The sequence below is a fragment of the Punica granatum genome, chromosome 8 (genome assembly GCF_007655135.1).
Source record: "Punica granatum isolate Tunisia-2019 chromosome 8, ASM765513v2, whole genome shotgun sequence".
NCBI lineage: Eukaryota > Viridiplantae > Streptophyta > Magnoliopsida > Myrtales > Lythraceae > Punica > Punica granatum.
Window position 1 is genome coordinate 4,510,516 of NC_045134.1, and position 112,717 is coordinate 4,623,232.

General features: G+C 41.1%; 16 protein-coding genes across 26 annotated transcripts in view; 9 read left to right on the forward strand and 7 right to left on the reverse strand.

Annotated features, from left to right (window-relative positions):
• The window catches only part of LOC116188192 (callose synthase 2-like), a 12,744-nt gene extending 3,614 nt beyond the window's left edge, over positions 1-9,130 (reverse strand). Inside the window, exons 1-33 of the mRNA XM_031517388.1 lie at positions 8,822-9,130; positions 8,076-8,302; positions 7,759-7,859; positions 7,472-7,593; positions 7,283-7,376; positions 7,088-7,198; positions 6,883-6,999; positions 6,721-6,813; positions 6,543-6,634; positions 5,840-5,966; positions 5,505-5,642; positions 5,339-5,415; positions 5,134-5,227; positions 4,891-5,013; positions 4,677-4,794; positions 4,126-4,460; positions 3,771-3,823; positions 3,591-3,651; positions 3,411-3,492; positions 3,279-3,328; positions 3,083-3,169; positions 2,831-2,968; positions 2,632-2,726; positions 2,457-2,541; positions 2,192-2,358; positions 2,003-2,126; positions 1,686-1,913; positions 1,257-1,408; positions 1,052-1,161; positions 846-971; positions 522-590; positions 249-438; positions 2-161 (exon numbers count right to left, since the gene is read on the reverse strand). Coding sequence (XP_031373248.1) covers positions 2-161; positions 249-438; positions 522-590; positions 846-971; positions 1,052-1,161; positions 1,257-1,408; positions 1,686-1,913; positions 2,003-2,126; positions 2,192-2,358; positions 2,457-2,541; positions 2,632-2,726; positions 2,831-2,968; positions 3,083-3,169; positions 3,279-3,328; positions 3,411-3,492; positions 3,591-3,651; positions 3,771-3,823; positions 4,126-4,460; positions 4,677-4,794; positions 4,891-5,013; positions 5,134-5,227; positions 5,339-5,415; positions 5,505-5,642; positions 5,840-5,966; positions 6,543-6,634; positions 6,721-6,813; positions 6,883-6,999; positions 7,088-7,198; positions 7,283-7,376; positions 7,472-7,593; positions 7,759-7,859; positions 8,076-8,256 — 3,900 coding nt within the window. The 5' untranslated portion in view covers positions 8,257-8,302; positions 8,822-9,130. The remainder of the gene's footprint in view (position 1; positions 162-248; positions 439-521; positions 591-845; positions 972-1,051; positions 1,162-1,256; positions 1,409-1,685; positions 1,914-2,002; positions 2,127-2,191; positions 2,359-2,456; positions 2,542-2,631; positions 2,727-2,830; positions 2,969-3,082; positions 3,170-3,278; positions 3,329-3,410; positions 3,493-3,590; positions 3,652-3,770; positions 3,824-4,125; positions 4,461-4,676; positions 4,795-4,890; positions 5,014-5,133; positions 5,228-5,338; positions 5,416-5,504; positions 5,643-5,839; positions 5,967-6,542; positions 6,635-6,720; positions 6,814-6,882; positions 7,000-7,087; positions 7,199-7,282; positions 7,377-7,471; positions 7,594-7,758; positions 7,860-8,075; positions 8,303-8,821) is intronic.
• A 5,246-nt stretch (positions 9,131-14,376) lies between these two features.
• Positions 14,377-21,371, forward strand: LOC116188193 (general transcription factor 3C polypeptide 3). 5 transcript variants are annotated; one of them, XM_031517391.1, is made up of 18 exons: positions 14,378-15,042; positions 15,149-15,260; positions 15,383-15,490; positions 15,592-15,773; positions 15,887-16,082; positions 16,302-16,550; positions 16,893-17,036; positions 17,289-17,367; positions 17,536-17,649; positions 17,738-17,904; positions 18,015-18,133; positions 18,270-18,393; positions 18,490-18,573; positions 18,705-18,831; positions 19,189-19,303; positions 19,487-19,677; positions 19,821-19,899; positions 20,754-21,371. In XM_031517391.1, exons 1-17 carry the CDS (start codon positions 14,711-14,713, stop codon positions 19,877-19,879), a joined length of 2,502 nt encoding a protein of 833 aa, XP_031373251.1. In that variant the 5' UTR covers positions 14,378-14,710; the 3' UTR covers positions 19,880-19,899; positions 20,754-21,371. The 5 variants fall into 5 exon arrangements, 3 of the variants coding, with proteins under 3 accessions (XP_031373251.1, XP_031373249.1, XP_031373250.1); XM_031517389.1 differs by having other exon boundaries at positions 14,379-15,042; positions 19,787-19,899; XM_031517390.1 differs by having other exon boundaries at positions 14,379-15,042; positions 17,744-17,904; positions 19,787-19,899.
• A 3,337-nt stretch (positions 21,372-24,708) lies between these two features.
• On the forward strand, positions 24,709-30,660 carry LOC116187039 (inactive leucine-rich repeat receptor-like serine/threonine-protein kinase At1g60630). Its single transcript, XM_031515618.1, has 4 exons — positions 24,709-25,282; positions 26,814-27,092; positions 27,279-28,707; positions 29,822-30,660. Exons 3-4 carry the CDS (start codon positions 27,393-27,395, stop codon positions 30,478-30,480), a joined length of 1,974 nt encoding a protein of 657 aa, XP_031371478.1. The 5' UTR covers positions 24,709-25,282; positions 26,814-27,092; positions 27,279-27,392; the 3' UTR covers positions 30,481-30,660.
• An 89-nt stretch (positions 30,661-30,749) lies between these two features.
• On the reverse strand, positions 30,750-32,967 carry LOC116187040 (TIMELESS-interacting protein). Of its 2 annotated transcripts, none has more exons than XM_031515620.1 (5): positions 32,599-32,967; positions 32,253-32,375; positions 31,560-31,659; positions 31,263-31,375; positions 30,750-31,186 (listed from the first exon to the last, which is right to left on the reverse strand). In XM_031515620.1, the coding sequence occupies exons 1-5, from the start codon at positions 32,917-32,919 to the stop codon at positions 30,890-30,892; spliced, it is 954 nt and encodes a 317-aa protein (XP_031371480.1). In that variant the 5' UTR covers positions 32,920-32,967; the 3' UTR covers positions 30,750-30,889. The 2 variants fall into 2 exon arrangements, with proteins under 2 accessions (XP_031371480.1, XP_031371479.1); XM_031515619.1 differs by having other exon boundaries at positions 31,263-31,387.
• A 288-nt stretch (positions 32,968-33,255) lies between these two features.
• On the reverse strand, positions 33,256-39,096 carry LOC116187038. Its single transcript, XM_031515617.1, has 6 exons — positions 37,872-39,096; positions 35,069-35,124; positions 34,743-34,973; positions 34,272-34,563; positions 33,967-34,163; positions 33,256-33,717 (listed from the first exon to the last, which is right to left on the reverse strand). The coding sequence occupies exons 1-6, from the start codon at positions 38,922-38,924 to the stop codon at positions 33,564-33,566; spliced, it is 1,983 nt and encodes a 660-aa protein (XP_031371477.1). The 5' UTR covers positions 38,925-39,096; the 3' UTR covers positions 33,256-33,563.
• A 10,314-nt stretch (positions 39,097-49,410) lies between these two features.
• Positions 49,411-53,154, forward strand: LOC116188937 (phytosulfokine receptor 1). The gene is made up of 2 exons (XM_031518390.1): positions 49,411-49,542; positions 49,670-53,154. Exon 2 carries the CDS (start codon positions 49,841-49,843, stop codon positions 52,910-52,912), a length of 3,072 nt encoding a protein of 1,023 aa, XP_031374250.1. The 5' UTR covers positions 49,411-49,542; positions 49,670-49,840; the 3' UTR covers positions 52,913-53,154.
• Positions 53,155-58,279: 5,125 nt separating this feature from the next.
• Positions 58,280-61,925, reverse strand: LOC116188998. Of its 4 annotated transcripts, none has more exons than XM_031518480.1 (8): positions 61,787-61,925; positions 61,532-61,688; positions 61,255-61,340; positions 60,775-61,147; positions 59,869-60,358; positions 59,627-59,708; positions 59,267-59,300; positions 58,280-58,685 (listed from the first exon to the last, which is right to left on the reverse strand). In XM_031518480.1, the coding sequence occupies exons 1-8, from the start codon at positions 61,817-61,819 to the stop codon at positions 58,675-58,677; spliced, it is 1,266 nt and encodes a 421-aa protein (XP_031374340.1). In that variant the 5' UTR covers positions 61,820-61,925; the 3' UTR covers positions 58,280-58,674. The 4 variants fall into 4 exon arrangements, with proteins under 4 accessions (XP_031374340.1, XP_031374339.1, XP_031374337.1 ...); XM_031518481.1 differs by having other exon boundaries at positions 58,669-58,685; positions 59,267-59,333; XM_031518479.1 differs by lacking the exon at positions 59,267-59,300 and having other exon boundaries at positions 60,775-61,144.
• Positions 61,926-62,046: 121 nt separating this feature from the next.
• LOC116188997 (uncharacterized protein At2g02148) lies at positions 62,047-64,981 on the forward strand. Its single transcript, XM_031518476.1, has 9 exons — positions 62,047-62,318; positions 62,513-62,655; positions 62,785-62,908; positions 63,026-63,367; positions 63,562-63,724; positions 63,842-63,965; positions 64,219-64,284; positions 64,385-64,624; positions 64,712-64,981. Exons 1-9 carry the CDS (start codon positions 62,180-62,182, stop codon positions 64,811-64,813), a joined length of 1,443 nt encoding a protein of 480 aa, XP_031374336.1. The 5' UTR covers positions 62,047-62,179; the 3' UTR covers positions 64,814-64,981.
• A 167-nt stretch (positions 64,982-65,148) lies between these two features.
• Positions 65,149-67,026, forward strand: LOC116188999 (protein SLOW GREEN 1, chloroplastic). The gene has a single exon (XM_031518482.1). It carries the CDS (start codon positions 65,732-65,734, stop codon positions 66,752-66,754), a length of 1,023 nt encoding a protein of 340 aa, XP_031374342.1. The 5' UTR covers positions 65,149-65,731; the 3' UTR covers positions 66,755-67,026.
• An 830-nt stretch (positions 67,027-67,856) lies between these two features.
• On the forward strand, positions 67,857-69,964 carry LOC116188996 (pentatricopeptide repeat-containing protein At5g13770, chloroplastic). The gene has a single exon (XM_031518475.1). It carries the CDS (start codon positions 67,923-67,925, stop codon positions 69,759-69,761), a length of 1,839 nt encoding a protein of 612 aa, XP_031374335.1. The 5' UTR covers positions 67,857-67,922; the 3' UTR covers positions 69,762-69,964.
• Positions 69,965-70,381: 417 nt separating this feature from the next.
• On the reverse strand, positions 70,382-71,071 carry LOC116189000 (defensin Ec-AMP-D1-like). The gene is made up of 2 exons (XM_031518483.1): positions 70,912-71,071; positions 70,382-70,729 (listed from the first exon to the last, which is right to left on the reverse strand). The coding sequence occupies exons 1-2, from the start codon at positions 70,973-70,975 to the stop codon at positions 70,560-70,562; spliced, it is 234 nt and encodes a 77-aa protein (XP_031374343.1). The 5' UTR covers positions 70,976-71,071; the 3' UTR covers positions 70,382-70,559.
• A 2,238-nt stretch (positions 71,072-73,309) lies between these two features.
• On the reverse strand, positions 73,310-77,368 carry LOC116189287 (plant UBX domain-containing protein 7). The gene is made up of 10 exons (XM_031518886.1): positions 77,021-77,368; positions 75,887-76,008; positions 75,674-75,790; positions 75,372-75,567; positions 74,940-75,017; positions 74,751-74,819; positions 74,515-74,658; positions 74,277-74,379; positions 73,902-74,158; positions 73,310-73,774 (listed from the first exon to the last, which is right to left on the reverse strand). The coding sequence occupies exons 1-10, from the start codon at positions 77,120-77,122 to the stop codon at positions 73,607-73,609; spliced, it is 1,356 nt and encodes a 451-aa protein (XP_031374746.1). The 5' UTR covers positions 77,123-77,368; the 3' UTR covers positions 73,310-73,606.
• A 7,576-nt stretch (positions 77,369-84,944) lies between these two features.
• LOC116188376 (protein CHROMATIN REMODELING 19) lies at positions 84,945-90,009 on the forward strand. 2 transcript variants are annotated; one of them, XM_031517684.1, is made up of 11 exons: positions 84,945-85,834; positions 86,413-86,530; positions 86,898-86,938; positions 87,010-87,272; positions 87,360-87,540; positions 87,981-88,166; positions 88,271-88,444; positions 88,557-88,715; positions 88,857-88,928; positions 89,019-89,155; positions 89,321-90,009. In XM_031517684.1, the coding sequence occupies exons 1-11, from the start codon at positions 85,184-85,186 to the stop codon at positions 89,700-89,702; spliced, it is 2,364 nt and encodes a 787-aa protein (XP_031373544.1). In that variant the 5' UTR covers positions 84,945-85,183; the 3' UTR covers positions 89,703-90,009. The 2 variants fall into 2 exon arrangements, with proteins under 2 accessions (XP_031373544.1, XP_031373545.1); XM_031517685.1 differs by having other exon boundaries at positions 84,946-85,834; positions 87,022-87,272.
• Positions 90,010-93,154: 3,145 nt separating this feature from the next.
• Positions 93,155-100,428, forward strand: LOC116189194 (protein arginine N-methyltransferase 1.5). Of its 2 annotated transcripts, XM_031518752.1 has the most exons (23): positions 93,161-93,630; positions 93,878-93,995; positions 94,563-94,672; positions 94,924-95,013; positions 95,114-95,179; positions 95,322-95,401; positions 95,509-95,584; positions 95,691-95,777; positions 95,942-96,026; positions 96,234-96,325; positions 96,438-96,473; positions 96,582-96,650; positions 97,126-97,194; positions 97,309-97,362; positions 97,444-97,518; positions 97,754-97,846; positions 97,956-98,059; positions 98,201-98,249; positions 98,337-98,423; positions 98,556-98,661; positions 98,990-99,077; positions 99,435-99,528; positions 99,822-100,428. In XM_031518752.1, the coding sequence occupies exons 1-23, from the start codon at positions 93,490-93,492 to the stop codon at positions 99,903-99,905; spliced, it is 1,953 nt and encodes a 650-aa protein (XP_031374612.1). In that variant the 5' UTR covers positions 93,161-93,489; the 3' UTR covers positions 99,906-100,428. The 2 variants fall into 2 exon arrangements, with proteins under 2 accessions (XP_031374611.1, XP_031374612.1); XM_031518751.1 differs by having other exon boundaries at positions 93,155-93,630; positions 98,201-98,423.
• Positions 100,429-101,675: 1,247 nt separating this feature from the next.
• On the forward strand, positions 101,676-105,429 carry LOC116188291 (uncharacterized protein At2g24330-like). Its single transcript, XM_031517553.1, has 6 exons — positions 101,676-101,980; positions 102,063-102,321; positions 102,480-102,624; positions 103,460-103,569; positions 104,291-104,711; positions 104,832-105,429. The coding sequence occupies exons 2-6, from the start codon at positions 102,067-102,069 to the stop codon at positions 105,089-105,091; spliced, it is 1,191 nt and encodes a 396-aa protein (XP_031373413.1). The 5' UTR covers positions 101,676-101,980; positions 102,063-102,066; the 3' UTR covers positions 105,092-105,429.
• Positions 105,430-105,662: 233 nt separating this feature from the next.
• LOC116188292 lies at positions 105,663-107,491 on the reverse strand. Its single transcript, XM_031517554.1, has 4 exons — positions 107,201-107,491; positions 106,577-106,667; positions 106,270-106,484; positions 105,663-106,160 (listed from the first exon to the last, which is right to left on the reverse strand). The coding sequence occupies exons 2-4, from the start codon at positions 106,664-106,666 to the stop codon at positions 105,899-105,901; spliced, it is 567 nt and encodes a 188-aa protein (XP_031373414.1). The 5' UTR covers position 106,667; positions 107,201-107,491; the 3' UTR covers positions 105,663-105,898.
• Positions 107,492-112,717: the final 5,226 nt, after the last annotated feature.

The window sequence follows — 112,717 nt, forward strand, 5'->3', positions numbered from 1 at the left end:
CCTGGTCTAAACTTTGCCCCGGTTCTGAGGAGTCAATAGACTTGCTTGGTAAAGCTGCCTTAACGAGAGCTGAATAATAAACCTTGTCAACTGTCTTCTTTGATCCGTCTTTACTCGGCTCTTCTCTCTCATCAATATATGCAACACGTAGTGACGGATATCTGTTAAAACAGAGTTTAATGTACATAAAAAGTTTAAAATATCATAAGACAATTTTCTGATCGGGCAGTGATCACAGGTTGTAATACGTTGTCATAAGCTTCAGAATGTCTTTGGCACGAGGATCTCCTGCTCGCTTGTGAATACCATACTGCTGACAAGAGACGACATAGGTGTATTTCATATCCGCTACTGCCTGACACTGTGCCCAGAGTGACCTTTCGCTCTTCGAGTGCTCCTCACTACTCAGTTCAGCAGCTTTGTATCCTTTCATTAGATCTGCAAAATCCATGTCATTCGAGAAGAGATGAAAGGTTGTAAATACTTATACATATGAAGGCTTTTAGCTCGAGTAGATTTACCATCGTCCTTTGCCATATCAAGGAAAGCCTGAAGTTCCAAAGCTTTTCGGTAATACATCATGCCCCGCACTGCAAGTGTATAGATGTTATTTACAGGGAACTTTTCAATCAGTTCCTTAACATAATATCATATCACAAGACCATTTTGAATTGTTGTTACCCATGTTTTCATTAATTTTATTTATGCATTGCTATTTTGTCTGACTTCAAATAAGGTAATTAATACTCTGACTTCAAAAACTTCTTTACCCCCTAGAGCCGGAGAATTAATAAACAGCAATGCATAAATAAAAGAAGTGTTTTCCCGCTAGAGCCAGAGAATACCGGTTTTTGTCAAGGTCTGGCCTCTATACGAGGCCCACAGTCGGAGCTGTTCTTCCAGTTCTTCAGACTCTCTGAGCCCTTCTTCACTGCTGCAACCCACCCGCTCAAGAAAGTTTGTCCATTCATCTGTTAAAAAATCATAACTGGATAAACATTGCAATATGAGGAAAAGAGAAACCGAAAGAAAGTGAGATGAGAAAATAAACCTGGAAAAATCTTCTGCAGGTAAAAAAGTATCGATACTCCATCTTCATTTGGTTTTTCAAGTCCATTTATGGTGAAAAGAACGTCTTCCGTGTAATAAGGCGTCAAGACCCTATTGGAAAAATGTTAAGGGGGAAAGGGGAAACGTAAAGAACACAGCAGGGATTTATCTATACAGAGGAAGTTCAGTAAATGATGAAATCTTACGAAAATGAAAGCATGTTCCGAACTTTAGGTGCGCATGGCATGTCCATGAACAACGAATTTGAGAAGAAAGAAATGCGCCTTCTAGCTTCCAAGTTGGCTGGCACGTCCATGGCTGACTCCTTCACCGTAAGCAACAGATGAAGTCTCCGTAACTACAGAATGGGATGACTTGTTACATACTAGTTTGTTGAAGTGAGGGAAACGAATGTGGAAGAGCAGCCAAATGATAAAAAGACAAGATGGAGTGTAAGAAGCATATCACAAATTGGAGGGAGAGTTCGATTTCCATTCATTTCATAATAGCCCCCCTATGGAATTAGCAAGCTTAAAATTCAATTGGTCACAATTATGATGAAATTTATGCAACTAATTCTGAAATTCCACATTCATATAACTGAAGAATAGAAATGGATGGAATAGAAAGCTTACTTTTTCCTTCCAAGCCTCTGCTTCTGGATTGACTGGGAAACTGAGGTCGCCAAAAAACTGATGCTGTTGATCCAGAGGGGTCATTGCTTCGGGTTTACCAATATAACCGCCATGGCTGGAGTCAACCATGCTCGGAACCTCATCTTCTATGATGTCCCTGGTCACCACCTCCAGCATATTTAGCAACACGATCACAACCTGATCCTTGTCCTCCTTTTTGTTTGTCATCTGCGGAGTTTTTATAACAATTTGAATGGTTATTAGCAATCTTCGACGTATACAACACCGTTCTTTCAACTTGTTCATGAATGACTTACCAAATACTCAATGAGCTGAACAAAATGTTCGTACAGGCTGGGGAGGTTGCTCATGTTGAGGCCGCTTATCAAAGCATCGCTCTCAATTAGCTCGTTGATTTTGGCGAAGATTTCATTTATTACCCTATATAGGAAGACAAAGGTTAGTAACGTTGCAGTACTCTATGGACAAAATGTTGGGTAACTTACCTTTTTTCGTGTTGGCCCTTGACCAAAAAGTTCAAGATATTTTTACACGAAGCATAGCACTCTCGAATAGCGCACTGCATGTAATTGTCAGCCTGCAATCTCTTCTTCAGCTCTCTGTCTCGGTCCTTTTCATTGCTATCTTTCGCCATATCCACTGCTATAGGGATCTGCAGAGTAATTGTGTGCTTTAGAAGACAGGAATGATGCTGCCCCAACCACCTTTTGGTATCATTAGTTAGTAAAGTTATGGAATGCATGTAGAGACCTTGCTAGCAAGTAAGAATGGAGGCCACTGGATGATATCCAAATCCTGGTCGGCCCAGTAAGGGACAAGCAGCAGATTCATTTCCCTGCCAGATCAAGAAAGGAAAATCAAATTATTATAAAACAGCACATTGGGCTAATTTAGTTTCAACGATATTTGCAGTAATTCCTTTTACCTATTATTTATGAGGTCCTCATCCCGGAAACTACTGATTATCTTGTTCCATAGCTGAGCGAATTTCGCTGCTTCCTTCTCTTTGCTTGAAGGGATCTGCAATAATAAAACGCATGAAAAAAAGTTTCGAGATTTCCATAATGAATGTGATATCCCCGTTTAGGTAAAAAGACAACACAGGACTGAAAGTAAATTAAAACCTCCACAAACTTCCGAGATAGAGTGGCTTTCAGGCCCCTCTTCTTGGGTGCCTCGACCTTTTCCACTGGAATCAGGAATGCATTGAATGCACCAGGCAGCGATTGAAACCGAGACCTCAGCATTCGCAGCGTTCGAATCTGACCAGGAATAAGGAAAAAAAACAAAGTGTGAATCTCACCTAAGTTAGAACAAATGTGTAAACACAATGGAGGAACAATTAATTAAATGTCAAACAAAAGTTAAATCCTTACCTCTCCGAGACGACGAAATGCGCCATATATGCCACCAAAAATAGTGGAGAATATAGCATACCAAATTTGAGTGTCCATAAAATAAACCTGCAAGGATGATTTCCCACCATAATTAGCTGAAACTCAAAAGATGGCAGAGTAATAAATTTGACGAACAATATTATGTAGACTCGAACTGAGAAGGTGCCAAACATACAAGCATTATTGGAGCCCAAATTGCAATCACAGCCCCAATGTTGTTCTTTGCTGCCATGATAATGTTCTTCTGTCACAAACCATTTGAGTCTTTTTAAAATTGGGAAGAAATCAAAATTTTTTTGAGACTTACCTTGGGGAAAGAACTCATGCCACTTGAAGTGTGAAATATGAACTCGCATGATAGATTTCGTCGGATCCACTAGAGGTTTAATCTGCATGATATAAGTAAATAACAATCGGATACCATATAGCAGACATTTTTCATGCAACCTTTTAGGCAACGCTGGTTGCTGGGAATACAATATTATACCTCAGCAAAGTAGCTGAAAGCTAGTTTCGATGCTACAAGAAGAACCCAGAAGAGCGTGTACCTATAAACCATAGGAATTGTAAAATATTTACTGCAACAAACATATGTCTCACAAGAATGGTTTTAGGGATTTATTTAAAGAATCATGTCATTAGAATTAATATCTCCATCATTCCTTACTTGAAGAGCGTAAACCAGCTCTCGTGCATTCCTCTTCCAACATAGAGTCGAGGCTGCAATCAAAAGCAACACACAATTAGGAGATCGATTTGCCTAAGGCAAAACTTAGACAAAGCCGCACCATCATTAGTATCAACCAAGCATGCGCTTACGCTATCCACAGGCATCCCGGGATTTTTATGTGCAAAGCCAAATTTAGAAATACTCTGAACGAAAACATACAACATAAATAAACAAAAAGAAAGGGGCTGCCAAATTTGGACACAAACCCCGTGCTCTCATAGAATCATAAGCTTTAGGAAGGTCCAGTTACAACATATAACAAGCATGGCTTCAATACGAATAGGAACTGCACCTGAGACCACCACATCATGAGCATCACGATCCTGTAGTTTGACCTCTCAAGGGTTCGGCGAATCCATGGAGCGAAGAATAACAGCACCGAGAGCATATTTGGAGACAAGTAGATGAGAACAAACAAGATGAACAAGGAAGGGGAGCCATTTCCCTTCCCAAACCAACCTTTGATCGTCTGTGCAAACCCAGGAGGATTCTTGAAGCTATACGCATAACTTACTGGTAAAATGACAACCCAGGCTGCTGCAGAAATGACCTTCAAGACGTATCTGAGTTGAACATACATGGACATGCTCTTCCTTGCTTTCCAACTTAATATTACATCAAGAACAGCTGCAAAAGAAAATTGGAAAAGAAGAATCATGTATTAGAATCTGGCGCTTTCAAAGTTTATTGCGTCGAGCCTTATTTTCCTATTTTTCAGAACCGAGTACAAATCTTCTGCTCCGACAGGTACATCATATTAAGATCAACTGTGTTAACAGTATAATATTTTACTGCAAATCTAAATAATACGATAAATTGGAAATACTCTTCATAACTATGTACCTTGAGCAAGCTTCAATATTGCAGCAGTGATAAATATACTCAGAACTCTCTTGAAAACATCGCCGTCAAATATGGAACTTAGTTTTCCTGAACCATTCCAGGCAACAATAATCATTGCCTGCATTTTTGACAAATGTTATTGAGATATGGGAAACAACAAAAAATTGATGATCATTAACTAGAAGAAGACTGGGATAAGGAAAGTGAAAATTACCTGCAAGGCTAGAACATAAAAGCCCCACATTCTATCGAAACTTCGAAAAATGTGCCAAAATGAGCGTATTTCGACGAAGTTGACTTTGCCCATCCATCTATCCCCAGTAAGTGGTTTCTTATCCTGAGCAAACCAAATGTGACATGAGGACTAGATAAGTCAACCTGAACTGACGTGTTGTTATTTGTCAAATATCGCGGGTTAAAGAAATGGAGTTCACATTTAATGGCTTATATAGCATACCTCGTGTTTATCAACTTGAAGCTGTTCAGCCGGCAGGCAAAAGAAATCAGCATCTGCTCTCATAGGCCAACCAAGGCGAAAGCATCTGACAGACCTGAAGTTAACACCAAATGAGTAACCTAAAGACTAAAACTTCGATTGACTGAATCCCATATGCACAATTACACGTATAAAGTAATAGAAAGAAAAAGGAAATTTTAAGTACCAGAAATATTCATTCAAATCATCATAGTTTCGCCACTGCGAATGCTTCGATTTCCCCTCTCTATTTCTTTTAGCTTCCTACTCATGAAAAATAGTAAATTAACCTCAATGATAAAGATAACAGACTCAAAGATACAGGAAGAGACAAAAGATATAACAAGAAGTACCTGCGCAATCGTATTGTATATTGGAGTTATGACTTTTTTCAAGAATGCCTCATCTTCACCCCCATAGGCCGGCTTTATACGCTCGCCGGTCATGGAACTAACAGTCCCAGCAAGCATCCCATATAATTCAAATGCCATCTAAAATAGATCCCAGTTAAGTTATTGGAGGTAAAGTTTATAATAAGATGATGTAACCGCAGATTGTGAAGTTGCAACACTTTAGTGGGCTATCACCATAAACAAGTGAAACTTAAGAGTTGGGGTTGTGTCAATTTTGAAGGGTTCCAGTTCTATCAGCAGATCATGTGCAAGAAACATAGATTTGAAGCTCATACATGATGATAAATATAGCAGAGGCACTCAGGCATGAATCTCAAGTTCGCGGCCTCTCCCCATATGAGAAGATATAGACCCATGTACAATAGCTTCCTTTGCTGCACTTCCTGTTGAATAGTGGGCAACCTGACAGATAAAGGGCCGACATAAGTGAGATAATCAGCATCACAATATTTCGCCTGGTGAAAACAGAAAATTATGCAACTAAATCAATTTAATCTAAATATGGTGAAAGATGTGATAACGTGCAAATGGGTGAGAGTTATCTAGTCAATTAAACATTGAAGGCTATCCCACTGAGATTCAGTCTGCTTACAGCTCTTTTGGGTTGTAGGTATCTGGAATATATTCTCCAGCAGCCAATTCTTTCCGAGATATATAAAAGGAACAATGAAAGAATGGCGATGATGGTACACAAAATATTTCATAATTTAAACATCTCACGAAGCCAAAATGAATATGGTTCCTTTTCCCCACTTTACTAACCATCTTCAGTATCTAGAATAACAAACCCTGAAAAATGAAAGGCTGAAAATGTTTTCTTAGTTTTTTTAGCACCAAAGATTAATCTTTTTAAACAAGAATCCTTTTACCAGTTCGCTACGATCATAGTACAAATTTATCTGAATAAAATGCGGAGACAACAGACCGTCAAATACGTAAGTAATTTTATTTTACTCAAAACTGTCCAGAGTTTCTTACCAAAGACTACTTTTACGATTCAAATACTTGCACCACTTCTTGTAATTCTTAAAGAGCCTCTTCATCACTTCTGTCAAAGCCCGATCATCCAACTGGCAAGAGAAAAATGGCTCGGATGTAAGTCACTGCCTTTTAGAGAATCTTTAAGTATGGACAGCCACTGGAGCCATGAAAGGACCTTGGGTTGCTGGTCGAGCTTCGGGAAGTGTCTTATGTGCACATTAGCAAGCAAAAGAATTACATGCTCCCTTTGATTTGCCACGTTATCCTTCTGCAGATATATTGGTTTAAGTATTCACTGAAGGCTAATCATGAAATTTTAAAGTGAAAATATTTCCACCTGAAACCCAAACATGGCCTGAAGCCAATCCAGAATGTCTTCATCGGGTCTCTTCTGGTGACCCTTTGGCCAGGGTAAGCCCCGGCTGTTTCGAAGTGCAGCTATTGTTGCTTGAATCTGTAGAGATTAACTCACTATTTATCAAGGAATCAAGGTAGAATTCAAGAATGGGATTAAATTGAAAAAATAATCGAGTAACAGCAACCTCTGGATATCGCATTATGGCCTGATTCTGACTGTCGGGATCGAACGGAAGAATATTATAAGGTCTGTACAGCTCTTTCTTTTCAGCAACCTTGGCCTGTGCTTCAAGAATCTGTTCATGGAGGAAAACGGTGGGAAACTCTTTTTGTTCAATCAACGATAATGAAAATAAAAGTTCAGAAACAGTCGAATTCACCTCATCTGCAACTTCCACGGACTCGGTCTGAGTGACAGCTTTTAGCACGTCAAAGAGAACAGCAGCCGTTTGATATGCTTTGGTGAGTTGGGCGCTATTGTCACATCACAAAATGAAAAAAAAAACCATATGAAGATTAATCAAGATTCTCTGGAATGACCTGAAGAGATGTTCACTGGGAGAACTCACCGATCAGCTCTATCGGCTGCATTATGTAAAGCTTGAATATACTTTCTATAGTAATGCTGATAGAAGTCCTGCATCTCACGAGCATCGCTCTTTGTCTTTCCTTGCAAGGTCAGTTCATTCTCCTACAGGAACCAAATCATGAGTATGCATCTCCCATTTCTTCTCCAATTCACTCACTCACTCACTCTCTCTTTCTCTGTGTGAATTGCGTGTGCGTGTCATTGGTTTCATCATCTTCAGGATTATCATACAAGCAAGCTAGATAAAGGATCGGATAAATCTTTTACCCTTTCGAGACGCTGAAGAAGAGCTGTCTTAAATTGCCGAACACCCCGTCCACTGGAAGTGAGGTCTAGTCTATGGGCTTTCTCGAAGGCATAGAATCGACCTACAAGTAACATCGAAGAAAAACAGCATCTAAAGACTATATACCTCTATTATGAATTTATGATACTAAAACTAGATAGAGATTGTGAACAGTTAAGAACTATTAGTATTATCCGATCAAATAATAGCTGTTGGGATTCATTTTCACGCCAGTTATAAGTTCGTTATTTTTCTATCTAGATTCTTTATCTGAGTGACATTTCAACACCTCACTTACACAGATAGGCGACCCTCGGGTTCGCGGACTCAACATCATTGGCAACACGGAGAATTGGGGCAATCTCAACCATGGAAGAAGGCACCACCTCACTATCCAACATCTCCCCTAAACTCCCAGCCGTTTGAGTCCGCAGAATCCGCCTTTGCGGCGGCTGATCAGAACCACGACGGAGCGACATCTTTGCAACTCCGCCAAACACACGTCTACTTTAGCTACTGAATTTCCTGCCAAATCACACGAGATGGAGAAAAACTGAGAAAAATGAAAAGGAGAAGCTCTCTTTCGTCCGCTACCTTACCTTCTCCCAATTTTTCCAATTTGAGGAAAGCAACAGAAGAAAGCAAGAAGATCCATTTCCGCAAAGAATATATAGAAATTAAATAAAGTAGCCCACTTTAAGCACATAATTGAACTTGCTTCATGAACTAAATTATCAACAAGAAGCTTGATCCAACCCATCAAGACTAAGTTTCATATAGTCCAATAAACGGGGCCCGAGCACAAACCCGAGCTAGACAACTTATTGGGAGCAGAGGCTATGGAGCAGAACACAGAAAAAGCTTCAACCCTGCAGTTTCAATTCAAAGTTCAAACAGACTTCCAATCATCCATCACTTCAGACAAAAGAAGTGAAATTTGATGGCCCTTCAAGATGTTGATACAGAGTAATAATCGAACAATTCCTGAGCTCAAGAATATGAAACTGGGGAGCTAGAACAGAACAGAGACGGATGATCAGTCACCTCGAGAGGGCCGTGAATCCCAGAAAGCTGAGGTTTCAAGCCATGGGAACCCACAGAAGAAGAGTGTACAGAGAACTAACGAAGAAGAAGAAGAAGAAGAAGAAGAAGAGATGCATACGATGAAAACCCAACATTTAAAGAAACACCCGACAGCGACCTTAGTAATATAATAACTACACAGATATATGGGATCGAGTGAGGGAGGGGGAGAGAAACAGAGAGAGAGAGAGAGTAGTTGGAGCTTAAAAAAGGAGATGGGAGTGAAGTGATGAGGGGAGGTGAGCTTAGTGAAGAAGCAAAGAGAGCAACGGCAACATGCAGAAAGCAGAGGCAGGGGAAGGAACACTAACACCTGCTGTTGCTGTTTCTCTCACAGCTTCTTCCCCCCTTCTTCCAGTGGGACCGCGCCACGTCAACCACTATTGCCGCCGTCCAGTCCCTTCCCTCGCTTTCGGTCGCCGTGCTTATCGCTAATAATCAACGAGAAACTGTTTGGGACGGATTTGAACTGAAGGTGACAGTTCGAGGACCTAAAATGGAAGCAGTGGAACCTGGAGGATTGCTTTCTAATTTGGCTGTCCCTGAAGATATGAGCAACTCGGTGGCTACAGCAGGCTTGGTACCGATGATCCGGATTCGAGGCCAGGCTAATTCGGGTCGCTTTGATGGGAATGCCGTGATGAAGATCAATCAATACTGTCTTGAGCTGTTGCTGTAGGGGATCACACTTGCATTGATTTGCTTTGAGTAAAGAGTGCGGTTGTTTGGAAGTTGGAGCTAAATGCGAGTGTTGCAAGCTAGAGATTGAGTTGACGGTAGTTTTATTTGCCATTGGAAGTACGTCGTGACGCGTATTGAGAGTAAGCTTGTTATATGGTAGCTTTTAGACTTTCTCGATTGCGAATGTTACAACTCGATGAATCCGGTACTAGTGATAGCATTCTTTTAAGTGGGAATTTCTTGATCATTTGAAGCGAATTGAGTTCAAAATGAAAACGAACAAGAAGAGTTATGCTTTCAAAGTCGGGATCAATTCCATGCATTTCACACATGACCAGGGCTCGGTCTTGTACGATCTTCAGCTCTTGCTCAATTAACTTGATAACTTGTAAGCGGTAGCTGTGTTAAATGAGATTGTTCGCATGGGTCCAAACTAGTCCAGTTCATATCACACGCTCCAACTTACTTATATTATTTAAAAATTTTAAATCCTTGCATCGCGCGAGTGAATTAATCTAGTATATATATATAAGAAAGAAAAAAGGAAACATGTATATCCTTTCGTATCGAAATAATGTAGTTGAATATATTAAATAAGATAAAGAATATATAATTATACTTCAACTATATATTCATAAATATTGCCGTTATAGAAAACTATATTTTTACATTGGCATAATATATCAAACGACTAGACGCATATATAGATATATATATTTATGTCAATATAAAAATTACACTATATATTTTCTTATATCAAAAGCATTATATAGGTAAGATTGTATGTTATCTTCACCTACTATAAATTTCATTATATGTCAAATATTTCACATATATTTCATTATATGTCAAATATTTCACATATATTTCATTATATAATATTTACATAATTAAAATAACGACGTGATTTTACGAAAGAGCATTGCTCGAAAGAGCCTATAAGCGATGTATTTCATCTTTAGTCCTTAGGAGGTGGCTTTGCCTATGCGAGATTTGGCAAATAATTTGTTTATGTATAATAATAATTGATTGATTGATAATTGATTAGCTGATTTAGAACTTTTCGCTGGGAAGATATCATCACATATGGGTGACCTTCCATACTATCACAAGAAAAGATTTCCTATATATCCTTATGATATATGTTAGCATCGAATTGTATTCATGCGCGAGGGTTATGATTAATTATAATAAATATATATGCTACTAAAAAAACATGTCACCCCGTTTGATTTTGCAATCAAGATTTGGTGTGTTTGGTTTTAGAGTTAAGTATAGATGAATTTTGATTTTAATTAGGTTGTAATAATTATATTGTTGAATTATGATAAAAAATATGAAAAAATAATGAATAGTTAAGAGAAAGTGATTGTGTAATGATTGTATTGTTGAATTATTGAAAATGTAATGAATAGTTGAGATAATTTAGTATTAAAAATTAAATTGAGTATAATGAAATTGTACGTGGGTTTATGTATGGGGCCCGCCTTTTTGAATTGGAAGAGTTGATTTTTGTTATAGGTACAGTTAAAGTTAAAATCTTAAAATCCGATTGCAAAACTAAACGGGGTGTAAAATTTTAACTCTAACTTTAACTATATTCACTAAACAATAAAAATTAACAACACAATTATTACATTTTTATTTTTTTTCAATTTTTTAACTATTCAATTCATTTTTTTTTGGATAAATGGTAGAGACTTTCATTAATCAAAAAGATTTACATTAAGAGACCATTTACCCTGTACATCATCAACAACATCAAAGAACTCCCAGTCTACACCCCAAAAGAGAATTGATTAACTATTAGCACTATCAAGAGGGTAAAAGATGTGATGGACTATGACAGAGTTTACAATTTTGTGAGAGAATTGGGGGAGCACATATAACTTTGCTTTTACGTCTGCAAAGATCTTTCGAACCATAGCCGCTGTAGATGAGGTTTGTCCTTGATAGATTCTAGCGTTCCTTTCTCGCCATATGCTGTAAATGTAGTGTGTCCAAAGTAACTTCGGGCAAATCACATCAAGCTTCTTGCCTCGAAGAGAGGATATCCAACGAAATTCCGTACTCCAGCATACTTGTGTTCGGTGTAAGCCGATTCGAGCCAACAAACTTCTCCAAATTCCTTGGGTGACTGGAAAATCAAAAAAGAGGTGGTCGCGAGTCTCCCACTGCATACGACAGAAATCACATTCAGTTGCTTGAAGCTGAATCCCCCATTTGAAAAGACGATCCTTCGTCGCTAATCTGTTATGTATACAGAGCCAACTAATAAAAGAAGAACGAGGAAAGTGCCCATCAAACCAAATTGCATTGCTCCATTCGATTCTAGGACTGCTGGGCCTTAAACACTTCCAGGCATTAGCAAGAGAATATTGCCCCGATTTGTGAAGAGACCATAAAACTCTATCATAGTTAGAAGGTTCGAGATTAGCGGCCATGTCTCGGATCAAAGAGGCTTGTGGGTCAGAGCTCCTCGGCCAATGCCAATGGCCTTCCATTAGAACAGCGCTAACATTTACATGCTCACTAAGAGAAGGGAAGCATTGAAGTCCTCTGCGGCAAAATTTGATCAAAGGACCGACTGGGAGCCAAGTATCATGCCAAAATGAGACTGTTGTGCCAGGGCCAACTTCACAGCTAACATAAGGAAACATCAGAGGTCTAAGTTGCATTAGTTTCCTCCAATTCCATGAGCAATCTCCAGGTATACGTAAAGACCAAAGACTTCGGCCTTTTGTTAAGTGCTTCTTGGCCCACGCAACCCAAAAGGACCCTGAACTCACTAAGAAAGACCATAAGTTTTTCAGCACACAAACCTTGTTCCACAAACTTAAATCTTTGATGCCGAGGCCTCCCTCAGCTTTGGGGAGACAAACGGTCTCCCAACTGATTTTGCCCCCACCTATGTGTTGTTCTTGACCTTTCCAGAGGAAGGATCGACATTTCTGATGCACTAGCTTTACAACTTGTTTCGGAAGAATGAAGTGGGAGCACCAGTAACTGGCCATACTAAAGAGAACAGAGTTGATCAATTGCAATCTAAGGTATTTCACAGACCAACTCTTGATTCTTTTCACAATTCTCTTAGTTAGGGCTTCACAATTCCGTGAGGAGAGTTTCCCAGATATAAGGGGGAGACCTAAATAACGCACAGGGAGCACACCTCTTTTAAAACCAGACCAAGTCATCAGATCAATCACAGATTCCCCAGAGATGCCTCTCGTAAATATTTCAGACTTTTCAGGGTTCAACTTCAAGCAAGACCAATGATAAAATGTGTTCAACAGATCAAGAATGGCAGCGATGGACGTCTTAGAACCATTTGTGAATAGCAGCAAATCATCCGCAAAGCATAGATGGGTTAATTGAAGTGACTTACATCTAGGATGATAGCCAACTTTACCTTCAACTGCAGCCGAATCCATAAGCTGTGAGAATGCCTCCATGGCAATGACGAAAAGAAATGGGGATAGTGGGTCACCCTGTCTAACTCCTCGCTGGCCTGGGAAGTATCCTTCTAAGGATCCGTTAATAGCCACAGAAAAATAAGGCGAGGAGATGCAGCCTTTAATCCACCAGAGAAAATTGGGAGGAAATCCCATGGCTTCCAAACTGTTGAGAATGAAATCCCAACTTAAAGAGTCAAAGGCCTTCATAAGATCTATCTTTATAGCACATCGAGGGGTTATTCCTTGCCTGTGGTAGTTTCTCACAAGCTCATGGGCAAGTAAAACATTATCCGAAATTCTCCTTCCTTGCACAAAAGCTGTTTGATTTAAGCTGATAATATCAGGGAGTACTGCTTTCAGTCTATTGGCAAGCACCTTAGTAATGCATTTGTAAACTACATTACAGCATGATATAGGCCGAAAATCTTGTCAGCTTTCTCCTTCTTTGGAACTAAGGCAATAATAGTTGAGTTTACCTCCCTTCGAAGCTTTCCTGAGGAGAAGAAGTGTTGCACAGCTCTAGTGAAGTCATTTTGAACGATGTGCCAGGCATGCTTAAAGAAAAAAGCTGTGAAACCATCCGGGCCCGGTGACTTGTCATTACCCATCGAGAATAAGGCTTCTTTGATCTCAGCATCCGCTATGGGAGACAGGAGCATCTAATATTTGGAAGCGGGAACTTTCCTCTTGAAGATGGAGGAAAGCATAGAGGCCGAGACTCCCCTGATACAGTCATCCTTCCTCCCAATAAGACCCTCATAGAAATTCACTGCTTCAGCTTTAATTGCCTGCACTCCTTCTAATTTGGCACCCGAAGTGGAGTATAGGACTCGTATAGTGGATTTTGCATTTCTGCCTTTTACTGCTTTGTGAAAGAATGAGGTGTTTTGATCTCCTGCTTTTAGCCATGCCACCCGAGATTCCTGCTTTTAATACTAAATTCTTTTAACTATTCATTATTTTTTCCACAATTCAACAATACAATCATTACTTTCTATCAACTATTCATTACTTTTTTCACATTTTTTTCTCATAATTCAACAACACAATTATTACAATCTAATTAAAATTAAAATTTAACTTTACTTAATTCTAAAATCAAACACACGAGATTTTATTTGTGCATTTAACAGTGCAAAGTGCGGTTCTGATTTAGTTTAATAATATATTATTTCCTCCAGAAAAATATTTCCTGTAATATATCTATATCTTTTATCTACTAAATAAATTATTTTTATTAGGTGAACAAAATAAAAACTGTTGAGGATGGATTTGAACAGAAAGGTGAAGTTGAGAACCCAAAACAAAAGCATGTGGAACCTTGAGGACTACCATTTGATTGGCCGAACTTGAGCTTGGACTAATTTGGTTCGGCCTTAGTGAGAGTGACGCTCACCCTCTCTCTCTCTCTCTTTTCTGTCATCGGCGGCGGACGGCGGCGAGGAGACGGAGACAAGAGGTGGTCTCGATCTCAGTGGATGGAATTTACCCGCAGTTAAGCGCATGGTTATGTTCGAGACAGCCTTGGATGTGACTCCTCTTTGCTTGTTTTGAAATAAGCGAAGTTCTGAATTTTTGTGAAGAATAACATCTATTTTGAGCTTGAGTATGGGTTGAATGAACAATCTTGAGCTCGTGATGACCACTGGTTGGCTACCTGAAGTGAATTGAAGCAGACCCCTCTTGAAAGCTGTGATTTTTGTTAAAAAGGGTCATGGCGGGAAGAGGAGAAAAGGGGGACCTTGAGCCTGAGGTGGCTGCCCCTGCCACAGAAGATGAGCAAGCTGACAGCTTGAATCATGCGGGAGAAGATGGTGGTGGTGGGGAAGAACAAGAAGAAGATGAGGGGAAGCAGGAGGGTGACGAAGATGAGGAAGAGGAGGAAGAAGAAGAAGAAGGGTATGCTTTTAGATTCGAGAGTGGAATGAATCCGCTGGACTTCACACACGAAGATGCCACTGGTCTCCAACCTTACGAGCGGTTCGAGCGGCTCGAATATGAAGCTCTAGCTGAGAAAAAGAGAAAAGCGCTTGCCGATCCCCATAAGTATGGTTAATTTCTTTTGCTTGGTCGTTTCTTGAGCATTATGGCTGCGAAAGTTATGGAATATATGCTTTGTCTTACGGTTCTTTATTCAATTTGTGTTTCCAAGCACTGGTGAAGGGTCTTCAAAGAAGGCGAGGCTGGATGATCTTTCAGGTGCAACAATGGAGGAGATCATGGAAGCATTGAATTATGGTGGCATTCGTAGAAAATCTCGAAAGGTATATCTCATTATGTTGAAGCCAGATTAAACTGCTTGCTTGGCATATCAGTTGTGCATTTTGTATCTGCTTCTTAATATAATTATGCTGCTTGAGTTCGGCAATTTTTTGGTTGTATTCAGTCAAAGAAAAGAGGTAGGAGGAAGGGATCAAGAAAAAAGATCGATCCTGAAGTCTCAAGAATGCTCGGTGATGCAACCCTTCACTATGCACACGGTCGTTATGAAGAGGTGAGCTCTAAATTAGGTTTTCAAATTGTTCTGGTATGATTAATATTTTGATGATATTTTATCATTTTCAGTTCATCCTTTATCAACTTTGTAATTTTCAGGCCATATCTGTGTTAAATGAGGTTGTTCGTCTGGCTCCAAACGTGCCCGATTCATACCACACGCTCGGACTTATTTATACCGCTCTCGGGAACGATAAAAAGGCAATGGATTTTTACATGATTGCTGCAAGCCTTAGGCCAAAAGACTCTTCTCTGTGGGAGCTGCTATACACATGGTCCATGTAAAATTCTCCGAGTCTCGTTATCCTATTTCCATATTCATCATGTTTCACATCGGCTTTCTACTTCATAGTCATATGGCAGTGAGACTATTTTTTATTTTTGTTAAATGCAGAAAACAAGAAAACAGTGGCCAGGCTAAGCACTGCCTCTCAAAAGCTATTACAGCAGAACCAGAAAATATTGCTCTGCGTGTTCAACTTGCATCCATTTATTTAGAGGTTGGAGACTATCAAAGAGCTGCAGAGACTTATGAGCAGATACAGAAAATTTCCCCGAGAAATGTTGAAGCTCTCATGACTGCTGCAAAGGTTCCTGCTTCTCCGTTCTTTCTATTTTTCTTTTAAGTAGGCTATTTTCTCCAGTTTTCCTGCACTCTTGGTCTTGGATATATGGAACATGAATGAATCATTCTCTTCTGATTTGTTGCTTGCTTAGTATCTCATATCTGACTGAAGTTCATGTACGTTATAACTTTTAAAGACTGCTGCCTCTATGGATTTTATAACTGTCTTTGTTTCCTTTTCCAGTTATACCTTAGATGCGGAAAGCTTGAACGGGCCATTGGCATTTTGGCTGACTACATTGAGAATCAATCACCAGAGGCCGATGTAAATGTTATCGACCTGCTTGCCACAGTTTACATGGAGAATAATGCTGAGGATAAGGCTCTTAAGCTCATTGAGCAACAGAACAACCCGGGGAAAGAGCTGGACCCGAAATTGATCGTTAAAGCAGGAATTTGCCATCTTCATCTAGGAAATGTAGAAAAGTCAGAGGTAGAAAATAATTCTATTTGACGCCATGCCCTCCCGAACTTTTAATAATTGATTTTCCCTCTCAAATTGATTTATATCATGCTGTTATATGTGCTAGTATGGCTCCATTTGTATGCTCTGTCTAGAATTTGCCATTTACTTATTTAATTCTCTTTCTAAACCAAAACATCTTTCTCTCTCCAGTAGCTTATCTGATTCAATTTCCTTGGGCCTATATTTCTCGCATCAGATACAAGCAACTTAATAAATCTGCCTTCCCTGTTTAGTTGTTTTGTCGAAAACTATTTGATAGGGGGAAAAGCAGTTGATGAATAATGATGCTGACTGCTGTTTATTGTGTAGTCTCTATTCAATGCCCTGCAAGTGGAGAATGAGCACGATCAGACAGACCTGATTACCAAGATAGCAGATTCATATATGAGTCTAGAGGATTTCCACTCAGCATTGAAGTACTATCAGTTGCTGGAGGGAAAGTGTGAGGGCAATGTACGTAACAGCAGCACACCATACCCTTTTCCTTTTTTTCTTTCCCCCCAATTTTGTGGCTGCATCATCCATCTATTGAAAACAATCACATTAATTTCACATATTGCATCCAAAAACTTTTTATTTTCGGTTCTTGATCCAAAGAATTTGAAAAGGTGTCTGGTTTCTTTACACGCTTAGCACTCTTAGTTATGTCGAGTGTTGAGATTACAGGTTTTCTGCTTGCTGATAGTTCTGAATTTCACTTTGCAGGGCTTTTTACACCTTAAGGTTGCTCAATGTTATCTAAGCTTGAATAAGAGGGCACAAGCAATTTCATCTTTCTACAAGGGTAAGACAAATTTCTTTTAGTGTTCTGGTGCAGAAAGTTTGAAAACCCAAAATTATGTTAAAAAATTATGAGAGAATTCATGAGCTTAAGATTAAATTAAAGTATGCGATAATATATGCGTTAACCAACCTAGTTATCCAAGTCTGCAATGAATACCTCTCAATGCAGGTTTACATATACTGGAGGACAATATTGGTGCTCGAATAGCTTTGGCTTCTCTACTCGTAGAAGAAAAAAGAGAAGATGAAGCCATTTCTTTGCTATCTCCTCCAAATAATATAGGTAACAGTCGCATGGCTAATTTTATCCCACCAAGTAAATCTGTACCCTGCATATCTTTTGTTTTCTTACCTTTGGGTATGGATTGAAGTTTCAGGAGATGAGGATCCTAATAAACCTAAGCCGTGGTGGGAACATGAAAAAGTAAAGTTGAAGCTTTGCGATATTTATAGAGCTAAGGGGATGATTGAGGCCTTTGTGGATATTATTTTTCCACCAGTTCAAGAGTCACTTTCTATGGAGGTGCTTCAATACAAGGTAATAATGAGAATCATAAATTTTCACCCAAAATAATGCTAAATTTGTACCTGCCAAGGGGTACATAAGTAATCAATTTATGAACTTCTCATTTATTCTTGATATTGCAGGTCAGACCAAAGAAAAGACTTCCCAAAAGGGTACTCTTTGAGCGAGTCAGACTACTAGATGATCAGAGCGCTGATAATGTATTTTCCGGGTTCCGACCAGTTGCACGATCATCAGATCTGTGAGTGGTATCTCGAGGCCTTATACCTTTAACAGTTAATATAATATCATAAATGTTAAGGGGCATCAAGAGAATACGTGTTCTTTTGTCCTTGGTGCATTATCTGTAAGCTAATTACTGAACACTGTTGATTCAGGTTGAAGGCAAGCAGAGCCAAAAGGCTGCTTCAGAAGAGGGAAACCCAGAAGGGAGAACTAAAAGCTTCAGCTTCAGAGTCAGGAGTTGATTTGGATAGTGATAATTCAGAGGATGAACTGTCGGTAATGGTGTTGCTTGTTGTACTTCAGGACAGTCTACTGATAAGAAAAGCTTTTACACTGTCAGTTGTTGTCTTACTAGTTCCATCTGTTCTTTAGGAAACTCTCCTGCAAGACAGAGCTAAGGAATCTCCGTTTCGTGTTATTTGGAAAGATGAGGAGCATCAGTGCCTAATAGTAAATGTCAGTATATTCTTTTCCTACTCTGTTTTCGCATTTGTTTTACCCTACACAAAATATGTACTTTAGGTTCTCTTTTCCCCTTGCAATACTAATCTGAGGCTTTGATGTCAATTCTGTGTCAATTTTTACAGCTGTGCAAGGCATTGGCGTATTTGGGAAGGTATTGGGAAGCCTTGGAGATCATTAATTTCACTGTGAGATTAGCGTACAATATACTTCCCTCCGAGAAAAAGGACGAGCTGCAGTCTGTTGGAGCACGTAATTTCCGAAGTTCCTTTTCTTTGTTTAGCTCAGCAGTTTAGTTTCTTGAATTTACAGCTGCTTCATTCTTCCCTTCATGAATCACCCCACACCCAAAAGAGTATGAAACATCAAAAAACTAGATTTACAAAGCGTGACCATATTCTGATCTGGGAAGCAAAAACATCAGCATTTACCAATTTTCATTAGCAAATCCGTCGTTACTATTATGATGAGGTTTGCTGATTAATCATCTTTTTACCTGTTATGGGATCGGTTCCGTGAAATTGCCATGCACAGTACTTAACTGTGTCGAGAAAAGGTTCACCCAATCGATAAGTTACTCAAGTTAAGCTTATGTCCATCTAATTGCAGAAATAGCGTACCACACAACTGACCCTAAACGTGGATTTGATTGGGTGAGACAAATTGTTGAAAAGCATCCCAACAGTCTCGTTGCCTGGAATTGCTATTACAAAGTGATTTCGAGGTACGCCTTTTTAACCATATTTTGGCGTATAACTCGGGGGAGAGAAATAATTTTTTGTGTCCTTTAGCTAGTTAAAATTTACAGCTCCAGTTGCTGGATGGCCTTCAATTAAGTTTATTACATTTTATTTGACATTTCCACATTTCATTTGATTTTTGACCATTGATTTCGCTGGCATTGCAGGTTGGAAGGGAACTATTCAAAGCATTCTCATTTTCTACATAACATGCGCTCCAAATACCCCGATTCTGTGCCACCAATTGTCATCAGTGGACATCATTTTACTGCTAAAAGCCGTGCTCAAGATGCTGCAAGGGAATACTTGGAAGCGTATAAAATGCAGCCTGATAATGCCTTGGTCAACCTTTGCGTTGGTAAACATTAATTTATGTTTTCTTTTGATCACAGTTTAACCCGAGAAATGGGTACGGTTTTTGTTTTTGTTATTTACCCAGATGTTTGTTTTGTTTTGGCGGAGTGCAGGAACTTCTTTGATCAATCTAGCCCTTGGTTTCAGGCTTAAGAACAAGCAGCAGTGTCTTACTCAAGGCATGGCGTTCCTTTTCAACAATATGAAGCTTACCGAAAATAGCCAGGTTTGTTTTAATTTCATTTCTAATATATTCTCAGAATGTCTTTTCTTCTTCTCATGGATCGTAATTTCCTTCATCTGCATAATGCCATCCTGATTTTCTTTTCTCCAAGGCTTGTAATAAGAGGAATAGTTCGAACCAAAATTGAGTGCAGTAACTTTGTAAATGTAAGAAAGGTTTCTATTATTCTGAATCAGAGACCCATCATCGACAGTCCAATTTACCCTTTTTTGTGTTACGTGAAATTGAGGTATTCTATGTGGGTGTTGACTGAGTCATAGTCCCTTTAGCAGACCCGATAGTTTCCAAGTATTGTGAGACAAGGAGGACAGCCCGGGCCTTGAGCCTCTTCAAGAGCAGTAAGAGCCTTGGGTATCTTGAATATGATTCACTATTGCTAGATCTTGCTTTCAATCCGGCTTATGCCTTTATAAATGTGCTAGTCGATTGAGAGGAAGAGGTAGAAGGTGAGGACTGAAGAATGACAGAGGAGAATGTTGGTTAGGAATAGTACTTAGAGGCACAAAGTGACAATAAGATTGGTTAAAACTGGGAAGGGTGGTCAACATATGACCGCTGAAAAACCATTGAGCAACACTGAGAGATTCTTACCAAAACTATTATCGAACCAGAAATCGTTGCGTAAGCCGCGCTTTTACAATACTGAGGAAATACTTCCTCCAGGGACAGCGCCATTACTGCTTTAATGGTTCATATGAACTTTGGGAGCGAAAAAGTTGTGTCCATCTTTAATACTGTCATCCTCGTTAGATGTTTGTTGTCTGCCACTGTGTTATTGAATGATTTTCGACGGCTAACGAAGGTTTATCAATTTCCGGGTATTTATTCTTTCGCAGGAAGCAATGTACAACATAGCACGCGCCTTCCATCATGTGGGCCTCGTGTCCTTTGCAGTTCTGTACTACGACAAGGTGCTCAGGACCCGGGAGAAGGATTACCCCATCCCAAAGCTTCCAAATGAGGAACCAGACCTCTTGGGGAGTTTGAAACCAGGTTACTGCAATCTTCGAAGAGAAGCTGCTTACAACCTGCATTTAATCTACAAGAGAAGCGGGGCCCACGATCTTGCAAGGCAGATCCTGAAAGACCACTGCACTTTCTGAGGGAAAATAACATGGGATTATATGGATCAAGGGATGGATTTAGCTCCTCTGGCGCTGAAGGCTGTGTGTTAGTACGGTACTGTCCTATGGTCCACATCGCCTCTTCCGAACCCTCAGCTTGTCAGGGATTGATACTAGGAATTGCTATGCTTCTGATCTCAACAAAACACGATATCTGGTGGGGTTCTACAGTTTTAGCCCTCTCCATGCGGAAACACTCCGCGCCCAAATGAAGTTACCGGGGTGTAGCTATAATCTCTCTGTAAATTAGCAATTTTGCAGGATGTATCCTTTATTTTGGCAATGGTATCAAAAGTGCTAATTATGGAAATCAGTTTCAGTTTTTCTTTATGAGTGAAAACACAGTCCCAGATGAACAGAAAACGTCCAAAGATTTAAAATGTAGATCGATGATTGGTACATTCTTCCATTACCAGCCAATAAAATTCATGCAAAAAAGGAGAGAATTTTAAATAAAATTACGAAAAAAGGGGGAAATTTTCCTAAAATAAGGAGTGGTTATAGACAGAGTGTTCAATGCAAATAAATGCCTCAATTGTTTCCATTCACAACATGTGATTTACTGATCAAAAGCTGTGATATAGAGCAAAAAAGGGCTTCTAGGGGAAGAATTGACAGAAGGATTGGATTTCGTGGGTGAGATGCTTCCATCACCATTATATGGGGCAAAGATGTTTACTTAATAACAACAATCAACTCGCTATATGATTTGATTCAAAGCTAATCCAAGCGTTTCCTTTATGACACTTCCCTAACACGATTTGAACTTCTCCCAAATTGTCGTGAAAACCATAACTTCAAACAACCGAGGGAGGCCGACATGTCTACTCGTTCGAAAAGCGATGCCATTAAACGGGAAATTTATAGATAACGAGGAGATGAAAAATGATCATTTAAATGTTCAGATATGGAGTAAAGATCAAACTCTCCGGCGCTCGAACAATTTATCATACGCATATTCAATCTTTGTGGTGGGTAGAAGTATTTAGAACAAATAATGGTTGTAGGAAGAGACACTGATGCTTGGCCAATCCCAGGGAGAATTTAAAGGCGTCAATAATGGTAGTTTGAGGGAGTATGAAAATTATTGGAAGCTTAAGAACAGTAGCAGTACCCAAACAAGCAAAAGCGTGTTATGTACCACACACATGATAAAGCTCGCCGGTCCTGGATACGACCTTCCAGATAGTTCTTCCGTGCAACGACATGATAATCATAGAGTAAAATCGCCGCTTCTAATATGACGATAACTGCTCGTTAGTAGCTCGTATAAAAGCACGTATCGAAGTTAGTTTCATTACGGTTGAGTCCGCCGCATCTTAATCTTACCATACGATCCACGATCGCGCGAAAACTAATTTTCCGGCTGAAGGGTTAAAGGAAGAGCAACTTGTGGTAGAAAGGGAAACAATGTGATTGTTTTCCGGGCAGACATCGGCGTTGAAGGCTGGCGTTTTCCGGTTGAGTTGAGTGGGCTGTTGTTTCTTGAAAATTAACGGAAACGTGACTTCCACCTCACTTCGTCGTCCACGTGTAAGCACGTCCGTGGCCGATCTGTGTTAGTTCAACACCATTTAGGAAATTTCTTAAAGGATTTATTATTTATTTACGCTTATTTGGGGCTGAAGTGTAATGTAACGATTATTATTTTTATATTTTAAAATGTAGATGGTTAGTCCATGATTAGATTTGGGCCATTTGGTACGTGAAAAATACTTTTTACAGTTCAACTCCTATAGCGACCGATAGCATAGTTAATTGTCACACGCCCTTTCGAGCTTTGGGTTAAGCAACGTGCAATTGACGGGTGACACCCGATATTCTAGCTAGTTTAAACTGTTAGGGAACGATACGGCTTTGATGACTTATTTCTGTCATATGACCCTTCAAACTGTGTGAATGCGTATTGATGCAAAACACACAGCGCATCGACTCGAGCTGGTGCATCGTGATATGATCATCATTTCGCCCATGATTGTAGGCTTTTTGCAACAGTGGATATATGAAAATGGTTTTCGTGCAATTTCCATGCATCTCATTATGAAAAAGAAAAAAAGTAGAACTCGAATTGAGTGAAAATGAGAACTTTCTTTATAACTTAAGTTTTTCTCTCTTTTCGAGATAAAGTAGTAGGGGATTCATTTATTTGAACCTTTAGGGTGCATGTAAAATATGTTTTCGGAAGCCCATTTGTGGACATTAGACATAGTCGATTAAACTACTGCGCTCATAACAAGTCGAGTTAGCATTTGATCATAGGTAATGTTTGGATAGATTTCCGATTCATATAATTAGGAAATACATATAAAGATTCCAAATACTTTTAGATCGATCTTGCCTTTAACTAGTTCCTCATTTCGTTCTATTTCGAATTGACCATAAGTTGATGTATAACGCGAACCAATCTAACTCCCTTGATTTGTAATGATGATTGGCATCAATAGTTGATACCTAGTCACACTCATGCTAGCTTTTCTTGGTTATCCTTTGCAATATATCTTAGCAATTGGATCTATTGCAAAGGATGATCATATCATAGGAAAGAATTATTTTACTCATTATTTTTGGCCAATATTTTACTCATTATTAACTTATTAATTACTGCTCTAAGTATGGTGAACAACCTCAGATAATTTCGGTTTTTCCTTCATCAATCAATCAATGTTCCTAAATTCTTTCTTTTAAGAACTTTTATGTGGGTCTTTCTCCGATTTCCAATACCTCCCCTCACAAAAAGAAGGGAAAGAATTGCGCCAATTATATTATAAATTTTTTTTTCACGAATTGATTCAAAATTGATTGTCCGGGCGTACTTTTGTTTATGACCAGGAGGAATTACGACCTATATCAATAATAATAATAATAATAATAATAATAATAATAAATTTGATATAAATTCTAATGCCATCACGTGTTAAAAAATATAAAATGAATCTCTCTTATATTACCACGTCATCTATATTTAAAAAATTATATTCTTTTATCACGAAAATATTTTTATATAGATTGTCCTTTATATTCATAATATTTTCTTAATTATTTTTTTCTTATTTCCTTTATATAAATCAAGTAGATGTCGTTTTATTGTGTGTATATAGATATTATAGCAGAGTATTTCAATAAAAGGATAAGAAATACCTTTTATTAATTATAAGGGAAATAACTTGCATATATATGTAATCTCGAAAATATTAAATTATAAGAAATTTTGAAATACTCTCAATAAATATTATTTACTAATAAATAATTGAGGCATTCAAATTTTTTACTTTTGTGTATAATTACAATACAAATTTATTTAGAAAAAAGACATAAAATGACAGCAAAAATCAGCTGGCAGCTATTTATTAATTTTTTAAAGGGTTTCTTTTTGGCAATACGGAACAAAGTTTTGTTCCAATCTATGCTGCTTTTTTTTTTATACGTCAAAAAATAATTCACGAGATATTATGCGGTCGGTAAACCATGTTATGCATGATAAGATTTCACCTACAGCGCAGACGTTCGAAATCTACGGTAGCATCTCGTCGTCAAGACCTGGCCAAAAGTTCGAGTGGAAATACGCTTTGCCATGAAAATTAGAAAAATAGAAATGCAAAATTTATATAAAGTTTAAACAATGAGGATCAGATCTGTGAAGGCATTTACTTTGACTGTGAACAGTGTAGGTAGAGACAGAAGAGAAGAGAGAGGGAGGGAGAAGAACACTAATGGCAGGGAGGCTGGTCGGGTCACAGAAAAGTAGACCCCGCCATTAATTCCTACAGCAGCTGAAGCTGATGATCTCTCTCTCTCTCTCTCTCTCTGCTCTGCCATTCACCTCTTTCCTGTGCGTTTGTATTGTTTATAGAACCACAGAGAGAGACACACACAGACTGTCCACAGTGTGTCCTGAGAGACAGAGTAAGTGAGGAAGAAGAAGAGGGAGAGACAATAACAATTTTCTTTCCTGTCCTCCCCTCCTCTCCACTCTCTCTCCCCTGTTATAAATGCAGATAAAGCTTCCATTACTTACTTATACAGAGAGAGAGAGAGAGAGAGAGAGATCTAAAGGATTTATCTTTCTTGCTCCTGCTTGGTTGAGCTTGCTGCTGGGGAGCTCAGCTCCCATTGCCCGTTAACTGCCAAGACAATCATCTCCATCTTCCCTTTCTGTACCTGTATCTCCACTTCTTGCATGCTGATCTTCTGACGGTCGTCGAGCTCCCTGGTCTCCGAGGCCGCCATTGAAGCCTGCAAGCGTAAGCTCTCAGCTCCCTACTTTGGATATACCCAGAAGGTGTTTTCCCATTTGGGTCTTCTGGGTTTCCTGATTTCTGGTCAATGAATAAAAATCTGAAGGAAAATCAATGCTGCCATGGAAGCCTGAAAGTGCAAGCTCTCCGCTTTCAACATGCCCACGATGTGTTTCACCGTTTGGGCTTTCTGGGTTTCTTGATTTCTGGTTGATAATTGAAAATCTGGAAAAGGAAAGAAAAAATGGCCACTGCTTTCAGCAGCCCGAGAAGCTGAGCAGCAAAATGATTTTTTTTTAGAAGGCTTTTCGTTTTTTGTTTTTAATGATGAGCTCATGTTTTTTCGTCTCCCAACAATCCGAGCAGAGGGGGCAGTCCATAAAAAATTGCAGAGAATTCATGGAGGGGAGAAAAGAAAGGATTTTCCTCGACTGCGGACTCTGAGGGACTCACGTAAACCGTTTTTTAGTTCCACTCAGTATTCATCCGTGAGTTCAAATTTGGAGCTTCGAAGTGCTCAACAAAACGATGCCAATCCTCAGTGTCTGCATTTGAATGCAGAGCTCCCCAATAGAGAGAGAGAGGAGGGAGCTTTAGTTTCTTTTCCCCCCATTACTTAAGTCCTCTTGTCTCTGCTGCAAAGCTTCTGGGTTTCCTCAGCGTCTTGTCTAGACAGGGACTGGTTGGGTAGTGAATGCGGGTGGGATCCAGTTTCCATGAACTTTCTTCTGTCCAAAAGCCCCAAAAAATCACATTGATCTGCAAAGGTTACCAGCAGTTATCTCCGATTCTAAGCCCAATAAGTCGAGTCTCTCTGTCTTCCCTCATCGTTTTAGCTGCAGGAGATTCATTTCCTTAAAGTGTTTAACTATATTGTGTGTTTGATTTCGTTTTCTTCAAGTAATGGAGCTTAGCACTGTACTCATGATTGGAGAAAACAAGCTTATTGCCAGTAAGGGTTCATTCAGAGGCATCTCAAAACCATTTTCGATTTTCTTGAATTAGGTTGCTGGTTTTCATTATCCAGCATCAGCAGTTCCGCAGGAATTTAATTTTATCTAGAACTCTCATATATGCCTCTATGCGGATTGACAAATCTGCTGTTATGATCATTAGAGTACTCAATAAGATAGATTTTATTTGGGTCAATGTTTAAATGTATAATTTGGAGATTTCGGTGCTTTTCAGCTCTTATTCATTGTGTAGAATCACAGTTGCTAATTGTTACAAAGGATTCAGCTTGTTGGGCCTTTTCATTTTTTTTCGGCTGTTCTATATCATATGATATTATTTCCTTATAATCGGTGATAGACAATGAGAGAAGTTGTTCATACTATAAGGGCAGTTGAAGTAAGGACTCATAGGCCTATGCATTAGTAAAGAAAAGGGAGCGAAAGCTTCAACTGATTTTGTCATGACACGTCTGTATGGAAAAATAAATTACATCAGCCACACATATTTCAGAATGAATTGAGTGAATGCAGTGATTTTATGTGAGATTGGGTGAACCTATCTTTTGCTTGCTCTTAATATATAGGTCTGAGTCTCATCTGAAGGGAACACAACAATGTGCAAATCGGCTGCTTTCCAAGTGACAACAAATAATTGGTGCATCAGTTGGACTATGGAGAATATCTACTTGGGCAAGCGGATAAAACTGTCAATGAATAATTGGCAGCTGCCACTTGACGGTTAAATGTTGGACTTGGAGTATAATGACAAATGTACATGAGGCAATGAATCTTATACTCAGATGCCGTTTGATATTTGCTGATGTAACTAGTTATGCAAACCACAATTGTCATAACTCGACAAGGTTAGTTACTTTGCTACTATATTTCCTTTTGAATGAAGGAATGGAAATGGACAGAATGGAATCATGAAATTGCATTTGCTTTATGCGGAAATTCCACTCTGTTTTGTTTCCATTCTTCATAACCATGATTAGATTGGTATCCTGCTAATTCTTGACTCTATCATGTGCTGTTTTCTGTATTTGCAGGCTCTAGTTCAGTGAGCCTTGCACCACTTGTCGATTTGAAAAGAAATAAAGAGGTTCCACTTTGAAGAGGATCTGTTTTATCATTTTCCTTTCAGAAGATTCGTTTACATCCAAATGGGGTTTGTCATTCCAAGGCACTCTCTTCTGTTCATAGTCTTCGTGTGCTTTCTCTCACGTCTCCCTCGGGCTCGATCGGGCGATGCAGAAGCACTGCTCTCTCTAAAATCAGCTATTGATCCTTTAAATAGACTGCAATGGCAAGGAAATGGAGTCTGCCAATGGCAAGGGGTGAAAGATTGCATGAATGGGCGGGTCACAAAGCTCGTACTTGAGTTTCTAAACTTGACTGGCACATTAGATGGGAAAATCCTGAATCAGTTGGATCAACTTCGGGTATTGAGCTTCAAAGGAAACTCCCTCTCAGGCCAAATACCTGCCCTATCAGGCCTTGTTAATCTGAAATCTCTGTATCTGAACAGCAACAATTTCTCTGGAAATTTTCCAACTTCCATCTCAGGGCTTCACCGGTTAAAGATTGTGGTTTTAGCCGGAAACCATATATCGGGCCCCATCCCTGAGTCTTTAACTAACGTGGGAAGACTATATGTTCTCTACTTAGAAGACAACCGATTCACGGGAACGATCCCTCCTTTGAACCAAACTAGTCTTCAATTTTTCAATGTCTCAGGCAATCAACTCTCTGGTGAGATTCCAGCAACTCGTGCCTTGATGAGGTTCAATGGTTCAGCATTCTCAGGTAATATCAATCTCTGTGGGCCCCAAGTTAACAACCCATGTAGAAATACTGGAGCTGGTGGACCAGCCTTACCCCCCATCTACCCTTCGACCCCGAAAGAATCATCTCCAAAACGGTCACGATTAATAAAAATTATTGCCGGGTCAGTTGGCGGGTTTGTGGGGTTGGTCATGTTGCTGCTTTTGTGTATACTCTGCAAGAAGAAATTATCTTCCACTGAAGACAGGAGTAAAGGAGGGGTCGGGAGGGTCGAAGTGGCTGAGGCAGGAGAGGCTTCAGGTGGTGGTGGGGGAGGCAATAATGGCCGAAAGGAAGGCGGCGGGTTTTCTTGGGAGGGTGAGGGTCTAGGGAGCCTGGTGTTTCTCGGAGCTGGAGATCAGCAGATGAATTACAGCATGGAGGATCTGTTGAAGGCCTCCGCCGAGACCTTAGGTAGGGGCACAATGGGGTCCACATACAAGGCGGTCATGGAGTCAGGCTACATTGTGACGGTCAAGAGGTTGAAGGATGCGAGGTACCCAAGGCTTGATGAGTTCCGGAGGCAGATGGACTTGGTTGGGAGGTTGAGGCACCCTAATGTGGTCCCTCTCAGGGCGTACTTTCAGGCTAAAGAGGAACGGCTTCTCGTATACGATTACTTCCCCAACGGGAGCCTCTTCACTCTCATTCACGGTAAAATCCTGCATATTTGTTTCTTTTTCTGCATGTGTGTTTTTCGTAATAAATACGCTTTTACGTGATTGCTTATATATACATATATTTATATAGACGTGGTCTCCTACCTTGGGCTCATGAACGTTCACATAAATCAAGTAAATTAAAGTGATTGTACTGCATTAGACAAGGGGAACGGGAGCTTAGACATGTCGTCTCAGTTTGCTCCTTCTAACCACTCGTGAAGCCATCTATTTTTTGGTCTGAGAAAGCCGTTGCATGCGAAAAAACTGGTAGTTCATATTTGGTCAAATTGAGTGGTCCCGGTATCTTCACTCTCTATTCAAGGCCATGACATTGCAAACGAGTCAGTGGTCCTCCACCTCTATTCTTTCTCGTTCTTTTACTAAAATTTAAGCTTACATTAATTGATATCTGTGTGGAACGCATATTTCCATCATTTGTCAATGATATCAACAGCAGATCATCCTTTTTCCTTTCCTGTTGGGCAATTGTATATCTTCGTATTTATGCATATTCACATTGTGGCCTGCTTCCAAATCTATCGCTATCGTCTCACGTCGGTTTAGGTGGACAAGGACAGCACATGTTTAGTTTCTTTTAATTTATCTAATGTTTGATAAAGTGCTGTATGTCTCCTGAAAAAGCGTCTCTTCCTATTTGAAAACTCCAGCCTTTTTTCATGCATAGACTGGCATCTTGTATTTGTCCCCATTCCCCCCCCCCCCCCCCCCCCAAAAAAAAAAAAAAAGGTGCAGTAATTTACTTTTCTCCAACGGTAAGAATGTTGCTGTAAAATATGATGCGATGTGTGCTTCAGAACTGCTTTATCCTTCGGATAATGGGAGACCATAAGCTCAGAAATCTTGTGTGAATAATTGGTTTTGGAATGATCAGAGGCTATAGGCTCTGTCAGGTTATTGGTTCTGGTGAACGGGAAAACGAATTCGTGTTCATTGTCATCTTTGAATTATCTCTTGAGATAATAAGGGCAGTTTCATGCTTGTCACTGGAAAACACAGCTTTGGAACGGCAATCGGGAATTCATTTATGTCCCGATAGCTGTCCTGTAGCATTGTATACCCATTCCTGCATCTTTTAATCTGTACAGGATCGAGGACTTCTGGCAGTGGAAAGCCACTCCACTGGACATCGTGCCTCAAGATCGCCGAGGACTTAGCGACTGGGCTCCTCTACATCCACCAGAACCACGGGCTCACCCACGGGAACTTAAAGTCCTCGAATGTACTGCTGGGGTCTGACTTTGAGTCCTGCCTCACAGACTATGGGCTCTCCTCATTCCGAGACCCTGACTCTCTTGAGGAGCCGAGTGCAGCCTCGCTCTTCTACCGTGCCCCAGAGTGCCGAGACATCAGGAGGCCCATGACCCAGCAGAGTGATGTGTATAGCTTTGGGGTACTACTGCTGGAGCTCCTGACAGGCAAGACCCCATTCCAGGACCTGGTCCAGAAACACGGCTCAGACATTCCCAGCTGGGTTCGGTCAGTCCGGGAAGAGGAGACTGAGTCAGGTGATGATCCTGCCTCAGGGAACGAGGCCTCTGAAGAGAAGCTCCAGACACTCCTCAACATTGCAATGGCCTGTGTCTGCATTGCCCCTGAGAACCGGCCCACAATGAGGGAGGTCCTGAAGATGATACGGGACGCAAGAGCAGAGGCCCAGGTTTCCTCCAACAGTAGTGATCATTCACCTGGAAGGTGGTCCGATACTGTTCAGAGCTTGCCCCGAGAAGAATATCTGAGCATATGAAGGGCTGGCTTCATGAACTTCCTCAAGACCCAGAATTGATTTTTTTTTCCCCTTTCGCCATATTAGTTGGGACTCGATTCTTCAGCAAAGGCATCTGTAGAGTCTGTTTAGATTTGATTCTTCAATTTTCTTGTTTCAGACACTTCTTGCTCTTCTCGACAGAACAGTGATTTTTCTTAACATTGTTTTGACAACTTCTACCTTACGTTCAAATTCTCGAGTCCTGAGAAACACTACCAATCTAATGTAAAAGAAAATTCTAACAATAGTAAATCGAACGAGACCTTAAAAACATAATTTTCCATGTTTCATGCCAGGTTAAACTGGACAAACATTCTGGTAGATCTAAAGGGACAAGGGGGGGAATGTTTAGCAGTAAATGTAGTACGAAAATGAATCACAATAGGAGTCAAGCGGCCTGTAATTGTCGGGCTCGGGAAGCGGCTCTCTCCAATGCCTTCAATCTGTTAGCTTCCATTCGAGCTTTCCACTCTTCCGACATATGGGTCGTGTTGGGCGGACCTGCGACATTGCCGGAAGACTGATGTGGCGTTGTTTCCACAGTATTCTGCTCAGGAGGCACAAGGGTCGCGTCGGGCAGACCTGCAACATTGCCAGAAGACTGATGTGGTGTTGCTTCCATGGGACTCTGGGCGGGAGGCACAACAGCAGCAACAATATCATTCGGCAAGCTTGGTGATGGATCCTGCAGAAATTTTGATTCGTGTACAGCTTATCCGGAGATGCAGCAATAGAAAGGGGGAGAGAGGCTGAACATTCACCTCGATAGCTTGCTCGAAGATCTCATTGAAAATGCCCTCTTGCATGTCATCAACAGTATGGTTCTCGAAAGGTGAATCTTTGTCGTGTTGATTCGGTTCCTCCATGTTCGTTGCTTCAGAAGGCACTGAGATACAGATTGCCAGAAAAATCATTTTGCAGTAAAAACATAGGTGAAGTATCAATTATTGGAACTACCAGGACATCTAGTAATACTCTTGGTTCAAAACTGAAAATTTGATCTCTTGGCTGGAAATTGGTGAGCTCTGTTTGCGATAGGTAGCAATTTATGTGCGTACCTTGGTCATTATTTGGAATATCATCCTCAGTTGGTGGCTCGTGCAGTTTCGTCGGATCCCCTCCATGGGCAACTCTATCTCTTAGTTCTCTTATACATCTCTGCAGGAAGCAAAGCTCATGAAACATAGATGCGCCGCTGTAACGTAATGCCATGGACACGAATACAGAACGACACTATAATACTTTGACAACCGAAACACAGAAACCAATTTGAGAAGACCGTTCAGCATTAAAACTCAATTTCACGAACATAATTCTCAAGGAAAATGGATACCAGCAGTCAGCAATTAAAAGAGACATTCTTGGGAAAGCATGTTATGCGATGAAAGTTCAGCACCTACTATCGATTAGCTACAAGGTTGGTTGCCAATTGAATGAATTAACGGGCAGGCAATGCGAATTACAAGATATTATTCTATAGACCCATGTTTATCGAGCGAAGAAGACCTAGTCAAAAAAGTTTTTCGACAACGCAGGAAGATCAGATGATAGAGGCCCGACTTAATAAGATGCAAACTTTTCCAGATTACTATTCGATGAATGGCAATTCATTTGGGATATCATAGGTTCACCTTGATAGAAGAATTTCACGATGAGGAACATAAATCAAACAACGAATATAAGAGCTGTCGTGATTCGCCACCACAAGGAGTAGAGCCAACAGATCCTGAATTATGTGAAAATGCAAATACCTTCACTTGATTTGTGGCAGCAACTTTTTCCACCTTATGAACAAACTGATCGAAGGAGTAGTAAGGAAGCAGATGAGAATGCCATTCCCTATACATCCCAATTAGATTCCCCAAATCGGAGACCTGCAAAAGCCCAACGGATCGATTTCAGACTCTCAAGATGAACAGCTCCAGATTAATTGCCTTCCTACTGATTATAAATTGTTATCTTCACCACCGAACAAACAGAAGATTGCAAAAGCCAAATCTGTTCCGAAGATTTTCACTACTATTCGTTCAGGCAATCGCACAGATCTTACATTCCATCACTTCTCATGAAAGATTGCAGGTAAAGTGGGCAGCAAACCTCATGGCCGCGGCCGCGGTACTTGAAGTTCCGGGGGAAGTGGCGGAGGACGTAGCCGAGGCCGTCATCAGAAAGGAGGAGCTCAGGCGTCAGCTTGGGCCTGCTCCTGGGGAGCTTCTTCGGCTTACTCGCTGATTTCTCCTCGAAGTTGCCATTGGAAGCCGTAACAGGAGCTCTGAACGTCGACGCAGAAGAAGATGCAGGAGGAGGATTGCCGGAGCTAGGGCTCCGGATCGGATCGGAAGGGCAGTCACGGGACCAGTGACCCGGCCGGCCACACTTGTAGCAGCCCGTCGGCGCGGCTCTCCCACCCGTCTCCATCTTCTCTGTCCACTTTCCCCGATAAGGTGAGATTCTGCTCAAATCAATTTATCATTTTCTGTCTCTCTCTTTTTAAAAATTTTTTTTTTTCTCTTTAGTTTTGGCGGGAAGACAATCTGCGCCGGAGGGAAAACTGATAATTGGGCCGCGAGGCCCACCTTGCATTTTGGGCCTCGGCCCATAAATTAACTGGGACGCATGACCTTTTTCTCAAAGAAATTAAGGGCGAAGTGTAATGATCACATAGTTGAGGAGTCGCAGCGCAAAATAAGAATAAATTGAGGGTTCAGTTAGCAATTACTAGAAATGGAGATCTCCGGTTCGAAACTTCAAATGGGCAAATTTTACCATTTTTCTGAAGAACTACTTTATTTCACTTGCTTTGCCACACGAACAAATACAGAATGACTCGACACTTTTCAGATGGGACCACGCAACCGGGAAGCATATAACATACTTCAGTTTGACAAAGGGTGTTCGTGTTCAACCCGAGACAGTCTCCCAAGTGCTCGAGTACATCTCATGGAGGGTACTAAAGTTTCCGGAAAATTTTAGACATATACACACACCTATTTGCACATTCTTTGTATTCTCCTTTTTCCTTCTGGTTGTGAAGGAAATGGAAGCAATTTGTCGGGAAAAACTTAGGAATTTACAGACCAATCATAGTCTTGGTACACTATGCTAACAGGGCCGCCATCGCTTAGGAGGTGTGTAAGGAGACCCGCTTTTGTTGCATCCAAGTAGTTGAGGACCCACCGCAGGATTTCCTTCTCCTGCCCGAAATCGGAACTATACCTGTTGCAGGCGAATAAGTATTGTATTAAGAATTGAGTGGATCTCAGTAACTTAGAATGGTTATACCGTGTTTGCTGCCTTGAAACTGTCTCAGTTTTCTGCTTTTATAAAAGTAAGCTGTCTCCCAGTAATAGGAAAACAGTTTTGCAGGTTCCTTCAACAGAAGAAACATGTTTAAACAAAGAACCAATGCGGGATGGGCTTTTTTCTTGAACAGCAAGGAACAGAAAAGTTGATCGTATTTCTTACCACTTGATGATTCGAGTGAGTTTAACTGTCCTCCTATCCAATTGCACATCCATTCCATCGGATTGGAAGAACTCTCTTGCAGCAGATCTAAGTTCAGCTACAACTCCCTGGGGTGAGAAGAACCTTACCGGTGGACTCGATCTGGTCCCATTGCAGAGACCGAAATGTATTAAAGGATTCACCTTAGGAAGCGTCAGCTGATAAATCACACGAAAAAATGGTTTAAAGCATGTTTAAGCATTCAAGCTATCCTATGATAACATATAGGTAGAATTCCACGACGAGGAGCTATCAGAGGAACCAACCTCTAAGCGCGGATCTCCATTGCTGAAGGGCTTGACCAATGAGTAAGGGGGTCTTCGGTTGTTCCTTAATATTCCATTTATTATCGTTGTAAGGGAGTAGGGGTGCCCTCCAACAACATATTGGAAGTCAGAGTAGAAGGATCTACGGTCAATGATGCCTCCGGGAAGCCCTACTCTGATAACCGCATGAATGACCATCGAGTTATACAAGTTCAAGAAGAAGGCCAGCCTTTCCTCTTGTGAGAGTGTAGTTAGGTCCACCCGATGAAGCTCTTGAGACAGATTCACATATCTGCACATGATCATCATCACAATTTGAGAATATAACCTATGCTGCAGTTTACATGGTCGAATGATCATTTTCCTCCTAAAGGCTCCAAGCTTATAAGGAGGTGCTTATATCGAGCATCTTTCGTTCAAATGAATTATGAAATTGGAGTACATAAGGTAAAGAAGAGCCGTTCATCCTACCTACGGAATTCTTCGCTCTTGCTTATCGCTGCATAATCAAGATGCTGCCTGTTATCTGAAGCGTAGGACTCCAATATGGCGGTCATTATCTTTGTAATTTTCAAACCAATTAGAGCTGCAGACTTGGGCTCGTTGTCGTTGGTAGATCCTCGGAAATTGAAGCACCGAGGAATGAAGGGTTCATGTTCGAGGAAACGATAGAAGTGGTTCCCATCTTCAAAATCGTTCTCCCTACAATCGGACGGAGGTCAAGAAAATCTGAAACTTGGATAAGAAGGAATCAACCATGATATTGCTTGGTGTCAATTAAGTGATTATCGACTTACCCAAAAACGTGATGTATGAAGTGCTTCTTCGCTAACTGCCTCCCGATCTCTATAGCCTGAATTCATAATGATGCAATACTGTCAGAAATAAACTCAAACTAAGGGTACTAATAACAACAGCAAGCATTTCCAGAAGTCGAAAAATTCATGCTGGGTATAGTCCATTTCAACCAACAAAAGCTTGTATTTTTCTGCATTGTGATTATTAAAAGCCCATTGGTATGCCATCATTTGAGTACGTAACGCATAAATGAATGACATTCATGAGATACTATTATACGAATGACATTCACGAGATACTATTATACGATTCAGGCAAACTAATCTGCAGGCCACACTCTGTTTAACTCGCTGAGCACGTAAAATATCATTTATCAGCCGGAAAGAGATCAGGTTGATATTTCAAGAGTCTTGCTATGCAGATAGTTTCCTTTCTGCATCAAATACTCCAAGATGTTCTAAGTAAATAACCGAGAGAACCGAGACCCGGAAGATTATTTATGCTCAAATCCAAAGAATAAGAAACTCCCTGAGATGAAGGCTATTATGTTAAACAAACCATTGGCCGACAAAAATTCAAAAGAATCCTTTTAAGTCTTGATGACTTCATTCATTTCATGCATACAAAATAATATCATCACATGCTGTTAGGCCTCTTCAATAGCCCTTCCAATTTCTTTGGCTTTAAGGGAGTGGCCACAATTGGCTATCCAGATAAAAGGTTGGAAAAGCTCAAACCTTTTGGTAATCAGTAAAGCAGAGGGAAGGAAGGGATAAGTCAGCAGTCACCAAACATGAATTATTGGGCGCGTTTTTATGAATCATTAGGATCTTTAGAAAAGGAGATGAGCTTTCTCTGCTAAAGATATATCAGAGACCCCTTTCCTCTAATTTCTTTCACGGCAAAGTCATATGAATCCCGGAAACATCTCTAGGGAACAATGTGCCAAAAGTTTCAGCCTTTACTAACGTCCGTCGCCCCAATAAGGAGAATGTCATCAAACAGGGTGAAAAGCTACGGCATTGCCATCAACTCGATGCAAACAATGAGTTAGGAACAAAATAAGACGATATCAAGTTTAGGAACCAAGCAGGAGAGTTGGAGATTTACCGACCCATCTAAATCTCAACTCCCTGTCCCTAATCAAACAAAGCAAAAACAGTGGCATGAAGATGACACAGTATTAATTGTTGAGCTCCCTGTTCTTTAATACTAAAGTAGGTAAAAGTTGCTAAACGATGCAGCAATAACGAGACCGTTAGAGCAAAGCAACCTCAACACGACATAATGATTAAAATTAGTGAGATAAACAAGATTTTGATTAATTAGCGAGTAAAAAACATCATGTGTCACATCTAAGCTTATGAACTCGTAAAACGAGGTGGAGGGGACTATAGTTTGGTTGCCTCCAAGCTATCATACTACCGCGCATGTGAGTCATCATTAACTCTATTGGCAGGCTAAAATACAAAAGAACACAAAGGGAAACAGCAGACAGTACAAGAAAATAAATTAAGAAACTAAAATAAAAAAATATCACTGTCATCCCCAACTTTGATTCATATAAAATGTCACTCCATGAGCTTTCGAATTAAAGAAACCACACCACCCCCAAGCTAGTCATCATGTATGAAAAATGTAAATCCCCCCAAAAAATGCCTCTTCTTTATCAAAATAACTCGAATGCCCGTGCGAGGGCTCAGAGGCTAATGAAATATTTTAAATTGTGAAATTGGAGGTAACAGTCCAGCAACTGGACCTTCTGATATAAATGACCACAAATCGGGCCAGAGGAGTTGAGGGATTGCTATTTGAAAGATAACAAATCTCGAGGAGTAATCTTCAACTTTGAAATTTTTTAGGAGTGATACTTTAAAATGTCAAAGTTTAAGAACTGGCAATGGCATTTTCCCAAAAGAAATCCTTTGATGTCGGCCGTCCTAAGAAAATGGACCAATAAGTATCTAAGCACAAATATTGTTATAACCCAATGTGGATTTTCCGTATTAGACTGTTACAATAAACACCCTCTGTCCTACCATGGAGACGGGAGAACCCGTCGGTCTCAGGACCGGACCATACGTTGATAAGGTGACAGCCCCTTGTAATACGAGGAGTTGTAACCCCATACAACGGACCCGAGCTTGTGAATTTCCCGCGAGCCACGACTCATTACCAAAATAATCCATTTCAAGCAGCATTAACTCTTTCATCCCAAACGGTTGCCAGTCAACGGTGTATACTTAAATCTACACACAACCAAGGATCCTATATCGTTCCACAATAAATGCCCCCTTAATTGACAGATTAAACCCCATCCTTCCACAGGCAGAAATAAAAAATTTAAAAATTTTTAAAAAAATATTGACGCCGAAAGTTCATTCTTTTAATCGATGATGAGCCCTTTCTAATATCTGTTTATCTTATAAAACGCTTCGGGTCGTTTTTAATCAAACATCATCGAAAAATGTCACTTTTCCGGCAGGTCGAAAAAAAAAATGTCGCCTTTACCGCACAGAAAATCGACTGTTTTTAGGTAATTGATGGTCTAGGGGTTAAGGAAGGATTATGTTGGTAAGTGGAGAGAGTGATCGTGGGATTCGCGGAAAAGGGTCAAAGTCAACGAAATCTGATGTTCAAAGACACCGGGTTCAACGGCAGGGATTAAATGCCGCCATGTCATCATCAATCAACAGAGAATCTTAAGGCAAAAACCGCCATTGATTCGAACTGATTAGTGGGGACTCATTGATTTTCGGATACAGTAGAAGAAATGGCGTTGGGGGGGAGCTTTGAGCTTACCTTCTTCCTCCCGCAGTCGAAGTGGTGGATGAGGGCCTCCACCATCTCCGCTCCGGCGAAGCAGTTCTTCACGATCTTCATCTTCATCAGCCGGTCCTGTATCGGCAGCCTCTGCCTCAGCACCCTCACCACCGCCACCGCCCCGTCCTTCGCCTCCTCCTCCGGGTCGTCGAACCCGTACACGGGCACCGCTGGCGCCTCCGGCGGGCACTTGCCCCCCAGCATCTCCTCCATCCGCCGCTCCAGCAACCCGCAGTTCCTCAGCGAGTTGAGCGCCACCAGCCCCCCTAGTAGCTTCTCGTTGAAGAATATCGCCGGCACCGCCGAGCTCCCAGTCCTCGCCACGAGCTCCTTCTCCCTGAGGGGGTACACGTCCACGTTGATCTCCACGAACCTCAGACCCCTCTCCCGGAAGAAGCTCCGCACCGCCCTGCAGTCCCTGCACCCCGACTTCGAGAAGAAGCTGATCCTCCCCTTCAGCTCCTTCTCCGGCTCCGTCTTCAGCTTCACGATCACCTTCAGTCCGGAGAGGTTGATCTCCGTTACGTCGGGCTTCGAATCGGGCTCGTACTCGTCGCCGCTCCCGTCCTTGAGGGACGACAGCCTCCTCACGATCGCTGCGGAGAAGCTGTTGCTTCGGTCCCTGATGTACTTCCCGATCGCTGGCATGTCCACAGCCAGGCTATCCGTCAGGGACTGCGACCGGTTCATCGCCGCATCGTCGTCCGGCTGCGGAGCGGTAAAGAATCCCCGTGGCGCCTCCGGCTTTGGGAGCAGTGAATGGGGCTGCATCACGGTGATCCTCTGCTGCTGCTCGCCGGCCGCCTTCGGCACACCTACGGCGACGGTCTCTTCCTCCCGCCGATCATCCCGGTTATCCATCTCTTGCCCGACTACCACCTCAGAGAACCCATCTTCCTGACTGCCACGATCGGATACGTCGGCGGGTCCGTTGCAGTTTTTCGCTCCGGTTTCCATGTTGGGCAGCAGCTCGTCTGCGCCGGCGAGCTTCTCCGCCGCGGCCTGGTGATTGCCCTTGGATGTCAGCTCCATGTTACCTCGACAAGAAATCCAAGGAAATGGAAGATTGCTCTGTTGGCAAGGGAAGGTAGAGGACAAAAGGGGAAGCGAAGAAAGCAATGGAAAGGGGGGGAAGAGGGAGTGGAGAAGGAGCGTTAAAAACGGGAAGGGGAGGTTTAATGGAGATCGGTATATATACAAGGGGGAGAGAGAGAGAGAGAGAGAGAGAGAGAGGGGGGGGGGGGGGAGGGTTTAAGTTTTTTCTGTTCTCCTTTTTATTTAATCAATTTAATTTTTCAGGTATTTACCGGAAGTAATTAGTTTTTCGGCTAATCGAAAAGGGTTTGAAATCCTCTTAAGCATCTCGTGGCCAAAACGATATTCGGATAAAGATTAGTCACCCAAAACTCTGATCTCATGGGAAAAAATAGTTTGTAGATTTTTTTATTAGAAGAAATTAGATGAAGCATTAAAATATAAAGTGCGATATGATTAATTAATATAAATTCAGATCGTAGTATTCATATAACTAATTTCATGTAAGATTAAAAAATACAATAAATGCAGGACCAAGTAATTTAAAAAAAAAACTTTTGATATATATGATGTCAAAAAAGTGCATGAAGAGCTGACTTATAATAAAAGAAACTATTTACAAAAGAAAATTTGTTAACGTATATATATAAAAAATCTCCTATGAATATATAACATGAGGACAATATATATGAGATTTTATATTTATAAAAGATATTTCCTTACATATAATCGTAACGTAAAAAAATTTCTTTAGTATTGATACATTATTTTAGGATAATATAAATAAGAATTCTTTATATAAAAAGTTCCTTAATATTTATATATATATATAATTATTAACAAAAAATTGTGAAAATATCATGTTAAAACAATATATATGAGAATTACTTATCAAAGATACTTCTTTGACAAGTTAAAAACATTCTTAACATATAAAGATCGATATTTTGACGATGTGACGACGTCAGAAGGCTATATAAGTTAATGACGTGGCAACAGGAGATTGCACGGTATTTTACGATGTAGCTGCGCGAGAAGTCAGAAGAATAATTATTATATATAATTATTTGTTATTATAAATATGGATAGATAATAAAAGGAAATTAGGGATATACTGGGGAAGAGGTCAAACACGTACAGCCATAGAAGGCCTTTCTCAGTCATATGTCACGACTCAGTCCGGCGGTCGATCCTCCACCGAAATCTCCGTCGCCGGCAGACACCAATGAAGATTCACTATCTCACGCGGGCCCCGACCTTTACGCAATCTTCGCTAACTCTCGATTTTCTCATCAAAATCATTAATGTATGTTCTTAATGTGTACTTTGTGACATGAGTTGTTAAATTAGGCTCGGCCAAATTCAGAAAATATATTAAGATAAGCACAAGCGTCGAGACAATCACTGATGAAATTGGAATAAGGGGAAAATCTTTTGATAATTTCGTATAAAGAATGCGATATGCGTTTTTATTTATCGACGCCGATCAAAGCCGTTATGACTGAATATGCTCGTGATTGATTACATTATCCCAACCATGGACCGGGAGTGGTCGAGCTCAATTACAAAGACAAGGCCATGACCCAACTCACCCGCTCATCGGCGCTTTAGTTATCCGAGCGAGTGACCGTTCGGCTAGGTTTTCGGTTTCACCCGTCTATATTGGCAACTGAAAAGTTACATACACTTCGGCTGAAATCGGTTGTGCTCCATAACTAATTATTTGATGCACGGGAGAGGACCGATTCTATCCTCTATCTCCTCCTACGTAACCTTTGCTATTTTTTTTTTTGGCAATTAGTTTTTTATTATTTATTTTACTGAGGTCTCTAACGTAATCCTCAACGAAAAAATCAAATTGCTGATTTTTTCGTGAGTACAAATGGCTGCTGATGACGTTTTTTCGGGTGATAATTAGGTGATTAGGTCAAAGGAAAAGCTAACTCATTAGTGATGCGTGTTTTTGGTTTTGATCCATTCAAGATTAAGTGGAAGGTGGCCGATTCCAAAAATTCTTTGCTTTTACAAGGTCCACTCCACTCAAACATATCTCATAATGGTCAGTTTGACACAGGTAAATTTATATATTTAGTGGACTATCTCAACGTAATTCTCGGAAATTGCATTCAATTGCACATACCACGTGGTATAACTATTATATGCGGTAAACTAAGAAGAAAAGAAGGGGTGAAAAAGAGTTATCTCTATCTTCAGAAAACAATGTGTTACTAAATGCCCCTTCTACTTTGTAATTTTGCTATGTCATGCGACAAAGGCATGGCGACGGCTTTTATAAAGGTTCATCAGAAGTCCCTCGACTTCGTGATTTTGTAAATTTCGTCCGATGGCAATGCATTGCTTTCTTGTCCGTCCTTCGCGATGATGCTCATGCAAATTCATTATTAGATTACGGGGAACAAATGGAAAAGACTGACATCAGAAGGGGTTATTATGAAATTGCAAGAAAACTTTAGGTGGCGAATTGGAATTAACCGTTAGCAATTTGGCAAATTGTCTTGCCGTGACTTGCGTGAGGGGTTTGAGGGCGTGATTTTTGGTTCTGAATGGAGTTTTTCTGTTCGAGGAAATGATCTTCAATTTCAATCAATGCAATGGACCCTGACTAAAGGGAATATATATATATATATAATCCTAAAAATAAGTTCACTTGATTTTCTTAAATTTAACTGAACCAATAAAATCTGAAAATGTGTTTGGTTTTAGAGTTAAGTTGAGTTGAGTTGAGTTGAGTTTTAATTTTAATTTATTGATAATGATTGTGTCGTTAAATTATGAAAAAAAGTATGAAAAAATAATAGACAATTAACATAAAGTAATGATTGTGTTGTTGAATTATAAAAAAAAAGTAATAAATAGTTGAGAGAATTTAATATTAAAAATTAAATTAAATAAATTAAAAAATTAAAAAATAATAATAATTGTGTTATTAAATTAAAGATAAGTAAAGTCGAGTTAAAAAAGAATTTTGAATCCAAACAATGCTGGACGAGCAGGCGTCACACAAAAAATTTAAAGCGGGTAATCTAGTAATACCCACATAACATTTTTTCTCAAGAAATGTTTGGCCTTTTTTTTTTTTTTTGGTTGACAAGTACGCAGTTCTAATCGAGCTACCAAGTTCCGCGAATATCGTTCAAGGCTCATGGAGTGGATTAACTGCGGGTCTCTTTTATGAAATTCATGTAGGAATTCTCGCAAAAAAGAAAAAAACTAAAATATTCAAACTTGTCGATGCTAATTAACTTGACTTAAACGGTAGAAGAGGAAGAAAACCAAACTTGGACCAAGAAAAAGCCATGCGAAAGAAGAGACGGACCGTGTCCCGATGGTACACGCACTTCCTTACTCATATCTCATTTGATTTCATTCATGAATTTCCTTTCTAACCGAAAGTCGGGAAAAGAAGAACTTCTATTTTGATTGTAAATAGTGATTGGGCCGAGTTCATCGGAAAAATTTGAAAAAAGATAGCGTTTGGGACGAGATAGCTTTTACACATTTGGATATCAAATCAATCTCAACTACCGAGTAGTACCCACGTGATGCTGCGGGTCAAAAAAATTTTCTTCCATTGTTGAGCTTATCATAATTTGTATAATAACCAATATAAAGTTAAGTGAAACCAATAATAAAACTACTCATACAAAAAAATTATGAACTTCCGATTAAATAATTCAATTTTCTTAAAAAATTATGCTTAAAAGTATTTCACAAGGTATAAAAGTAAATATTTATTTCCCACTAATTTAATTTGAATTTTTAGTGATTCTAATTAGAAAAGCATTACTATAATATAATAGGGCTTAATTAGCCTCTTAATTTTAAGTCGACAAACTTTTCATGCAGTCACCGTTCGATATTCACGAAAGCCATCTCGTTATCACGGCCAAGTCACGCGAATTAATCTCAGTCAAAAGATTGGTGTAAAGTTGCGTCACCGAAAAAAATGATATTTTTAAGGTCACAAATAAAAAGATACTTCTTATATTGGTGATATATTGAAATAAGCTTGTAACCTACATACGTTGATTTAAGTCATTTGGTACTTGTGAATGGAGAGAGAACTTTATTCCTTAGTGGACTAATCCTGCTCGAATCTAGATTAATTGGATTAGACTTTTACCTAGGTGCGTTGGTTTTAGGTGATTTGGTACTTGTGATTGGAGAGAGTGCACTTGATCCCACAGTGGACCTTGCTCGAACTTAGATTAATATATCACATTGGATTTTCGAATATCAAGCGATACTCTCTAATAAATTTGTACAATTACATTAAATATAAAAAGAAGAAGAAGAAGGAGAAGAAGAAGAAGGAGAAGGAGAAGGAGAAGGAGAAGGAGAAGGAGAAGAAGAAGAAGAAAGAGGATGGGTCCGCATGGGTAAGGAAACCCATACTAGCCCTCTCAAGTAGATGATTTAGATTTTTCCAATAAATTATATTAATTATTAATTTTGATACGGTATAAAAACAAACATTTCTCCAATTTAATCTTAGTTTAAAATTTTAATGTCTCTAATTAGAAAATCACGGTCACAATATAATAGGACTTAACTTACTAACTTTAAATGGACGAAATTTGCTTGAAGTTAGGTTCGAAATTTGTTAAAACCATCATATGGTTATAGCCATACCTAAGTGAAAATTATTCTCAGTCAGTATGCTGATATAACCTTACTTTTCTTGGAAAAAGATAAGGACATTTCTAATATGATGCCACAAATAAAACGAAGCTACTTAAATTAGTGACAAATTGAAATAAACTTTTCATTAATATGGGCTGATGTTAGGTAATTCGACACTTGTTTCACTTAAGTAAAATCATATATTTGAGTCTTGTCATTAAAATTCATAATCGAGTGAGTTTTATCATTTAGTGGACTAACTCCGTTCATGCCTAAATTTAATCAGATCCGTTGATCTTTCAGATATGAGGTGGTGCACATCGGAAAAGAGTTTGTATAATAAACCTAAATTAAGAAATTTAAAAAAAGAAAAAAATATATTAAAAAGAAAATTAAAAAGAAAGAAAGAAAGAGAAGGGTGGATCCCTTGCAAGTAGGGAAAACCACCCTACAGGGTTGGACCGGTTTTCATCGTTTAAGATGTTTAAGACTGTTTAAAATTGTTTAAGATAATATCATGGCAAGATCAGGTTATATGGGCTAGAGTACAAGCGGCCCTTTTCCAAAGGGGTAATCTAATCTCATATTCGTGTAGGTGTACGTGTATCCATACTATAAGTATCAATGTATGTATGGCTGCCAAGGCCCATGAAGCCTGTGCGTCCATCATAGCATGGTGACCATCGATCTGGACAATCGGTTTCACATTCTGTAACGGTCCTAACGGTTTCGCCCTGCGGAGTACTGCATGTATCTTTTCTTCTATCTGCACTTACAAATAAACCGATCGAGCACTAGGAAGTGCTCAACTTCAGGTGCCTTACTCTAGGAAGGAAGATGTACACAACAATGTCTCAATCAAACTCCATGTCCAGTCCAAGCAAAGCTCGGCGGTAGCTGATCCAGCAACGATAACAGAAAGCACGCAGCAGCTGTCAGTCTCAGCGAGACGTATTCGTGCTCGGTGTGAGTCTTAGTTGAGTTATCTCCCGCATTTACATTACATTCATGAACATGTGTGAATCTTTCAATGTTTCTTATGATAGAACATGCCAACATTTGGTCGTTTTCGACTTCGTAGAAAGTTTGGGCGGCTCATTCTCTTGGGCCGGGCAGGACTCCCAACGCTATTGGCTGCAGGCAAATCTACAAGAAACTATTGCAACATTTGAATTTATTTTTTTTTTTGTCTCTGTAAAAGAGACTCATTGACCTAATGTCTTTATTCAAAGACATGTTCTTGATGGGAAAACTCGGGGATAACTAGTTCGTCTTAACAGTCCTTGTTGGCAGTCTCATGTATCAGCGTGACCCGGTTATTGATTGCCTTTGTACTCCCATACCCGGGAATCCTCGAGAATTAGTCCAGAACAGATAACAAAGATGGGTCACTGCTGTTGGGTTGTGCATAATCTTCAGTAGCAAGGTCCGGGAAGGGACCAGGACACATTTCTTCCTATTATAGTTGTTCACGTCAAAAACCGTCAAGGCACCAAATTGGCAATACATAGGAAAATTCCAGACATGTCAGGAAGCGGTTCCAAGTTATATCGACGTATCACTAGCTGGCCCAATTGTAACAAAGCGCGTGCCACGGCCTTAAAAGTCTACGGGATTGAACAGCGGCTATGTTTTTAATTCAAATTGGAAGTGCGCTTCAGACGATTCATGGCTCGGGGACTTAGCCGCTTTAAATTCTTTACTGATTATTTACTTACGAACGAGCACAAGTCCGAACATAATTAAGCGGCCCACGAGCCTGCTTAATTAAGTCTCAGCCAACAACCAACTCACAAGGCTGAGTTCTGACTTGAGAAAGTCCACTTGATCCAAGTGAACCCGATCTTGATGCAAGTAAACCCGATCTTTAGATAAACTTCGGCAAGTGGTGCCGAAGAAAGATGAGGCCATCACCTTGAACGCCCAGAAGTTCCAAGAACAAATTTTCCTTGATTCACGGGAAATCGATTGAAGGGAAAAAGATAAATGGAATGAAAAGTGCAACGAAAGGAAGTGCGGTAAACAAAAGCGCAAGGAAACGAAAGTGCAAAAATAAATAAAGTGCGATAAATGAAAGATGTGAAAAATATGAGTTTGATTGTTGAGTTATTTGAATAATATTCAAATAGAAAATTAACTATCTAACTTACCTAAAATTAAAATAATAAAATATATCAGAGAGATATCCGACTTGTTTATCATCTAAGCTCGAAACTTCCGAGAATATCACATACTTGAATCGCGAGTATATTCGCCTGTCACAACGATTTCTCCCTCCACCGCCTCTGTTAAACATACACGCCCAAGCATATGGATTTCTTCATGTTGAGCTGCCATTGCTAGGTTTGATCTATCGGGCTTCCCCTTGTATGTCTTGGGCTTGTCTTCAAAATATGAGCCTGACTTCAAGACTTGGGCTCCAATCCGACCCGGTTCGTGCTATAATGTTCACGGCCCGCCTTCTCAATTATGGACCAGCACATTCCCAAATCCTGGGAAAATTATCGAAATGACTAATTACACGTCCCAGTTCATCAATGATCACGAAATACGGAAAATAGGTGTAAACAATAGTACAGTGATAAAAAACGCAGACTAACCCGAGAAGAGAAAACAACTGAATGTGCACTATGTTGCGTAGGTGCGTGTTAAATGACTGATTGATTCCTGACTACAAACTATGTAGACGTATCTTTCCTTCGAACAATGATAAAATATTAGATGAGTAATATACAATTAAAACTGCACCCACATATGACACGTATAAAGTAAAGAAGATAGAGTTATGTAGTGGGACACTTGTTATTCGGGGTATAGTTTTACACATGCACTTGATTGTGTATTATTCACTCAATATTTTCTGACAATCTCGAACAATTGCCTCCGGGTTCGGCAATTAGATCGGCGTACCGGTTACCTTCTAAACAACTGTTTAATTTCCTGAATTAGGAGTTCTTGAAAATGGCAGCTAGTCAACAAATGATGTCGTCCGTCCAACTCCAAGCATCTACTTGAATTCCCACCATGATCTTTGATATTAATAAAGAAAAACCAAATTATTCATAAATAAAACTATTTTGTTTATTTGTACTGCTTATGTTCTACAAAGATCTCTAAGACACCGATCGTGCGTTTGGTTTCAGAGTTAAAGTAATTTTAATTTTAATTGTGAAAAGTGATAAATGATTATGTAGTGTCTTGAGTTTAAATTAAAGTTAAAATTTTTTACTTGAGAAATATATATTGTTATTATATAATGTGTTGAGTTAAAATTAAAATTAAAATTTTTGTGATTTTAATTGCGAAACTAAATGAAACACGAATTTTCTAAAAAAGTACAATGACACAGAAACAAAGGCATTTGTCCAAGTTGGGCTTGACTTGTTCCCTCCTGTTCATATAATTTTAAAAAAAAGAAGAAGAAGATAAAGTAAAAACATTAATGTAATTTAGATATAATGCATTTAACATATTATATATATATATATATACAGACTATGAAAGCCCCTTTATTTCTTTTATTATAGTCAACATGAATAGAATCAAATTCCTCATGCGTACATTTGGAGCTCTTCAGATGGTTCTAATGGGCCTGCCATCATTGACTATAAGTTTCTTTGGTAATTATGTACCAAAAAAAGAGTTTATCAAAATCACAAAAGAAACTCCCCAGGACAAAAAAAAAAATTATGGTTTTGTTGTTGAAACAATCATAAACGTGTACCATGTATAGTTCGATCAGGTGTTTTGATTGTATCACATTGTTCGTGACTTTCCGAACCGTGTCCGAAAGTGCTGTGAGATTTTAAAGCCGTTCATCTCGTTTCGACGGTATAAGGGGAGAGAGATATGTTCGATTATGACTGGAGACGCACGAGGTTTGGTTAGACCTTAAGAAGTAGGGACCAGGCTGTGCTTTGAAATTCTCCGGCCTAACATTTCATCATTTGACTTTATTTATTTTCCCTTTGTTATTATAATTCTTTATTCATACTATAAAAAATAATTATTTATTCATAAATATATGACCAAAAGGTGCCCTGACCTTCTCACTAATTTTTTTGGTTAAATTTGCAGATATTTCCATTTCAAATTTGACTATGCAATTATTAAATTAAATTGAGATTCCAATCCCAGTTCCTTAAATTATTAAGCTCTTGTCTGTATAATATATCATGTTGGACCCTTGATTTGTATCCATCTCTGCCATCTAACTGGATATATATGTATTCTAGCTAATGTCAAACCGCGCCAAACTTGGAAACAAGACATTTTACGGATACTGAAAACCCGAGTTAACGATGACGAAGGGTTCACAAAGAATCGAAAGCAATTTCTGACCATATTGTGTGTTCAAATGCTATCAACTGATCGTTCTCCCATCACACAGATTGAAGTCTGGAACTATGATTGTTAAAATTCTTTTAAGTCGGAATGATTGGGAAAATACGATATCCTGGTTTTGTTTTTCTGTTGGAAGTTGAGACCATTTAGCTCAATAGCTGTAGGGACAACTTTTTTCTTTGTACTTTATTTGCCGTTTTATTCAAATCAAGCGTCACAATCTGTTATTTTCAGCTTGTACTTTAATTTCATGGTTTGACTTTGACGATCATTCATAAATAAATATATAAATAAATGTATAAATTAAATTAAAATTAGCTTGCCAGAGTGATGAAAATTCCAGTATGGTGTGGTTAATTAATTTCTACCTAGTCAGCCCCTTCAAATTGATCTTTGCAAATTATTCTTCAATTTAATTATCCTCTCAATGCCGGTCAAAGCAATTCAGAAAAAAAAAACCTTCATCCAGCAATTGAAATTCTTAATTCCCAACAACATTTATGTATCCGATATACGCCGAATAATATATTATCGGAGTTCACATTTCGAGTCTCGTGAAACATATTAATCTTAATCATTATTAAACTTTTAATATTCTCACGTACATATGATGTGAACCAAAATACTCATCGGGGTCAGCAAATGAAGCGATGCTCCCGGCATGATCAGGTTCATGATCATTTTGATCAAGGAACATTGCTTGACGTGCCGAACATGAGAGGTTTTACTATTTGATTCCAAATCCTTAAATAGACTGAAGAAGCTATTGCCTACCGTTTCACACTGCATCTCAACATTTTCCCCTCTTTTATACACTAGACTGCCAAAATTGAGATCCAATCCCATTATCTTTATTTTTATTACTCTGCCAAGAGGAAAGAGATTATTAATTTGTATTTTATTATTCAAATAATAAAGCAACCGACGCAAAAATTAAGAAATTGGATAATAAAGAAACAAAATTACGAGACGGCCCGGCGTGGATTTAGACGATACGACGTCGTCCACGTGCCGCCATTCAAACAGTTGACTTTTCCCGCATATAATCTAAATCTCAAAGATTGTCACAACCGTTAATGTATGACTTTAAGGTCTCAATACACGCCTCTCTCGGAAAAGTCTGGTTTACTATATACTCAGCCCGACCAACTGTTTGCTTTGCCCCTGTCTAGTCCCACGCATACGTAGTTGTAGTTTTCTCCAATAGTTAGACGGCCCGGTCGCCGGTTGACGGCCGATGTTGATTAATGCTCATCGAACGAAATTAAGATAAGAACTAGATGCGGTAACGGAAAACTAAAGTTTCATTTCCGTGACTCACTACTTTATCTAAACTTGACATGATCGAACTGTAAAAATAAGTACCGAACTGCTATATTTCGAGTATTCGAGAAATTATCGAAAATATCTCTAGTCTCTCTTTTCCCATCTTCTCACCTTTCATTTATAACTGGCCATCGCACCTAACCCCAAGAGCTCCCCATTTACTCTCTCTGTCTCTCCGTTTCTCTCTCTAAAGTCAGAAGAAAACAACAGCTGGAATGCAAGTAAGAGAGAAGAAGAAGGAAGATGGAAGCAAATTGGTTTCATTAATTCAATATATTCAGACCTTACCCGTACATAAAAGGTAGCCGTAAGCGCGTCTTGAAGTCAAAAGCCCACCTCTCCCCTCTCTCTCTCGCTCTCTCTCTCTCTCTCTCTCTCTCTCTCTCTTCCCTCCACATCCTCTGTTTTATTCCTCTCTTTGTTCACAGGAAATGGCAGCAGCCAGCCGCCATTGAAGCCCAGCCCTGGAGCTCCCTTCCTCAACATGGGCTTCCGCAAAACTTGTTTCTTTCTTCTGTTTTTTGTTTTGTTGTTCTAAGACTGTCTGTGTCGTCATCCGTCGACCCTCTGTTTCTTGATTTCGAGCTGCTCTGCTTCATATGGGTGTTCAAAATTTGTGCTTGATAATCATTGTCGCAGCTCTCTGCCTCCAGTTCAGGGTTCTGTACTCGCAGAGCCTCACCTGCGATGCCGGTGATCTCAGGGCCCTCCAGGACTTGATGAAGGGGCTCGAGTCCGGCATCGATGGGTGGGGTGGCAACTCCTCCACCAACTGCTGCGATTGGCCCGGCGTGTCCTGCAACTCCTCGGCTTCTCTCGGGCTATCAGACGGGGCTTCCGGGTCGGAAAGAGTAGTTCAGCTGGTTCTCGGCAGCAGAAGGTTGATCGGCAACCTCTCTTCGGCAGTTGGCGATTTGGATCAGCTAAGGTTGCTCAATCTCTCTCGCAATTCATTACAAAAAGGGATACCCAGTTCGGTGCTCCGGCTTCCGAACTTGGAGGCTCTCGACCTGAGCTACAATGATTTATCAGGACCGGTCCCGGCAAGCATCTATTTGCCGTCGATTCAGTTCTTTGACATATCCCAGAATTCGTTCTCCGGTCCCCTGCCTGTAGGAATCTGCGCCAATTCGACTCGGATTCGGTTTCTCAATCTTTCAGTGAATTACTTCTCCGGCGATATTCCTCCGGGATTGGGAAACTGTAGGCTCCTGGAGGACCTACGCTTGGGCACTAACGATCTTACTGGCAGCATCCCGGAAGACATCTTCGGGCTAGGCCGCTTGGCACGGTTTCTCATCCAGGACAACAAGCTTGCGGGTCCGTTGAGCAGCGGGATAGGTAACCTCTCCCACCTTGTCAAATTGGACTTATCCCTGAACATGTTCTTGGGAAACATACCCGATGTTTTCGGGAACATGAGGAGCCTGCAGTACTTCATTGGCCATTCGAATGGATTCAATGGCTCGATCCCGTCCTCCCTGTCAAACTCCGAGACACTCGTGTTCCTCAACCTGAGGAACAACTCCCTTGCGGGCAGTATCAACCTGAACTGCACGGCCATGACGAGCCTTGGGTCCCTCGATCTGGGTTCGAACAGCTTTGATGGGCCCCTTCCCAATAATCTCCCTGAATGCCGAAGCTTGAGGAACATAAACCTAGCAAGGAACTCCTTCAGTGGTGAAATCCCCAGCACTTTTGGGAATTTCCAGAGCCTGGTGTATTTGTCCCTCTCGAACTCGAGCCTTACGAACCTCTCCTCTGCTCTTGGGATCCTTCAACAGTGCAGGAATTTGACCTACTTGGTCCTCACCTGGAACTTCTATGACGAGCTATTGCCGGCAGGCTCGACCCTGAATTTTCCGAACTTAAGAGTCCTGATCGCTGCAAACAGCCGGCTCCAAGGTCCGGTCCCTGAGTGGCTTAACAAGAGCACGAACCTCCAGCTGCTGGACCTCTCCTGGAACCGGCTCAGCGGTCCTGTTCCATCATGGTTTGGCAGCTTTCAGTCCCTCTTCTACCTTGATTTATCGAACAATTCTCTCACAGGCGAGATCCCAAAGGAGATCACTTCCCTACCAAGCCTGATTAACCGGAACATCTCACTGGAAGAGCCCTCTCCCGATTTCCCGCTCTTCATGAAACGGAACGTGAGTGCTAGGGGCTTGCAGTACAATCAAGTCCTGAACCTGCCGCCCACACTGGACCTGGGTTACAACTCCCTCAGTGGCTCAATCTGGCCCCAGTTCGGGAACCTGAAGAAGCTCCATATCCTCGATTTCAGGAATAATTTCCTGTCGGGATCGATTCCCGATAGCTTATCAGGTATGACAAGCTTGGAAGCTCTGGACTTGTCCTGCAACAATCTCTCCGGAACGCTCCCATCCTCTCTGACAAGGCTCAACTTCCTCTCAAAATTCACTGTCGCTCATAACAACCTCTGGGGACCAATACCAATCGGGACTCAGTTTGCGACTTTTCCTAATTCGAGCTTCGAAGGGACAAATCTTTGTGGAGATCATGCTCCACCGTGCCCAGCAGACCAAGACCGGAATGCGTCTTCCAAGACATCCCATCAATCCAATAGGAGCGGGAAGATTGTCGGTATGGCAGTCGGGGTAGTAGTCGGGACCATTTTCATTCTCGGCCTCATGATCTTGATCGTGTGGCGGACACATAACCCAGGAGAGGTTGATCCTGAGAAGGAAGAGGGCCGTTATTGCAATCGCGATATCAAGGAGCAAGAATCCCAGCTCTTGGTCATGTTCGAACACATGGAGAGCACTGACGAGAAGCTCTTGTATGAGGATATCTCGAGGGCTACTGAAAATTTCGAACAAAAGAACATAGTTGGGTGCGGCGGGTTCGGAATGGTCTATAAGGCGACCCTCCCTGATGGAAGCAAGCTTGCGATCAAGAAGCTCTCTGGTGACTGCGGGCAGATGGAAAGAGAGTTCCAGGCCGAAGTTGAAGCCCTCTCACGGGCCCGGCATCCGAACCTCGTCCCCTTGCAGGGCTACTGCATGGACGGAGAGGTGAGGCTCCTGATCTACTCCTACATGGAGAATGGGAGCTTGGACTACTGGTTGCACGAGAAACCAGACGGTCCCGCCAAAATGGACTGGTCCACGAGGCTCAAGATTGCCCGTGGGGCTGCCAGCGGTCTTGCATACTTGCACCAATCATGCGAGCCTCATATATTGCATCGGGACATAAAGACGAGCAATATCCTTCTCGACCAGGACTTTGAGGCCCACTTGGCTGATTTTGGACTTGCGAGGCTGATCTGCGCCTATGACACTCACGTGACCACAGACCTCGTCGGGACTTTGGGTTACATCCCACCCGAGTATGGGCAGGCCTCAGTTGCTACTTACAAGGGTGATGTATACAGCTTTGGTGTCGTCCTTCTAGAGCTTCTCACGGGGAAGAGGCCAATGGACATCTGCAAGCCGAAAGGGTCCCGCGATTTGATATCGTGGGTGATTCAGATGAAGCGGGATGGCAGAGAAGGAGAGGTCTTCGATCAGAACATCTACGGGAAGCAGCACGATAAGGAAATCTTGCGAGTTTTCGAGATCGCCTGCTGCTGCTTGAACAATAGCCCCAAAGACAGGCCTTTGACTCAGCTGCTGGTATCCTGGCTCGAGAAAGTCGACAGCGATTGCTAGCATCGAAACTTTCATGTACATTCAGGGAATTTTTTTGAACCTTTTCCCCCCCCCCCCCTCCTCCAATTGTTACCCGAAAAATGTTGCAGTCAATCATTTTTTTTTTCGCTCTGTAAATAACAGAAAGCTATCTAACCGAAAGGAACCAATTGACTTCTTTAGTTCTTGCTTCCTTTGCTTGTAAAATAATGTTGTTCTTCAAAGGTGTATGAATAAGAGGAGCTGTACATCTGTTATCATCATTTCCCGATGACTCCGTTCTGTACTTTCTATCTGCAAATTGAACTGCTAAGGAGGCTCAATCATCGATGCCGGTCACTCGGGGCATCCACATGCAGCATAAGCGATCGATATTATGCCATCTCAACTAGTTATACCATACACTGCTGAATCAGGGTCAGGGCTATGCATCAACAGAGAGGCGGAGGTCACATATCCTAAACCTGACAGACGGAACTGGTCGTAAGTCCGTTCCCAGCTTTGAGTAGACTGTTGTTCAGCAATTGATCAACTAGTCCGATAATTTTATTACGGACACGTATTCGTGTCTCACGATCAAGCGTTGTGATCCGGAAGGGAGAGACAGAGGAAGACGAGGAAGAAAAAATTGCATCAAATTGTATTGAGCAAACGGGAACTGTAGTAGAGGATCCAACTTGATGGTGAGCGCTATAGGGGTACAAGAATTCCAAGTTCAAATCCAATCGGCGGAGACTGGGACGAGTCAACTTCGGCTATTGTGTGCCGTGACATCATTTTTCCCGCTCGAAATCAAAGCTTTCGTTCTCGCCTTTGACATTTTATGTAGTTTTGTATTGTCAAACTTACTCGATATAAATCAATCCCATGGAGATGTTAATTCAACCATTCAAACTGACATGTTTCTGGCAAAAAAAAAAAAAAAGAATATGGAATTTCCTTAGAAAAGAATTCTCTTTAGCTAGAAAAGGACTCAAATTTTGGATATTCTTCTTCTTTTGCATCCATTTACATGCCGAACAAAAGGGTTTCCAGAAGGATTCGAAGTAATGAACGCATTATTACTTTCAGCTCAAGCGTAATACTTCGGTTCGAGGGTCTAATACTTTTAGTACTCGGTAATAGTATAAATACTTATTACTTTTACTTTCAGTTCAAGCGTTTAACATTTTAGTTCAAATGTCTAGTATTTAATATAATTCATTACGAATAGTAAAAGTACTAAACACTTCAATTGAAATACTAAATACTTGAACTGATATACCGAATGTGTCATTATGACTCAAAATCGCGTTAGAATTTCCCAAAACAAAAATATTATAACTACTAAAAATTATGGGTCATGACCCATCAAAAGGGTCTTTTTGGAGGTGATTAGTTCGTTCATACTTATCCTTAAATCTTAAGTCCCACTAACTAAACGAGAAACGGAAGATGAATAATTTTAATAAAAGGATTACGTGGAAGTTAGTTCATGCATAGTTTTTTGTATGCGAGCCTTGCTAAAGCAGTTGGTTTTTGGATCAATGCTCGGCACAGTTTTCTTATTTTTTTATTTATTTTTGGATATATTGAAGTGATTCCACTGTTGAGATATTTCAGAGTGAGAGGTATCATAATGAGAGTTATATCTGTCCGTTTGATTTCGTAGTCTAGTTTTAAGATTTTAACTCTAACTTTAACTCTACTCACAACACAACAAAAATTAACAATATAATTATTACATTTTCATTTTTCTTCATTTTTTTAACCATTCAATTTAATTTTTAATAATAAATTCTTTCAACTAATCATTACCTTTTCACACTTTTTCTCATAATTCAACATTACAATCATTACAAATAAATTAAAATCAAAATTCAATTCAACTCAACTCAACTCTAAAATCAAACACACCAATCATATCCATAATCACGATGAGGAATTAAAGCCAATGTCAGAGGGTCGCAAACTCTACTTCCGCATCACGAGAGATTGATCTGCATAAACAATTTTTTATGAAATTGTTGCTTGTTGTTCATCCTAGCTCGACCAATAGTTAATGGCATGGAATTTAGAGAATGCCATTATGAAAACATTTGACTTTGCATTTTGCAAATTAATCAACACCACTTTCTAGAAAAATTCAAAAATAATTTTTGGCCCAATCGATTTTTCTTAATTTATTTCCCTCGGACTAGTAGCAAAGATCCATTAACTTTGGGAATCTCATTGCATTGGGTAGACATATTTTATTTGGAGACAACCAATATGCCTTCAATTTGAAGGGTCTTTTCATGTCTGATTATTCCTTTTGTTGGATGGAATTTAATTCCTAGTTATTTCCATAAGAAACGATTTTACTAATAAAAATGAAATCTAAGCTTTTTGTGAAACATAATGTCACCCGTGATTTCACCAAATCTATTACCTCTATATTTTCATTGAATTACATAATATTATATATTACTACAATAATTTTTTTCCACGTAAAGAAAAGTTTATTTCTACACCTTATTCCGTTCTTCTTCGGCCCCGATATATTTGTTGAGTTTTGCCGACTATTATATTGTTAATAAATAAGATGGAGACATATATATAGCCTGGTATACCAAATTAAAAGTAACCTTTTTATAAGCGGCGATAATTAAATGCCTATAGAGTATAAGTCGAGCATATAAATGGTTCGCGAAAAGTCGTCCAACACGTAAATTTGCCTAATACTACATTCGTATACTGTGAGAGGTACTCATCATGACTATTGAGTGAACATATTGTACTATGAGGAAATCAATTTGACTTATCTTCCTGCCACGGCAAAGTCCTGAACATATATGGACCATTTAATGTCTTCGTGTATCTCGTGAATGTGGTACTTTGAACTTGAACGTGCATGGATTTGAATCATACAAATTGGAATGGAAGTCAACAGAAATGAGCTTGAAAACTAGTCATCTATATTTTCTGCGAAAAATTAATAATCTTGTTGATCGATCTGAGGATTTGAAATTCTGTGGGTGACTTGTATTTCCCGAAACTGAATTAAAACAGACAATTTTCTACAACTTAAATGATACATGTCTAACCAATATAACCATGATTCTCGATATCTTCTTAGATTATACACGGTGCTGAACATGAAAATATACAAGGAAAGAGTAAAGAAATAACAACTGCGCCATGATTCTCGATATCTTCTTATGATGACTCTAATTTTATCGTGGTAACTATACCAAATATAGCGAGAAGTCGTTTTACGGTGTACGCGAACATTCGCTTCTATCGTTTCACCAAGAATGCCTCGTTTAGACACATATACAGTGTACGACTTGATATAGCTTACAGAGATTCGATAAAAAGATGGGTGGGAATTAGATCAAGAGTATACTGCCCGAGTGACCACTAGCGTAAAGCCAATTGAAGTGCACAAATGGTCCATGCCCGTTTGCCTCGACATCAGTATTCAAATTGTATTGCTCATTCTAATTAATATACGCACTTCTATAGCATACATTGTATTGGAATAAATCAAAAGTAGACTCTTCTTTGGAAACTTTCGTTGCCAAAAAGGAAAGTCCAATAAGTTAATAATATTAAATTAAGCTATGTTTTCTCCACTACAAAAGTGGGTCTTGAAAATCTTAAAATGTTATGCATGATTGCTTAATATGGAAATGGTTTTCCAATGTGAGATGATCATTGCCCCATTGGGTAAAAGCTACATGCTAATGTCCCATTGGATGAACAAGATTTCTTTTGGGACAAATGCGGATTCTTTAGGTATTGATGGAATAAAGTAAAGTCCTTGAATTGATAATCAAATGTGGTTCAAGACAGAGAGAAGTTGTAGGCCATAAGATTATCGTGAGAAGTTATAGGTACTATTGATTTTTTTTTAAAAAAATACGGTAATAACAGATGTGGATTTAAAACTTACCATGACCTTTGACTTCGAGGTTAGGTTTTTTGGATACTGTACGGCCGATCTGAACTGTTTTCTTCGTGCATCTGATTGTAAAATGTTTCGATGGGCTTTTATCGAGTCACGACGAATGGAGATATCATAGATCATTTAATTTGGTGATATTTTCTTATTAAAAATTTTGCGATAAAGAGGAGGAGATTTGTGACACCATCGCTACTTGGCTCTTGCAAAGTAGGAGATGATCATCGGGTTGAGGATTATCACATCAATCCTCGGATGAATGAATGCCTTCTTCAAGGTACCGTAATATTTTTTTGAATAATTTAGCTTTTATTAAAAAAGAAGAAGGAACAAATGAAGGCTTGTTGTCATCACTAATTAACTATTAAGCATGACAAGTACACCAACTCGTTTTGGCCACCCATTAATGATATCTCTTGTGACCCTCTATAATCATAGATCCATAAATAATGAAAAAGAAAATGCAATGAGCATCATTAAGGCACTTGATTTGGATTGTCTAAAATTCATTATGAGTTAAAAAATTAAGGGTAAATTACACTGGTGGTCCAAAAAGTTTTAATAATGTATCAGGTTGGTTCAAAAAGTTTTTTTTGTTACTTGATGGTACAAAATGTTTCAAAGTTGTAACATGATAGTACAAACCGTCATCTCGCTATTGACGCTGATGATGCAAAATCGGTTTTTGTGGGACGTTACATGATGGTGCAAAATGTTTTAAAGTTATAACTTAATAGTACAAAATGTTTTACATAAGTTATATGATGGTGTAAAATTTACAGTGTTGTAAATGACGGTTTGACGGCGTTAATAGCGAGATGACGATTTGTACTATCATGTTACAACTTTGAAACATTTTGTACCATTAAGTAGCAAAAAAAAAAGGACCAACCTTATAAATTATTAAAACTTTTTGGACCACCAGTGTAATTAATTTAAAAATTAAATAAATACATTTATCCAAAAATATATATGTTGATTAACCTAAAACAATTCTAGTGAACCTAGACACTTGTCCTAGGTTTTGATGGAGACAATCAAAATCCACTATCAGAAAGTTGGTAAATCAGTCCATTAAGCCAATGATTAATTACATGACTGCAAATTCCTTTGAAAAATTAAAGAAATTATCTTCTGCCATTATGAGCATACAACCTATTTGGAATCCGCATCATAGTCCACGAGGGAGCCTCTTTTTTCTTGTCTAAGCATATAATTATGATTTCTTTAGATTAAGCTTATCTTAATCTGACTTAAACAAGATGCTGCACTCGTTCTCGAACTTCTATGGTCATTTCACAGTTTCTCTTAATCCATAAGATCAATCTCTGGCCCCATCAATTTACAATCCAAGCCCTTGAACCAGCGCGAGCTTCATAAAGTGTAGAATTCTCTGATTTCACGAGCAGATCCGGGTTAAGCTGAGGTAGCTCCATAGTCCATAAGCAATGACAGGAAAGGAGTTGAACCGAATCAATATGCTGGTATATATGACACACAGGCCTCGACTTACTCGTCTCAGCTGGTTCCAACAATAATGAACATGTAAACGCATCAATATAATCTTCCGTATGACATAATACTTGAGGAAACGTGTCATAGTACAACAAATCTCGATTGCATTAAATGGCTTGACAATCTTAACCAAATCTACAACCTCAAGTGTCAAGAGCACCAGCTCCAGCAGGAAAAGGAGGAAGGTATGCGGCCTGTCTTTCGAATATACTCAACCTGCTGCTCAGTTTTAGCTGCCTGGCAGTTTCTCCGGGCTTCAGCAGTAGCTCTCCTCTCTTCGGCCTTGTGGCTTGCTGCTGCGAGCTTGTTCATGAGCTTATCGTGTGCTCGTCCTCTTATCCTTTCAACCTCCATCTGGAATTGGAGAATTCCCGGCAAGTTAACGATAGGAAGTTTTCATTCAGGAGGATCAGAAAGTTTATTAATACGGATAATAAAGTCAAGACAAGATATGATGCAATGAAAATTTTAAAAATTGACGGTACTACAAACTCGTTCCATCTGTTAAATACACTTCCTCAATATCAAAATGCTCTGAAACTGTAAACTTGCTCAATCTTCTTCAAAATCCTCTCCAGTCGACCTGTATTCTTCATAATGCTTCCCGAAACTGGAGTCTTTTGCTTCCAATTTCCCCACATTCCAACTTCCATGACCTCTTTCCCATACCATAGCAGAAAAAATAACTCGATATACATTTATGATTTATCTGACCTCCCCCTCACACAGTCTAAACACACCCCTACGGACCCCCCCCCCCCCCCCCCCCCCCCCCCCCCCCCCCCCCTTCCTTTTTTTTTTCCCCTATAACAAGAAGCCCTAGTTTAATCCATTGCCAAACTTATTTGTATTATACAAGCGGATTGAAAAGGAATGCAATAGAATCAGACACCACACAAATGGACCTCCTTAAATAAAGTGAAACCATTACATACCTTTTCCATTCTCCCGTACCATAGCCTTGCATCTCTAATTAATGAAGCATTTGTTAAAGACCTTCCACTGATTAAAGTTGCCATAAATGTAGATCAACGATTGAATCGAGCTCTTAACACAGCTAATGAGAGACTCAATAAATTGAGTGGGGTGATTTAGAACCCAGATATATCACGCCATACTATCATTAATTTGATCCTTATTTCCATTGGCTTTAACAAAATGAACCAGAGTTACTCCCAAGGAGAATAAACCACACAATAGAGCTAAACCATTTCCAAAATGGACCTATAAGATCATAAGTCGAGGTGTTACTATAAAAATGGACACTAAAACTGCAGATGCTAAAGGGACTATACCTCAATCTTCCTCATCTCAGCCTCATATTTTGCTTTCTGATGATTCTCCCACGCTTCAATTTTCATCTCTTCACGTTTGAACCTGTTCGAAAAAAAGGAGGATACTTAGCACTTCAGGAGACATTGTGCACAGCAGTGATGGAAATCTCCTAAATGATGAGACATGCCAATGGCATTTTACTTTCATGGAAGAGAGACCATTAAAAGAAAAAAAGAAAAAAAGATCTGTGTATGAATTAAACCTTGCCATGTACTTGGCTTTCTCTGCTTCTTCCCACGCGGCTGCACGAGTCTCAACAGCATTTTTTGATGGCTGATGAACCAGATCAGTTTTCAACGAAGTGGAAGCAACATTTTCCTCCTCCTCTTTACTTGCCCAAGCAGCAATATTCAGCTTCCCGAGCTGTGTACCAAGAACCATGATTTCCCTCCTCGTCTTCATGTGCAACTCCTTCTGGGACAGCTCAGCGGTAAAATCCACTCGCTCGGTAAATGCATTGGCTTGTGAAGTTGAAGGAGGGCCCCTTGGAGGAGTCGAAGACCGAGAAGCATTAGGGCTACGTGTCGGAGTCGTTGCTTTAGCAGGAGTTCCAGTTCTGGAAGGTTCTTGGCTAGCTATGGGGGTCATCTCAGTGCCCATATCTCTCATCGAGACGGATCTAGCTGTTGATGGAGGTGGGATGAATGTCGTGGCACTGTGAATTGCCAAAGCATCATGTTGGCTGAGATTAACTGCCGAAAATTACAAAAACCGGTGAGGGTCAAGATATTTTGACTTAGCATAGAACTGATAGCTTATAGGCTTTCTATGCCATGCCTTGCTATGCAGAAATACAAGTTTGAGCAAATTTGGCATCTTGACTTCTTCCCGCGTATCAACAACATTTTAACCTAATTAGACTTCATCTATCCCAGCAAGACCCCACTGTGCAACCACTTCCAAAAGTAATATCTCAAGGATACAAAAGACATTTTTTCAAATCCCGATTTGACCTGGTCCAAAGCCTTGTTAGTTTAACGTTGAGTACGAACACATTGACGTCTGTACTGGCATCTAACAAATAAGGTAGAAGCAGAACTCATAATTGTGGACGCCCTAGAAACATCAAAGAGAGCAGCAGTTAAATGGTAAAGATTCAAATTCTTACTAGCTGACTCGCCAATGGAATTCTCAATCATGAGGACTGACTTTCCATAAGGCTCCGCAGCTGGGTTCGGGTAAGTCTCCCAGTCAACAACCCTCTGGCCCCCACACTCATTGCTCGAATCAATCCTCTTTGTGTCGGGTTCCCCAGAAGCAGCCGTCCTATGATCAGGTACCTCTACGACAACCTTCGCAGACAGCTGACGGGCAAAGAGACCTGTCTTTCTGGAGCCAACACCTTGCCCGTCCTTTGCCTGACCAGTCAGGGACCTGTTCGATGTTGGGCTCGCGATCCATTTCTGTGCATCCTCCCATTTTGATGGTAGTGACTTTGAGAATGGCGCAAGGGATGCTCTTTGGGCAGCCCGCTCTGTCTTCTGAGACACAAGGATCATAAAATCCACGGTCACATGAGAAAAAAAGGACTCGATGGTTTCATTCTTGATTGGACTAAGGAAGTATGCCAAAATTGACTATCACTAACCGCATCTGAGCTGGCTGCTGTCGAAGCATAGAATTCAGGAACTACATTCACATCTACGTCTTTGCAACTGTCCGAACCGCTACCACCTAATACAAGTTCAGACAAGATGAGATTTTTGACGACTACTCAACCAAATTATACTCAGCTTCAGACTTGAACATTGAGATCAGAAGTACAGACAATAGGAAAATCTAATAGACATCATCTCTTCAGGTTTACAGCAAGCAAATAGAACCCAGAAGATAAGACCATCGTTGAGAGAGAGAGAGAGAGCTACCATTGTCATCGGGGTGAGGAGGGAGCTGAGATCTGAGTTCGAAATTGGAAGAATCAGAGTCATCAACCTCCACCTCAGCTCTCCTCTTCTTGTCAGCCGCCATGAGCAGAATGCTCCTCAGCTTCCCCGGCGACAAAGCCCCACCACCGCCATTGCCCTGCACATCACATCTTCCAAGAATCAATCAAACATTCAACAACCCAGCAAGACAACCAGCCCAAGTTCCCCCATTTCGAGAAGCGGGAAGAGAAGCACCTGCTGTGGCTTCTGGATCCTCTCGTAGTCCATGTCACCAGCCCTCAACTTAGCAGACCTCGAGCTGCCTTCTCATGCATCGGGAGAGACAATGCAATGCGTTTGTCTGCCAAATCTTTCGCCTGCTTCTGCTCTTCCCCTTCCTCTTCGTTTGATTCTTTCTCGTTCACTGTGCTCTTTCCCGTTGTCCAGTGAACTGATGGGACTGTGAGGGGACGGGAAGGGTCTCGTCAAAGAGTCCCCTTTGATTCCCAAGCAGACAAAACGAGGACCCGAAAAGCTGCTCGTGGCAGAGAGAGAAGAGCAGGACCCATCCGAAGAACTTCTGAAACCTCTGGGGGTCTACATAGAACAAACATAAAGTTTTAGGACTAGAAACGAAAATTGAGGAAGATGGAGGACCATTTCGAGGATTCAAAAAGTACGATTCTCTGGCGAGTCAAAGCCCTTTTGCTGGTTTGGGAACTTTGGTGTGACTCCATCTCAGGCTCGGGAGCAGCTTCCTTCCCGGCGAGCCAAGCCGAAACCTCAGGTATGGTCTCAGGGTCGGACTCGGACCAAACCCCCCCCCCGCCCTCTCTCTCTCTCTCTCTCTCTGGAGTCGTCGGAGCTGTTCAAGCTCGAGACTGGCATTACCGATCATCTATGGACCGGACCGCCGGAAGCTTCGGCTCGGGCGTTTTCCGAGCTGATGGCCTAATCGCCTCTTGGCTTTCCCTGTTCCAGTGCGGAGGATGGGGAGCAGGGAACCACTGGAGCACTACGGCTTGCGATCGGCGAGCTCCTTCTCCTCGCTGCACGACCTTAACGCCGACCGCGATGCCGTCACCGAAGACAGCTTGGACAACGACGGGGACTCTGCCGCTGTCGTGAGTCGACCCTCTCCTGCCTCTTCGAAGTTTACTTCAATAGCAATTAGCAAATTTGCGCGAAATGACAAAGGACTGAAATTTCTTAAGCGTAAATTGATAATTGGGAATTGTTGTTGGTTGTTGCAGGAATGTATGCACGAATCTTACCGGGCTTCGTTGCCGCTTCATGCTGTCGGAGTTGACGAAGGTCGAACCGGCCTCGAGAACAGTGGGAGCTCGAGCAGCCCTTATAATATGCTATCCACTGAAGGTAAGATATTCCGACTTATTTTCGTGGAAAGGAATGCTTGTCATTGTTACTTAGGACGAATGGAAAAGCTTTTCCTTGGTATTTGTGAATTGACTAGTTGATTGAAATTTGCCATAGATGTTTCACCGATCGAATCGGCGAAGGCGAGATTCCTGCAAATTATCGTGGATCATTTCATCATTGATCATGTGATCGAGGTTACCGACCCTGAGACTGACTACTCTGGACAAGTTGGGCAAGATAAGCTGAACAAGAGGAAGCCGGGAGAGGTCCAGTATGAGGGTGATCCAAGATTTGCCCTGCCTCAAATGTATATTGCGAATATGTACGAAACCTTGGTGAATGATGTAAATATTAGGCTTGCTTCCTTAAATGGTATTCGTGAAAAGACTATCGGGGTAGCTCTTGAAGCGTCCGGTGGTTTGTACAGAAGGCTAGCTAAGAAATTCCCGAAGAAAGGTACCTTTTTCTCTTATTTGTTTTGATAGTAGAAGAGAGCAAGCTGCTCATGCGTGTTTCTATTCCTTGAGGTTTTTTTTTCCTTCATTTTAAGGTAGTTTAGCCTGATTTTCGTGTCTTAAATTATTCATGTTGGTTAAAAATTTATTTATTTATTTTATTTTTATGTGCATCTTTGATGCTTTGTTTGACAGGACCTTGTACATATAGGAGAAGAGAATTGGCTACTTCTGTTGAAACAAGAACAAGATTCCCTGAGTTAGTTATACAAGAAGAGAAACGGGTTCGTTTTGTTGTTATTAATGGTTTGGATATTGTCGAGAAACCAAATGGCATGTCGATTGATGATGCTGAGTGGTAAGTTATATATCCTCGTTCTTTCTATTTAACTGGTCCCTCCTGACGAGGAATGTTCTTTACCATATATTATATGAGTAACCATTTCGTGCACTTTTTGCTTGCCCTCCCTCTCAGGTTTAAACGATTAACAGGTCGGAATGAAGTAGCTATCTCGCCTCGAGATTATAAGTTCTATTCTCCTAGACACAAACAAAAGCGTGTCGGTTCAAATTCAGCATCACACATCCCCGGTTTGCCTGTAAGACCTTTATGGCTGCTAAAGCTTCACTTTAAATTTGCTAAACCCATTGATTGCTTACATAGAGGTATTTAATCATATTGATATGCACTAACATCATAAGTTCTCTCTGTTTCTCGACAATTTGGTGAATATTTCGTGTAATTGGGTGAGAATGCGTGTTTCTGTATTTGCCCGTGGCTTGTTCCTCTGCATGAAATTGAATCTTTAAACTGTAAGTTGAGATGTCTTACTTAGTTCCCGAACTTTTCAGACATTTAATGAGACGGATAGCTCTTCAACCATGGCTGCTGCACAAGGTTTTCGCTCCATTACTGAAGTACATTCTGCTTTCCCTCCTGAGTTCTAGACATTTTGTTTCCATCAATTGTTTTGCTTGTGTGTTTCCAAGTCTGAGGTATGATTCTTCTTATATGCAGTCACCGAATCAGCAAGCAACTCCGTCTAAGCATCACATGCAGTCGATGTCCCATCAGCCTCAGTTTCATCCGATTCACCAGAGCCTCCATCAGCAAATGCACCAAAGCCCACACACCTCTCACTTTCCCCAGAACCTGCCCGATATCCCTCATCCGCATCACTCTCCTACGATATCACAACACATGCCGTGCTTACAGCCCCTTGTCGGGGCCCATGTGGGAGGGCGCATGCATGTAATGGTGAGTGGAGTATCATTTCGTCCATGCTTTGCTCAGCAAGAAACGAGTTCTTGTTTGCATGGTCTGATGAGTGTTTCTAACTTACAGGCTTCGACCCCTGCAAAGTTCTGCGATGAATGTGGGACACCGTATCTGAGAGAGACCTCGAAGTTCTGCTCCGAGTGCGGTGTCAAGAGATTAGGAACGTGATAGATTCTTCTAAAATTGTTTCTCAGTTGGAATTTTGGGTATATATTGTTAAGGACCTGTGTAAATATTGATACTTGAAGAGAGACAGTAATTGGTTGCTTGTAACTTTTCAGAGTGAAATAACTCACAATGAATCAGTGATACCATGTTGGCTCCTGATTCTGAGCAGCCACTGATTTGCACAATTACGAGATTCGGTCGACAGAATCAAAGTTGGATATGAAAGCGACATCGCAAGGTAGCAACTTCTCTGGAGCGAAATGGAGCATGTAAGTAGGATATCCATAGTTAAAGACGGCGAGCACTGCCTCGGAGCAGCTAAACTGGAGTTGGTATCGAAACTCTCATGGAATCTTTGCCAATTTTCACTGAAGCTTAAATGTCTCGATCATGCCGTAGCTTGGATGACAAAGTCCTTGGATTGGAAATCTGAGGAGGTGGCCTTAACTCACAGGATAGGTGTGATCAACAAATAACTCGACGGTGGCATTTTGGATGACAAAGTCACTGGAGGCCTTAACTCACTGGATAGGTGGCTGCCACCGGACTCGGTGCCGATCATCTACACAGCCAATGAGAGACAACAATGAAAAGTTAGCCAGGTAAGCCACCGAGCAATCAGAACCCGCTGTGTCAGCCATGGCGACCAGCCACCACCGGCTCGGCGAGTGCGGAGTAGGAGTTGGTGATCTCAATCGAAGATCTTTAGGTAGATGAACCATATTAGGACTCCCTTGGCCTCGTGGAAAATATGTCCAGCTGTTGACTATTTGACTGTTGACCTAACAGCCGTCTTCTTCTTCATCGTCTCTTCTTCCCCTCTCCTCTGCAGCTCTACCACCAGGCACCCACCCTCCTCACAGAAACCCTAATCTTCCTCCTCCGTAGCTTTCTGGATTCCCGCTCTCAGCCACCGCCATGAATTCAGCTCTTACTAGTCTCCCTTCTTCCTCCTTTCGTCTCACAACATCCCCTTTCGCCTCTGCCCCAAAAACCCTAACCTTTCCTTCTCCTTCCTCGAAAGTCAACGCTGTCGTCCCTCCAAAGCTCCGGGATTTCTCCTCTACAGGCCAAAAATCCATCAGGGCTTGTTCATCTTCAGTCCCCGAAGCTCGTCCTCCTTCCTCTTCCCCGAAAAACCCGATCCGCCGTGCCATTGAGAACTCTGCAGCCGCCGCAGTGCTCCTCGCTGCTGCCATCTCGTTCGCTGGGAAGCTCCCGGCTGCGAGGGCGGAGCCGCCCCCTCCGGCTGCATTGTCCGAGCAGCAGGCCCTCGAAGAAGATGAGCGGGCGTCTAAATCCTCTGCCCTGCCCGAGTTCCTCGAGGCAAATCCCGACTCCATTGAGACTCTCAAGCAGCTCCTGCAGACTAAGCTGGAGAATCGGGAGGACGAGGAAGCTCTCGCGTTGCTGAAACGCCTGGTGGCGGCGCAGCCTGCAGAGATCGAACGGAAGTTCCTCCTCGCCCGGCTGCACAATGAGATGGGGGACACGCAAGCTGCTCGCCAAGTGTTCGAGGAAATATTGCAGATGAACCCCTTGTCCTTTGAGGCATTGTTCGAGAATGCGCTGCTGATGGACCGGTGTGGGGAGGGAGAGGCGGTGCTTAGCCGGCTCGAGGAGGCCCTGAAGGTGGCCGAGGGTGAGAACAGGGCCAAGGAGGCGAGGGACGTGAGGCTGATAATGGCCCAGATGAGGTTTCTGCAGAAGGACGTGGAGGGAGCCTTGAGGAGCTACCAGGACTTGGTCAAAGAAGACCCAACCGACTTTCGTCCTTACTTTTGTCAGGGGATGGTCTACAGCCTGCTGGATCGGAACGAGGAGGCAAGGGAGCAGTTTGCCAAGTACAGGGAGCTCTCTCCTAGGAAGTTCGAGGTCGAGGGGTACCTGCGGACCCCACTGTCGAGGATGAAGTTGTTCGGGACGGATGAGAGCAATTGAGGGATTCCTCGAGTCGGGTTTTTGGTTCCTATAAGAATAATCGGATCTTGCAGAGGATAGTTTAGAGTTGGACTAGTCTCTTGCAAGAGGAGGCAGAGTTAGTCGAATTCCACCGGTAATCCTGTCTATTCTTTTTCTAGTATACTGATGATCATCAGCCTAATATGTAGTTCAGTTCAAAGCTTCCGAGGATAATTCTGTGTAATAGCCATAATGTATGTTGAGACAGTGAGAACTTATCGAAATGAAGTCGAGTAGACATTCTTGCTCCATAGCAGTCTTCTGTCATGATACTGTAAATACATATGTTACCCGAAAGCTACATTATCACTATCGATAATGCGATCCACACCGATCAACGGCTACGGTTAACTGTTGATCCCCTAGCCGGGTCCAAGATGGACTTTCCCGCGAGACGAATGGATGATGTTTGCTGGAATTAGAAATAGAACCACATTCTTTCAGTGCACATAGTTACACGGAGTTTGGACGTTCTTACAGCTGAACTCCCGCACAACGTCGATCTCACTTGTCACTGGGTTGACCCTTTTACCGGCAAACATCTCTGATCCGGTCCAAAACAAACTGGGATCCCGAGACAACCGTCGCTGTTGGCTGCTAATGTCTAGCATACAACCAGTTTAAATTGTCTTTGTCTGCAAATGTCACTCCTGGATGAGTAGGTCCGAGTCCAAGGAATTCGTGGTCACGAATGAGAGATTCTTCTCCAGGCTCCGGAATCAACATCGGTTGCACTACGTGCATTTTCATCATATACACTGCCACTGCCTGATGAAAAGTTCAGGCCGCAAATCGCATGAGTAATTCTACTATATCACGCACGGTGGAGAAGCAGAATCACGTGGTTCTGGTTCGGCGTGAAGAACGATCGGAATCCAACCGATAGTTTTAGGACAGGACTGTGAACTCGGGGAAGAAGATGAAACGGAACTAATGATGACTGAAACGGCTGTTGTGGTAAAACAGGAAAAACGGAAAACTGATTATGTATGTCCAGGAATTCTCCACGTGGCAGCTTGTGAGTGGTTCCTAGGATCCTCCCCAAATCCACGGCGGCTTCGAGTAAGATAAGGTATATAACTCTGTTCTAACAGGACCTCCGTGAACGGCCATCGCCGTTTCCTTCACAACCTGCATCTCGTCTTCAATGGCCGTCTCCACTTCTTCGGATTGGCCTTTAACTGCCTTTAACAACTCATCTCGGCGGCAGAAGCTTCAATCTCCTTTCCCAGTTCGAAGCCGGCTCTTTAAGACACTCCCCTCCCTGCCCTTCCCTTGTCCAAAGCTTGTGGCCAATCTCCATGCAACGTCGTCGGACTGCCCTTCTTCGGTCCTCGAGGAACCGTCTAGCCTCGTCCCGTTGGTGGAATTCAAAGACCAACTGCCTGGCTCCGCAACTTTGAATGCTTTCCTTCGCGGGTTGTTTGAAACTCCCGAGACCGAGGAGCTTGCATTTGAGTGCTACAAGAAGGCTAAAGCTCGGCGTGATTTTAAGCCTGAGGGATCCACAGTGGACCTCGTGGCTGAGTATCTTATGCGGGCAAAGAAATGGGAATCAGTTTCAGCTCTTTCCGATGACTTTAAGGTCTACGACTTATTGCCTGGTGCTGTCACCTGTGCTAGGCTGATTAGCAGCTGTGTTGAGGCTAGGAAGTTCAGAGTCGTGGAGGGCTTGCTGAAAGTGTTCGTATTGAATCGGGAGGTTCCTGTTTTAGCATTTGCTGCTGCAATGAGAGAGTACAATAGGCTTCACATGTTTAGCAGCACGATTCTCGTGTTTGAACGAATGCAGTCATCCATTAATCCCAACTTGGTGGACCCTGCATGCTATTTTCGGGCAATGGAGGCTCACACGAAGATTGGGAATACGATGGAAGTTATCAAACTGTTTGAAGAGTTTAAGAGCAAGGAGTTTGGGAAGGCCCCGTTTTCGGGTCAGATATTGGGTTTGGTCTGCGAGTCATTGTGCAAAGCAGGTCGAGTCTCCGAAGCCCTGCAGCTGTTTCAGGATATGAGAGTCAATGGGATTGTTATTGATACGCCTGCCTCGGTTTATTCTTCCCTAGTTTCTTCTCTCTCAAATGCCGGGGAAGTAAAATTAGCAGAGGAGCTCCTCACGGAAGCAGAGAGGCAGGGGAAGGTCCTGCGAGACCCGGACATGTACCTGAAACTTGTGCTGATGTATGTGGAAGAAGGGATGCTCGAGAAGACCCTCGAAGTTGTGGAAGCGATGAGGGGCCCGAAAAAGCTGAGGGTCTCAGATTGCATATTTTGCGCGATAGTGAATGGGTTCTCGAAGAAGAGAGGTTACCGTTCCGCTGCTCAAATCTACGAGAAGTTAGTCTCCTTGGGTTGTGAACCGGGACAGGTTACTTATGCATCAGCTATCAATGCTTATGCTCGGATTGGGCTCCATTCGAAGGCCGAGGAGATCTTCTCTGAGATGGAGACAAAGGGTTTCGATAAATGCCTCGTGGCTTATTCGAATATGATCTCGATTTACGGGAAGACAGGAAGGTTGGGAGAGGCGATGAGGCTCCTAGGGAAGATGAAGGCTAAAGGGATTCGACCGAACGTGTGGGTATATAATTCCTTGTTGGACATGCACGGTAGGGTGCGGAATCTGAAGCGAGTCGAGAAGCTATGGAAGGAGATGGAGCGGAGTAGGGTGGTTCCTGATAGGGTGAGCTACACAAGCCTAATAGGCGCTTATAACCGAGCTCACCAGTTTGAGAGCTGCATTGAGTTCTATCATGAGTACAGGGCCGGCGGAGGCGGGATTGATCGGGCAATGGGCGGGATCATGGTTGGTGTCTTCTCGAAGAGCGGAAGGGTCGATGAGTTGGTGAAGCTGTTGAGTGATATGAAGACGGGGGGAACGGGACTCGATGGGAGGCTCTATAGGACAGCTCTGAATGCTTTGAGGGATGCAGGGCTCCAGAGCCAGGCAAAGTGGTTGCAAGGAAGCTTCGAGGCGATATCTTAGGTCCGATGTTTAGGTTCAAATGCTCCTTTCTTCTGTAATTACAGTATACTCTAGTCGGAGAGATTCCGGTTTTCATCGAACGTCTCAAAAGAGACCACCGTAAGTAACAATCGTTTAATGTCACGGAAAAAATTGAACTAAAAGGAACTGAAAGATTGTCAGTTCCTTCTTGCCCTTCTGATGAGTATGACCCGATTTTGGTCCGTTATGACGTTGCCTTTTCTCGATAGATATCATAGCTATGTAGCATCCGAAGTACAGCATCTGTTCTATTTGCAGCACGTCATTAGATTTCCGGAAAACTGTTCTCATTCCTCGAGTTTTCTAGTCCTCGATATATTGTTTAAAGGGTGATCCGACATGGTTTCTTCTTGTTTATGTCGTGTAAGGAGTGATTTGACATGGCTGTTTTCTCATTGTTTTCCTCATCTCTCTAGGGAAAAAGGGAAGTCTTTCCTACAGTTAATTCCGTTAGAATCACTGACTGAGCTGCGCTTCTGCTGAAGCATGAAGGTTACGTTCACCGGGCAACCGAGTTCGATCTTTCATACATGTCGCACGATATCCCGGGCCTCCTTCCGTCTCATACGAAGTACCATCACGACGGTATCAGGAGAACGTGATTTTGGAATACAAAAATTTATTTCCAATACGAACACCACAGCCGAGTACAAAACGGGTTACAACACAGACGGGAGAAAAGAGAAGGGATAGAGACGTGGAGGACCTCACAACATAGATTGTGAGATTTTATTCTCGCAAAATATCAGAAGCAGAAGCCGAAGCGATCGTAGCTACTTAGCATTGTTTGGTGCAGAAGCAGCGGCGGCGGAAGCCACGGCAGTGGCCGCCATGGAAGCCCTCGGTCTGGCAGACGGAGCCGCAGTTGGTATTGCTGACACACGTTCCCCTGAACTTGTGGCTCTGCGACTCGCAAGTCCTCGCCTCCACCACCGTCGTGCTCATCTCTGCTTGTCGGAATAAAACATGACAGTAACAGATATTAGGACCGAGTTATAACTTCATCAGTTAGTTGGTATATACTACATGATTGTTAAAACTCTATAAGATTGGTCTACCATCAGTTTACGCTAACGACGTCGAAACAAATGGATCGACATAGAAACAAAGATCGAGTGAGAGGAAGGACCGGTGGCCGCGGCGAGCAGAAGCAGGACGAGTATTGCCCGAAACAAAGGCTTGCTGAGACCCATTGCTGTGTATGTGAAAGCTAGTGTGCAATGTTTTAGATCAATCAGGCACCCATTTATATAGTGAAATATTGGGAAATGTTTATTATTTTCTATTTTGGTAAAAAACAGTAAGCGTGAAATTACCTGAGGCGCCAAACCAAACAGCACCAGAGCGTCCACTGGAAGAACGATCCAGAATCCACAAAAGGCAAAGAAAGTTAGAGGACGCCTTTCCTTATTCATTATTTAAATTCATTTACGATGTGCGTGCGGTACAGTTGATAAATATGACCGATCTTAAATGCATAGTATGGATTTGGAATCTATCGAAGAGCACTCGAGGCAAAAGTTTGCCGACACTCTAATCGGAATTGGATGTATGGACATTATTCACGACGTGCAGGTAAAGGTGATAAATCATGATCGGGATCTAAGGACATTATTATTTATGACATGCAGTACAGGTGATAAATTACGTGTCAATGACTGACTGATCTTTAATGCGCTGTACGGGTTTGAAGTCTATTGGTAGAAATCTCATGGCTGAAGTAAGTCGAGAGCCTATCGAGTAAGTGTGGCGTAGAGATGTACACATTCGTCTCATAATAAAAATATTCTAAGTTTGATAATTATTGTTAAAATTTTTATTTTATTGTACTCACAACCTTCTTATCGGAAAAGAAAAAAAAAGAAAAAGAAAAAAAAAAGGTAGAGTCTAATCTTAATTGAATCTCTAAATTGAGGATGTATCCGGATTTCATTATAGAATGACGTGGAAGGATAGAAGGTAAAGAAAAGGAGCAAGATCTGCTTTTTCTTTTTCCTTTATCTTTTAGTTTTTTTTTTTTTGGGCTTCTTTTATTGGTATCTTTCTTTTTTAACATAATTTTGATCTGTCCTCTTACTTTGTTGCCCATTACGTGCCCTAATCAAATTAAAATGTGAATTGAATTGAAAGAATGATCTATATAAAGTGATTGCTTTTCCTTGGCCTATCCTTTCCTTTTCTCACTGTGTGTCTGAATTGATTGCTTTGCAGCTCATCATACACGTTCTGAACACATGCGGAGAATTGCGATTCGAGAAAATAATTCGTGAGTTTTCCGATTTTTCATACAATAAAACGTCATGATTGTAATGAATTATGCAGCATTCAGATCTTTTAAGACTACTTAACCAAAGCATTATTTTTAGGGAAATACCAATTGCGGTCATAATTTGTTTCCCTTTTTAAGACTATTTTTTATTAAGAATATCACATTGCATAAATTACGGGCTTTCTTGTTTTAGAAATATTTACAGTACGAAAAAAATAAAAAATAAATAAATGAAAAAGAAGTTGAAAGCTTCGAACAAATTAGAGGAAGGGCCATCAGCCACAAGATCCCCAAGCAATGTCACAGGACGACACAGGGGGACCTCTTCTGGGGAGGTTGTGGTTGGAATTGAACCACGATGGTCACTGTGCAAATCATATTTACAGGTAACTCTATACTTTTTTGAATAATCGTAACTTTATTAAATGGTTATAAGATAATAATGATCTAGTTTATTTTTCATGTTTGATTTTAGAGCCATTTTTATAATTCTATTTCACTTAATTACACTTATTTTCAATTCAACAACACAATTATTATTTTTTTCTTTTTCTTTAATTTTTTTAACCATTCAATTCAATTTTTAATACTAAATTCTCTCAACTATTCATTACTTTTTCACTTTTTTTAATAATTTAATAACATAATCATTACAATCTAATTATATGGATATATATATAATTACAGTTAGAGTTGAGTTAAATTCAACTGTAATTCCAAATAAGCTATGGTTATGAGATAATAAAGATATACCGTAAATAATCACCACCCAACTTTATCGGAAACCTTTCTCCTCTCTCTTTGAACGACTATTATTTTTGTTATTCATAATTTTTGTTTATTTTTAAATTCCTCCATTCTAAAATCAAAGAACATATTTTAAAAATAAGAAGAGATTATACGAACATTTTATATAATATGGTGCCTTCATTAAATGAAAAATATATGTACAAACTTGAAAAAGAAAAAAGTTCAGAAGCTATGACCGAAATTAATATTTTCATAAAAAACAATGATTTGATCAAATGAACCATGCGAAATTAACTACATATGTTTACAACAAAAGAAACTATAAGCCGTTGCTTCAAATTTCAGGAAAGGTCATTGTAATTTACTTTTTTATTTTTAATTTTATTATTTTTTATTATGAATGCGGCGCGGTTCGACACAGTTCTTACCTTAACTCTGGCCACTCCGAAAATGGCAAGCGGACTTGTAACCGTGAAGAGGACAATACGAGATGTCTTATAGAAGGGGATGATTGTAGTAATTCGGTTTTGCATGGATATTTCTCAAGAAGCTGCCTCCAGTGCTGACATTTATACTTACAGTTTAGATTTACAAATGAAATCAGGACCAAAAACTATCAACTACAACCACAGCCTCTGACTTCACCTTCGGGGACAGCAAAAACAGCAAAAGCAAAGGGAACACCGTGCCACGGTCCGTAAGTTACCAATGAAATTGGAAAGGAGGGGAAGGGAAGGAAAGATAAGAGGAGAGTTATTTGTTCAATTGATCCCATCCCGGAAAGGACAATATGATCAACTCGTCCTCATTCCCAGGTGACGAAAATCATAGAGTTGGCGAGGCCCGATTCATCAAACGTCAACTTGCTATCATAGTCCAGAGACTTCGATGCTCCCGGAATGGCCTGGGCCAAACGGAATGACCTGCTCTTGTCTCCCTCCCCCAGCTGCGCATGGCAGAATGACCACAGAAGCTGGCAGGAACAAGCAATTCGTACAGAAGTAAAGCACGTAACTTATACAGCAATCTTAGAACTATGGTTGATTAGAGCATTGGTGACAGGGCGCTTTGAAGAGTCACAAGCAACACAGCTAGTTTACCTGTATTGGATCAGTTCGGAGGAAATTACGCTGGGCCCTGCGTCCGTCAGGAAAACGCACTGCAACCCTGCAGAGAAGGCTCCTGTCTACCTTTGGTTCTTCAAGAAGAGGGGGAAATTCAGGCTTGTTGCTCGAGCATGTCTCTTCCTCCTTGGTAGTACCATTGCCTTCCTCAGTTGCTGCACCTGAGTCTTTAAAATCCTCCAAAGAAGCTGCTAATGCAGCCTGTAAATCCCCATCCTCTTCTTTGCTCACATCTGCACCATACATGGCATCTGAGATGAGATCTCAGCTTTTGCAGAATACAGGTATAGCCTCTGTCCACCACTAAACACTCTAAGAGTACAGCTACTAGAACTTGCAAAATAGACATACTCTTTAATTTCTGTGGAGGAGTCGGCTTTGTTTCTCTGAGACGTTTATGCGACAGAGTTACATGGTGATCTTTAGGGCCACCATCCATGAAAGGTAAGAGATCCTACAAAAAGAGAAGCAGCAAATATAGAATATTAGCAACAAGACATGTCTTGGCATCTGCTCTATCCCGTTTTCCTTTTGTGTTTATATATGGGTATTCTCCCCAAGTCAAGAGCATGCAACAAGTCAAAAATACCTCGAGCAAACTCTCAGGCTGGATCATCCCAAGCCAGGATCGCATCTTTTGGCCTGTTATCGGGTCAATGACGAGAACTACAGGAATAGAATCCAATTTGTAGTATGTGCAAACCTTGCGGCCCTCACTTGTGTCATCATATACCTAATGCCAAGCAATACATCATTAGATATAGACAGAATAGCCAACAGAAGGGCAACCAGGATGAGATTCATCATATACGCAAAAACACTCACCTGCCAGAAGATAAAGTTAGTACTAATGGTTTGAGCAACAGCTTCATTGGCCCAGGTGTCCCGGTTGAGCTTCAAAAGAAAATCACCAATAATAGTACAAATCAAAGTTAGATTACAGCAGCATATCGAGTGAAAATGAGCAAAGGATATTCAACTTGAAAGAATTACAAAGAGCTTTAAAATGTCTACCATATGTGAGCTGAATTCCCTAGTTGACTGCAAGTTCACCAATAGCCACTTGTCCTGCATTGAAGCAGCTCCTTTCGCCTGCGAACATGAATGACACTCCGTTATGAGAAGATGAAATATGTCAATTCCTAGAGAATTGCGTCATCGATACTTCGACAAAAAATATAGAACTGTCTCTAGATGATGGGCTGAACTTACAGTCTGAAAGTACAGCTAAAAAAGAATACTAGATTTACAGCAAAAACATGTTACGTATTAGGAATCTTGCCAGGATAGAAAAGAGAAAGCCCCATTCAGATTAACAAACAGGAATGCTATTGGAAACAATAATACCAGTTTGAACTTAATGTGTCCATTCAATCCAGGTAATTGTAAATTCAATCTAATGGAACTATCCACATATATACATATACTTAATAAAAGAAGACTCACCTTCTCAAAGGATCCTCGAAACATCAAATGAAAAGGAGGACGATACAGAGAAGCAAGATTATCGCGAGAATTATCAGCAGTGGACGTACTGCCTCGTTCTGATTCCCATACACCAGGGCGTTTCATTTCCTCATCAAAATTGCGAAATGCAACTAATGGAGCTGATTCATTTGATGGGTGGCCTATCCCCGATGCTCTGTATAGGCAAAAGAGGATATTCCCAAACAATGGTAAGTGACAACTAATATCTCAAAAATGTCTCTTGGCAATAGAGAGCACAAAGAGAGAAAAAATGGACATACGGGAATAATATCGCATCATCGTAGAGAACCTCCCTTCTAACAGGTAAAGGAGCCCGCACTGCATCATCTCCGTCCTTTTGACCAGCATTATCATGTGCCCCATCGACCCTCGACCCACTGATTAATCGACCAAAACTCAGTGTATAAATTCATGTGAAACCCAAAAGGATACGCAATATTAAAATAAAACTGCAGGCATAACTTCCTACATACTCTTCTGCCAGAACAGCATTTGTCTCATCAGTTACGGGGGCTTGGAGCTGTGGTGCTATACCACCCGCTTCATTGCCGACATAAAATAGTTGAATTGCATCATCAAGCTTCCAACTTGTCATCTGATATAATGAGAATCTTTTAGCAATTACCACTAGAGAATTTTATGCTTAAAATACAAAAACGTAATCAACATGTCAACTGAAATTAGGAAAGCCGCAACAACAGTCCTCAATGTCAGCATTCCACTTTTCATACTAAGCTCGATAGAGCTTCATCATATGAACCAAAGGGACAAGAACAGTCCACATTATTTGCAATGCAGAGACCGCATCATACTGAAGCTCGGCTTATTGCAGCACTAACGAAAACATAACCTTGGAACTAACTTTCCCCGAACAAACACCACAACTCCACAAATTTTCAGAACAAAAAGCTAAGGTCTTTCCAGATTCCTTGATAAGATGGAGGAAGACAACCACTAACAACATACAGCACAACTTGGTGCCACACATGATTATAAGTTCAGCCCTTTGCCAGAACTATGTAAAAAGGTAATCAACGTGTCATCTGAGAAAAGGAAAGCCACAACAACAGTCCTCAGTCTCCGGCTTTCCACTTCCATATTAAGCTTGATAGAACTTCATCATATTGACCAAAGACCCAAGAATGGTCCACGTTGTTCGCAATGCGGAGACAGCATCGTACTAAAGTTCAGCTCATTAGTGCATCGATGAAAACCTAATTTTGCAACAACTTTCAACAAACGGATACCGCAAACCCGACAAATTTTCAGACCAAAAGCCATCGCCTTCCCAGGTTCCTCCATAAGACAGAACGGACAAGCACAACTACCAAAAAGATAAAGCACCACTGGCGCCACACTTGATACTAAATAGATCCCTTCGACAAAAATATGTAAAATTCTATCACAGAAAGTATATCGGGTAACCATATTCCCGAATAAATTCCGATCTCATTCCCGTTGCAGACACCCAAGAAAGATGTTTATTCAGACAACTATGTATTCCTGTCCAATTTCTTCCCCGACAGCAGCTCGATTTGGTCGGATTAGCAGAGAAGCGACTAACTGACAGCACACGCACGCCAGCTGAGAGAAAGGAAGTGACTCACCTGTAAGAACTGGCGCGCGGTCTCGACGGATTGCCCGACGGCGATCTCGAGGAAGGAAGAGATCATGCTCTCCTGGTCGTTGGTCGACAGCACGCTCTCCATCCTCACAAGTCTCGGCCTTTTCCTCCCCAGCAAGCAAGAAACCCTAACCCAGATTGCTCCGAGAGAAGCTCCCACCCACCCCGATCGGTGCCGAGCGAGCAGCTGTGATCACAGAGGGTCGATTCGACCAGGATCCACCATGAATCCTCAGAATCCCAGAGAGAAGTGAGAGAGAAAAGGGAAACAGGAAGGGCCAGCTGCAGGGAGCAGTAGGGAGTTCTCTGCTCTGCTTCTATTCCCGTAATTTGTAATTTTCAACCAATTTTCTATTTATATAAATATTCGGGTTTTTTTATGCGTAATATATATATATATATATTTTTATGGGCATATTATTATATATGTATGGACATATGTACGGATTAATCCTATGCAAATTGAATTTTTGAACCAAATATCAAATTGATTTGCGAAAAGGTAAAATTAATATCTCTAGATTCTATATATCTATTATAATTATTATTATAGAATGTACTGTTATACGCACGTGGTGATATCGGATAGATTTCCGTGTGAATCGAATTTAGAAATTGCAATCTAAAAAACAGATTGTGATATCGTAGAACTTGAATGGATAGAAAAATCTGCATGTATGACATCATCGGATATGTTGTTTTATGTATAGATTAGACTCTACTCGCGCCTCCCGCACAGTAACTACGGAAGAGATAATTAATAGTGAGAAGTAGGAATTGGATATAAACTTTGAAAAAGAAAAAAGATGAAAAATGAAAGATGGAAGAAAAGAGCGGAAGGAGAACGATGTTAGATAGACAATATTAGCCTTCAATTACCTCTTTTATTTTTAATTGTATAATTTTTAAATTGATAATAAATGATATTTTAGATTCTTTAATCACCCTATAAATTAGGAGGCAGTTACAAGATTGAGTTCTTACTCAAATAATGGAATAAGATAAGTTAATAGAATGAGACGCATTACCTATAGAGATAGATATATGTATCTAGACATGAACTTATTCATTTATATAAAATTGCATATATGTTATTAATCATAAATTGCATCTGAAAATGAGCCAAAAAGCGATATGATTTGCTAATCAGTATCTCTATATTTATTATTATTATTATATACTTTTTTATGTAATTTATAATGTAAAATGTTATATACACGGCGATAAAATTCTCCTATAAACTTAATTTCTAAGTTGTCGTCCATAAAGTGAATTACGATATCGAATAACTCCTAAAAGATAGGAAACAAAGTAATGTAGTATTTCCGCATCTACAGTATGGGGGTTGTGGTTGCATGAAGTAACGTTCCCAATTGACTATATTTCGATGATTTCATGAAGTTTTAACTGTTTTAAAAATAAAATATTTAAAACGTCAATGTTTAGTGGAATTTTGAAATCCTCTAGTACTATAAATAAATTGATCTGATATTTTTAAATTAGTCGTCCAAAAAATCTAAATGAAAACCCCGCAATGCGCGAATTTTTTTTTGTAATTTTGATAAAATTAAAAGAAATTATAATGCCATTACCATTGGACATGAGTTATTTTTGACAAACTATAAAAGAAATAAATACTATAAAATAGATGGAAGAAAGAAAGGAATCTAATTGATCAAGAATTCCTCCTGATTTTTCACCGTATATTCTTATGTATATTTTCCTGCCATATATTCCATGATTCTCTCTCTTAGATTTGTTTCCTTTACGGTCACCAATCTTTATTGGACGAATATGTCTATATGCTAGCGTCTTTACATGTATTTTGATGGCCAGTAAATGAAGGAACAATTGTTCATCCATGAAAAAAACAATTCAATTACTTTAAACAAAAAGAAATAATGAACAAAAACTAAACAGACCCGATTGAAACAAAACAATATTTTTCGAGAAAATTTCGCGCTTGGTTATCGGTATAGCATCCTGATGATGATCCTTCGACTTGTTGCTCAGTCCATTCAATTCGCGCAAAGAGACTGCATGCAGAGGTGGTGCAACGAGAATGGCAGTATAGCTGCGAAATATGTCTATAAAGTACCCAAAGAGCAAAAAAAATACATATATATATATATATATATACACGTACATTTGAGCCACTATGCCGATATATGTATATATACACAATGGACCACCATGGAGGTCAATAAGAATAAGAACATTATTCACAGCGGAATCGGTTGGAATTCGAAGTTTGCTTTGCTGGGGAAGGTAATGATGAAGTTTTCCAATTGTGCGTTTTCTTGGGAACATCGCACGTCTCGTTTTGATGTTATTATATACAAAAGCATCGTCGTGCTGCCCTTTCTGGGGTGAATTTTATGGTAAAAAAATCTTAAATATGTGTACGGTTAATATTTAAAATAAATGGATCTAAGGGTTAGTAATGTACATCTGTATGTATACATAAAAATATATATACAGTGTCATGATTAATAACTGGGAGGAAACCTTGATCAATTAGATTTCTTTTTTTCTTCGATCTATTATATAAAACTGCATTTCTCGAGCTTATTAGAAACTCGAAAAACCACATCCGAAGCCAATGTGGCGGGGCATGAACCACCTTTGGCCCTGTCTAGACCCAGATAAGACATAAGTGAAACTACTCGAAAAGGGGGAACCGTGGGGGTGCGGGGGAGGCGATCTGATTGCTCTGCTCTGACAACCTCGGCAGCAGACATGGGTGGTCGGCGCACTCGCACGAGTTCCTCCGTGCTCGAGGCTGGTGGAACTGAGCCAAGGATGAGTTAACTTGCGAGTCAAGTATAAATACATTTTTGGAGACTCCAAGGAATCAGTTCTTCCTTCTTCATTCGTCCCCATAACGATCGTACCTGTCCTTCCTCTCTTCTGCTGGAGCTCGCAGGATCAACAGGGGGAGGCTCAGTAGATGATGCGCTGAAAGCATTTGTTTCAGACTCCATCGGCGGACGGCAGCAAGCAAAGCTTTTTCTAACTCCTGCCGCTTCAGAAAGTCGACCAAAACGTGAGTCCACCGGGCCGCCGGCAAATTCTCTGCAAAGTTTTGTTTGAAACTTTATCCCTTCTATACTTTGCGGCACGAGCTGTTGTCGACAACCTTGTGAAAAGTACGAGATTTTGATAGAAAATTTCATTAAAACTGATCTAAAATTCGAGCTCAGCTTGATTGGCAAGTTTCGATCTTTCTTGTCTGGTTCGGTGTACTGAAAGGCCCCGCACTAAAGTTGTTTTGTGGATGTATGTCAGTCTCAAGCTATTCTTTAATGAATTGCATTGCGGTTTTGCTAAACTGCAAGATGCGAAGGTGCAGATCACATTGGATTATTTCCCCGCGGCGCAGAAATCTGAGCTAAAATGGATAAGATGTGCCGAGATGAATAAAGTTGTTTATTCCACTGCGATATTCAAAACGAGGGAAGGTATGTTCGGGGAGAACAAGTTCTTGACCGAATGAAAAGAAATGGATGAAGTAGAATCAGAAGATGTGAACATGGCAGATAAATGCCCTCGAGATGAAGTCGTAACGAAACCGAGGAAAAGTTCTAGAGTGAGAAAAGAGGACTTACGTTCGGACTTTATTTTCTCGCAATGCCTAATGTTCCTAGTTAAGGGAGATAGGGATTTCGTGATTAGGAAGATTCCCGTAATACTAAATGTGGAAGGTGATCCACAATCCTATCTTGAGGCCATGTCTTTTAGGGATTCGGCCTATTGGAAAGAGACTAGAAATGATGGGATGGACTCCATATTGTTTAACAGTATGTAGATTCTAGTCGATTTGCCTCGAGGATCTAAGTCAATCGATGTAAGTGGGTGCTCCACTATAAACTGATTGGTACTTAATATTAGTTATCGAACAATCCACCTATATGGATATCAAGTGGTTCCGTTCAAAGAGAGTTTTCCCAAATATATATATATGTTCTTGTGTAAGTTCATGAAAACGGGATGAGCACATGGTTATAACGTTCGAAACAAAGCTCTTCTCGATCTTTATGATCTAGTGTGTGAGTTTTTTGACATTGACTCCAAAGTGACGGTTTAAACAACTAATCACTATTCACTTTGTCTTTACTTTAAGAGTTTACACTAAGAGAGGGTTTAACCCAAAGAGACCGCTCGTGTATGCTTGATGGTGATGTTGAAATTTTCAGAATTGTCAATCTAGTGGGAGACTGTTACTATTTAGATTGCAAATTGGTTTGGGCTTGTATTTCGACAAATTACTCGTCGTAATTTGCGCACGAATTGAATCTTTAAAAGAAAAAAGTCAAAAGACCCCGGTTGACGGGCTTTTGATTGATGCAAATAAGCGGCTAATTTGCATTAATAGCTAATGGCCCTTTGACCAATGCAAATCATGTATTGGTGGATACGTCACTGAAATGTCAAAATAAAATTAAAATTTCAGTAACAAATGTGCCTGAATTCCTTCATTTTAGAAGGATTCGGAACCTTAGGGACCAAAGTGACGCAAGTGCCATTCACCCTTAACGACATCTTCCATTGTCAGCATTTTCATGCAAACTACGTTCCAGAGGGCCAGTCAGTCCTCCGGTATTCCATGCTAGACACTGGTGTATTTGGTTTTAGAGTTAAGTAGAGTTGGATTTTGATTTTAATTGGGTTGTAATAATTGTGTCGTTAAATTATGAAAAAAAGTGTGAAAAAGTAATTAATAGTTGATAAAAAGTAATGATTGTATTGTTAAATTGTGAAAAAAAGTAATGAATACTTGAGAGAATTTAATATTAAAAATTGAATTGAATTATTAAAAAAATTGAAGAAAAAGAGAAAAGTAATAATTATATTGTTGATTTTTGTTATGTAGTGAGTTGAGTTAAAGTTATAGTTAAGATTTTAACAACTTGATTGTAAAATCAAATGGAGCTTCATGTCGGGGAGAGAGGGTTAGAGCCTTCCCTTTCTTTCGAGAAGTACGCTTTCTTTGAACGCACAGGATAGGCCGAGCCACACCTGCTGCAGCCTGCCTGCCTTGTCCTTCTAGGACCAACAAGAGTAAAGTCATCGGGTACATGTATCTCGAACGCTCAAAACTCTTACCGTCAGAGATCATGACCTTATGTCACTTCAACCAGAATCCCAAACATTTTCCATAGGCTAAACCATCTCCTTGCATCTTCCATAGGGGAGATCAAGATTCTGAGTTTCCTCCTCCCCACCTGCTGAGGACGAGGCAGCATTATCTTGTACCTCACGGACCTCTTTGGTTTCTTCATTTACATCAATCTGACCTTCCTGCACTCTCTGGAGTTTGATTCACAACTGGGAGATTCATTGGGTAACGGCTTGAGCTTTAAGTGAAAATTGGCCTGAAACCGTATAAGCCTAATGAAAACTTATTAAAAGGGATTGACCGATGCAAATGATGCATTCGTGGATACGTGATTGAAATGTCAAGATAAAATTAAAAGATCCCTCCGTGGGCTACGCCCTTTCAATTTGTGCCCATTGAATCTCTATAAATATAATGTTTTTTTGCCAATTCTTCATTTGTATAACTTTCTTCATTGCATTCTTAGAAAATGCAGATTTTAGCACTTCAACTTTGAGAGGCAGAAAACACCGGTCGAAGGGTGTCTTGTTCACGAGTTCGTTGCAGAAGATGGGAGTACATTCAAATTAGCATTGACAAGAATCTCGTATCAGGTTGACATGCTTAGAGGATGAGACTGTGGGCGACGTCGTGGAGTGGTATGACCGCCACAAAGATTTCAACTAGGTTCGGGGATCACATCTTAAAGTCCTTTATGTCAATACTGTGACGTCCTAGATTTTTGTGGTAGTGTTTGAATGACGGGGAAAAATTTTCAAGTTAAGGGATGTCGACGACTGGGTCTACAATCCAGGGAATAACTATCGGTGGTGAGACAACATGAAAACCGAGTTCCTGCTGATATTTCGCTGGATAGTAACAAGGCTAAGAAATCTGCATTCGAAGGGGAAGTGTGACGGAAATCTGAAAGATGGGAAAGGAATTGCGCCGCTATCTGCATAACATGAGGACTCGCTATATGGTTGTGGAGATGCCGGGATAGATTCTGACTGAGGAAGAGGCCCTCGAGGAAACACAGAAGGCCGATGTCAAAGGTCTCATTGGTCTCGCGTTAATCAACCAAACAAGAAGAGTGCGAGCTACAAGAATAGTAACCAGCCACGCCCTGAAATCGATGAAGTAAAGAAGCTCTTGATGATTCAGTTGAATGAGCGGTTCGCGATATTTCTCTGTCTTTTTAATCAATTATATAACTTTTATCTTATCAAATTTATCGAGAACACATCACAAAATTTTGTAGGTATTTCTCGACTATTAACTTCGTCGACAAGAACATTTTTGGTGTCTACCCCGCTATCTTTTAGGGGATCAAAGAGTGAATTCAATTTCTGCACGCATTACACCAATGGCCTCCTTAGAATTATCACCAGGGTCCATAATCCTCCCACCATCATCACTAGTAAGGGCTTTAAAGGTGCACCCACTTCGCGTGATCTTTAGAGCTTTACGAGAATAGCCCGTGTTGTTATCACCGAGAGAGAGCCACCTAACTCGCACTTTTTGCTTATAGAAGGCCTCCTCAGCAGTTCTGAGCTCAATATACTTCTTACGCAGCTGCTGCTCACACGTAATCGAGGAAACATCAGTATTCATCAGCAAATGTTTAGTATATACCTCATCGAGATCTCTTTTGGCCTCCTTAACTCTGTCGAAGATGTCCCCGTAAAACACCTTGTTGAAAAGCTTCAACTGCCCTTAAAGGATCTCTTAACTTCTTATAAAGGATATCCGGAAGAGTACCGTGCGCCTTCGAAGTCCAGCTTCTGTTGAGGATCTCGCTATATTTTTTCTCGTTATCCATTCGGAAATCAAAGATCTTGGAAAAGCTCTTTGTTATAGGCCTTTCGGGTAGTGATCAGACATTATAGGATTGAGAAACTCAATGGTAGAATCTGGAAAGTGTTGCATCCAATGTTCATTAACAAGTACTCTGTCAAGCTTTCGAGCAATGAACCCCTCCTCACGTTTATCGGACCAATTGTAATAACAACCTTGCCACTAGTGACCTTGCATCTGCAATTTCCCTCACTTCAGACGTGTCACTTGTATTAGAGGTACGAGACTCGCAGGTGGACTCAATGATATCGAAATCACGTGCTATCGTCCGAGGAGACGAGCCAACCGAATTCCGAGATAGTCCCAAAGAAAGAGTCCTCCTTGCAGTAGTGTTGGCAGCATATATGGTGGATAAGAGTCCTTTCTGTAGAATTGCAATGGATGACTCGCTCAGTTTCTTTCCACAACAGCAAGCTCAACTTCATTTTTAAACAGTCCTAGTTCTTCCCGAGACAGATTCTCAAGTTTCGGGGCAGATATTGAGAAAAAAACAATGTTGGGAGAAATTGAGAAAGGAACCAAAATTAAGGGATCAAATTCGAAAATCGTTTCCATGGACCAGAGTCCACGGCACTAAGACGTAAGACGCCACAATATTCTTTTCAAAATGCCTGCACCGGGTGCAATGGTCCATTTAAGCGCCAGACCACGGGAGTATAGCGGTAATGGTACTTTTTTTAATTTTTTTTGTGAATATAAAGGCCGGAATGAGAGATCAGGATTGTAACTTCCCTATGGAGATAAAAGAGATATAGCTCACTTAAGTCATGACGGTCTCATCAAAGCTCACAGTGGATCATAACAATTCTCATAAGATAGAAGATAATGATCTACTAATGTAAATGCTTTTATATTTAAGTCGAGTTTCGATCCATTGATTAGTCCTTTGAAAGACGAAGTCGGTATCAATTGAGCTACCACCTCTACATGGTACTATATGACCGAGCAGGACTACTGCCACCGGGTCCACGGAGGCTTTTCATCTGCTGCGCGCCTCTCTTCCCTTTTCCCTCCCGTTCCGACGAAACGTTTCGATCCTCCGAGCAAATGGCGAGGATTCAGCCGCTCAGCAGCTGAACTCGCCAGTCCCCGGCAGAGGCCTTTCCCTTCCCCCCGATCCCTGCTCGACGCCATTGGAGCCAGTTCCTCTAGGGTTTCTGCTGCTCACTCTGTCCCCCGCCGGGGAGGAAGATGAAGCGTGGGTTCGCCGAGATCACGGAGGAGGAGTGGGGGAGTGTCCCTCACTCCTTCAAGCCCTCCCGGGCCCTAAATCCCCCTCCCATCGAGTCCTTCGCCTATGACCGCAACCCTACACCCGGCTCCTCAGCTCCCGTCTCCGATTACTGCGTCGGAGCCGGCGAGGAGAGCTTGGAGGACGACGACGCGGAGCTGGGGCGCCCAGCTCGCCCGCTCCCCACGAGCCGCGGCCGCCGGTTTATCGTGGATGATGATGACGAGGAGGATAGTGGTGGCGGTGGCGGACCGGCAGAGGGGAACGCAGAGAGCGACGGGGATTTGGTCGAAGTGTTCGATATAAAGTCGTCCGACGATGAAGAAGAAGAAAGAGGGTGCAAGACGCGTGAGCTGCGGGAGCTGGTGGGGAATAACGATGACGCTGATGATGATGATGATATTCTTGGTGGGGATGACGACGACGATGGTGTTTTTGATGATGGTGGTGGTGGTGGTAGTGGTGGTGGTGGTGGTGATTTGGTGGGGAATGCTCTGCAGAAGTGTGGTAAGATATCGTGTGACCTGAAGAAGGTGCTCTATGGTTCGTCTTTCGCTTCGTGCGATCATTACTCCGAAGTGGAGGCATCCTCTAACAGGATTGTTAATCAGGTCAGTTTTCTCCGAACTTCACTTCGTTGCGGAATCCAAAATTCGAGCTTTTGATAACCTTTTGTAGCGTGAAGTTTTATTTTCCTTATTGATGGTATAAGGCTATCAATCAGTCACCACTAGATAAGTGTTGTTGAGTGGGATGTCCTAGAGATAATTTGAACGTGGTAAGCCGGCTATTTTCTCGAGATTTGCGAATTGAGATTGGTACTGAGTTTTCGCACGGATAGTGGGGGCTGCAGTTTTCGGGCAAAAGAGAGGCTTTGGCAGTCCTCTTTTTCCTATTTCACTGATGTGCATTACTAGTTAGTCATACTACTTGGACAATCAGATGCTTGAACGAACAGGAAGAGAACAATAATATAGCGCTGCAAGTTTTATTTTGGTGGATATTATGCTGTTGTTCTGATGAAAAGGAAACTGGGCCAAATGAAGTCACTCGATTTTCGCTGCTGTTTGATGCCTGAGGATGGAATGGAAAAAACTGAATTTGGGTTTTGGGCTGGCCCATTTGGATCAACAGGATACATACTTTCTAGATATATGGCGATCAAAGTTTTCTGACAATATCTTTGCAGGATGATATCGATGCAGCATGCGGGAATGAGGACTCAGATTTTCAGCCAGTTCTCAAACCTTATCAGCTAGTTGGTGTCAACTTTCTTCTTCTGTTGCATCGTATGGGAATCGGAGGAGGTATTAGGATCATCTCTGATTGTCCTATGGTTAGTTAAATGCTGTGTAACACTTTATTTTAATCTGAGCTGCATAGGAAATGTTTTTCTCTCTCTTTTTTCTTTTAAATATGATCGAAATCTTCAACGTTCTGGATGATTGACCTAGCGTACATTGGATTAAGTTGATAAAAATCTTATGCAATTTCTAATCATAACCAGTTATTGGAACTATGTTGAAGCTTTATCTTCCTCTATCAACCTTTTTTTCATATAATGGAACCATTTCATGGAACTTATTACTGAAGCTCTTTACTTGGCCTTGTCTGCTGAGGAGTGAGGGTTTTATACTTGTGACAGCTGACACTTCATTTTTGTTTTTGATGCAGCTATTTTGGCGGATGAGATGGGTCTAGGCAAGACTGTCCAGGTATTACTACTCACCTTAGTAATATCATCCTGTATCTTTATTGCTTGTGGTTTTTGAAGATTGTGATACAGCTTTCTTTACAGGCAATTACGTACTTAATGTTGCTGAAACACCTTCACAATGACCCGGGTCCCCATTTAATTGTATGTCCTGCATCTCTTTTGGAAAATTGGGACAGAGAACTCAAAAGATGGTGTCCTTCACTTACAGTAGTCCAGTTTCATGGTAGCGGCCGATCAGCTTATGCAAAAGAGCTGAACTCTCTGGCCAAGGCAGGATTGCCTCCTCCATTCAACGTGTTTCTTGTGTGTTATTCACTCTTCGAGAGGCACAGGTGTCCTTTCCTGTAGTTTGGGCCGTAATTTGCCATCTTCTCGCCTTGGCAGTAGCTTCAATGCTCACCATTGATGCTTGTTTTCAGTACCCAGCAGAAAGAAGACCGAAAAAGTCTAAAGCGCTTGCCATGGAGTTGTGTATTGATGGATGAAGCACATGCTTTGAAAGACAAAAGCAGCTACAGGTGGAAAAACCTGATGTCTGTTGCAAGGAATGCGAAACAACGTCTTATGTTGACGGGGACTCCTTTGCAAAATGATCTTCATGTATGGCGACTTCTATATTTCTGGCTGTAATATTTTATTTTTAGTAGATACTTAGCTGTTGGATGTGAAAAGGTCCGTTCAAGATACAATAGGTGTGTGCTGTTTGATTTGAAAAAGGCTATTTCAATGAGCCATATTTTGGTAATACACTCAAGTGAGCAGGTGTTGATGGCGACAGGTCCATTAGGCTTTCCGAAAGAAGCACTAAAAAATTATTCTTCATTTTGGAAAGAAATAATTGTAAGAGCTGAGGAGGTATATATCATAGATACTGTGGAATTGAATGTGTAGTGAATTATTCTTTTCACATGTTGCCTATGGTACTGTGGTTGTCTAGTAAGACTAACTCGGCTCAATTTATGCTGCGTGCATGCATGTGTCTGTAATGTTGAATATTCTCCTTTCTACTTGGCTTTACATTGACCCCATGGTTTATGTAGGAGTTGTGGTCATTGTTGGAATTTATGCTGCCCGACCTTTTCGCTACCGAGGATGAGGACTTGAAGAAGCTTTTAAATGCAGAAGATAGAGATCTAGTCAATCGCATGAAGTACATTTTGGGACCTTTTATTTTGAGACGTCTGAAATCTGATGTGATGCAACAGCTCACCCCAAAGATGCAGAAGGTACATAAGACTCTGAAGAATGCCTTTCAATTTTGATATTAAATATGTCATGCAAATTATAGTCTACTACAGCAGAGGATGGCTTGATAGCGGTGATTTTGTAGGTTGAATTTGTTAACATGAATCATCAGCAAGAGGATGCTTATAGAGAGGCTATTGAGGAGTATCGTGCTGCTTCTCAAGCTCGTGCTACAAAATTTCCTGGAGATGACGTGAATAGTATTTATAAAATAATGCCACGGCGCCAAATTTCGAACTACTTTTTTCAGTTCCGCAAGGTTCTCACACTGGAGTTACATAACAGAAAGTTATTTTTTCATAGTATTCTTGAATTTCGGTTTTCAATTGTTTTATGATTCTTACATGATTTTATATTCAAAAACTTTCCAGATTGCAAACCATCCTTTGTTAGTGAGGCGCATTTACAGTGACCGGGATGTTGTTCGTTTTGCTAAGAAGTTACACCCAATGGGGGTTTTTGGCTTTGAGTGCACATTGGAGAGAGTGATAGATGAGCTAAAGAGCTACAATGACTACTCCATTCATCGGGTAATCCTTCTTGAAGTATGGATATGTTTGAAATTTTAGAAAATTAAAATGCAACAGAGAAGATTGATATAGATAGCAGACCTAGTTGTATACAGTGCTGGAAGCGACAGTAATGGACACCGTGTGTCTTTATTCTTGCAGCTTTTGCTTATTCATGGTTTCGATGAGGAAATTCTTACAGAGGATCATGTAATGCTTTCTGCCAAATGCCAGGTAGGGTGTACGTTTATTATCAGTTAAATCTGAGTTTGTTCATGCAATCGAAATTTGGCAGTTACTGTTCTCTCAATTAATGTTCTGCAGGCACTGGGCGAACTTCTTCCCACACTACATAGAGATGGCCATCGCGTTCTGATATTTAGTCAGTGGACATCAATGCTCGATATTTTGGAGTGGACTCTGGACGTCATTGGAGTTACATATACACGCCTCGATGGGAGGTAATGTTTATTACCATTTCATGCGGTACTGTTGTGTTATAATGCATTCTACTCTTCGTATCTCTTTTAAGACTGTTTCAGGGAAACATGAAATTGAGTTTGGTTGGTTGCGGAAACTCTGGACTAGTACATTGACGCATCGTATATTTATTTCAATTGCTGCAGTACCCAGGTGACAGACAGGCAGACAATAGTTGACACGTTTAACAACGACACCTCGATCTTCGCCTGCCTGCTCTCTACGAGGGCGGGCGGGCAGGGCCTGAACCTAACCGGGGCAGACACAGTGATCATCCACGACATGGACTTCAACCCGCAGATCGACAGGCAGGCAGAGGATCGGTGCCACCGGATCGGCCAGTTGAAGCCTGTGACGGTGTATAGGCTCGTCACCAGGGGCACGGTCGATGAGAACGTGTACGAGATCGCGAAGCGCAAGCTGGTGCTGGACGCTGCGGTGCTAGAATCAGGCTTGGAAGTGGAGAACGAGGGGGAGGGCCCCGAGAAGACGATGGGGGAGATACTCTCTTCGCTTCTGTTGGGCTGATATCTCGCTTGCTCCGTAGGGTCACTTTTTGCCTTGTAAGTTACAATAGAACAATTGAATAGAGAGAAGTTGGGAGTGAAAGGTTTCAGGTCGATGATATTCGTGCTATTCTTCGGTTTACAGGACAAGAACTTTGCTATCATCTGAAAAATGAGGATATATTTATCAGCTTAGAATCATCTGTCCCGAGGAATATTGTCCGTAAAATTCCGAGCGGGCAGAGGAGGATGAATTCGTGGCTTGTGTATTTTTCTAGACGAAATGTTTTGTATAGAGCTGTCTGCGGACTCGGAAGAGTTCTGACCTACACGCATGACGGATACTCTCACCAGTGTTCGCGAGAAGCCCCGGTTCTCTCAAATGTTCTCCCCGGCTAAGCGTCCGGCACATCGTCTGTGTCGGCGCTCATGTTGAGTTAACGTTACATAAACTAGTTGATCGGCTGCACATCGCGGCAGACTAACGAAGGAAATGCTTGTTTTCTTGTTCTCTTGAGAGCTTGTTCAAAAGAAAATGATATGATAATTATCGGGATCAAAAGAAAAAAATATGGACGTGATCCCGTTAAATTAGTTACTATTATTCCCACCCAATTATTGGTATTAGTAGAAAAATCAAAGTAGAGTTACTTGATCAAAGTCGCCTGACCTCGTTTGTGTAGATAGTGCAAATCGAGCTTACTCGAGCTCGAGTTACTTGTTTAATCAATGAGCTGCACTCAAGTTCGGATGTTGAAGCTCAACTGAGCTTGAACTCGGGCTCACTGAAACATAACTTAGCATAGCTGGGTTTGAGCTTGCCTTGTCTCGGCTCGGTCATGTACTACAAGAAAATGATCCATTACCGAGGGAACTACAAGAAGATGATCCATCACCGAGGGAAGAGTGAACTCCGTTGGGATGATCATCTGGATGGGAGGGGCTTGGGGCACGTTAGGAAAGAAGGACAAGGGAGAGCGAGAGAGAGAGAGAGAGAGCTTGTAGTTTTCGCCTGGGCTGCTTCGGCATGCAAATGAACGTTTTGAATAATCTGAATGGCTTGAACTGTCTTGGTCTCGAGTCCAGACTATTGGAGTCGCCATGTCGTGTGTAAGACGTTCTTCCGAGCTCGTTTAGCTTGAAATTTCATTTTCTCCCTGTAGCTTCAGCCATCTCATTTCTAGCCACGAGACGTTCTACCTTATCTCTGATAATTATAGGCGCTGTGAAAAACACAAAACGCTGGTGTGGAAAGCTTGAACATTTCACGAAGAGTTTCTTGTATATCTGGCTTTTACGATATTCAATCAATTTATCTCAAAGTGGCTGGCGCCAGGTGACCCTGCGGTTCTCCTAAGTCTCCTAATTCGAGCCACTGAAATGGATCGATGAATCTTGAATTTGAAGTGTAACATCAGATCCTTGCCACGGCCATCAGATTCGATCAGTTTTGTTTCAGTACTATAGATGCAGATTATCCCTGTTTTAAATTCTACAGGGCTCTTTTGACGCAGTATAATATCTTCGACCTACTGACCTGATATTAATTAGTTGTTTCTTCTAATTAGGAAAAATCAAGCTCATGGATCGACTTGTATTCCGAAGATGAGACCCTTCAGTTGGATAACTACACTGAAGCAAAGAGATAGGACGGGCTTCTTACTCAAAAGTAAGACGCTGACAGGAAAGATTTTTGTTTTGTGAACTTGGGCACCTTGTAAGAAACAGTTATATCACGTCTTAATTTGATGATATCGCAAATGAAGAACGCCATATATTGCATTCGGTCGGTGCTCTCTATCAGCTCTCTCTTGGACGAACTAACTAGTGCATTAGTTGCTTCAACCGTACGATATCCTTACTATTGTTCCCAAATTGTGGCTGATGCTTTTGCTTTTAATTCGTCTGTGTTTCGGGAATGCTTTCTTCCTGCACCTACAAGAGCATCATGTGCAGATGATGGCTAGGTTTAAACAACATGAAGGTGTAGTCCCTTACCGACCGTAGAATTTTTTTACTGATGTTCCTTTTCTCCTTCCTGTCATTTAAAAAGGTCATGTTTAATACCTCTTTATATTCAGCATTCATGGCTTAGGATACCACTGATGCACGTTGATAATGATCTTGAGGAAGTAAGCTCCGATCACTTGGTGTGTAGTGATCCCTATGAGCTGGAAACCTTAGTCATTGGTTTCTGTTGAAATTTGTGACAAGTTTGCGAGGTCGTCGTTGCTGACGTCGGGGGTTGATTCCGTACATATGCAGAGTGGATTATTGGGAACTTTGGAATTCCTTTCGACTTCTCTGTGAGCATCACAGCCAGCCCTCCGTCGCCCTAGATATCGTGAGTTGCTGCAGTTTACGGGTGAATTTTGTACAGGAATGCTCTTACATAATCTTTGTAGCACAGAGCTGCCAGTTTCTGCCTTCTTGTGTCTTTGAATTTGTGAAGAACTACGTAATTGGGTGTTCAATGTACTCATCCATTCCCCAAATTCATGTTGTAGGTTCCCGTCATTCTTTCCGCTTAGAAAACCCATATGCGTAAAACCAGGTTCGCTTGTGGAGGTTCACTTCCGGCGATGCGGTTCGACATTGAAATGCTTTGACAAAGTAGAACTAAACTAGAAAGGATACCATTTTGTTTTTCATCGGGAAAATCAGAACTGTCTCATCATTTGCAATAGCATAAGTAACAGCAGAAAACGAATCTAGCAGTTTGCTCTTGCCCGGTTGGTATGGTGTCTGCATCTTTTCGCTGTTGAAGGTATGGTGTGAATGGTGCGTGACGTCTCCATGCCATTCGCCCATTCACAACACCAGTGGTCGTTCATATTGGCTTGGACTCTGAAATGCGCGATCAATTATTCCGCCATGGATTATACTCGGGTTCGAGGGCCAAAAAAATATGAAGAAACTTATATTGATTTTGTGTAATGTAGAACAGCAAGTTAGTAGCTCTGATGCATTCTGTAACTGAGGATGTCTCCAAGCTGAAATTGTTAATCACAACGGCGCGACGAGAAAAGCGAGAAAATTGTGAATGGCAGAATGATCATAGCTAGACGGATCTCGATTGCTTGCAAACCAAGGTCGATCGATTCTTTTATATAGCCCTTTTACGCCTCGCAGCATGTTATGACGGGAAGCTTGGCTTATGGGTTTTAGTTTCGGTTAAAGCCGAATGTTCATGGAGACTCAAAGGGACAGCTACCGAATGTAGATACTTTTAAACATGAAAGATGCATTCCCTTAATCACGGAAAATTCTATGTTACATTCACTTCACTTCAAATGCAACATACATGTATTTAAAATTTTCAAATAATTTATGCAAAAAGCAAGTAATTATTTGAGATCAAGCAATTGACTCCGAAAATACAAGTTAAGAACCTTTTAAGATGGTAAAATTACTTCCGCGATCAAAGCCATGAAAGTTTTCTTAGGAACCTTATTCGAGGCTACGTGATCTCGAGCTCGAGCTCAGACGAGCCTATTCAAGCTCAAGCTTGGTCGTGCAATAAGCGGCAAATTGAGCTCGCTCGAGCTCGAGCTCGAATTGCTCGTAGCCCGAGGTCGAGCTCGGGTTTTGAAGCTTGACCGAGCTCGAGCCCACTAAAACACAAACCGAACCACCCGAGCCTAATCTCAAAGTAAAACCCTACGAAAACCCCTCCCCCCCTCTTCTTCGTCGTTATCTCTCTCTCTCTCTCTCTCTTTCTGCTTAGCTCTTCTGCCTTCTGCAACTATTCACTCAAAGCAGAGCAAAGCAGAGAAGCTCAGAGGCAAAGCGAAGAAGACGGGAGGAAAATGCCGCTCGGGTCGAGAGGTCCATGGGACAAGAGCGAGTCCCGTTACTGTGGAGTGGAGACCGAATTCAGCGACGATGTGCCCGGCCTCCTCTCCTACAATATCTCTTCCGGCGGTTTCGACTTCGTCGTCGCCCCCCTGGTTCATCCTCTTCCACCTGTTCCCGTTTCGCGCTCCTTGATTGAATCAATTCTGTATTTGCAGATGTAGTACTTCCTGTTATTGGTAGAGAAAAAGCAAGTACTTTGGGCTGTGATGCTTCGGCATGCTGATGATTGCGCCGAAAACGCGAATCACTTGAGCTGAAAATGCGGCACTTGCTTTGGGATTTACTCTTGGTTCTCATGGCCCTTTTTTTTTAACCATTATATGATATATGTAAACGCAGATGAATCCCAGCTATAGGCCGAGCTCTGTGGGGAAAGATGGACGAAATTCGAGTGTCATGCCCGTTGCTGGCTCGGACTTGGTCTTGAGTCCATCCGAGTGGAGTAGCCGTGTCGTGGGTAAGAAGTTCTTCTGAGTTTGTTTGGCTTGAAATTTCATATGTCCTACAGCTATAGTCATCTCGTTTCTGACCTTGAGGCATTTTATTGCATCTGTGACAATGGTATGCGCTGTGAAATGGAAATTGCAGGAAAAGCTTGAACTTTTTATGAAAAATGTTCAAAAGGAAAGTTCCGTAATATTACATTTTTGATGTAATCCACGGAAAGCTTGAACATTCCATGAGGTGTTTCTTGCATATGGGATTTTTTGAGATTTAATCTGTCTCTCTCGAAATGGCCGGATTTTGATGACCTTGTTGTTTTCCTTAACTCTCTTATTCAAATCACTGAAATGGGAAGAGGAATCTGAAATGTAGCTCATTGCCATACCCGTGATCTGGTTTCAACTTCTCAGATTTCCCACTGTGATTTGTGCTGATGTTTAAATGTAAATATCCCAGCGATAGGGCTGGACCTTGTGTTATTTCCATAGTGGCTTTTTTTTTCCCCAAATTTAACAATGCTCTTTTTGCCATGTACTATCTCTGAACTACTTTGCTGATATTAGTGATTTCTTCTAATCAGGCAAAATCAGCTCATGGATTGACTTGGATTCTGAAGATCAGACCCTCCGATTGGATTCTGAAACTACACTGAAGCAAGAACTGGCATGGGCTTCTCACTTATCCTTGCAGGCAAGATGCTGACTGAAAGATTTTTAGTTTTGTAGAACTGTCCTACTCGTAAGAAAGAGTTAATGTCTTTTATGATGAAAGGAAGAACTATTGTAAATGAAGAACACAATATATTGCAATTAATGGCACTCTCTATCAACTCTTTCTCAATCTACTAACTAGTGCATTAGTTGCTTCTACCTTACTATCTCTTTACTACTATGTTCCTGATATTGTAGCCAATGCTTTTGTTTCTAATCTTTCTGTTTCAGGCATGCTTACTTCCTGCACCTAAAGGAGCATCATGTGCAAATTACGCCAGGTCTATAAATCAAGTTCTGCAGGGTTTAAACAACATGCAGGTGGAGTACCTTAGTAAAGTTTGAATTATTTTGCACCTGTTTGCTCTCTCTCTCTCTCTTCCTGTGATTTAAAGATTCATGTTTACCTCTGTATGGGCAGTTATGGCTTAGGGTACCACTTGTGCATGTTGATGATGATCCCGAGGAGAAAAGCTCTTCTCACCCGGTATGTAGTGATCCCGTGAGCTTAAAACTATAAGTTGTTGGTTTTTGTCAATTGATTGGAAAAGCTATGTTAATTTCTTGAAATTGGTGACTTTATGACAAACTTTTCTTTGCTGACTTGGAAGTTGATTCTTTCCTTGCAGAATGATTCTTGGGAACTTTGGAATTCCTTTCGACTTCTCTGCGAGCATCACAGCCAGCTCTCTGTCGCCCTAGATATTTCGTGAGTTGCTGCAGTTTATGGATAAATTTTGTACAGGAATGCTCATACAAATGTAGCACAAAGCTCCAGTTTCTGTTTTCTTATGTCTTTGAATTGCTTGTGTATAGGAGCTCATTACCTTCACCAAACTCGCTCTGCCGTTGGTTTGGAGAGCCTCTTAGAGTGGCCATACTAAATACTGATGTGAGCATATATTAGAGCTCTTGGTTTGCTTTATTGGAGCAACTCATATTTTACTTGCTGTTTCTAATGTTGATCGTAATGAAGATTATCATTGTTGATTTGGCAGTGTTTTCTTACAAATACACGAGGCTATCCTTGTTTGTCAAAAAGACATCAGAATCTTGTAACTGGGTTTTTCAACCACTCAATTCAGGTACCTTTCCTATTCTTGTATACACATCTTGTATTATTCACAATGGATTTGACTTAACTTCAATTGACATCACTGCTGATTTTTTTCCTCAAAAAAGAAGGGAAATATCAAATATGAATCTTACTAACCATTCTTCTTTTGCCCCTGCCTCAATGTGTCGACAGATAGTCATTTCAGGCAAATTGCTGCATAAACTCCATGGGGGGAGCTCGGGTTCAGCTGCTTTAAATAGTAATAATAATGCTGAACGTAGGTCACTATCCTGATGTTTATTTCCTTGTGCTGCATAATGTTGTTCTTAGCTTGTAAGAACATTTGGAAAGAGAACTTATGTCAATATTTCTTTCCTTCAATGTTAGAATTGCTTTTGTCTGAGGCCAATATATTGATATATTCATAATCATCATATCTGGTAAGTGTGTATTATCTTCTAAACATTAATTGTGTTTATCCCAGGTGTGCAGACGCATCCATTGAGGGTCTATTTGGACTATGTTGGCTATCTATATCAAAAGATGGATCCACTTCCTGAACAAGAGCGATTTGAGGTAGTAAACTTTTGATCTTGCCACTGTCGCACTTTCCCAAGCAGATATAGTAAAAATAGTTTTGAAGGGGTTGTATTTCCCTCCATTTAACCCTCTAAGTCCATTCTTCCAGCTAGGTTATCGGGATTTCTTACAGTCTCCATTGCAAGTAGGTGTTCTTAGCTAAATAACTGTATCCATCAATTCCCATCTAATTTTGGTTTTTGATTCATTTAGTTTGGAATGGCTTATTTGAATATCTATTTTGAATGGGCAGCCTCTTATGGATAATCTGGAAGCCCAGACCTATGAGACGTTTGAAAAAGATACGGTGAAATACTTGCAGGTATCCCCGTTAAAGAGCTAATAAGAACCTGATTATGCTGATTTCATCTTGTTATGTCGTCTCTATTTTTTTTTATCACAGCTTACCATCATATGTCATAAATCCTTTTAGTTTCATTTCTGTTCTTACCCTTACTCATGTCTAGAACAATATTCTTTTAGGTATGCCTAATTATTGGAACATGAGACCCCTTTACATTCACATTGCTGGGTGTCTTTTATGTCTACTTGACTTATCATTAGCAATCCAATTTCTGCTGAGCATATCTTCATTCTTAGGACTTCCATATTGTCCTCGACTAGGGTAGTCTTGGGTAAATTTATGGTGTGGTTCTAACTTTGAATTAATACAGAGGAGGGATTTTGTGTGAAATGGGCTGCAGTTTTAGTCATGGAAGTGGTGTTATATAAGGAGCTATTGAAAGTTGTTTATTGTCCTGGGAAGTATTCTGAACAGTATTTATGTATTCATCCAGTATCAAATGGCCATCGCTAAAGCTTTGACAGACAGAGTCCCAGATGATAAAGTGTCAGATGTGACAACGGTACAATAACCTATTCACAGGCTCCAGTTTCTTATTCTTTGGCCATCATGGTCATGTTTGCTCTTATTTGTTTCTGTGAGGTGATCATCTTGCTCTTGTTTATGTTGTTTGAAGGTACTCATGGTTGTAGGAGCAGGACGAGGACCCCTTGTCAGAGCTTCACTGCAGGTCCTTTTCTATAGCTTCAGCATACTTGACAATTTTTCATAGTTTTCTGATTATTGTGTCTTCCTCATGCTCATATCTAAGGCTGCTGAAGAAACTGGCCGCAAGTTGAAAGTTTATGCCGTGGAGAAAAATCCAAATGCAGTTGTTACTCTTCATGTGAGTTGCATTACATAATATCAATGCCAATAAATCCTCAAGAATCATCAATTGCTTAATTTATAGATGGAACTTGTTTCTAATAAATCATGACTGATGATATATATATATATGATACCTTGGAATTTGGAGTTTTGAAATCAAGTATTTTTCAATATTTTGGTGCCATTCCTTGATGATTGTGCTCCCAAATTGGACTATAGAGTCAGTTTGATGTCCTGCTGTATCTTTTCAGAGTTTGATTAAGCTAGAGGGATGGGAGAATACTGTAACCATAGTTTCTAGTGACATGCGCCACTGGGATGCTCCTGAGAAGGCCGACATACTGGTATATTCTCATGACAAATCTTTTCTTAGTTTTAAAATCTTTAACAATAAATTTTGTCTTTCTAATGCAGAGGATTAACTATATTTTCATTCCCTATGTGCTCTTCTAGGTTAGTGAATTGCTAGGTTCTTTTGGGGATAATGAGCTTTCTCCTGAATGTCTTGATGGAGCACAACGGTTCCTAAGACAAGATGGGATTTCAATTCCCACATCGTATGTATATGCTTGCCTCTGTGCTCTAATTTTTCAGAGTAGTTCTGCTGAAAATCATTTTGCTTTTAGAATTTGAAATTGACCTAAACTTCATGTGTTTTCAGCTTTTTTATTTACCTTTTACTTACATGCCTATTTCAGGTACACTAGTTTCATACAACCCATTACAGCTACGAAGCTGTACAATGATGTACGTTCCTTCTTTCTCGTGTTGCATTACAGGTCCCTTGTTTTTTGTTTATGTCCACTTTGTGCGAGTAGCTGTGCTGTGTTGCAGGTGAAGGCACATAAAGATCTAGTTCACTTTGAAACTGCTTATGTTGTCAAGATGCACAGTATAGCAGGACTTGCTTCTTCACATCCTGTGAGCTTCTTGACCAACCTTGTTGTGTTGATCTGATTTCAGTAGTCGTATTATTATGTTCTTGGTTTTTCTTTTTTCTTTGTTCTTCGAGGTTATAATTCTTGTTTCTTAATTGTGCTCTATTGCATGTAGGTATTTACATTTATACACCCTCAGCACTCTGTGGAGATCGATAATCGGCGTTATAAGAAACTAGAATTTGAGATATCAAGAGATACTGGCTCAGTGATGGTTCATGGTACATGGTGCTCTTTTATTATATTAGTTTTAATATGGGTTGGTTGCTTGACCCCAAAATCAAGGGGGAAAAAGGTTTTCCCTTCTATATGAGTGCATGGTGCGTTTGAACAAATTATTTTGCCGAAAGGAATTATATTTCAGGCTATAGATAGAATAAAAGGACCTGATAATTAATCTAAGAAAATATTCATGTTAGGTGATAGTAAACAATTTGTTTCTCTGAAAGGTCATATTTCGGCTCTTCGAAAATTCCTCTTTTTTATTCCCCCCCTCTTTGAGTCCTTTGTGATAACTGTTTTTCCCTTTCTAATGCCCATAATTTACAGGATTTGCTGGCTATTTCGATGCTAAACTCTATAAAGATGTTCATCTCAGCATTGAACCATCCACAGCAACTCCAAACATGTTCAGCTGGTAATTCATTTGTTACTTTTTTAGCGTGATTTCTATTAATACACTCTGCTAATGCATCTGCATAATTGTACTTTAGAGAGTCAACATGAAACCCTGGGCATCAGCACCCCGGAAACATATCTTTATGAACTCTTTAATTCAACTTAGTTGGTATTCTGCAATGATCTGAAATAACTATGAAATCAAACTGATTTTTGAATCACAGGATCGTGCTCCCTCACCTTTCTAGAGATAGTTTTCGTCTTAAACATCCCAAGGGTAAAAATGAACTATAGAAAAAGAAGAGTTTTAACTGTATGAAGGACTACAGAGTTTGGGTGCTAAATTTACTCATCTGTTTCCTGAATTATGTTGTAGGTTCCCAATATTCTTTCCGCTGAGGAAACCTATATGCGTAAAACCTGGTTTGCCTCTGGAGGTTCACTTTTGGCGATGCGTTGGTTCGACCAAGGTGAGCTTTTTAACTGCAGCAGTAGCAAGAGGTGTTCTGATCATCGAAAAGTAATAGAAAGAAGAAAGGTGTACTACTTTATATAGTTGGGCTTAGGCAAGGAAGACGATGAAATGCTTTCACAAACTAGAAGGGATAATGGAAGAAAATGAATCGTAGTAGTAGTCTGTTTTTGCGGGGTTGTATCGCAACTTCTGCGGGATGAGAGTAATAAAGGGCAACAATTGCTCCTCTCTGCAGTTGCTTTTTTATTGATTTCATGTTCTGATGTTTGCATTTCTTCACTGGTGTAGGTTTGGTATGAATGGTGTGTGACGTCTCCGTGCCCTTCACCCATTCACAACCCCAACGGCCGTTCATATTGGGTTGGACTCTGAAACATGCTGGCGATTACCTAGCCATGAATTTTAGCCTGGGTTTAACAGCCAAAGAAAAGATGAAGAAAAGGAACTTATCTCGGGTTTGTATGATGTAGAAAGAGAAGTTAGAGGATCTGATACGTGTTGTAACCAGGGAGGTCTCCTTGCTGGAATTGTGTGACGAGAAATGGGAGAAACTCATGAACAGCAGATTAATTATCACTAGATGGATCTGATTGCCTGCAACACAAGGCCGATCGATGTGGTTATATACCTTTTCTCGGGTTACAGTCAGTCATATGTGTAACAATTGAGTAAATTTCTGACGAATAATGACGGGAAGCATGGCTTATAGGTTTTTGTTCTGGTTAACTGGTTGTTCATGGGGACTCGAAGGGAGGGGTTGTGGCATCTGCCCAACACCCATTCCGGTCCTGAAAATGGATGCCAGGCCTGGGAAATGGATTGGTGCAGGAACGAATTTTCCGTTCTGGATTGATTCCTGATGCAATGGAAGAGGTACCAAATTTCAGTTGCAGCCTGTTGAACTGTACTTATATAATCTAATCATTTAACTCGGAGAATTTCATTTTGCAAACTAAGATTCAGATCCCGAAATAGGGACAACCCGGTAGCGCCTGGTTATCGATGGGTTGGCTTGTTCATTGATCGTAGGCCAGATAGCTGGCTTGGTAAAATCAGCTCTATCTGGGTTGTGGCAGACGCGTGCGAAGATTTTAGACTAGAGTCAAAGGAGTCCAGGCTGAGCTGCGAACCATCAGTACCATAACCATAGGCCGGCCCAACCAATGCGTACGACGAGATCAGTGCGCTCTCCTTTAGCATTTTTAGCCCACTTTGTAGTTTGCACGATCGGGATCAGTTATGGCCAGTACACGAACCTGACCCCAAAATCGACACGACTGGTCTCCGAGAAATTGGACCTCATCTCTCCCCAACCCGTAGTCAGGTCTCTACTCATTCGGCATCTCCATAATCCCAGGTAACAATTGGACTGCGGGAACCGAAGCTCGGTCCAGTAGGCCCAGCCCATTTGTTCTTTTTTTTTTTTCCCTAATGTGAACCATAGTGTTGGGATTTCAATTAGTTCAAATGAGCTTTTCACCACACAATATTTGAATTCGACCTTATTCGAGACTTTTGGGAATTATTATGATTTCATATGAAAAAAACGAAAAAATAATTATAAGTTTATATGAGATTTTGGTATTAGCACTTATGAACTTGAGTTTTTAAGTGAATATGAGCCTAAATTCATATCTAATAGAAATTTAGCGGGTTACGCTTTCGTGTGCTCATGAGAGCTCACACTACTTTAACCCAATATCGAGAGCAGCCAAAAGAGCGCTTCGTGTTAGTCTTCTCTCACCCGAGCACGGAGGATGATCTGGCTCGAGATCAGTTAGGCGGGTGTTTAAGGGCATGCGATAACGTGTAGACAGAAATAGACCACACGTTACACGTGAAGGTAGGTGTTATAAATTATAATTTCATATGGAAATAAAAATGAAATGATAACTATGAGTTTATGTGAGATTTGGGTAATTACACTTATCACTTGAACTTTTAAATGAATATGAGTTCAAATCCGTATAAATCCAATAAAAATTTAATAGGGGCAATTCACGTGGGTCGTGTTTACACGTATTTCCCTCCCTAGAGATCGATGAGCAGTTGGGAAATTCTATTTAATTTTTAAATTTTTACTTTTTATATATATTATATTATATTATATTCATTTTTTCTTTTTGGGAGTTTGTTGTTGTTGCAAGCAAATGCGAGTGGGAATACACTTCCCGGTGGGGAAAAGAATGATCCATCTGCGCGGATGTATGCAATAATTCCTCCCTTCGGTTTCTGAGAAAAGGCTTCGTCAGCTCGTCCTTGGCTTGCCCCCACGTTCATCCCCGGCCTCGAAGCAGAAGCAGCAGCAGCGGCAGCAGAGGAAGAAGAAGAAGACGACGACGACGAAGAAGCAGAAGAAGCTTCTCGATTCAATCAGTTTTCCTGCTTGTCTCGCTCTTCGCATTTGCTCGGTTCGATCATTGATCGGTGAAACTTCCGGAAGTCAGGTAACCTGCTCCTCCTCCGTCTGCCTCCGCCGATCTCATCTGATTCAGGCGGATTGACGGCGATTCTCGGTGATCTCTGCAGCCCCATGGCGACGGGCAATGGAGCTGCTGAAGGCGAGGCTTCCCCGAAGAACGAGGCGCCGGTGGCCGTCACGAAGAAGCGGCGGGGGCTCCTCTCTCGCATTTGGAACGGGATCTTCAGGCTCCACGGGGACGACTTCGAGAAGCGCCTGCAGCACATCTCCAAGGAGGAGGCCGCCGTGCTTGCTCGGATGAAGCGCAGATCCCTCACTTGGAGGCGGATGCTCCGCCACCTCATCCTCTTCTCCGTCATCTTCGAGGTACGTGGGAATGCTTCAGTCGCCGTTGCTTGCGCCAACTTTTCTGGTGTCAGTGGTGGTATGATGATACATCCACTGCTGGAGCTGCCATAGAGAGGAAATGGAACGCTGAATTTTTTGTCAGACTCGTTGATTGTTTGGAGTTGTTGGATTTTCAGGTTGTCGCGGTCGGATATGCTATCATGACGACGAGGTCGTTGGATTTGGACTGGAAGATGAGGGCTTTTAGGGTTCTTCCTATGTTTCTCCTGCCGGGTTTATCATTTGCTTCCTACTCTGCTCTTGTGAGATTCATGAGAATGTGTAAGTGTCCTAAGCTTTAGCATTTCGAAGTTGCATTAGTTATGTTTGTGATGTTGCTGCAATTTATGCAAATCTTTCCAGCCAAATAAAGGTGGATTCATGGTTTAAGACAGCGATAGCTTTAGTGGCTTAACTCTTTGCCGAGAAGATATCAGGCCTAGTTTCGGTGGATGTAGGGTAATGCTTTTTTTCGCAGATTGAGCTCAAGATTGGCCTCCGAACTGGGCAAGATGAGTCTAAGTGGAACTTGAAGTGTTTAAAAGTAGTCAGAGTACTTAATAGTGTGACCATTCTATTGCATTATACGGAGATAAATGAAGGCAGCTGATTCTTGATGCATCTTATGTTGGGTAACCATTGTATATGAGTTGTACAAAAGAATCGAACCGAGTGGGTTGGCTGAATGATTTATCGTTTTCTCAAGGTCTTTTCCCTATGGTTTTGCACATCCTCTTAGGGTCCCTAGAGCATATTTGTAGTACCATGGGCTTCCGTCCGTTCATGTAATCCTTTTTGTAAGTTGAAGTTGTGTCTAATAGTGGCTCAGTTTATCACCATGGCCGCCGTTGTTCTGTCGTTTCTTCTCATAGTATCTTCTCTTTTTGTGATGAGTAGGATCATTGTTTCCAGTACATGCCATGCTATTGCTGGTTCCGTTTAATAGTATTTTCTGTGGTTTCCCTTTTGATAATTTGCTCCTTTAATAGTATTATCTCTGGTTTTCCTTTTGGTGATTTGGTTCATTCACTGCTCTTTGTGCTTTCCCTGGTCTCAAAATTCTTGAATCTTTTACATGATTCTATGCCTCACATAGTTCTTTTATCTATTGGTTAAGGTGAACGCAAGGACCAGCGTACTCTTGAGAAGCTTCGGGCTGAGAGGCAAGCGAAAATTGATGAACTTAAGGAGAGAACGAACTATTATACCACTCAACAGCTGATTCAGGTGATGATTAGACATCTCATGCTCTTCATCTGTGCTTGTTTTGTTTTTATGCAAACACATGAGACATGGATTTGCGACTTGTGGAGTTCAAGGCACACGGCTTTGTTTCACTGTACTTGGAATTGCAATCTTTCTTATTGAGACAAGTTGCAGAAATTTTAGGAGGAATCTACCAATATGCCAAATTGCTCTTATTTGAACTTTTCAGCTACTTTAAAATGATGACACTGGATTTCTAGTTCAATGGCAGTTTTGGCATGGAATGATTGCACTAAACTATCGATGCACCTGATTTCACCCTTAAGCACCATTATGGCCTTTGTTGTGCGAGTATACTCCTGAGTATCTGGTCTTTGTAAAGCAGAGGATATTCATGTTTCCACATGTAAATATACCAATACCACTCTGATAAGATATTATTTGCATGTGTGTGTATGTGTTTGTAGACTGAGATTCCTTCGACAAGTCCATTAACTTGGATCCAATTCTGATCAAATAAGTCTTCAAAGTAAAAGTTTTAGAAAGTCGTGCATACAGACGAAATCACTCGAGGACAATTATAAGCAAAATCCAAATGCATCCATTTAAGACGACATGGACATCATAACTGGATTGATCTCTGCTGCTTGGTTTTCTGCTCTCTTGGAACATAATTATTTGTGTCAATTAAATGCTATTAGAAACTATGAGAAAATATGCTCAGTTCTTCTCTTTATTGCAGCGATATGATCCGGATCCTGCTGCCAAGGCAGCTGCTGCAAGTGTCCTGGCATCTAAGTTGGGCGCAGATTCAGGCTTGAAGGTGTACCTTGGAGATGATTCTCAATTGAATGCATCAACTGGGAAAAGCAATGATGTTGAACTTGTGCAGTCCAGTGGGCTCCGGAAGAGGAAAGAATCGCATACAAGGTCCAGTAGCGAAGGTAGCACTAAGATGCATCAATTTGAGGGAGAGAGGTCGCGTGAAGGGAGCGAGGGCCCTCCTATTCCTGAGAATGAGCAGTTGGTTGTCAATCACTACAATCCTCAAGGATCAATGGCACAGGATGGTGGTTGGATTGCTCGACTTGCGGCATTGCTTGTCGGTGAGGATCCAACGCAGTCTTATGCGCTCATATGCGGCAACTGCCATATGCACAATGGTAAGTGATAATTCAAGAGGACTGGTCACATACTATCTAGAACTGTACCTTTTACATTCTTAGCAACCACATGTGCAGCACGGTATATGATTGTACTTTTTCTTTCCGAATCTTGCGCAGGGCTTGCCAGGAAGGAGGATTTCCCATACATCACATATTATTGTCCACACTGCCATGCACTGAATCGACCTAAAAACTCGGAAGAGCCTGTTTCCGGGACAACATCACCACAACCGGGTTCTCTGAGAGTGGGAGGTGGAGGCAATAGCAGTGGTGAATCTCCAAAGGAAACTGTGGCCACGAGCACCTCTGCAGTGACTGAATCTGAGATAGTGGAATCAGCAGAGAAGTCTGTAGCGGAGGAATCAGTTACTCAATGAAATCCTATGGAACGAGCTTTGAAAAACTTGGGTGTTTTGCGGCTTTGTTTGCCCTCGACTCACGGAGTTGCCGACGGGCTTCTTTGCTCTTTAAGCTCCGAGTGCTCAGGGTTTTACATCAAATAGAATGCTTACTAGAGAAATCAGTTGTTTTGTAAGTTTTGTTTCCTATTCTCGAACTCGGTGCCTTGCTTATAACTGCTGTAATTAATTTTTACGATTTCATAGAAAGGAAAGAAGGCTGTGGATCTGGTTTGCAAAATAGTGGTACTAGTCAATTAGCTGAAGCAGTGGATTGAGTAAAATTCAAACCGACTCGTGGGATTTGAGGCGGGACATTATAGATTAGTCACGACCTTGACCTGTATGCTAGTTGACATATTTACGATGAATCTTTCTCAGCAGACGGGCAGAATCTGTGGATTCGAAGTCGTCTCCCGTTTCACACCTATGAATCTCAGACTCCTGGATTGATTTTTTTTAGCCGTATTATCAAGGAATTGGGAATGAGATCAAATATAGAACATGATACGATCCGTGCCGAACAACAGCAATTCATCGCGCACAGATGGAAGGGGTCATATAACGTTTATGTCAAATGCAGAAGACGCTATACATGACTAAATAATTAATCACATGGACGTAAACTTCTAGGAAAAGTATGGTTACTGGTTCTTTTTACAGTGAGACAACAGCCCCCGGTTGGAAGGCTGCAATGAGTAGTTCAAACATCGAATGAACACCGGAAACTGACTCGACAACGTGCCCCTCTCCTCTCTTGCCTAAGTCAGTTACTAGGAATGATGATCAAAAACTCGCGAGGCTCTCTTGGTCATAGCCGTCTCCCTTCTGCTCCTCAAAGTAGTCCTCTCGGGCATTGCTCACTAGCATGAGCGTTAGCAGCCAGAAGAGGGTCGAGTCGAGAGACAGGAACGCCCCTCCCCCGAACACCCCAGTCTTAGCCGTTGGACACTCTGTGTTGAGGTCAGGGTGCACATTACGGATCTGGTGGAACTGCTCGGTTACCGTGGGGTGTAAGAGCAGGGTCAATCCTAGCCCCGCCGTGAACCTGTTAAGGGAGAATATGTTACTATGGTCGAAGTATCTTATTTTCTATATCTACCTGCAATAGAGATGGATGTTACTATCCATGGTTGTTTGAGGAATTCGGGACTTACAGCGCGATGTGGAAGAAGATGAATAAGATGTTGTTCTCGAACAGGGCATGATGTGGGACGGACTTGCCGTTGTAGGGATAAAACAGTGAGAGATAGCCGGTCACGCTGGACGCTATCAGGAATATGACGGACAGGTAGCCCAGATAGACAGTCGGATCGGATTGATACTTGCAGATGACGACATCCTTACCGGGAATCGGTGTGCCATTCGGAGGCTGCAGAAGCCAAGCAATCAATGAACAGTGCCGCTTTTATATTGGTTGATTTCAAGTCGAATCGGAACCACTAAGGAGAAGCACGGGCGTACCTTCTTGTTCTCGGCCATCACCCCGAAGGCAAAGGATATCAGCCCCAGGGCTGTCACAATTAGGGAGGTCTGCTTCATTGTAAGGGCCATCCTGCTCACAACCAAAAATCCAAGAAAGCACATCTTACCAAATATGAGGCGAATGATTAATGAACCCTTCGCCTCGTCATGTCAAGAGGCTACTTGTTCAGTACGAAGGAATGCAAAAAATCGGACGGAACGGGATCTCTGTCGACTTAAAAAAATGTCAATTTTCATTACGCTGCATTTCCGTTCCTTCACACCCGAAACATGCACCGAGTCCCTTTGGTTGGCCCAGAGTCCCTTGTCTGTGCACATAGTTAACCGGATTGATTGAGCATGGGGACGGGCCTGCAATGCCCCGAGACCTTCCCGGGTTACGGGCATGGGAGAATCCATCGCGCCCATCACGCACACGTGGTGGCGAGGCTTCATTCATAGACTAAACTCTCAACACGAGCGAAGAAAACCAAGCTAACATATTCGAACATCTGCTGCCAGGCTGCCGGCACCAGCTCGCTAGGGCCTGAACTGTACCGGTTACACCTCTACAACTACAAGGAGTCCTAATCCATGGAAAAAGAAACACGGGACGATACGTACCTTGGGGATACCGAATGCGGAATCGAGGGGGGAGGAGCCGGACACCGAATTGGTGAGAAGAGATCCTCCCGCTTCCTCGTAAGCCGATCTGTGCCTGCCTGACTCCCTTTTTTCTGCTAATGATTTCTCCAGCTATTCAACCAAGCAAACTTCATTTGATTATGTCGGGATTTATGAGACTAATTATGGTAATTATGCTGGCGTCAGGTGAGGTGGAGAGATGATTTCGCTAATTAAGGAACAAATTTACAATTAGAATCTCTCTCTCTCTCTCCCGCCGGTATATGGTCGGTCGGTCAGTTTTGTATTCACTCCTAGATTCGCAATTGGGCCTTTTCCATCCAGTCAGTCAATCTTACCTCGGTCAACTTGTACGGATACTGTCATAGTCAACATGAACCGACTGCGATTAGCTTGGCAAGTACAGATCTTTCTATTTTGGGTCATAAAGCACAAATCTTCTTTTAATTAAGGTCCAGCCCGATTAAGGGATTTTCTCTCTAAATGAAAGCATTAGTTTGTACTTTGTAGCTTACTTTGGGTATACCCCGTCAACACAATACAATCTGTGCAAACCAGGGACGGATCACGAAGCAACGTGCCGGCTACATGACTTGTTAAAGAATGTTACCAATACTCAAGAACCATTAAGAAGTAATTAGTAATGGTTACACATACCACTTTTTAGATGAAATGAAATAAATTAATGCCTATGGCTAGTCTCCCCCATTTGTTAAAGAATGTTACCGATACTCAACAGCTAGTAAGAACTAATTAGTAATGGTTACACATACTATTTTTATATGAAAAAAAACTAATACTTGTGTTTAATCTCCTCTATTCGTAGTACATAGCATATGGCAAAAGGTACTTAAGAAATTATACTGGCGCATAATTGTCAAATGGAACGCTAAATTTTCTCTTCATTATCAAGGGTACGGTGTGGCGACGCCCATTTCTATTACGATTCATAGGCTTCTTAATTCCATTTGGTAACGGTTACTAATGCCACTTTTTATATGAAAAAAAACTCATTAATGCTTGTGTCTAGTCTCCTATATTTTCTAGTACATATAGCATTTGGCGAGAGGCGCTTAAGAAACTATTATGATTCACAGGCTTCTTATTTCCAATTAATGGGTCGTGATGGTGGATGGATTCTCCAAGTTAGACCTTTGAGGTTGTCGCCGATCCAGCCGCTACTTGGAGACTTGCAAGAAGGGATATATCGGGTTCAAACCTGAGATCTTCCTCTTATGCTGAAGGTATTTCCCCCCCTCCTTGCATGAACAATGCCTAACTTAGCCATGGGTATAATTAAGAGGGTTCCAAGTATACGTATGAGAGCTGAGTATTGGTTTTAAAGCGATATTGCTGAAACAAAACTTATGAGAAATAAGTATTGATTTTAGAGTAAACTAAAGTGTTCGAAACACTAATTTAAAGCGGATTAAAACTAGTGTTTAAACCAGATAATAAATAGAAGCAATATTTATAAACACTATTAGGCTTGATTTGAAGTGTTACAAAAGTGTTGAAATATAATTGTTGAAAAATAAATATTGAATTTATTTAGAATAAGAAAAAGTGTTATTGATTTAGAGCCCGTTTGGATTGGAGTCAAGTTCCAACTCAACTCCACCATGGAAGCTACAGGACAAAAAGGCTTCAATTGTTAAAAGCTGTGGGACCCATGTCGATGCAAGACCGGGTGAAAATGTCTCTTTTCGGCATTTGCAGCTCTGAGCTTTTTACCGTTGGACCGAAGCAGCAAAACATCGCCGACACATGCGAACCCTTCCCATCGTCCTTAGGGTTGCAGAGCAGGGGAAATTGGCGTCGAAATCGTTGTAATCGAGCGCGGAGGAAGTCGATTGGTAAGTGGGTTCGTGCAATTTCAGCGATTATACACCTCCATACCTTCAATTTTACAGATTTCATACTTGCACTCCATCAACGGCGAAGAGTCGAACGTTGTTCGTCCGTGACCAGCAGAAGAGATTCTTCACAGTGAGAGATACCGAATCTTCTCTGCAATTACTCGATTTTCTTCTGTGCATCATCACGCTTCACCCTGCAGCTGTCGCGTTTCCAGCCGATTAGCAGGGGCCCCCGGAAGAGTAGCTCTGTTCTCTGCTAAAGTCGCGTATGAAGCCGAAATTGGTAGGGGCCCATCGCGTTTCAGTGTTGTCTGTTGTTTGATGCGTGTGATTTCTTACTTGTAGGGGCCCCTGGCCGTGGCTGCTAAATTTGCCGATATAAGCAGCGGCAGACGCGAGAAGAATAGCAGAAGCATTCCTCAGTTAAGGTAATTTCGCTATCATCTGTGTCCGAGTTCTTGTACGAGTTCTGCTTCTTCCTTGACTGCTTATTCGTGGGCTGAGCTGAAATAATCTGAAAATATACGCCGTGGTATGGTTTTTTTTTTTGGCGTGTTGTTGCGATGTGATGATTTTGTTGCTGATGTCTGATTGCTAGAGAATTTGTTATGCCAGTCGGTTTGTGTGATTTTTGAAAGCTGAGAGACGATCTGTGCTACTGGTTTCTGTTTGCCGAAGTACTGATGGAATTGTCTATTTTTACATGCAATTTCCATCATTGCCTTAGCTTCAGATATGTCATTATACTTGCTAAATCTTCACATACTATGCTGTTAAACGTTTGCTAAGTTGATATGAGGGTGACACATGTTGATTCATCCTTGTTGCATCTTCGAAAAGCATCAGTTCTGTTTTGCATTGTCTGAGATAACGATATACATGTCAGTGCAATTTCATTTTGCAAGCTTTAGTCTGAGGACTGAGATTGCGCTGCGGTATGGGGTTATAATACTAGCTAAAATCGTGTTCTGTTTTTGATTCATTTGTTGCGAGAAACACCATAGAAGTTGGTATCTGAACTGATACCCCTCAAACAAATTTGTTTTGCATGTTATTTGTTGAGGTCTTGGAACAGAAAACTGCATGCATCATGGCTCAAAAAGGTGAAAATATCATCGAATGGAGTGATGAAATGGATGTCGCTTTCCTAAACGTACTGCTTGAGATGAAGAGAAGAACACACACTACAACATGGAAGACTAGCACTTGGAAAGAGATCACACAGGAAATGATCAACCTTTTTCCCGAAAAGCATCTGTGCTTGCAAAAGGTGAAGGAAAAGTATCAAAGAATGAAGACAAATTTCACCCGATTTGCTGAAATATTAAAGCGTACAGGCGTCGGATGGGATGCTGACACAAACACCATCACCGCCGACTCAGATTTTTGGGATATGATTATAAAGGTACATGCTTGTTTCTTTGTTTGTTCGGCTTCTATTGTTGTTTCCAGCATATGTCACTGATCTCCTTCGATCATGTCGTTGTTCTTGGTACAGAAGAATAGGGCGTACAAGACTTTCCGGAGTAAGGGATGCAAGCACTACGATATGCAGAAGCAACTGTTTAGTTCTTCCGTGGCCACCGGTGTTCTTCGCATATCCTCGACCGATCCACCACCAACTTTAGAGGAAGAACGGTGGCTGAATGCGGAATTCTTATCTAGGGGGAAGGGAAAGCAGAAACACCATGTCGATCTCGAAGAAGGATCCGACGAGAGTGACGATCCCGTCAATGTTGCAGATCCCATTTTAACCGAGTCTCGACGTTGAGTGCCGAAAAGATCGCAAAGCAAGAGCTCACAAATGCAGGAGTGCATGGACATATTCAGGGGGAGTTTCACGAAAAACCAACAGCACACCCCACAGTCAGCAAAGAAAAGCAAGTCTGTATCGAGCCCCGAAAAACCTGAGAAGAATAGCATCGAGGAAGCCTTCGATGAGTTGGCTAAATTGGAATCGAGAATCCCTCAGTCCTTGTTTGTGAAAGTGGGCAAAGCACTCCTTGATCCGGCCTCCCGAAGGCTTTTCATGTGGTTCAAGGAAGAGTCACGAATGGAATGGATATTGCAGCTGGAGCAACCTTGAAGCAAGGGTCATCAGAGTTTCCTTTTTTTTTTTCTCGCGCATCGAACACAACGTTTTTAAAATTCCTTTGACTGAACTCGTACTGCTGATGTTTGTTATGTGTGTTTGATAATGCTGATGCGTTTTTTTTTTCATGTGTGTGTTGAATGTTATTGTGTTATGATTATAATTGAGTTGTCTCACTGTTAACGATTCATTCATGATTTCATTTCCACAGTAAAAGGCAATCATTTGGCGAACAATATGTCTTGTTATCGGACGCCTTCAGACAATGACAATAATCCCGGAGAGAACGACAATGAACGTATGCAACGTATGATGCAATATTATCAGATGGAAGATCCCGTTCCACAGAACTTGCCGTGTATAAATTTTGCCCTTCAAGGACGGCAGTATATTGTTGAACTATTAAGGAGTGACGTCCGGTGCTTCGAAAGCTTCAGAATGGAACCACACGTGTTTAGAAATCTATGCGACACGTTGCGGTTGCGCAGTGGCATCACAGATACTAGAAAAGGTATTACCGTTGAAGAGCAAGTCAGCATGTTCATGTTGGTTATTTCACATAGTATGCGATTTTCAATGGTCGCTGAAAGGTTTCAGCATTCGAAGGAAACGGTTTCACGAATTATCAAACAAATTGCACGCGGAATGCACGATTTATCTGCCCATTTTATAACACCGCGGAACATTATTGTCCAGCCGGAAATTGAAAATGATGAAAGGTGGCGCTTCTTTAGGGTATGTTATCTACTAATTTCATATTGTAGACATGCATGTATTCGGATTAATATTTGAGATAGATATAATTGTGCGTTTTTTTTTCATGCAGCATTATATTGGAGCTATCGATGGAACTCATGTCGATGCATGCATGCCACATGCGAACAGAGTACCTTATCGCGATCGTAATGCCGATATATCACAAAATGTATTGGCTGCTTGTTCACACGACATGATGTTCACATACGTAATGACCGGCTAGGAGGGTTCAGCACACGATTCAAGAATATTGTCTGACGCTGCGTCACTTGATCGCTTTCCAGCACTGCGTGGCCGTGAGTATTTGCTTTTAATTCTTATAATTTTCAACGAAATTGCTTGCCGAAATTCGTTTTCTTTAAACTTCATTTTGTTTTTTTGCAGGACAATATTATGTTGTTGATGCAGGGTTTTCAAATATACCGGGATATTTGGCTCCATACAAGGGAGAACGGTATCATCGGAGCGATTTCCCTAATCATTATCCGCCAACATCAGAAAAAGAGCTATTCAACCATCGCCATGCGTCAGTGCGTAATGTTATCGAGCGTTGCTTCGGTATTTTGAAGAAGAGATTTGCAATACTGACTGCCATGACGAACTTCAAACCGTATACTCAAGGAGAAATTGTCCTTACTTGTTTTGTTTTGAATAATTTCATACGTCGTAATAATTATCATGACAGATTATTTATGGAGTACGGCGTTGCGTGGGCGGATTACGATGAATTTCGCAATCCACCGCAACAACACGGAACTAGAGTTGATGTGGACATGAGTAGCACGGAAA

Coding starts and splice junctions, on each gene's coding strand:
- LOC116188193 (XM_031517389.1), top strand. CDS start 14,711: ATGGCGGGAAGAGGAGAAAAGGGGGACCTTGAGCCTGAGGTGGCTGCC. Junction 15,261..15,382: donor TTCGTAGAAAATCTCGAAAG/GTATATCTCATT, acceptor GGTTGTATTCAG/TCAAAGAAAAGAGGTAGGAG. Junction 16,551..16,892: donor GAAATGTAGAAAAGTCAGAG/GTAGAAAATAAT, acceptor TTTATTGTGTAG/TCTCTATTCAATGCCCTGCA.
- LOC116187039 (XM_031515618.1), top strand. CDS start 27,393: ATGGGGTTTGTCATTCCAAGGCACTCTCTTCTGTTCATAGTCTTCGTG. Junction 28,708..29,821: donor CCTCTTCACTCTCATTCACG/GTAAAATCCTGC, acceptor TAATCTGTACAG/GATCGAGGACTTCTGGCAGT.
- LOC116187040 (XM_031515619.1), bottom strand. CDS start 32,919: ATGGAGACGGGTGGGAGAGCCGCGCCGACGGGCTGCTACAAGTGTGGC. Junction 31,660..32,252: donor CTGCCACAAATCAAGTGAAG/GTATTTGCATTT, acceptor TGCTTCCTGCAG/AGATGTATAAGAGAACTAAG. Junction 31,388..31,559: donor TATTCCAAATAATGACCAAG/GTACGCACATAA, acceptor TCTGTATCTCAG/TGCCTTCTGAAGCAACGAAC.
- LOC116187038 (XM_031515617.1), bottom strand. CDS start 38,924: ATGGAGCTGACATCCAAGGGCAATCACCAGGCCGCGGCGGAGAAGCTC. Junction 34,974..35,068: donor TTCATACATCACGTTTTTGG/GTAAGTCGATAA, acceptor GTCCGATTGTAG/GGAGAACGATTTTGAAGATG. Junction 33,718..33,966: donor CTCACTCGAATCATCAAGTG/GTAAGAAATACG, acceptor CGCCTGCAACAG/GTATAGTTCCGATTTCGGGC.
- LOC116188937 (XM_031518390.1), top strand. CDS start 49,841: ATGGGTGTTCAAAATTTGTGCTTGATAATCATTGTCGCAGCTCTCTGC.
- LOC116188998 (XM_031518477.1), bottom strand. CDS start 61,819: ATGGACTACGAGAGGATCCAGAAGCCACAGCAG. Junction 61,341..61,531: donor TCCTCACCCCGATGACAATG/GTAGCTCTCTCT, acceptor AACTTGTATTAG/GTGGTAGCGGTTCGGACAGT. Junction 58,686..59,626: donor CTGAGATGAGGAAGATTGAG/GTATAGTCCCTT, acceptor CTCCAATTCCAG/ATGGAGGTTGAAAGGATAAG.
- LOC116188997 (XM_031518476.1), top strand. CDS start 62,180: ATGGAGGACCATTTCGAGGATTCAAAAAGTACGATTCTCTGGCGAGTC. Junction 63,368..63,561: donor TAAGAAATTCCCGAAGAAAG/GTACCTTTTTCT, acceptor TTTGTTTGACAG/GACCTTGTACATATAGGAGA. Junction 63,966..64,218: donor CACACATCCCCGGTTTGCCT/GTAAGACCTTTA, acceptor CGAACTTTTCAG/ACATTTAATGAGACGGATAG.
- LOC116188999 (XM_031518482.1), top strand. CDS start 65,732: ATGAATTCAGCTCTTACTAGTCTCCCTTCTTCCTCCTTTCGTCTCACA.
- LOC116188996 (XM_031518475.1), top strand. CDS start 67,923: ATGGCCGTCTCCACTTCTTCGGATTGGCCTTTAACTGCCTTTAACAAC.
- LOC116189000 (XM_031518483.1), bottom strand. CDS start 70,975: ATGGGTCTCAGCAAGCCTTTGTTTCGGGCAATACTCGTCCTGCTTCTG. Junction 70,730..70,911: donor TCTGCTCGCCGCGGCCACCG/GTCCTTCCTCTC, acceptor TCCGACAAGCAG/AGATGAGCACGACGGTGGTG.
- LOC116189287 (XM_031518886.1), bottom strand. CDS start 77,122: ATGGAGAGCGTGCTGTCGACCAACGACCAGGAGAGCATGATCTCTTCC. Junction 74,659..74,750: donor CTAACTTTATCTTCTGGCAG/GTGAGTGTTTTT, acceptor GCTTGGCATTAG/GTATATGATGACACAAGTGA. Junction 74,380..74,514: donor AGCCTGAGAGTTTGCTCGAG/GTATTTTTGACT, acceptor CTCTTTTTGTAG/GATCTCTTACCTTTCATGGA.
- LOC116188376 (XM_031517684.1), top strand. CDS start 85,184: ATGAAGCGTGGGTTCGCCGAGATCACGGAGGAGGAGTGGGGGAGTGTC. Junction 88,929..89,018: donor TGCTTTCTGCCAAATGCCAG/GTAGGGTGTACG, acceptor AATGTTCTGCAG/GCACTGGGCGAACTTCTTCC. Junction 89,156..89,320: donor TATACACGCCTCGATGGGAG/GTAATGTTTATT, acceptor CAATTGCTGCAG/TACCCAGGTGACAGACAGGC.
- LOC116189194 (XM_031518751.1), top strand. CDS start 93,490: ATGCCGCTCGGGTCGAGAGGTCCATGGGACAAGAGCGAGTCCCGTTAC. Junction 95,778..95,941: donor TTTTCAACCACTCAATTCAG/GTACCTTTCCTA, acceptor ATGTGTCGACAG/ATAGTCATTTCAGGCAAATT. Junction 98,662..98,989: donor TGGCTCAGTGATGGTTCATG/GTACATGGTGCT, acceptor CATAATTTACAG/GATTTGCTGGCTATTTCGAT.
- LOC116188291 (XM_031517553.1), top strand. CDS start 102,067: ATGGCGACGGGCAATGGAGCTGCTGAAGGCGAGGCTTCCCCGAAGAAC. Junction 103,570..104,290: donor CCACTCAACAGCTGATTCAG/GTGATGATTAGA, acceptor TCTTTATTGCAG/CGATATGATCCGGATCCTGC. Junction 104,712..104,831: donor CAACTGCCATATGCACAATG/GTAAGTGATAAT, acceptor AATCTTGCGCAG/GGCTTGCCAGGAAGGAGGAT.
- LOC116188292 (XM_031517554.1), bottom strand. CDS start 106,666: ATGGCCCTTACAATGAAGCAGACCTCCCTAATTGTGACAGCCCTGGGG. Junction 106,485..106,576: donor TGATGGCCGAGAACAAGAAG/GTACGCCCGTGC, acceptor TGGCTTCTGCAG/CCTCCGAATGGCACACCGAT. Junction 106,161..106,269: donor ATCTTCTTCCACATCGCGCT/GTAAGTCCCGAA, acceptor CTCCCTTAACAG/GTTCACGGCGGGGCTAGGAT.